Source organism: Solanum dulcamara, chromosome 4 (genome assembly GCF_947179165.1).
Source record: "Solanum dulcamara chromosome 4, daSolDulc1.2, whole genome shotgun sequence".
Lineage (NCBI taxonomy): Eukaryota > Viridiplantae > Streptophyta > Magnoliopsida > Solanales > Solanaceae > Solanum > Solanum dulcamara.
In genome coordinates, this window is record NC_077240.1 from 82099880 (window position 1) to 82244058 (window position 144179).

At 35.2% G+C, this 144179-nt stretch overlaps 10 protein-coding genes and 1 pseudogene across 18 annotated transcripts; 5 read left to right on the forward strand and 6 right to left on the reverse strand.

Annotated features, from left to right (window-relative positions):
- Positions 1-12545: 12545 nt before the first annotated feature.
- LOC129885229 (uncharacterized) lies at positions 12546-16048 on the forward strand (annotated as a pseudogene).
- A 12205-nt stretch (positions 16049-28253) lies between these two features.
- On the reverse strand, positions 28254-34890 carry LOC129887969 (nuclear transcription factor Y subunit A-1-like). The gene is made up of 6 exons (XM_055963229.1): positions 34802-34890; positions 32865-33155; positions 31085-31206; positions 30909-30977; positions 29898-30062; positions 28254-29007 (listed from the first exon to the last, which is right to left on the reverse strand). Exons 2-6 carry the CDS (start codon positions 33112-33114, stop codon positions 28708-28710), a joined length of 906 nt encoding a protein of 301 aa, XP_055819204.1. The 5' UTR covers positions 33115-33155; positions 34802-34890; the 3' UTR covers positions 28254-28707.
- Positions 34891-36742: 1852 nt separating this feature from the next.
- Positions 36743-54311, reverse strand: LOC129887971 (homeobox-leucine zipper protein ANTHOCYANINLESS 2-like). The gene is made up of 4 exons (XM_055963234.1): positions 54219-54311; positions 37552-37767; positions 37348-37465; positions 36743-37251 (listed from the first exon to the last, which is right to left on the reverse strand). The coding sequence occupies exons 2-4, from the start codon at positions 37755-37757 to the stop codon at positions 36994-36996; spliced, it is 582 nt and encodes a 193-aa protein (XP_055819209.1). The 5' UTR covers positions 37758-37767; positions 54219-54311; the 3' UTR covers positions 36743-36993.
- LOC129884434 (uncharacterized) lies at positions 43804-44313 on the forward strand. The gene is made up of 2 exons (XM_055958731.1): positions 43804-43836; positions 43957-44313. The coding sequence occupies exons 1-2, from the start codon at positions 43804-43806 to the stop codon at positions 44311-44313; spliced, it is 390 nt and encodes a 129-aa protein (XP_055814706.1).
- Positions 44319-45122, forward strand: LOC129884435 (uncharacterized). Its single transcript, XM_055958732.1, has 2 exons — positions 44319-44537; positions 44691-45122. Exons 1-2 carry the CDS (start codon positions 44319-44321, stop codon positions 45120-45122), a joined length of 651 nt encoding a protein of 216 aa, XP_055814707.1.
- LOC129887970 (pentatricopeptide repeat-containing protein At2g01390) lies at positions 48451-61934 on the reverse strand. 4 transcript variants are annotated; one of them, XM_055963231.1, is made up of 6 exons: positions 60940-61934; positions 57796-59159; positions 56463-56524; positions 56279-56386; positions 54318-54419; positions 48451-48513 (listed from the first exon to the last, which is right to left on the reverse strand). In XM_055963231.1, exons 1-2 carry the CDS (start codon positions 61724-61726, stop codon positions 58156-58158), a joined length of 1791 nt encoding a protein of 596 aa, XP_055819206.1. In that variant the 5' UTR covers positions 61727-61934; the 3' UTR covers positions 48451-48513; positions 54318-54419; positions 56279-56386; positions 56463-56524; positions 57796-58155. The 4 variants fall into 4 exon arrangements, with proteins under 4 accessions (XP_055819206.1, XP_055819208.1, XP_055819207.1 ...); XM_055963233.1 differs by lacking the exon at positions 48451-48513 and adding an exon at positions 53717-53902 and having other exon boundaries at positions 58142-59159; XM_055963232.1 differs by lacking the exon at positions 48451-48513 and adding an exon at positions 53717-53902 and having other exon boundaries at positions 57936-59159.
- A 2039-nt stretch (positions 61935-63973) lies between these two features.
- Positions 63974-69211, reverse strand: LOC129887972 (uncharacterized). Its single transcript, XM_055963235.1, has 5 exons — positions 69039-69211; positions 66804-67115; positions 65645-65846; positions 64710-64938; positions 63974-64379 (listed from the first exon to the last, which is right to left on the reverse strand). The coding sequence occupies exons 1-5, from the start codon at positions 69123-69125 to the stop codon at positions 64130-64132; spliced, it is 1080 nt and encodes a 359-aa protein (XP_055819210.1). The 5' UTR covers positions 69126-69211; the 3' UTR covers positions 63974-64129.
- A 1284-nt stretch (positions 69212-70495) lies between these two features.
- LOC129887973 (adrenodoxin-like protein 1, mitochondrial) lies at positions 70496-75830 on the forward strand. 4 transcript variants are annotated; one of them, XM_055963236.1, is made up of 8 exons: positions 70496-70663; positions 70777-70852; positions 72940-73004; positions 73217-73263; positions 74228-74334; positions 75058-75107; positions 75249-75331; positions 75414-75830. In XM_055963236.1, the coding sequence occupies exons 1-8, from the start codon at positions 70589-70591 to the stop codon at positions 75526-75528; spliced, it is 618 nt and encodes a 205-aa protein (XP_055819211.1). In that variant the 5' UTR covers positions 70496-70588; the 3' UTR covers positions 75529-75830. The 4 variants fall into 4 exon arrangements, with proteins under 4 accessions (XP_055819211.1, XP_055819212.1, XP_055819214.1 ...); XM_055963237.1 differs by having other exon boundaries at positions 72940-72998; XM_055963239.1 differs by lacking the exon at positions 72940-73004 and having other exon boundaries at positions 73245-73263.
- A 25024-nt stretch (positions 75831-100854) lies between these two features.
- Positions 100855-107282, reverse strand: LOC129887974 (calcium-dependent protein kinase 8-like). Its single transcript, XM_055963240.1, has 9 exons — positions 107051-107282; positions 105945-106469; positions 103941-104064; positions 103714-103857; positions 103227-103379; positions 103005-103120; positions 102578-102745; positions 101588-101818; positions 100855-101294 (listed from the first exon to the last, which is right to left on the reverse strand). Exons 2-9 carry the CDS (start codon positions 106446-106448, stop codon positions 101142-101144), a joined length of 1593 nt encoding a protein of 530 aa, XP_055819215.1. The 5' UTR covers positions 106449-106469; positions 107051-107282; the 3' UTR covers positions 100855-101141.
- A 12048-nt stretch (positions 107283-119330) lies between these two features.
- LOC129885230 (uncharacterized) lies at positions 119331-123041 on the forward strand. Its single transcript, XM_055959430.1, has 10 exons — positions 119331-119409; positions 120050-120146; positions 120321-120466; positions 120799-120961; positions 121120-121310; positions 121403-121568; positions 121658-121836; positions 122036-122150; positions 122401-122564; positions 122735-123041. The coding sequence occupies exons 1-10, from the start codon at positions 119386-119388 to the stop codon at positions 122909-122911; spliced, it is 1422 nt and encodes a 473-aa protein (XP_055815405.1). The 5' UTR covers positions 119331-119385; the 3' UTR covers positions 122912-123041.
- A 906-nt stretch (positions 123042-123947) lies between these two features.
- On the reverse strand, positions 123948-130743 carry LOC129887975 (protein DETOXIFICATION 42-like). 3 transcript variants are annotated; one of them, XM_055963242.1, is made up of 13 exons: positions 130534-130743; positions 129815-129936; positions 129021-129260; positions 128634-128824; positions 128057-128192; positions 127698-127794; positions 127482-127582; positions 126494-126657; positions 125409-125480; positions 125198-125314; positions 125006-125101; positions 124601-124722; positions 123948-124282 (listed from the first exon to the last, which is right to left on the reverse strand). In XM_055963242.1, exons 1-13 carry the CDS (start codon positions 130602-130604, stop codon positions 124240-124242), a joined length of 1572 nt encoding a protein of 523 aa, XP_055819217.1. In that variant the 5' UTR covers positions 130605-130743; the 3' UTR covers positions 123948-124239. The 3 variants fall into 3 exon arrangements, with proteins under 3 accessions (XP_055819217.1, XP_055819216.1, XP_055819218.1); XM_055963241.1 differs by having other exon boundaries at positions 124601-124702; positions 130534-130741; XM_055963243.1 differs by lacking the exons at positions 127482-127582; positions 127698-127794 and having other exon boundaries at positions 124601-124702; positions 130534-130737.
- Positions 130744-144179: the final 13436 nt, after the last annotated feature.

A 144179-nucleotide genomic window follows, 5' to 3' on the forward strand; every position in this document is an offset into this window, starting at 1 on the left:
CGTCACCTCTAAAATGCTCCTAAATACCGTAGAAGCCCCAGGCTGGTAGAGTCATTTCTCAAGTCGTTATGGACGCAAAAAGAAGAATCCTAGAAAATTTGACCTGGAACTCTGGCACCAAAAAATCCATGGGCTAACACACATGAAAAACTAGCAAAATTGCCTCATTTCTGTTGTGTCGCCTCTAAAATGCTTATAAACATTATAGAAGTCCCGTCGGGACTACTAAAGTTGTTCCATAGGTCCTTATGGATGCTACTAAAGGAGAATCCAATAAAATTCGACCCAAAACCCCGGCACCTAAAAGATATATGGGATAACACACCCAAAAAATTAGAAAAATTGCCTAATTACTGTTGCGTCGCCCCTAAAATGCTCGTAAGTGCCGTAGAAGCCCCGCCGAGGCTGCTAGAGTCATTATCCAAGTTGTTACAAATGCTAATAAAGAAGAATCTAAGAAAATTCGACCCAGACCCCAACACCTAAAAAATTTTTGGGCTAACACACACGAAAGACTAGCAAAATCGTCTAATTCTTGTTGCGTCCCCCCTAAAATTTTCCTAAATGCCGTAGAAGCCCTGTCGGGGCTACTGGTGTCATTCCCTAGGTCGTTATAGATGATACTAAAGAATAATTCAAGAAAATTCGTTCTGGACCCCCGGCACCTAAAAACTCTATGGGCGTTTTACATGAAACATTGGCAAAATCACCTAATTACTATTGCATCGCCTTTAAAATGCTCCTAAACATCTTAAAAGCCGCGCTGGGGCTGGTGGAGTAGTTTTCTACATCGTTATATATACTACTAAAGAAGAGTCCAAGAAAATTCAACACGGACCCCTGACACCTAAAAAATTCATAGGCTAACACACACGAAAAACTAGCAATATCGCCTAATTCGTGGTGCGTCGCCCCTAAAATTCTCCTAAACACCATAGAAGCCTCGTCGGGTCTACTAGAGTTGTTCCCTAGGTCTTTACGGATGCTACTAAGGAAGAATCTAAAAAACTTCAATCCGGCCCCCTGACACCAAAAAAAATGTGGGGTAACACACCAAAAACTAGCAAAATCGCCTAATTTCCGTTGCGTCTCTCTTAAAATGCTCCTAAATACCATAGAAGCCCTTCCGGGGCTACTTGAATCATTGAAAAAGTTGTTACAGACGCTACAAAAGAAGATTCCAAGAAAATTCTATCCGAATCTCCAGCACCAAAAAAATCTGTGGGCTAACACATACGAAAAATTGGTAAAATTGACTAATTCCCATTGCGTCTCCTCTACAATGCTCTTAAACACCATAAAAGTCACACTGGGGTTACTGGAGTCAGTTTCCATGTCATTACGGACGCTACTAAATAAGAATTCAAGAAAATTTGACCCAGACCCCTGACACCTAAAAACGTTATGAGCTAACACACACGAAAAACTAGTAAATCACTTAATTTCTATTGTGTCGCCTTTGAAATGATCCTAAACAACGTAGAATCCCCGTGGGTAATGGAGGCGCTTACCAAATCATTACAGATGTTACTAAAGAAGAATTCAAGAAAATTCAACCCAAACCCCTGACACCTAAAAAATTCGCAGGCTAATACGTAAAACTGGCAGAATCGCCTAATTCTTATTGTGTCGCCCCTAAAATGCTCCTAAACACCGTAGAAGTGTCGTCGAGGCTACTGGAGTCGTTGCGGACTCTATTAAAGAAGAATCCAAGAAAATTCGATCCGAACCTTGGGCACCTAAAAAATCTGTGGGCTAATATAGACGAAGAATTGGTAAAATCGCCTAATTCTTATTGCTCTCTTCTAAAATACTTCTAAATGCCTTAAAAGCTCCACTGTAGCTACTTGAATAGCTCTCAGGTCGTTACAGGAGTTACTAAAGAAGAATGCAAAAAAATTTGACCTAGACACGATACCTAAAAAGTTCATAGGATAACACACACGAAAATTGATAAAATCGCAAAATTTCTGTTGCGTCGCTTCTAAAATGCTTGTAAACACCGTAGAAGTCCCGCCAGGGCTATTGGAGTCATTCTCTAGGTCATTAATGATTCTAATAAAGAGGAATGCCAGAAAATTCAATTGGACCCCAGCCCTAAAAAGTCCGAGGGTTAACATACACAAAAAACTGGCAAAATCGCCTAATGTTTGTTGCGTCCCCCCTAAAATACTCCTACATGCCAGAGAAGCCCCGTCGGGACTACTGGTGTCATTAAAAAGGGTTTTACGGATGCTGGTAAAGATGATTTCGAGAAAATTTGACCCGGACCCCTGGCATATAGAAAATTTGTGGGCTAACACACAAGAAAAACTGGTAAAATCACCTAATTTCTGTTGCGTTGCCCCTAAAATACTCCTAAATTCCTAGTAGCATCGTCGGGGCTACTGGAATCGTTTCCCAGTAAATATTCGATGGGCTAACATACAAAAAAAATTGGTAAAATTGCCTAATTCTTGTTACTCGCCCCTAAAATGCTCCTAAACGCCATAGAGGACATGTCGGGGTTACTAGAGTCATTCCGCAGATAGTTACGGATGCTACTAAAGAAGAATCCAAGAAAATTGAACTCGGTCTCTCAACACCTAAAAAATATATGGGCTAACGCACATGAAAACTAGAAAAATCGCCTAATTCCATTTGTGTCACTCGTAAAATGCTCCTAAATAGCTTTTCGAGGCTACTGGAGTCATTTTTCAAGTCTTTACGGACACTATTAAAGAAGAATTAAAAAAAATTCAACCTAGACCTCCGGTATCTAAAAATTTGAGGGCTAACATAAATTGCTAAAATTGCCTAATTCTTATTGCATCGCCCCTAAAATGCTTCGAAACACCCTAGAATTACCGCAGGGGCTACATGAATGGTTATCTAGGTCGTTACGGATGCTACTAAAGAAAAATGCAAGAAAATTCTACCCAGACACTTGGCACGTAAAAAATCAGTGGCTAACACACACGAAAAGCTGACAAAATTACCTAATTCCAATTGCGTTGTCTCTTAAATGCTCCAAAACACTGTAGAAACCCTGCCCGGGCTACTGAGGACATTTTCTAGGTTGTTGCGAATGCTACTGAAGAATAATTTAATAAAATTCGATCCGGACCCCCTACACCTAAAAAATCTGTGAGCTAACACACACAAAAAACTAATAAAATTGCCTAATTCATGTTGTGTTGCCCCAAAAATGCATCTAAACATTATAGAAGCCCCTCTAGAGATACTGAGTCATTTCCAGGTCGTTAAGGATGCTATTAAAAAAGAATCTACGAAAATTTGATCCAGACTCCTAGCACCTAAAAAAATTATGGGTTAACACATACGAAAAACTGGTAAAATCGCCTAATTTTTATTGAATCGCCTCTAAATGCTTCTAAACACTGTAGAATCTCTGCTGGGGCTACTAGATTTGCTCCCTGGATCATTACGGATGCTACTAAAAAAGAATCGAAAAACATTCAACCCCAACCCCTGGCACCTAAACTATTCGTGAGCTAACACACATGAAAAATTGATAAAATCACCTAATGCCTTATGCGTCGCTCCTAAAATGATCCTAATGCCGTCAAAGCCCCGCAGGGCTACTGGAGTCGTTCCCTAGGTCATTACAGATGCTTATATAGAAGAATCAAAGAAAATCTGACCCGATAGAAGCTCATAAACACCGTAAAAGCTTCTCTGGGGTTACTAGACTCATTCCCTGGTCGCTAATGACGATAATAAAGAAGAATCTAGGTAAATTCGACCAGTTCCCAGCACCTAAAAATTCTATTGGCTAACACACATGGAAAACTGAAAAAATCGCCTAATTGCTGTTGTGTCGCCCCTAAAATGCTCCTAAATATCATAGAATCCCTGCCAGGGCTACTAAAGTCATACCCAAGGTCGTTACGAATGTTACTGAAGAAAAATCCAAGAAAATTAGACCCAGACTCGCGATACCTAAAAAATTTGTGGGCTCACACACGAAAAACTAGTAAAATTACCTAATTCCTGTTGCGTTGCCCCTAAAATGCTTCTAAATGTCGTACAAGACCCACCGGGACTACATGAGTGGCTCCCACGGTCGTTACGAATGCTACTAAAGAAGAATACAAGAGAATTCGACCCAGACCTAAGCCACCTAAAAGATTAATGAGCTAACATACATGAAAAATTGGTAAAATCGTCTAATTCATGTTGCGTCGCCACTAAAATATTTCTAAACACCTAGAAGCTCCATTGGGCTATTGGAGTCGCTCCCAAGGTCGTTACGGACGCTACTAAATAAGGATCCAAAAAATTTGATCCGAAACTCTGACACCTAAAAAATCTCTTGGCTAACATACACAAAAAGCTAGCAAAATCGCTTTATTTTTATTGCATTGCCCTAAAATATTCCTAAACGTCGTAGAAGTCCCATCGAGGCAACTGGAGTTGTTCCCCAGGTCATTACAGATGCTACTAAAGGAGAATTCAAGAAAATTCAACTCGAGATCCCGGCACCAAAAACAATCTGTGGACTATCACACACGAAAAACTGCCAAAATCGCCTAAATCATATTACGTCTCCCCTAAATTCTCCTAAATGCAATAGAAGCCTTGCCGGGGCTACTAGAGTCACTCCTTAGGTTGTTACAAACGTTACTAAAGAAAAATCCAAAAAAATTCGACCTGAACCACGGCACCTAAAAAATTAATGGGCTAACACACATGAAAAACTGACAAAATCACCTAATTCCTGTTGCGTTGCCCCTAAAATGCTCCTAAATGCCGTAGAATCCCCACCGGAGCTACTGTAGTCGTTTTTCAGGTCGTTACGGATGCTACTAAAGAAGAATTTAACAAAATTCAACACGGACCCCCAACACCTAAAAAATTCGTTGGCTAACATACAAAAAACTGGAAAAATTGACCAATTCTTGTTGCGCCATCCTAAAATGCTCCTAAATGCCGTAGAATATTCAATCCATACCTAAGGCACCTAAAACATATGTGAGCTAACACACAAAAAACTGGAAAAATTACCTAATTACAGTTGCGTCGCCACTAAAATGCTCCTAAACCCGTAGAAGCCATACTGGGGCTATAGGAGTCGTTCCAAGATCCTTACAGATGCTATTAAAGAAGAAATCATGAAAATTCAACCCGCACCCTCGGCACCTAAAAATTTGTGGGCTTAACGCACGAAAAACTGGCAAAATAGTCTAATTCCTGTTGCGTCGGTCTTAAGTTGCTCCTAAACGAAGTAAAGCCGCACCGATATACTTGAGACTTTTCGCGGGTCATTACATGCTCAAAAAGAAGAATACAAGGAAATTCTATCTGAATCCATGACACCTAAAAAATTTGTGTGCTAACACACATGAAAAACTAGATAAATCGCCTAAATCTTATTAAGTTGACCCGAAAAAGCTCTTAAACGCCGGATAAGCACAACCAAGACTACTGGAGTTAATCCCCAAGTCGTTACAGACGCTACTAAAGAAAAATCCAAGAAAATTCGATCCGAATCCCCGACACCTAAAAAGTTTATGGGCTAACACACACGAAAAAGTGGAACAATCACCGAATTCTTGTTGCGTCGCCTCTAAAATGCTCCTAAACTCCATAGAAGCCTTCCAGGGTTATTGAATTCTCTCCCCATGTCATTATAGACATTTATAAAAAGAATTCAAGAAAATTTGACCCGAACCCCCATCACCTAAAAAATCTGTGGGCAATCACACACGAAAACTGAAAAAATTATCTAATTTTTGTTGCGTAGACTTTACAATTCTCCTAAACACCATAGAACCCCCCCAAGTCGTTACGAACGTTCCTAAAGAAGAATCCAAGAAAATTCAATTCAAACCCCCCGGCACCTAAAAATTTCGTAGGCTAATACATGAAAAACTAGCAAAATTACCTAATTTCTGTTACGTCGCCTCTCAAATGCTCTTAAAAGCCGTCAAAGCCCCGCTGAGCCTATATGTGTCTTTTCCAGATCGTTACGGATGATAATATAGAAGAATCCAAATAAATTCGATCCGAACCGCCAACACCTAAAATATCTGTAGGCTAAACACACACTAAAAATTGGCAAAATAGCTTAATTCTTATTGTTCGCCTCTAAAATGTTGCTAAACGCAATAGAAGCTCTGTCGGAGCTACTGGAGTCATTCCCCAGGCCATTACGGAAGATACTAAAGAATAATCCAAGAAAATTCAATTCGGACCCCCGCACCTAAAAAGTCTATGGGATAACACACATGAAAAACTGACAAAATCGCCTAATTCATGTTGTGTCGCCCATAAAATGCTCCTAAATGTCGTAGAAGCTCCACCGGGGCTAATGTAATCGTTCTCCAGGTCGTTACGGATGCTATTAAAGAAGAATCCAAAAAAAATTCGACCCATACCTAAGGTACCTAAAAATTTGTGGGCTAACACGTATGAAAAACTGGCAAAATAAACTAAATCTTGTTGCGTCGCCCTTAAAATGCTTCTAAATACCGTAGAAGCCATACCGGGAGTATTGAAGTCATTTCCAAGATTGTTGCGTATACTACTAAGGAAAAATCTAAGAAAATTTGAGCCAGACCCAAAAGACCTAAAAAATTCATGGACAAACACACACAAAAAATTGGCAAAATCGCTGAATTTCTATTGCGTCGCCCTAAAATGCTTCTAAACTTCGAAGAAGCCCCACCAAAGCTACTGGAGTCGCTCCCCAGGTCGTTACGGACGCTACTAAATTAAAGTCTCAGAAAATTCGATGCTACTAAAGAAGAGTCCCAAAAAATTTGACCCGAACGAAGGAACCTAAAAAATTAATGGGTTAACACATATGAAAAATTGTCAAAATTTGTCTAATTTCTATTGCGTCTCCCTTAAAATGCTCCTAAACGACGTAGAATCCCCACTGGGGCTACTGGAGTCTCTCCTCAGGTCGTTATGGATGATACTAAAATATAATCCAAGAAAATTCGACCCAGACCCATGAAACCTAAAATATCAATGGGCTAACACACATGAAAAACTAGCAATATCGTCTAATTCTTGTTGCATCGCCCCTAAAATGCACCTAAACACCATAGAAGCCCCACCGGGGCTAATGTCGTTCCTTAGGTCGTCACAAACCTAATAAAGAAAAGTCCAAGAAAATTTGACTCGGATCTCCGGCATCTAAAAAATTTGTGGGCTAATACACACGAAAAACTGGCAAAATAGCCTAATTGTTGTTGCGTCCCCCCTAAAATGCTCCTAAACGCTGTAGAAGACCAGCCGGGGCTACTGGAGTCGTTATCCAAGTCGTTACGGATGCTACTAAAGAAGAATCTAAAAAAATTTGATCCGCACCCCCGACACCTAAAATATCCGTAGGCTTTCATACACTAAAATAGTCTAATTCCTGTTGGGTTGATACTAAAATACTCCTAAACGTCGTAGAAGTGCCGCCAGAGCTACCAAAGTCATTCCCTAGGTCGTTACGACTCTACTAAAGAAGAAACCAAGAAAATTCGACCCATACCCTCGGCATCCAATAATTCATGGGCTAACACACGCAAAAAACTAACAAAATTGCCTAATTCCTATTGCGTCGCCCCTAAAACGCTCCTAAACTCCGTAAAAGCCCCGTGGTGCTATTGGAGTCGTTACCCAGGTCGTTACCTACTCTACTAAAGAATAATCCAATAAAATTCAACTCGGACCCCCGACAGCTAGAGAATCTGTGGGCTAACACACACGAAAAACTAGCAAAATCGTCTAATATCTGTTTTGTCGCACATAAAATGCTCCTAAAATCCGTAGAAGGCCCGCCAGGGCTTCTGGAGTCATTTTCTGGTTGTTACCGACTCTACTAAAGAAGTATGCTAGAAAATTTGATCCAGAACCCTAGCACCTAAAAAAATTCTTAGGCTAACACACACAAAAAACTGACAAAATTATTTAATTCTTATTTCGTCACCCTTAAAATGCTCCTAAACACCATAGAAGCCCCGGGGGGCTAATGGAGTTGTTCTCCTTTTCGTTACAGATGCTACTAGAGAATAATCCAATAAAATTCTACCCGAATCCCCGACAACTAAAAAAATCTGTGGGTTAACACACACGAAAAACTGGCAAAATCGCCTAATTCCTGTTGCTTCGCTCCTAAAATGATCCTAAATGTTGTAGAAGCCCCACAGGGGCTACTAGAGTCATTCCCTTGGTTGTTACGGATGCTATTAAAGAAGAATCCAAGGCAATTTGACCCGGATCCTCGACACCTAAAAAATCTGTGGGCTAACATGCACTAAAAACTGACAAAATTGCCTAATTCTTGTTGCGTCGCCCATTAAATACTCTTAAACACTGTAGAAGCCACGTCGGGGCTATTGGAGTCATTCCTCCGGTCATTACGGACGCTATTAAAGAAGAATCCAAGAAAATTTGACCTGCACATCCAACACCTAAAAAATCTGTGGGTTAACACACATATGAAAATTGACAAAATCACCTAATTCTTGTTGCGTCGCCCCTAAAATGCTCTTAAACGTCATAGAAGCCCTGCCGGGGCTATTGGAGTCATTTTGCCAGGTTGTTACAGATGCTACTAAATAAGAATCCATAAAAATTCAACCCGAATCCCTGTCACCTAAAAGAACTATGGGCTAACACACACGAAAACTGACGAAATCGCTTAATTCCTATTGCGTCACCTTTAAAACACTCTTGAATGTTGTAGAAACCCCACGGGGGATACTAGATTCATTTTACAGGTTGTTACAGATGCTACTAAAGAAGAATTCAAGAAAATTTGACCCAGACCCCCAGCTCCTACAAAAATCCGCGGGTTAACACATACGAAAAATTGGGAAAATCATCGAATTCCTCTTGCATCACCTCTAAAATGCTCCTAAACACCTAAAAGCCCTGCCGGAGCTAGTGAAGTCATTTCACAGGTCATTACGAACACTACTATAATGCATGTATTCAATGGCGGATTTAAAAGTTTTAACAAGGTGATTTGGAAAACAAAAATATAGTTCACGGAATTTGAATTTGAAATCTTAAGGTGAATTTTGAAATCCTAAACCACTAAGTCAGACTTTAGTCTTGTGTTTAAGTGATTCAAAATTCATATATATACATAAAAATAAAATATTACCTTATATATACTGTATAATTATTTATTGAGGGGGTTCGGGTGAACACTTTGAGACCCCTCTAGATCCCATCCTGCATTTATTAGTAGAGGCGAATTCAGAATTTTGAATTTTTAGGTGTCATTCTGCTTTGAACTGTAATTTATGGAAAAAAACTTTAGCATAGAGCAAGATAATACTTAATATTTATTAGCAAAATTGCATACAAATTTTAGACTTGTTCTGTTAGTTTACTTAATACTTTACTTACAAGAGGTCTAGAGTTCGAATCTATTTATTCACAATTCTTTTTAAAATAAATTTTCTATCGAGAGCATGATAAAAAAAAGTTTTAAGAAAATACATCCCACAACAAGGCTCAAACATGCATCCCTCCGGTAGTAATACTTGAGCTTTAACTACTGACACTACAAGGCTCATTATTTCTAAAGGTGCACGTTTAATATTTATACTTTTCTTATAAATATATATATAAATATATATGTCTCTACAGATTTTTAATCGAGATCACGGGGTGGCGTGTCACCCCCTCCGATCAACATAGATCTGCCCCTGTATATTAACTTTGTGTATTACTAGTATTTTGTTTTGTACACTTTTTCAATTTATGTATAACTAATGTTTTCACTAGTTATACACTCTATTTGGTATTAAGAGATGTATAACTGATACGTGAGAATTCATGATATTAATAATGCAAAGGGTTTTAATGCATGCATTAGCATGGTTAAAGATGAAGGCGAGCCTTGGAGTAACTGATAAAGTTATTGCCATGTGACCAGGAGGTCACGGGTTCAAACCTTCGAAACAGCTTTTGGCAGAAATGCAAGGTAAGACTGCGTACAATAGACCTTTGTGGTCGGGTCCTTCCCTAAATTCTGCGCATAGTGGGAGCTTTAGTGCACCGGACTGCCTCTTTTTTAGCATGGTTAAAGATACAATTGCCCCTCAAAACATTTTTCATGTCCTTTTCATTGTATTTATGGACGGTAGTTTTGTAAACAAATAATTTGTTTTAGAAATTATGTAATGTGTATTACCTTTAATACATCAGACCAAACATTGCATAAGAAATAGAAAAACTTATAGAAATTCCATTAGTTAATACTATAAATAATCAAGAGTGGCCAGGGATTTTTTTCCGACACTAAATCAATCAAATCAAACTACTGGTCAGTTTTCTTCTTCAGTTTGACTTAGTTCTCGGTTTAATTTAACTTGACCGTTTGACCCGTATACCGCTAGATGACATATTACAATTAATTAGTTACTTTTCGTATAATCTATTTATACTTTCTAGATTATAATTTCGGGCTTTACATTTACTGTTTTTCTCTTTTTATCCTTTTGTTTTCATACACAATACACATACATTCACCTATATATATACGTATACCTCAAGAGAAACTTATTCATTATAAACATTTTCATTTGTGCGTTTTGAGATTGGAGTTTCAATTTTTAAGGTATGATGTCTATCTTTTTATTGTTCATTTCATATGTGCTTGTTATCATTTTTAAAAGTAAATTCTATATATGTGTACACACATTAAGAGAAATTAATTCATTGTAAAACACTTTGATTTGGGCGTTTTGAGATTAGAATTTCAATTTTTAAGGTGTGATGTCTATGTTTTTGCTTTTCATTCCATATGTGCTCTTTATCTCTATTTTAAATAAAATTCTATCAATAAAACTTCGTTAATTCATATGCATGTTCTCTCATTATTAAATTTGTTTCTTTGGCTAGTGGACAACTCTAATCACATACAAGACTATTAAGAATGTGTCATTTGTTATTAAATAGGCGTTTGATTATGAAAATATTTTTTTTTCATTTTATTTGGATTTTTCAAAGTTGAAGTTGAAGTTGAAAATATACTAGACCATACTTTTTGCAGTAAATGTTTAGAATGTGAATGTATTTAAAAAATATAAATATTATTTAAATGGGTCTATTTTATAAAAATAAAAAATTTTATGGTAAATTTTTAAAAATAATTAAAAAATAAAAGTGAAAACATGATTTTGAGTATTTTTCAAATTTCAAAACAACTTGAAATTATATTTAAATTTTTTATGGCCAAACACTAATTATCAAATATAGTAAAAAAAAAAATTCCCTCGATAAAAGCAAAAACTTCTTGTGACCAAATGGATCCTAAGTAACCTTATGCCGTATTTAATTTATTTTACCAAACACACCCAAAACTTTTTTCTCGTAATGAATTTTTTAATGTGTACATTAACTTCTTTTTAAATGGAAAAATATAAGTTTTTTTTTTTTTGGGGGGGGGGGGGGGCTACTGCATTATTGCCCCAAATTTATTAATAGTAACAAAAATGTACAAGTAAAATTATGAAAACACATCGTAGCAAACATACAATTATGAAAAAATGGAGCTGAACGAGAAAGAGCAAAATTCTCTGCTGTGATTTTTTTTTTTTAGTCTGAAATTAAATTTATTACTGAAAAATTGTGTGATGTGTAGGACCCGTTCAAATATTTTTCATTGTTGGTGTGCCGCAAATGGCCACTCACTCTCCAAGGCAAAAGGGACGACAACCCCACAAGGTGAACCTTAACTTCTTGTTAGTAAGTTTTTACTGTGTGTGCCACAGTTAGAATCTTAATAATTTATTTTTTAAAGTTTTTTTAATTTAATTTTGACATGAAAATTTATGTTTTTAAAAATAAAATTTACATATTTGAAATTATGTAAAAAATATTACTTGTGTAAGTCATAATATATTATAATTCAAAATATATAAAAGACATTAAAAATGTTACAAAGGAATATTTGAATTCAAAATTTAAAAGGTACCATATAAATTCGGATGAAAGAGTATATATATTTTTCTTTAGTATTTACTCCAATTTTCATTAGTCGTTTGTCTAATTTTGACATATTACAGAAAGTCTAACAAAGTAAAAACAAAAATGACAATAATGGTAAAACTATCAAAAAAACTCATTGAAATTAAAGAGTTGTAAAAATAAATAAATAAATCAAAATGGAGAAAGTATTTGTTTTACCCATAGCGATTGTTCATGTGATCAAAGGTTTATGCTCTATAACAGGCTGTCTTTGATGTTCTGAAAAATCTCCTTTCCAATCCAAAAAAAAGATGAAGGGGGAGGATGTTAATAACAGCGTAGATTGTGTCTAATGGTATAAGATTAAAAAACGAAACAACAAATTTAAATGAAAGAAGTATACAAATGAACCGTCTTCTGATTAACCAAAAGAGAAGCAAATCGAATTGCTTGTCATTTATTTACAATGACAGAAAGAAAACTGATATTCTAGGTAAATAATTTGTTTGGATAATAATTGGAATCCACTGGTGAATATGCTTCTACTGTATAAGGGGGATTTGTTATGAAAGATAAGCATGATAGCTAAAAGAAGACGAGAACTTGATTGAGCTGATCATGATTTAGCTTTGTGTATCTGATGATATTTTGTCCCCTCATTCTGTTCAAGAGTCTGTCAGCTTCTGAATTTCTTTTGTTTTCTATATGAACTTGCAGAAAAAGATTTGTGAAGTTTGCGGTGATATAGGTTTCCAAAAAGAAATTATTACCTGTCATCGTTGTAAAGATGTTGACGTGCACCGGTGAGTTCTCTTTCTCTCTCTCTGTCTTTTTTAGCATGAAAGGGTGGACAGTCAGTCTGGCGAGCTAAAAGCCATGACTCTGTAATCCATACTTGCTTCATCACCTAGTGCCATATCTATATATTTTTTGTAAACCTCAAAAATAGTATTTGTATTTTTTATGCACATGTAGTCCTCTTCATATTTTCAAAAATTTGCCTTCTCTCTTCTTTTAGGTATTGTGTGCTGGGCTATTTTGTAGCTGCACCAGTGAATTGGTGTTGTGAAGTATGCGATACTGGAAAGAGGTTTATTTCTTCCTCACATGGACTAGAAAATGAGTACTCTGAGGGATCCAAGTTGCATGCCTCTGCAATAATTTGTCAGGGTACTCTGCCACCACCACTAAAGAATCGTACAAAATTTCTTGGTGGGCATGATATTAACTGGAAAAAGAAGGCCAAGACAGGAAAAACGAAATATTTACCAGTTGAAGAAGCACTCAGTCTATCATTAGGCGTCAAGAAATTTGGATGTCCACCAAAGAAAACAGTCTCTTCAAGAGTTGTGTTAACCAAACCCATGGCGATTGAAACTCAAGGGAATTTAGGCAAACCTAGAACTCAAATTTTCAATTCTATTCCTGAGAAAAGAACAATGCAACATTCTTTAGGATCAACAGGATATAAGAAACCTCGCAATTTTCCAAAGTTCAGAACAACTGGACCGAGCAAAACAAGTACAATCATCTAAAGGTTAAGTGTTCTCCAAAATCTCTTGTATTTATTACTTGTTCAAATTTATCCTCTTCTTATTTCTTTATTCATCAGAAATTTCATTTTTTGTCATATACCCTTATTAATTTTTTAAAAAATAATGCCATTGATATATCTACAGTTGATATTATCTTTCAAAATAATGATCTCCCTTACACCATCAATATTTGCAAATCTTTCGTAGCAAAAAATATTTATTTTTGTACTTCCATCCAATTGATGTAGCCTGTTTGTTAGGTCCTGGTGGTTCTACCATTCTGGAGCTTAGGAGTCCTAATGCTGTGAAAGCGAGTGGAATGACGAATCCACTTATGACACACTCTTATGATCCTGCTCTAGTTCATTCTTGGAAGTAAGTACCCTTCATCATGTACATTTATTACTAATTCCAATTCAGCTCATCTCTGTTTTTGGATGACCCATCTTTTCTAGTAGTTTAGCTGACTGATCAACCTCTTCTTTGTAATTTTCCTATTGATAACTACGGAAACATATATAATACTTTTTAGTTAACAACATAATGTTAGTTTCCGAGGAGATGGCCTAGCGGTTAAGGTATAGGAGTAACAATTTGGAGATTCCAAGTTTAGATCTTAGCTACACACCTGGTGCGCCCATCTAGTTTAGCCTTGGTGGGCAACATGACCTTGTCAATATGTGCTTATGAAATGAACAAGTTGCCTAGTAAATTAGTTGGGGTACATGCAAGCTGGTAGGGACACCATTAATATCGCTAAAATAATGAGTAGGGCAATGAAGAATATGTGACATAATGATCTGAATGTATACTACTTAGTTAGATGGTAGTAAAATTGATTTCCGTTATGGAGAAATTTCTTGAAAAGTTGAAGTTATTGCCACTCTATGTTGTTGTATTATGGTCCATCTTATGTTTCCAGGTATGGAAAAAAACAAATTGTAGGTAAGTAGTTTGTATGAGAGCCATAGATTGTTTATTTTCTTATTTTTATCAGTTTTGCGACTTAATGAGATATACAATGCAAAATAATTTTAGCTGTATGTGAAACATTCTCTTTATGTTTTTATTGTCTGTGAAATTGCTTCATGAATTTTTTTCCTCCCTTGAAACTCAAATATGCCTTCCGTTATGCATCAAAAGGCAGAAAAGTTTCCTTTGATTATTCTGCAAACTACATATATATTAAAGATCCTTTTTTTACTTAAAGAGTTTGCACTATTCAACAGAAATACAAGTTCTCTTCCCTATAATTTATTAGTCTCTCTTCCTCTTTGCATTTCAGGGGAAGTTTTCAAATCTTAGGTGCTCCGAAATTTGTGCCTAGGATGCTCGATAATTGTATCCAGGCTCATCCTCCTTCCAGAGTTAGACGCAAGGTGTATGAGTTCTCATGTCTTTTGCCTGATACTCTTAAACTTGAACTAGTTCCCCGTGAGAATATCTGAGAAAGTCGATTCAACAATCATATTCCGGGTAAAGAAGATATAGGATTGTATTTCTTTACAAGTGAGAAAGAAAGGTCAGCTTCTTTCTTATATATCTATTTGTAAAGGGGTAAGGGTTGCAAAGTAGAAGTGCCCCCTTGCTCATGAATGTTTTTACTAGAAATTGATTTTCATTTCCCATTATATGTAGGTCTAAGAGATATATTGCTCTAGTGGAGCTCATGCGTAGCAAAAATTTGGTGATGAGAACGCTTATAAATGATGTCGAGCTGCTTATACTTGCATCTACAACCCTGCGCAGTGATGCTCAAAGTACGTCTATAATCGCTATATTAGGACTATACACAACAGAATGTAACTTCTGATTTTCCTTGATGCATAATTTATCTGATTACTGTAGAGCTGTCTTTCACCTTTACAGAATGGAACGGCGAGCGCTTCCTGTGGGGATTATTTTTACCGCAAGGGACGAGACACAGATGGATGTGCTGAGGAGGCAGAAACAAAGTGATTGATATGGAGATAGACATGCTAGCTGGAGAAAATGTAGGAACGCTGGAAATTGTTGTCTCGACAACTACTTTCCGTAGTTGATGTTACTAGCTATGTTACTCGGACTCTTCAAAAATATCAATGGATGCGTGTCGGATTCTCCAAAAGTAGTGTATTTTTGGATAATTCGGCATGGGTGCGGCATCAAATTGAAGAAAAACTTTAACCTCACATCAGTGCCTAGGGCCTACTGAAGCGCTGCAGATCCTAGCAGAGTATCATGAATGAAGGCCTAAGTGATGCTCATCAGTGTCGGGACAGCGCCAAAAAAGGAATAGATAGGTGGTTCGGTATAGTTTTAAGTAAAAAAAAAAAGAGTTTGTTAATTATATACCATATTTTGATGGTTGAGTGACGAAGGAGAAGAGAGATAGCATCTCGACTGGCTAGCGATGAGGAGAAAAGAATCCCAATGTATGGTCCTAATTTAAACACGCCACCTACACGACTCACTACATAGGTTTAAGGAATGCAGGATAATATGGTTCCTCATCCCTCGATATAAAGAAGTTTAGAAGGCAAGAATGATAAGCATTCGGGCCTCTAAAGCAAGATTAAAGTGTCCTCTTGGATAAGAAGACCTAAAACACCTTGGAATAGTCGAGTGCCATCACAGTTGAAAAACTGAGTCATGACAATCACATACATTAATTTCCATGTTTACACTATAGATATTACGTACTTCTTATTTTAGTAAATATGAAGTTAACTTTTGCTTTTTGTTCATTGATCAGTTTTGCTTTTCTAGAGAAGATGAGAGGCTAAAAATGAATTAGCCCTGTCTCTTGTTTTTCTTTCATTTCCGACACCAAGCCAAGTCCACGTTCTTTTTTAGTAGTCTTTGAACGAACTCTGAATCCGGCACCCCCCAGCTGTTGTAAAATTGATATGTTAATATCATACTTGGTACTTACTTTCATACAGGTGCTGCATGGTTGTCATCAGCTCGTGCCCCCGGATATTTAGGGCATTACTTGACTCTAATTATTACTAGCGTTGGTTGTGTTGTTTGGTATAAATGTGTTTGTGGTGGAAAAAAGTCAACAATAAAGAAAAAAAGAAATAATCTATCTTGATGGGATTTTTCTAGTAGGTAGCGAGAAGACTAAGGTAAACCAATGTGATCATGGCATTGTAGGTGTTTGCGCCCTCATTTTGTCATCCCTGCAGCTTTCCAGATTTTGTATTGAACGCCCCTCGCCTTTGAGTACGGCAGCAGCCCAGACATAGACCGAATTAGGGGACTAAACTCTTGAGTAGATTGCCCATGGAAAGGAGCAAAATGGATCTATGATTTCAAGTCCATTCATTGATTTTGAGAAAATCGAATCAATTGGCTTTTTTTCCAGCGATGCCTCCAACTCGAGCGGGATGGCAAGAATTGATCAAGCGAAGAATCACAGTTCTCAACTATCACATTCAGAAAGGCCGATCTTTATAACTCAAAATGGTCATTATATATGGTCATTAGAGCACCTAAGATGTCAAAACTTCCCCTAAAATGAAAAGAAGAAGAGAAAGACTAATAATTATAGAGAAGAAGATTTGTATTCTTGTTGAATGGTGCAAATTCTTCAAATAAAAAAAAGATATATGTAGTCTGTAGAATAATCAAAGGGAAACTTCTACTTTTTGATGCATAACGAAAGGCATATTCGAGTTTCAAAGACACAAAAAAGATCCATGAAGCAATTTCTCAAAAAGAAAACATGAAGAGAAAGTTCCACATGGAGCTAAAAATTATTTGTTTTGCACTCTACATCTCATGAAGTCACAAAACTGAATTTTTTTAGAAAAAAAATGCATGGCTCCCATATAACCTACTTAGTACGTACAATTTCTTGTTTCCCAAACATGAAAACATAAGATGGTCCATAATATAATGACATAGAGTGGCAGTAACTTCAAGTCCTCAAGGAATTTATCCATAATGGGGATCAAGTTTACAACCATCTCACTAAGCAGTATCTATTCAGATTATCAATATGTCACAACTCACAACTATGTATGAGCAGAAGTCTATCCCATAGTTGGGCATATATTCTACAGTGCCCTGTGTATTCATTTTTTTAGTGATACTAACGGTGTCCCTAGAGCTTGCATGCACCCTAACTAATTAACTAGGCAACCTATCCATCCCACGGGGGGATTTATTAAACTCATATGCAAAAGTCTAACTTGCTGGTATCAAATCAGTCACTAGGTAACCACAGAGAAATATTCAACACCATGCTACAAGGGTGGTTCTTGTAGACTTCATGGAGCTATTGAGTTGGGAAATGAAGTAGCTGAACTATTGCTCAAGTCTCAACCGAATCATTCTGGGCATTATGTGCAACTCTCAATCATTTATGCTGGTGCAGAGAGGTGGATCATGCTGCTGCCTCGAGAAAAAAATGTTAGATGCTGGAATACATAAGGTTTCGACCCACAGTTTTATTTAGTAAGCTGCTAACTGCAGCTGTGATGGAATCTCTATTCATCAAAATCAGCTAAAAGGATCCTACATATGGATTTTGCACAGAGATTGAAGCATTGCTTAAAGAAAGCTGTAGTCATAGCTTGACTGATCGAGGAGGGCACATTTTTGTGAAAATGCACAGCAAACCTAGTTCCAAAGTCTATTTGTCAAGGTATTTCTTTTAGTTTTCTACTTTTCTTTTTCTGAATCTTTTTCTGTGTCACGAAACTTTAAAATCATGGAGCGGCTTGCTAATTAATTAATCTGAACAATAGTTGATTTGGTATCTTACCAGTGAAATTCACACCACTGAGATATAACTCCATGAGTGATGCACTGCTATTCCATTTGGTCGTGGAAAATCTAACTGTGAGTTGGGGATTGTCTGTTAAATCAAGAGATTCTAAGTTGGAAAGGTGGAAAACTCTTTCTGGCAATATCCCAAGTAACTGTGTATAGGGAAGCCATAGAGTTGTTAAATAAGAAGAGAAATTTAGAGGAATGGTGGAAGAAATGTTCACATAGTTAAGGTCGAGCTCTCTTAATTGGGTCGAGTTCTTAAGGAACAATTCAAAATTGTTAGGACCGAATCTAATCCCATAATCACTCCGCATAATTTAGAAAGGTGAGAGATTTCTGCTGGGATTAGACCTGTAAAACTAGTAAGAAACAAATCAAGATGTGTCAAACTAGAAAACACACCAAATTTAGGTGAAATGAGCGACCCGGAAAAATCATTATAAGACAAATCCAACTTTTTGAGATTGGAGAGTTGAAAGAGACTACTATTGGAATGAAACTTGCCTTGAAGTTTGCTGCAAGTGTGGTTAAGCTCAATCACTTGTCCCGTCATCTCGTCACAATGAACTCCATCCCATGAGCAACAATCTGTGCTCTTGTTCCATGAAAGAGTTTTTGGATATGTAAAAACTATTTATAGTCAAATCACATAAAAGATTCAAATAAAAGTCCCAACACTTGTAATAACACATGCATTTTGTCTGTTAATTACTTTTCCAGGGAACCTGTTCAATGTTTGTTAATTACTTTTCCAGATTCATATTTCCACAATTTTGGAACTGGAGGAAGTGATGAAGCAGAGTGTTGTTTTGGAGATAAATCTGCAGGTATGAGCTGCTTATGATAACCGTGACGGAATACCTCGATGTTATGTTGGTTGTGTGTATAAAGTCTCACATTAGAAGTTGATAACAAAAAGGAAGATATGTATAAAGCAAAGTAATACTCTTAATGATGTGAGATATTTAGGACGAAACTGTGCATGTTTTGTCAAAAGCCAACGATCTTTTGATGAAAGACCATCATGAGTCTGTATAAAAGTATTTTCGAACTGCAGTTTTTTTTTTTTCTGAGCTTAAAGTCAGCTGTTCTATGTTTGTGTTATGCTGTCATGGGAAAGAGTTGAGTGAAATACAATGTTTTTAGAGATGGCACATATCGTCCAATTGAATGATCTAAAGGTTCAGGATTGTGTCTGATTTCTGCTTGTAAAAGACGAGATATGGAGAATACCTTGTTATATTATTCCAAGAGGTAAGCAATATAAATATAAGTACATAAGGTTCTAGCTAAGGAAAGAAATAAAAGATATAAAAGAGATTTTTATAAATTTGCTATTTCTATATATATGTGGTATGTACAATCCTAAGAAATGATCTAGATTCATTCTGAAACACTTCCCTCAAGCTGGAGCATATATATTGATCATGTCCTCGGTAAGTATTCGCGGAATAAGTACGTGCAGCCTCGACATGATCCACGGCGCATTCATAACATTTAGGGCCGCTCAAGTGGAATTAAACAATTTTCTCATTTTTCATGTGTAACCATGAATATTTTGGTGAACTGGTCAAAAACATTATGGGACCTTCCGTAAATTCTCGGGGATCAGTAAGTGTAGCCTCGACACGATCCACTACACATTTATAACATTTATAGACCACGCATGCATAATTAGGCGATTTTCTCATTTTTCGTGTGTATTAGCATGTGAGTATTTTTGTGAACTAGATTCAAGTTAACTTTTTTCCTAAACCATTATGGGACCCTTGGTAAGTACCTAGGGGATCAATACGTGTAGCCTCGATACGATCCACGGTGTATTCATAGAATTTAGGGCCGCACAAGTGGAATGAAGCAATTTTTTCTTATTTTTCGTGTATGTTAACCAATGAATATTTTGGTGAACCGAATTCCAATCAATTTTTTTCCGAAACCATTATGTGACTTTCCATAAGAACCCGAGGGATCAGTATGTATAGCATCCACAAAATTCATGGCGCATTCATAGCATTTAGGGGCCGCCCTAGTGGAATTAGGTGATTTTCTTATTTTTCGTGTGTGTTAGCCTATAAATTTTTTGGTGAACTGGCTTTTCGTCAAAAAAATAATGAAACTATTATGAGATCCTCCGTAAGTATCCGGGTAGCCTTGTCACGATTTACGAAACATTCATAGCATTTTGGGGCCGCACAAGCGGAATTAGATGATTTTCTCATTTTTCGTGTGTGTTAGCCCATTAATATTTTGGTGAACTGACTTTTGGTCAATTTTTTTCCAAAGCCTTTATGGGACCCTCCGTAAGTACTCAAGGGATCAGCACAAGTAGCCTTGGAACGATCTACAACACATTCATTGCATTTAGGAGCCGCACATGCGGAATTGGATAATTTTCTCATTTTTCGTGTGTTACAACCCATGAATATTTTGGATCAAGAAAACATACAAATTTGTACTTACATTAATCTTGATAAATAAAATTATTTTTTAAAATTTATTTTGTGATTACCGGATATTTTTCATAATTGAAAAATTTGTTGCAAACAACCACACACACCAAAAAAGTGGATAACTCTTGCTAGTTAATCATAGTCATAAAATTCAAATTCCATCTATTAATTGCCACTTTCATGAAACCTCCAAAATTCAGCAATAAATTCAAGACCAAATAATGAAAAGAGAAGTAGTACAACCATAATAAGTAAATATGAAGTTTGTAATAAGTATGCCCTATACATAAAGAACAAGAACAACAAATATAAATATCTTCAACAGGTACCAAATTAAAGCCTGTTGAAGATTATCACAACATTACATTATGTACCAAATTATGTAAACTAAAGACAAAACAAAGTAACATATAAAAGTTTGGTTTAATTAAATGACGTACGTAACTAGTTGGAATATTACTATAAATTAAATTTTAATGATATAATGATACGTCCATTATCCATGACCATGAGTTCCTATCACACTAATAAAAATAGTTTTTAACGATAATAAATATACACATTAATAAAAAGTGTTAAGACCTTTACCGACATTAATTAATTGTCATTGAATTCATTATACGCTTTAGGAACATTTACAAAGAGTGTTAATGCCGCTAAAATAAATATTTAGTGGCATCTAAGCTATTGCAGTTAATCAATTGCCACTAAAGATCATTTTTGATATAGTGCCTTGTCTTTCAAACGGTAAAAAGAAATTGAAATTAACTATGAACTTGGTCAGTAATTTATTGGTAAATTAATTTGCTTGGACTGGAATGCGGGTGTTCGATATGAGTGTGAATTTATATGTCAAATTCTCCATGATCTAAATTTTAAATTTTAGGATACCAATAGGATGTAGAGATTCAACTAAAATAATTTAAATATCTGAAAATAGAGCTATATGTCCAAAATACGAGATATTATGTGAAAAACTTACATGATATTTTGAGAAGAAAATATTAATCAAGAGGAGAATTCCAAAAGGAGATTAAAAAAAAAAAGGAAATGACTGATATGAAAACTTCTATATACAAGCTATTCCATTTTCTTTGATTTCACCTCAACTTTTGTTTTAACTACAAAAATCATTGTATATGTCTTGAGTTTCTCCTTCGATTTTGATCAATGTACCCAAAATCAATTGATCACAGTTTAATATAGATCCCACGCTCCACCCACATCGTGTAGAGACGGGCTCGACACCGAAAGTGAAAAATCTGAAGAACTTAATCGGTAGATTACTCGTAGCTAACATAATTTTGTGATAATCCATCACTAGTCCATCATTAAATAAAATTAGTGACGAATTTTATTGTTTAGCTATAAAATTCCTCAGTCACTAATTCTATTTTTTTTTAAGTAGACATTTCTTCCTCATTGGAAACTGTGGCAAGACCCATGAAAGAAAAAAAAGAAATAGAAGAAAGTCACCATAGAAACCAACAAGAACAAGAAGTACATATATATTTTCTCAATGAGCAAAGTTGAAAAAGAGCTCTAAATCTAGTTGAGTTGTAGTGAAGAAAGAAAGAGGACTTCTTTTCAATGTATTATTATTATTATTACTACAAGTTGATGATGATAGTACTATTCTTCTCTTCTTCTTTGGTGCTGGTGGACAATTCTTGATTTTTGGAATTTGAAATCTCTTAGCTTTTGGAGTTGAACAATAATATTCATGACTACTACTAATAGTATCATCATTATTCTTCAATGAAGTAGTCTTACATGGAGAAACATCTAATGATGATACCTCTTCATTATTTCTTGAACTTCTTGTTCTTCTTCTACTAGGAGAAAAAGATGGACCCATTGTGTGATATTTGTAGATTTCACTTAAACTATCAGTATATATAACTTAAATAATATTGAAATTCAAAATTATAGAAAATAGACTTTTGACTATATATAGACTTTGGACAAAGAAAAGCACTAAGCTAGAGGGGAGAAAATGAGAATGGAAATGTTGGAGTAGGTTTATATTTATAGTAGGATAAATTGAGGCTGCCCAAAGAAATGGTTGTAGTTAAGAATCTTAAATTCAATAAAGTTCAAATGAGCCAAAACTAAATGCTACTCTCTCCCTCCGTCTATTTTTATTTGTACAGTATTGACTTGGTTATCAATTTATAGTAATAACAAAAATAATTAGGAATTAAGTAATGAATTATTTTTTAATTTTTTAAATCAAAAAAGTAAAAGTAAACATTTATTTTTAATACAGTGGACAATAAAAATAAGCTAAATCGAGGAAGTAATATTTTAATTATTTTGGCTCATTTTAACGTGTTAAATTAAGAAATGTTAAACTATTTAAGAAAGAATATATCTGTTCAATTTCGCATACTTTAAGAACGTAATTGGTCTTCTTTCACTTATTTATATGCTAATTAGGGCAACTGAAGTTTCAGTTAAACTTAGAACATATTTGAATCAATTATTGCAATAAAGCATATATTATATGAGCTAAATGAATGAAAACTATGTTGTTTCCGGTATAGTACATGATTTCTTTAATAAATTCTTCATTCTATCTATTTTTGATTCTTTCTGGATTTGTAGAACTTTCCTTGTTTACAAGTTATGTTAGCGAGGTGTGATTTTAATACAATCTTCATTCTAATTATTTTTCAATTATTCATACATCGATTTATTTGTGTTGTTCAATTATTACAATTCTTTTCAAACTAAAGAAATTTAATTAATACTATCTTTGTTCTACTCATCTTAGCACGTTAAATTGCTCAAAATTATTATCAAATTGACTAGATTTGCATTTGTATCCAATTATTCACTAGAAAATTTTTGCACTATCTAATATCTTCATTCTACCTATTTTGTTCAACTATTCACCAAGCTTGTCAAATTGAAAAAAAAAATTATCTTTATTATTTGCCAATTTAAAAAATCTCCCCATACAAGTAGGCCCATTTTTTCAACAGTGTTTTAAAAACAAAAAATAAAAAATAAAAAAGGACCAAAATATGAAGCCAAATGAAATAAATAAACAAATTAAAGGAGCATCGAAATTGTAAAAGGGACAGTAACTGTTTTGAAGAACATTTTTATAATATATTCTATAAATAAATTAATTAAAATTCATTTAGTCAGCCATTATAAAATTAATCTATTTTTTTATTTGTCTATTAGAAGGACACATTGAGCTTAGGATACCCCATAGTTTATGGCCAATCTTAATTAGCAGTCGCTAATAGATTTTTTATTAGCTACGAACAATTTAGCAATAAAATAGAGATGAAATTCACAAATAATTTCGACTTCTTTCTTACAGTGACACTTTAGTTACTGTTCTTTGAAAAATCTTCTTCTTTGTGATCAAGTACAAATACCCCTTATGCTACGGCCAAAATACATAGGGCTAACAAAATCAGGAGTTAACAACGATAAATTCTGTAGCTAAATAACAAATTTTTGTCTTGACTATTTTCATATAATTAGTGTCAAATCTATCTTGGTTAGGATGACCTCACTATAAGCAGTTAATCTTGGAGAGTAGGTTTATATAAGCATAGGTATATATAAGCCTTTTCTAATTTGGGATACCATTAAGAATAATAACTGTATGCTTTAATGTAATTGTGAGATGCTAAATGGACTATTTTACTAATCAACAAGTTCATTAAAGAAAAAACAAGTTTACTACATTAATTCAAAGTATGATGTTTTGTTTGCATTATTTGTTAGAGATAAAGTTAGAAAGAGTTTGTAACTAAAATACATTGTTTAGGAGAATGTGCAAAGGAACAATTTATATTTCTTATACCTTTCTATTATTTGGAGTTTCGGTACTCGTATCGGGTTTGACTAAATTTAAATTCGCGCATTACAAAATCCAATTCTGAAGGCGGTGCTCCTAATAGGTAAAATCATATATTACCCCATATTTTTTAGGTAACTATTCCATAACCTTTTAGAATGTCTTGCCTGACCTTGATTTTTACAAGTTCAAATTTGAAATCTATAATTAAGGTCGAAAAAATTCTGAGTCATCCCACCGTAATGAACGTTGATTTACTTTGCTATGTTGACGAGGATCAAAATCTAGATACCTTAAGGTGCCTGATTTATTATTTCTAGATTCGAATGCGATCTAAAATATAAAAAATTGTTAGTACAAAAAAAGAAAAAAAATTTCAACCTAAATATATTACATAATTTTATTAATTAGTTAACCAGATATCATGTGGTCATTCATTTGTTTACTAATATATTTTTTAAGAGAACGTGGTTTGAGCTTTGGATACCATTCATTTCATTAATAAGAGAGTAAAAAGGCAAAAGAAAATTAATTTTCATTAATTACATAAAAGAGTTCTTTTTAGTACTTGAATTGGATATTGATATTTGCAAGTAGGGTGGGTTAAACACATTAGTAGCATAAAAACAAAACCAAAAGAGGTTCTTAAGTTTTTAAGAAAAATGAATATATTTTTGTGTCTAATTTCTTGAGACGAAAAGTTGTTCATCATTTTTTTTATAATGGATTTCTTCTAATAATATTTTTTCGATGGATAATATAATCAATCCATTTATTTAATCTTTCCTTAGACGAGAAGTTTGTCAAGTTCAAGCATTTTTTTTTTTTATTTAGAAACCAACGTCTTGGGGCTAACATGAGATTCGCTCAAGGACCTAGACATAGTAATCCAAATATATCAAACTTCTTCTAATAATTCTTTTTTTATATATAAAATATTTACTTTTTTTCCGAATGACACACAATTTTTTTTTCTTTAAAAACCCTATGATCTATTATTACTAAGAAAAAAAGTCCCTCAAATTTGGAGGCGTAAGACATTTGCAGTGCCAACCGTATCTACAAGTAAATCGATTAAAGTATGAAGTATACAAAAAATATTTCCTCCGTTTCAAATTAATTGTCATGTTTTCATTTTTTAAAATCAATCTAACTCACAATTTGAACTAAATTGAATTAAATCAACTCAATAAAACCAAGTAATAATGTCTTACAATAAATAATCAAATTATGCTTTCGAAAAAACAACTTGGGATCCCTCAATCTAAGAAAATTATTGAACTAAATATCATATTAGGTTAAGTGGTCCATTTCCTCAATTTTGGAAAAAACTAAAGTCAACCATCTAAAGTCAACCTGTTCAACCATGTCAAATTCCAAAATAGATTACATGAATGGATTACCTATAACGTGTGAATTCAATTTTATGATCAAGTTTTGATTTGACTTAATTAGGTAGGTCAAAACACAAATTTCCTAATTGAAACTAGGGGGGGAAATCCTAGTTAAAAGTCTCTTTTATAGTAATATTTTTTTACAAAAGATTTGAAAATTTATTCATTTTATTAGTGGCTGAAAGAATTTAATTCCTAAAAAACATAACTAGTGCAACTAATAAAAAAAAGTATGGAAATAGAGAACTTTTAATGAAATATAATGGCTTGTGACTTATTTAAAATGAAATTCCATTCACTCCCCTATCTCCTCTTGTCATTTCCAATTAAATGGACTTATTAAGACGAACGGATCTAGAAGGGGGTGCGGGGTGTTCACTCAATCTCCATCGATAAAAATTATAATGTATATATAAGATTTTTAAAAGAAATAATCAGTCTATGTATATAAATTTTGAATCAACTAAATATAAAATTAAAAATTGAATCAATGATTCAGGGGTTCAAAATTCACCTTGAGGTTCTATATTTAAATTTTAGGTACTATATTATTTTGAACATTTTCAAATCTCCTTACACTTTGTTTGGATGGTTGTTATGTATTGTTTCATAATGTATCGTATTGTATTGTATTATTTTAATGAATACAATATTTGAATAGATTGTATTATTCTCTGTCATTATATAATGTCACATATCCATAATTTGAACGATAAATCTGCAAGAAATTTGTAGGGTACAAGGTAGAGTTACTATGAAAATGTAGAGTAAATGATAAAATAGAATTATTTAAATAATAAATAAAGACAAAATGAGAAGAAAATGTTAAGGTAACGATGCAATCATACTAAATTGGTCATTATGGGTCTTTTTATCATTATCTAACAATGAATTTAAATAATAAGGTACAATAAAATTTAAATAAGAATTAAAGCAAATATTACATTCAGACTAACAATATGATACAATAGAATAGAATAGAATGAGTAACAACCATCCAAACAAGGTGTTTTGGTGAAAATATTGCTATCTTTTTTTTATGTCATTAAAACTTTAACAACCCACAATTTCTTCAATTTATTATACGTGACATTCTGAGTATAAATCTGACAAATGGTTTTAAGTCATTATACCTTTTGACGGCACAAATAAATATTGTAGTATGTAATGGTTGTTGCCATTACTATTTTTGGTCATTATGTAAGAAAATTATGATAGATTGGTTCAAGTCATTATACTTTGTAACCACAAAAATAAATCCTTTAATAACTTCTTTCTCCATTTTTATTTGTTTAGTAATTTTAATTTGAAAATAAGTTTTAAAAAATAAAATAAAAATTGAAATCTTATGTTTTTAAACTAAAGATATGTAGAATGTATCGAAATATTATTTAATCTTATAATCTTAAATAAATTATGTGAAAAGTTGAAATTAAAGAGTTGTCAAAAACGAAAAGAGGTATTTAATTTTTTTTTTAAACGAACTAAAAAGGAAAGTAAGATGAATAAATTGAAACGAATTGAATACATGTTAAAAATAGATGTTACATTTACTTGTCTAATTTAAAAAGTCAAGAAATAATTTATTATGTTATACATATTTTACCCTTATTATCAAGTACTAATAATTATTGTCAATTCATTTCTCAGCGAGCGAAATAACTTATAATATAGTAAAATTATCATTTTTCGTAAAAAATATATCAAGTCAAATATAAACAAATAAACGTGCAACCGTTATTAGTGTAAGTGCTGATTTTGAGATTGTAAGCTTATTAATAGTAAATGATCAAAGTATCGTATTCATAGAGATCAAACATGTATTTAATTATATGTATTTCGAAATTGTAAAGAAAAACAAGTAGGTAATTAAGCTTTAGGTTGTAATCATTTTTTTAAGCACGCGCCTATTTGAGGTAAAAATCACACAAATTGCCAAGTCAGTAAAAAAATATTAAAATTATTTTTTTAGGTTCTTCACACGCTTACTTGAGCTGTATAAGTGAAAAGTCATGTCATCTCGAGGAGCTTATATCTCAAGTTTGGGACAATTTAGTTAGGTTTCGGACAAAATTTCATATTGAACTTTGAGATTGAAAAAGAAGTCTCATGTATATCGCTTGTATATCATAAACACAGCTCTGAAAATTTAACACAAAGTTGGGATATTCAAATTTACAAAGAACAAAATATGGACTACTTGCAGATGGTACCATTTCAGCAGACTATATGAACTTCAACATCACTAACAATTTGAACACAAACTTGATAGTTAACGGTGATGTTCAGAACAACTTGCACGAACTTCGTTCCAATGTGTTGTACTTGGAACAATCTCCAGATTCTAAGGTTATCACATTCATAGCCCAGAAAGACACTACCACTGTCATCGAATTAAACAACAAATTCGTAGTTCCACAAAATCAAGATCCTAAAATACAGCAGCACAAAGGAAATGTTGACAAGTATACAACCTACCTACAAACTTTTCATCTCCCTAAGAGGAAATGGGACAAGTCTACAGCATACCTATAACTTTACAGTTTACACCCCTCTAAATTACACTAACAAGCTAGCCATATGCTTACTGAATTCTTCCGTTTCAACTCTAGTCCTAGTCCATTTTTTCTGTACAGAAAGGAAGAACCGAATCTACTAGGCGCATGGCCCCTCTTTTCCATAACATTGAAATAAAAAGCCAAGGATGAATTGCCACCAGGCTTGGACCAGCCAAGAGTGAAACATATAACTGCTGATATGGTCAGAGGTACTAAAGCTTCACTAAACAGCGAAAACCTTGTTAAGATGTGATGTTTCTACCATCGCTGGCCGGAAGAACCTCCTTCCCCTACCTGGGCAGACTGGGCCTGATATTTCGATTCCTGAAAGCTGCTTTGTTTTCCATAACCTTTACCATTCGAATAAGAATGCTGACGCCACTCTGGAACATCAACAGCGTTGGACAGCAAAGGTTCAGAACCTGATGAATGCACAGACACAGCAGAACCAGATCCGTCTTCCTTAGAAGTACCAGCATCTGACTTTTTAGCAAAACGCCCTCCAGAAGCTCTTGCCCTTTTCAAGGCATGCTGATGTCTCGACTCGTGAAGATACGGCTGTATAATGAGGAAGACAGAAAGTATCAGCTATTGAGAATGAGTAAACAGAATAAACCGAGCATATTCGCATATCACCAGCACACAAACAACAACAACCCAGTGAAATCCCACATCGTGGGGTCTGGGGAGGGTAGAGTGTACGCAGACCTGACTCCTACCAATGTAGGACGGCTGTTTCCGAAAGACCCTCGGCTCAATAAAAGCATAGAAAAAGGTCAGACCATATCACCAGCACACAATATGTGCAAAACCATTTCAGCCAATCATGTGACTTCACAATAAAAATATAGCAATGGAGAAACTGATATTGGTATTAATTGCCAAAACATTGGCATAAGCAACTCCTTTCACCAAATTCTATTCATTGTGTTTATTTTTTTTGACTGAACAGTCTAAAAAAGTAAAGTGGGAAACAGCATTCTACACAGATAAAAGCAAATTAATAACAGATTGTCATACTCTCTTATGGGGGTGGCACCCAGGGAAGGAGGATTGGGTTGAAACAAACTATCAAATCCTGTTTACTTTATGCTACAGAAATATTATGATCAGTTACCTTTCAATTCCTCTTACTTAAGTGACATAAAATTCTTAAAACTGCAATTTCATGCACAATGCTCAGACAACCTGTTAAACAGTTGAATTTCTTTTCTTTTTTTTAAAGAAAAGTGAGCTCAGCCAAAGAGTGGGTACATCTCTGTTCCATAACAAGGAAATAGGTACAACCAATTCTAACTAAGAGAAGATCATCCCGAGTAACATATCTCCAGAACACCCAGGCACATATAACAAAAAATACGCTGCTAAAACGGCGCATCATGCATTCTTTAGATAACAGGAGAAAAGAACACCCACCAAGCAACCCAGTGGATGAGGCATATACTAACCTTTCTCACTTTTATAAGCTTCTTTTCAAGTTCTGCTTTCGCACGTGACTCTCTTCGTCGCAGAATACCATGATACTGCTTGGCATTGACATAAACAGGCTCTTGAGCCATTTCATGGGGCAAAGGCATCCTCGGATGATGCATATCAAGTACATGAGGAGGGACCTGTATAGCACCACCTTCAGTTAAGATCTTAAAAAATCTTGTGCTCAGTCATCAACCAGCCCCAGGCACAACTATGTTATAATGAATTATTTTTTTTGTATCTTTTTTTTTAATGATGGATGTTTCTTCAAGGTGGTTTCCTACTCCTATACATATCAAGCAGAGAGCTAAATGATATGGGAATCAGCCAGTACGACCTGGCTGATCTACCTTTTAAGAATATTAAAGTTAGAGATCTTTCTGGAACTCGTTGTCTGTTTTTGTTAGTCGAAGTAGAAAAAAAAAGGGAAAAGTTCCTTAAAAGAAAAATAAAAGAAGTTGCATCCGGAATACCCTTTATACTAGCTGTCCTACGAAATCCATTCAATGATTTAAAGGAAAGGGACGTGCGCACTGGGTGCCACTGATTCTAGTTCAATTGAAAGAAGAAATAACTCATCCCATATTGACCAATAATGTTGTAAGATGTATGATTGCAAGAAGGATATTAAGCAAGTCTCCTGGGAGCTGGTAATATGGAGAAAAGGAGTGTTAATAAAAACAAAGCTAACTACAAGAAGATATCATGGTTAGAACAACACATATAAAGACTATGTTTCAGCATCTGCCAGAAGACACATCGAACAACCACACAGAAGCAGCTTTTATGTTTAGACATCCCTAAGGACATAATACACTGAGCAGGCCCATAGGTATCTCATAGTTTAAATTGGCAGAAAAGTAAAATTTTCCTCTTAACATATCAGGTCTAAAGTAAAATTGTCCTCTTAACATATCAGATCCAAAACAAAGTAATGGGGAAAAAACTGGAAACATGAAAGTTATGAATTCAAATCACATGCATACCATAGGCTGACCAAAAGGTGCCAGTATTCCCCCATAGTATGGGTCAACATACAGATTTGGAGCACACACCTGCATGTCAATTACAGAATAACATCAAAATCAGAAAGGGGAAAAAAACAAGATAACCTAACAAGCAAATCAAACTTCTCAAACTCCATAGAGTCAAACATACTTACCATGGAGTGCGCAACAAGTTTAAGCTGTGGGGGTTGTGTTAGGCTCCCATCACCCTTTGGAGGTATGGTTGATGCCATTGGCTGTAAATTCTGATCTACTTGTGCATAACTCCCATCTAATTCTGATGCCAAGAATGCATAGGCATTACTTAAAGTAATTTATAGCCATTAACATCATGAAAGCTATATTTTTTTCCTATCTCTACCACAACACTTCCCTCGTCAACAAACATGTCACCTTCTTTCCTCTCTATGGCAAAAGATTTAAAAGAAGAAAGTAACTAGGCAAATGAAGAATCATAACAGACTTCCAATCCTTAACAACAACTATGCCTCAATCTCAAGCAAATTAGGATTAGCTCTATGAATCCGTACCGACCATATCGCTCCTTTTAGACCAATATTATTCCCAGAAAAAAAAACCATAAAGTTCTCTATATGTTCAACTAATATAAAAATCACTGTCGTGACTAAAAGATTCCTAGAAAACATAGGATCTAAAGTTGAGTACTAACAGAACTAAATTATATTTTTAACTAAATGGTATCTCCTATATATATCCCTTTTACATTGTGCTCTATTTTTCGCTGAATTGCAAGAGATTGTAGGTCTTCCAAGACAAATTCCTTCTATCTGATTTTAGATCTACCTCGTTCCCTTTCAACACTTTCACTTCCCATGGTTTAGCACCTACTGATAGGTGCATCTGCAGGTCAAGGCAAGACATGAACAAACCATTTCAAGTAACAGGATCTCATTTTATCCTCAATGTGCTACAAAACAAAGATGATTGACAGACGACACATGACCAATGTTGCATACCTCCAAAATATGGAAAAAAAACAGAGATAATCCATAAAGTACTGGTGCTATTAACTGATTCCACTAACCTGAAGTAAAGAGAAAAGACTTTGATAACATGCTTTTATCAGATGCAAGTACAAACAATAAAAGTATTTCCAATAGCAGGAGCTGTATCAACATATTTTTAACTTGTATGCTAATTTGACTCTTTCTGAAAAGGCATAATGAATAAACAAACACTCAAATTTGGCTTCAGCTGTTAAATAAGCAATCCAACATTGAGAGTGCACATCTAGAGACCTCAACATGGTCTCAACTGTCAACTAAACACTCCAACTCGTCCCCATGGACACTCGATGCTAATGTGAGACATAATTTTAGAGGTGTCTAAATAATCATTTTGTAAGTTGGAGTGTTCAACTGAGATGAGTTGAGGGTGTCTAGATGTGCCTACTCAAAGTTGGAGCGCTTACTTATCAGCTGAGGCCAAGTTTGAGTGTTGTTTATGTATTACATCTTTTGAAAAATCAGTACAAGTGACAGAACTTCAACCTTACAGTAAAAAATATTCAACTATTATTAGTTGCAAAAAGTCGTAGATTACTTGTAAGAAAGAGACAGATGAAGAAAAACAGCCAATACTCTGTCAATGACCACAGTGGTTTATCTTTAGCACCTCTTTAGTCTTTAGAATGATGAGAGGAATGCAAGGTGTTTTGGTGGAAAGAGTAACTTAATTCAGACCACCCACAAATACAGGTGTTTAGGCCTACTGGCAGCTTCATGTAATTTACAAGATACATATGATGAAATAGGCGTGACTGACTTTATAGCTCACTACAGGAGTAACTTTGTATAGGGAGCCTATCCTTATTGTTATTGTACAGGAGGGCCTCACTTTAGCTTAGTGCTTGACTATCTTTTGCTATCAATAAAATTTATTTACTGATAAAAAATATCAAGATTGAAGAGATACCTGAATGCTTAGGTATGGTACTTTGTGATTTTTCAGGAGCATCGTCATCTTCCTCGTTGGATCCACCATCAGATTGTGATCGGCCATCCACAGCTTGTTCGGGTGATGGTGAATCTGATGCACTTCCCCGCATCAATCCAAGAGAAACAGGATTATTGCCAGCAGTATTCCACCAAGGTTCTACAGTGGAATTTGGAACATTATAAGTTCTGGCTTCCCCACAATTTGCACTTTTGGAATTTGATTGCATGCTTCTCTAGTTCTAGTAAGTTTAGTTCTTCTTACAATGTCCTGGCAGATAGATAGAAAGCAAAGCAACTCAGTCAATCAACTTTAGGGGGGATCTATAATTATTCCTGAAGCGCATTGCTATAAGTTCCATGTCCTACCAAAAGGATCTTAAACAGAAATGAAGGATATTTAAAAATCACATTTATTTCAACTTGAACAACATGTTGTAGCTTTTTTTAATTCCTTTTTCCAAAGGCAATTGCCCTGAACCTTTCATTTCTACTCGTGAAGAACAAGAAAACCAGAAATCAACCATCTATGAATATAGTACAATAAAAAATAAGTTGCAATTAAAATAACTAATTTCAGCAGCCAAGAAACATAATGCCTATATAAAACACACATAATGCCTATAATAAAACTAACTTCTCAAAGTTGAGATTTTCTCGTTGTTATCACTTTGTGCACCGCTTTTTGAAGCGCAAACTTCTCTAAACTACATTGCTTCACCTATGAAGTGATAACTAATCATTACATCGCTTAGCTTTAAGGGACGAAGTAATGGCTTTTAATAACATTATAACACTACATAGATATGCCATTACACTGGAGTTTTCTTACTCCATAAACAAGTTAAAGTACATGCAAGAAGCAATTTTTACTTTTTAACCAGATTTACACCAACAATAAACTATATATAAAAAAAGAAACAGAGCGAGGAAGGATAGACTCGAAGTATAAAATCATTTAATCCCCATTTTCCATGATTTCTTTGCGACTGTTCTCCTCATATCTTGTGCCTCAAGACCTAAAAAAACGGAGCTAGAAGGATAGACTCGAAGTATAAAATCAGTTTTTCCCATTTTCTATGATTTCTTTGTGACTGTTTTCCTCATATTTTGTGCCACTAGACCTAAAAAACGGAGCTAGGAAGGATAAACTCGAAGTATAAAATCATTTTTTCCCCATTTTCAATGATTTCTTTGCGACTGTTTACCTCATATCTTGTGTCTCAGGACCTAAAAGCCATAGAAACTTAACTGCATACCCACCTCATCCACCCCACCATCACCACCCAGTGGCAGAACCGGGATTGTCACTAAGTGAATTCAAAATATAAAGAAGCAAACATACGAAGAAGCAAAAAGTTTCAACATCTCCTAATATAGTATAATTTTTCGACCATTGTGATACCCTAGCTTTGCCCCTGCCACCACCACCGCCGCCACCACACATAAAAAGGGAAATTTAAAGGTATACTCCACAGTAATTAATCAAATGTCCCTATTACTAATATTAGGGAAAAACTTATCAGAATTCATAGTAATTTCAATAAAAGAAACGCCTCAACCCCACCACACCGCTCAAAAATGAAACGTCTTTACTCATAGAATAAACCCACCAAATAATTAACAAAAAAAATAAAACGAATCTCATTCTAAAGAATTGACATAAACATTACAATTCATAGCAACTTTAGAAATCAAAATTAAAGCAAATCAATCAAAAAAATTATTTTTTTCAATGACGGTGGTGTGTTCAGCATCCCAAACAGAACAAATTGGATCCCCAGATTATTACTTCCATAAAACAATCAAGAATTCGATTAAAACCCAGAATTGGTCCCCCCAAAACAAACTGAAAAACACAGATAATTTTACTTGAAGAAGCTGAATATTGAGAATTGAAAGAGGGAAAAAACTTACCAGTTAGAAGGGAAGAGGCAGAAGAGAGAGTAGAGTGAACAGCGATTAGTGATTGGTGAAGAAAGAAAGAAAAAAAAAAGGGAAAAGAGAATTAATTTGTTTTGTAAGCAATTTATTTATGGAATAAAAATGAAGTAAGCTTGGAGCGGGATTTTTGGAGCAATGGTAAAATTATTTTTATGTGATTTGTATATTACGAGCTTGAGTTATTGAAATAGTTATTAATGTTTGTATTAGAACATGTTTTTTTATGTCACACCGTGTTTCTCTGAATCATGTTAACACGTGATGTTTTGTGTATCTAACCGTCTTTTTTCTACTTTGTTCGTATCAAATTATCTATGGTTAGTTTTAAAAATAATTATCTCAAATTATTTATAAATTTTGAGTTAAAATTAAGTATTATTTTTGGCTTAGTAATAATCTTGAAGGCTATAAACATATGTAAGCAAAGACAGATTCATGATTTTGAATCTCTGGGTGTCACGTTGCTTAGAATAGTAACTAATGCCAAAAACTCTAGCATAAAACAAGATAATACTTAATATTTATTAGTAAATTTGCATACAAAATTTAGACTTCTTCCGTTGATTTAATTAAGATTTTAAACTTAAGTTACAAAACACAAATAATAATGTACTTTAGAAATGTTTATATTGACACGTCTCCAAATTCATTGTAGTTTCACAGAGAGAAAAAATAATTTCTAAATTTGATTTGACATGAAATTCCAAAAGTTATTTTTGCAAAACTCAAATAAAACATGATCCTTCAATTATTATTAATTTTTATTTTTGATCATTGTGATATTTTACTAAACACTCATATCTTTCAATTAATTGAAAAATACTTTTGATCTCTTTTCTTGTAAATAAGTATTATATTTTTTAATAGAATTTTAAATCTTAAATTATTTAATTATTTATGTGTTAAAATTTTGTTTCTGATATCAGTCAATTTTATTTTTATTTTTTTAATAAAAGAACACCCACAAAAATGTCTACTCAGAGGTGTCAGCTTCCGTTTCAAGTCTTGAGGGTGTTCCTACCACTCCTTACCAAGAATATTCCATCGATTCCAAAATACTTCGTTACTTTTTGTGTTTTTGAGAATCAAACTATATAACTTTTAGTTCGGATCAACTGTCTGGATGGGTCAACATTTCGGAACCCTTAATTAAAATCCACACCAAATCGGTTGTTGATTCATGAGTCAAATTGGGCGGATCAATCGGATGAAAAAAAATTAAGAAAAAACTATCTAATTAGATATACATTCATATCATATCTACTAATTCAATATATATTTTTAAATATTTAATTTTTTTCGACTATTTATTAATTATATATCAAATTTGAAATCAAATACATTGAGATATATTGTTCCTTAAAAATAGCCTAAAATAATCCTACCCACTTAATTATCTACTTAATTTACTCCTTCACTCCAAATCAATTCACACTCTCTCTTACAACGGCAGCAGCCAAGGGCAGTAAAATAGCCCAAGCAACAAGGTTCACCAAAGTTTCAGTCTCTCGTTGGTTTGATGGAGTGAAGTTTCAGTTCGTCAATGTCATGGTCGACAGAATGCTCCTTGTTGGTTTGGTGGTGGTGGAGATAGTTTGTAGAGCGTGGTGGTGATGGTAATTGTTGTTGTTAGTAGATAGTAATGCTGGTGGTGATAATTGTGACGGTGGAGGTGGTTGATGTTAGAAGTTGGCAGCAATGCTAGTTATGATAATGGAGGTGATTAGTATTAGAAATTGATCACAGTTGTGATAGTGTTTGATAGTAGTATTGGAGGAGTTGGCGGCTGTATTAGTTGTGATGGTGAAGTTTGTTGATAGTAGAAATTGACTATAATGGTTGAATGAGGGATATACTCGAACAATCTAGGTAATCGCATGTAGGGAGGGGGTGTTCACGAAAAAATTGAGAAAATAGAACACAACAGAAAAACTGATTTAATTGGTTTTAATTTGATTCTTCTATTTGAAAGACCGACTTAATAATGGGTTTAGTTATCTTTCCGATAGAAATCGACTCAAAACGTACAAACATTATCACTATCTAACAAAAGTTGATCAACCATATTGCATGTCAACTAGAGTTCTGAAATTAAGCCCCATTGGAGATGCAGAGTCTACAACATTCACAGCCCCAATGCATTTCTTCCGGCAACAAATCCCAAATCAGAGTTTGCCACCATACAAGTCCTGGGTCCCTGTAACTTCTTTTTCCAGGGCATTCATCCTCTTCATTGCATCTTGCAGCTGGATATTTTCACTCCTTGTTCGATACTCATCAATATCTATGGCAGGAACAACAGCCTGACAACCACATCGATCGCAAATTGGATTTGCCATAGCTTCCTTCAGTGCAGTATGCTCTAGGCGAAGCTTAGCATTTTCTTCTTTCAAGGTTCCATTTTCTTCGTGTTCTGATTTCAACTGATTAAACAACATAATACACTTTAATAAATAACCACAAAAAATTCATACAAAGGAAAAAATGAATCAAGGAAAGGGAAGCATGTGATGCATTACCTTCACTTGGTTTCTTCTATTCTGGAACCAAATCTTCACTTGATTGCAATCCATGGACAGTTTGTTTGCAAGTTCTATACTTGCTTTTTGATCAGGATGGGGATTTTCTCTGAAGAAACTGCAACCAAAGAGACAAACAAACCAAAAATTGGAATCAAAATTAGCAAATTAAGAAGTACAAAAGAGATTGGAAATGATACTCACGCTTGCAGCTCTTGAAGTTGGTTGGGATTACGCCTACTGTATTTCCTCTTTAATGATCCACCACGCAGAGAATCCAGTTCATCAGATGCAACACCATCTATGTTGTCACTAATAGGTCTGCTCTTGTTTTGATCCTCTCCAGGTCCCTCTATTACAACATTCTTCAAACCTTCTCCTCTCTCAACCATATCATTGTGGCCTTCCATCTTTTGATTTCTGCACCAATTCAAGATGAATCAATTCAACTGAATATTACACTTAAACTTAAAAACACCAAGACTCAAAAGCATTTTTATTATAACAGTTAAGCATATGGAAAGAAATTGCATATGGTGTGTTATTTCTCCTAAGATTTTAACCTTGATTTTAGATAACTTCCACCAACTTCATTGACCGCTAAATTACACCTAACTAGACACTACTAAAAAAGGTCAAAATTAACCTCCAAACCAACTTCAAAGTGGAGGTCGATATTGTACTGATTGGTTTTAAAGCAATTTCTTTTAGAAAATACCGACCTTGGGAGGTCAATAGCTTAAATTACACAATTATAAAATGCACCATCCGAATCTAACCCTCATCTTTACCATGATAGGATACAGTCTTACCACTAGACCATTGGTGCTTATTGATTTAAGCCTTTGAGTATTTTTTATTTATACTCTTGAAAATATTAGTATTATTTTTTTGAGAAACAGTTAAGACATACTTTGGGCCATAGATGGAGTGACCAGTTGTAGCTGAGAAGTGGTAATAGTTATCATTTTGGTGTACGGACTACAAGTCAGTAATCTTGAATCTACAGAACCACTTCATTTCTACTACTATTACTACCATAAAGCCTACAAAAATCATCAATATAGAAACCAGAGTAGTCCTCTTGTCACAATTAAGAAAGGACAAACTCAATTCACCATTAACCCGTGTGAAAACACAACTATTTTATATTTTCTCATTGATTCAATCAAAATATGTATAAGAATAGCTACTAAACATTTTTCAGTGAGAAATTTCAATGGGAAAATAGTGATTTTTTAGTAGTGAATTGATCTAAGATGAGTTTAAACGAAAAAAGTAATAAAAATTCTTCTAGTGAATTTATAATTTAATATGGAGTTCGAGTAATTATCATTGTTGGTGGTGTCACAAGACGTAAATTTAGTTGAGGTGGGGAGACAAGGGAAGAAAAGGGAAGATTTTGCAAAGATTTAAGTGGTGACTAGTTTTTCACTGCCACCTTAGTGTATCTCATTCAGTCAGTGTGGATTATTAATAGCCAAAAAGGTGAAAAAACACTGAACACAAGGACTTTGTTTCTGATATTTCAAGTCGTTGCAGCATACATTGTTTTGAGAAAGCCAAGCCCTAGAAAGAAAAAGGCTCCCAGGCACAGTTCCCAATACCCTTTCTCTCTCCTACTTTCTACGAGAGAGAAGCCCACCACTCCCACTGGAATCAACCTTTTCTTTCATGAGATAGGCGAGATCTGTGGAGGTTGGGTGGCTATGGAGGAGGAAACAGAGTTGAAAAATCATATGAAATGGGCGAGGATCCTGGTTGCAAACAATGGTAGCAAAATTCCAAAAGAGGTGGCTGTGTCACGGAACGGCATAAAATTCTACTTCCAAATCTGGCCGGAATGCTCGACAAGATTTGAAATTGTGCCAGAAAACGATAAGGGGAAAGAAGACGCATTTTACCCACTCCAGCGGTTTAACCAAAGGATATTAGGGGAGAGGATATGTGATGATGATAGCGAATCTGTTATACCCGCACTTTTGTACATTGGAACATGTTTTTTTTCTAAAAGATTGTCATCTGATCCATGTTATCTATGAAGTTCTATGTGAGTAGCGATGGTTGGAAATAGGTTTAGAGGGATTTGGAAGGAGTTGGAGGCCAAATAATGAGTCGTGTTAATCGACCTACTTGCGTAAGCTACCGACTTGGATGTCTTACATAATTAAGCTACTTGAGTATACGTCGAGCTTAAGTAGCAAGGATTACATAGGTTCTTAAAGTGAGACGAGATTACAAACCCACGAAAGAGGAAAAAGGAGGTGATGCACCTACTTGGACCAAGTAGGTGACGCACCTACTTGGGTGGACCCCACCCCACCACATGGCAGCCATGGGATGGATGCATGGATGAGGTGGCCAAATAAGCGTTGGACACGTGTCACTCTCTAAGGAAGGGTATATATACATATATGGATGACTAAGCTTTCATTTCATCTTCTACACTTAGCCAAATTTAGAGAAAATCCTTGAGAGAAAGAGAAGAGAGCTACGGCTAGGGTTCTAACAAGGTAAGCCCTCCAATTTTGCTCCGTAAATTAATTATCTAAGGTATTCTTCGATCACGTGAAGGTGTTTAACAACGTAAATTACTTGTTGGGGCAGCAAGAAGGTCCAACGAAAAGTCCATCAACTTTCAGCCACATTGAGGAGCTCTCGAGGTCGATTTTCAACAAGGTAGGGTTCTTCCTTTCAAATTGAAGTTGATGATGTTGTAACGGAGTAGTCCACTTTGTATTAAGTGGGGTCGGAGGTAAGAAAATCACGTGGGTATTGTTGACGTGATAAACGAGCAGAATTGGAGGCGTTATAGTTCGATTAAAGTTTGGTTGTTGTTGTCGTTATTATAGTATTGTATTTGAAGGTACTCGTGTATGTTGAGGGGTTGAAAACATGGCTATGGATGAGTACACGTGCTGCTGGTTGCAGCCACGTTATATTCCTTTCCATGTGATTGCGATTTTACGAAATAAAGATTGAAAAACCGTATTTTAATGCCGTAGTTTTGAGTGGGCTGTTTGGAACGTGTATTGAGTATTATTGAAGTAGTGTTATTGTATATGGATGCTGTTGTTGTTGTGGTTGTTGCGGCTGTACTATTCAGAGGTTAATTGGAAGTTCGGATAGAGCAAGTTATAGGGGAGGTGCTGCCCGATTTCCGTTAACTTCTTAACTAATCGACATACTAGTCGAGAAGTATGAACAAGTCGAAGTCTATTCATAATAGTGTTACCTTTGTATTAAATAGGTTAAAGGAGTAACGAAGCAGGCTTGGATACGGTTAATCTGTAGCAAGTATGTAAAGCTATCCCTCTTTTCTTTTGGCATGTCTTAGATCTAAGTGATATATGATATGAGTTTGGAGGTAATTCCATTCATAAGCTTCGAGTATGATTCATGACTCTTATTCACTTCTGAATGTTAAGACTCTTAAAGTAGTTAAGCTGCTACCCTTGAGCCTTCTATATGTTAAATAGGAATTGGATGTATAAGCTCCTATTCCTAAGGACTCTAAGATAACAAATGTCTCTGATTCCATAAGTTGTTTAGCGTTATCTTGATACATGTCTATAGTTCCTAAGGCTCTATTTGATATGACCCCTAATGACATTTAGAGGGTACTTGAGACGATTACTACCCTAATCTTCAAATGATGGTTCACTTGACTATTTTATTGAGTCTTAGATGATGATTTAATTTGCATATAATTACTCACTACTCTGCTCGTGCATACTGTTAATACATCGTTCACCGAGTCCCATAATGGGCCGGCTATATTATCGTGCACAGCTTCACTACCTCTTCACCGAGTCCCGAGCCGGGTATGATATATGTATACGATGATATGATATGATGACATGATGATGTGATGATGGCACCGAGTCCCATAATGGGCCGGGTACGGTATAAATATACACTACTCTCTTCACCAAGTCCCTCACTAAAGGGTCGGGTACGGTATGTATATATATATGCATATGATGACATAATGATATATTTGTAACACCGAGTCCCGCAACGGGCCGGGTATGGTATGTGATGATGATACACATGACTCCATTTTATAAGATGTAAGTACAGTGATTTATTAATTGTTATACTTGTCCTCTGCATCCCTATGTCAGCTGTAATCTCCTTATGATGTTTTATGCTTTACATACTCAGTACATATATCGTACTGACCCCCCTCTTTTCGGGGGGCTGCGTTTCATGCCCGCAGGTATAGACACGCGTGTTGGGGATCCGCCAGCTTAGGATTTCCATTCAGCAATTCGAAAAGTGCTTGGTTGTACCGGAGCCTGGCTTGTTGGTATTGATCTTTTGGATGTATACATTTATTCATTCAGGGGTACGACGAGGGCCCTATCTCATCATCTGTTACTATTGCTATTCCTAGAGGTATGTAGACATGTGTGTGGGTTGTGTATAGATGTGGCCCAGTTGTGCTAGTACGACTTATGTTTCGGGGCGTTCCCACTCACAATGGCAGCCTTGTCGGCTTGCGTATATGTATATGTTATATGGCGGAACGTTCCTACAGGTAACGACAGCCTTGTTGGCCTACATACTATGTTATCTTTGATGTTGTAACTCCTCAGGAGACAGGTGTGTTAATATCTAAATATGGGACATTTTCGAGATAACATTCTATTTCCTTAAGTCCCGTATCATGTTATGTTATGAAATGAGAATAGATAACCAAGGTGTATACAAGTGTCCAGTTCGGCACTAGTCATGGCCCACGGGGTTGGGTCGTGACAGAATCCCGCCAACTAAGGGATTATCCAATCTTTCAGCACGTTGCCCTAGCAAATAAAGTCACACATTCAGCTCGTGAGGGGCACGTGTGTCACTTAAAGGAAATCTCAAAGGAGGGCTATACGTCTGAGCTAAAAATTCACAGGTTTGGTGCATAGCCCCAGATGTGGCGGCCCAAGTTATTACTAATAATTTTCAAGGGGAAATAGGAGGTATGTTGGCAGCCTAGGCTCTTCTGATTGTGCCGAGGAAATAACAGTGCAAATAGTCATACAGGGCGACTCACAAGTCACTGAGAACAATTCAATGTTCGTGAGGATGGTGAGAAAAATTCAAGAGTGGGGGGTGTAGAGATAAGGGGGAGGAACATCCTGACCATTACATGATGCAATTCTAACTAGTATCATGGAATGTAAGGGGTTTAAATAGCAGGGATAAAAGGAGGGTAGTCAAGAACATTATGGGGGGATTGGAAAGCTGATATTATTTGTCTACAAGAAACTAAATTAGAGGGGGATATCACAAGATTGATAATGCAACTATTGGGGTTGTGGGGTGTGGGGGGGGGGGGGTTGAGATGGATTAAAATGGCAAGTTTGGAGGCAAGTGAAACTAGAGGAGTGACAATGATGCTATGGGATAGTAGAATTTGGAAGGGGAAATACTAGAGATAGGTGCATACACTCTTACTTGTAAATTTGAAGCACAATTGCAGGATTTCACCTGCAATATAACAGGGGTGTATGCTCCTAACTGCTATGTGGAAAGAAGATTAGTGTGGGAGGAGATTGGCTCTATCAAAAGATTAATAGAAGGTTTCTGGGAGGTTTGTGGAGACTTTAATGTGTCCACATATGTCTCGGAGAAAAGGAGCTGTGTTAGTAGAACAAAGGGCATGAGGGAGTTCTCTGATCTGATTGAAGATATGAATTTAATTGACCTCCATCTTGAAAATGCTAATTTCACCTAGTTCAAAGGGGATAATGGGGAGATAGCCTCAAGAATTGACAGGATATTGGTGTCTCAAGAATGGGATGACTCTTTCAGCAATCAGAAACAAATTGCTCTCCAAAGAATAATGTCAGACCATTCTCAAATTGCAATTCAAGGAGCTTCCTGGAAGAAGAACAAGAGTTATTTCAAGTTTGAGAATTAGTAGCTTGGCACTGAAGGTTTCATTGATAGAGTGAAGGTATGGTGGAGTTCGATTACAAGGGGAAACCTGGTTATGTCCTAGCTTCCAAATTAAAAGCCTTGAAACATAAACTGAAAGAATGGAGTAGAAGTGAGCATGGAAACCTAGATCAACAAAGGAAGAATCTGCTAGAGAAGTTGGCTACTCTGGACAACATTGCTATAGCCAGAGGCTTAACAGAAGAAGAATCAATGGAGAAGGCATCCTGAATCATGAACTTTGAGCAGCTAATCAAGAATGAAGAGCTCTCATGGAGACAAAGATCTAGATCCCTGTGGTTGAAAGAAGAGGATAAGAATACCAAATTCTTCCACAAGATGGCTAATGCACACAAGAGATATAACAACATTGACCAACTTCTTGTTCAAGGGAACCTAATCAGAGATCAAGAAAGGATATAAGGGAAAATAGTGGAATTTTACCAAAACTTGTACTCAGAGAATGTTCGATAGACACCTGCCAGCAACTTCACAAATTGCCCAAGTCTGAAAGTGGAGAAAATGGAAGATTTAGAAAGGGAATTTGAAGAGGAGGTACTGAAATGTCTAAAGCAGTGTGCAATTGATAAAGCACCTGGTCCAGATGGGTTTACAATGGGGTTCTAAATCGAATGTTGGGAAGTGGTAAAAAATGATATCATGAAAACCTTCCAGAATTTCTATGAGGAAGGAAGGTTTGAAAGAAGTTTCAATGCTACCATCATAGCTCTTATTCCAAAGAAGAAAGGTGCTAGAGAATTAAGGGACTTCAGAATTACCTTCAGCCTGATAGGTAGTATCTACAAGCTATTCTCCAAAGTGCTTACCGAAAGACTGAAAAGAGTGATGGCTAAGCTTGTGGACTCACAACAACTGGCATTCATCAAAGGAAGGCAAATTATGGATGCTGCCCTCATAGCAAATGAAGTCATAGACTCCAGGCTGAACTTGAAGAAACCAGTAATCCTATGCAAATTAGACATTGAGAAAGCATATGATCATGTCAATTGGGGCTTTCTATGGATCTGCTAGAGAAGATGGGATTTGGTCACAAATGGAATCAGTGGATTAAATTTTGCATTTCAACAGTGAACTTCTCTATACTTATTAATGGTTCACCAACAGGTTACTTTAATTCACAGAGGGGCCAAAGACAAGGTGATCCTCTATCACTCTTTTTGTTCCTCTTAGTCATGGAGGGACTGAACAACATGATTAAGACAGCAAACAGGGAAGGCTTGTTAAGAGGATTTAAGGTTGCTAGCGCTGGAAGGGATAGCTTGAACATAACTCACCTTTAATATGCAGATGACACACTTATACTCTGTGATGCTGAAGAAGAGCATCTCAAAATACTGAGACTGATCTTGGTAATATTTGAAGGAATGTCAAGTTTACATGTTAAATAGGGGAAAAGCTTCCTATACCCAGTTAATGAAGTGCCAAACATGGAAATCTTAAAGACAATCTTAGGGTGTGAAGTGGGTGCTCTACCAACTATCTACCTTAGATTGCCTTTGGGGGCCAAGTCTAAGTCTATGGAAATCTGGAATGGGGTGATTGCAAAATGTGAGAAGATGTTAGCAAGGTGGAAGTCCCAATATCTCTCATTGGGTGGAAGATTGACTTTGATGAACTCTCTGCTTGATGCACTTCCAACATATATGATGTCATTATTTCCTATCCCACCAGGAATCATCAATAGGTTGGATAGCATCACGAGGAAATTTCTATGGCAAGGGAACAAAGACAGGAAAGGTTACAACCTAATCAAATGGAAGGCAGTGATCAATGAGGAGATTTGGGGGATTGGGGATCGAGAATCTGAAGAATCAGAGTAAAGCTTTAAGAATGAAATGGCTATGGAAATATTCAAATGAAAATCAGAGTCTACGGGGAAGAGTCATCAAAGCTAAATATGAGGAGAATGATAACTGGAAGACAAAGGAGGTCACTACTCCTTATGGTGTTAGCTTATGGAAATCTATCAAAATTTTGTGGAATGAATTTAAAGTTAACACCATAATAAAAGTGGCAGATGGAGTTAAAACTGTCTTCTGGAAAATGATTGGCATGAAGCAGGCAACATGGAGACACTATTCCCAGATATTTATAACTTAGTTCTACATCAACAGAGCACAATAGCAGAATTGTGGACACCTCAAGGGTGGAATTTTGTGTTCAGGACACACCTCAATGATTGGGAAACACCAAGAGTAACAGAATTCTTCAGCACCATCGACCAATTCTGTGGTTTGAACGCTGGACAAGACATCCTCCAGTGGCAGCGAAATAGTAACGGGACTTTTAAAGTAAATGCAGCCTATAGGAAGATGAACCAACCAAACCAGCAGATACTCTAATGGCCTTGGAAATACATATGGAAAGCCAAAATCCCACATAAAGTAGCTTGCTTTGTTTGGTTATTGGCTAAGGAAGTTGTGCTGACACAAGATAACTTGATGAAGAGGGGGATCCCCTTATGTTCCAGATGTTTTTTCTGTGGGGAAACTGCAGAAACAGTGGTCCATCTATTTATACATTGCAAGGTCACAAGTCAACTGAGGAGATTATTCCTAAGTCTCAAAAACATATCTTGGTCCATGCCAGGGAAAATCACAGAAGCATTACATAGTTGGGAAGAAGCAGGAGTACATGCTAAGACGGGAACAGCTGGAGAATTGTACCTGCAGCTATATGGTGGACAATATGGAAGGAGAGGAACCTTTAGAGTTTTTGAGAATATGGAGAATACTATACAGCAAGTCAAAATGAATTGTATTTTGACTTTATGTTTTTGGTGTTACCAGATATACACTCTAATGCTGTCTCTATCATTGATGTCTTAGACTCATTATAGGGATAGGGCAGTAGCTTTTTGAGATCTTTTGTAAATATGGTTTCAGTACAACCCATGTACTGTGTTACAAAAATAGAAACAGTTACCTATGTCAAAAAAGGGGAGACAGATAATGGTGGATGCTGTAGTGATAGCAAATGAGCTAGTGGACTCAAGAGTGAAATGCAAACAGCTAGGAATACTATGTAAACTGGACATTCAGAAAGCATACAATCATCTGAATTGGAATTATCTAGTGTTCATGTTACAGAAGATGGGCTTTGGATCTAAATGGACTAGGTGGATCAAACTATGCATAAGTACAGCCAGATTTTCAGTCCTGATTAATATAAGTCCAACTGGTTTTTTCCCTTCTCAAGGGGGACTGAGGCAGGGGGGTCCACTTTCACCTTTCTTGTTCATCCTAGCAATGGAGGGGATGAGTAATTTATTCAACACAGCAAAGGTTAAGAATTGGATCAGAGGTTTTCAAGTGCAGAAGGCAGACATGAACTTAGAAATCACTCATCTCCAGTATGCAGATGACACCTTAGTTTTTTGTGAAGCAGTGAAGGAACAATTTCTGATTCTAAGGGCCATCTTCATAATTTTTGAAGTTGTTTAAGGACTGCCCATCAACTGGGGGAAAAGCTACCTACATCTACCCTATTAATGAAGTGGAACAAATTGAAGAATTGGCTCTCACATTGGGGGGGACAAGTAGGGGAGCTACCCACAATTTATTTGGGTATGCCTCTAGGTGCTAAAAGTAAATCAAAGAGCATTTGGAGTGGTGTGATAGAGAAGTGTGACAGAAAATATAGCTAATTGGTAGAGCCCATACTTATCCAGGGGAGTGGGGGGAGGGGGGGAGGGGGAGTAAAACTTTGATCAACAGTGCGATGCCCTACGAACATATATGATGTCTGTTTCTGTTTTTCCAATACCAGCCAGTGTGTGATCAAAAGAATTGAGGTTATACAAAGAGCTTTCTTTTGAGCTAAGAGGAAGTATCATCTTGTCAAATGGGAAGAAATGTTCATAAGCAAGAAGATGGGGGTGGGTATCAAAAACCTGAAGTGTCAGAACCAAAGCCTAATGATGAGTTTGCATCTGCTGAGAACTTGCTGTGGAAAGAGGTCATTGCTGCAAAATATGGAATGGGGGATAAGTGGATGACACCAGAAGTGTCATCCCCATATGGGTCTAGTGTATGGAGATCCATCAGGGACTTCGGGATTTGGTGCTAGAATGATCATGCTGCAGCGTGGGAAATGGTAGAAAGGTGACTTTCTGGAAGGACAGATGGTGTGGCCAGTTTTCACTGAGCCAAAGATTTCCTGACCTCTACAACCTCTGTCAAATGCAACAAGCAACTGTAGCAGAACTATGGGCTGGACAGGGTTGGAACTTACATTTCAGGAGAAACTTGAATTATTGGGAGATGTGTAGAATAGCAGAGTTCAATGTTACCTTTGATCAATTCAATGATCTATATGGGGAAGAAGACTCACTGGTATGGGGAGTGGAGAGCAAGGGGTGCTTCACAGTTAATCCAGCTTACAGTAACCTCAATACAGCCGGCATTGAGGAAGTAGAATGGCCTTGGAAGATGATTTGGAAAACCAAGATATGCTATAAAGTAAACTGCTTTACATGGATGATGGCTAAAGAGGCAATTTTGACACATGAGAACCTGAACAAAAGAGGTTTTCACTTGTGTTCCAGGTATTTTTTGTGTGAAGAACAAGAAGAGACAGTCAAACCATCTCTTTTTACACTGCAAGTGGACAGACCAGCTGTGGCAGATGTTCACCATCATGAGAAAGATCATCTGGGTGAAACCAGGGAGGATCAAAGAGGTTTTGAAGTGCTGCAAATGCAGGAAGAAAGGAGGAGAGATGGAAGATTGTCCCATCTTGTATATGGTGGACGGTTTGGCTAAAGAAGAATCAGAGATGTTTTGTAGGAAAACAGAGCAGCATTCAGAGATTTAAGTTTAATTGTTTAGCTCTGTACTATTTTTAGTGTAAACATGTAGTCTTAGATATCTCACAATCAATTGGTACTAGTATAGATTGGCTGTAAGTTAATAGAATCAGGAGACAATCTAATTAGAACACTTTTTGGCGGGGAACTACACTTTTGTGGCAGTATACCTATGGATATGTAGAGCAGTGTTTTGGACGGTGAAAGTCGACAACGGTCTGCCTCGCCTCGCGGCGAGACGCTCGCTTTTTGTATTGAGGCGCCAATAAATACCAAAAACTTAAAATATTTAATTGCATATATAAATATCCAAAATTTCGATAGAAGAAGAAGAAACGTACCTGCTGAGCAGCTGATGTCTCGAAGACTCGAACTAAAAAAGAAAGAAGAACTGAAGAAGAGTTCTGCAAAGGAGAGAAGAGAGACACCAAATAAACCCTAATATTGCCTTTTAATTATTAAATCAGTTCTTTTTTATAAAATAAAAAAAGGCGTGCCTTTGTCGCCTCGCCGCGTCACCACTCACATTTTTGATCTCGCCTCGCCTCGCAGGGAATAGGCGACAAGGCCTCACCTCTCTCCAAAGGCGATATGGTGCTCTCCTTTCAAAACACTGATATAGAGTAATTGTTACCTTTTTCAAAAAAAAAATAATCGAACATCGAATAAGTTTATGAAGAGATACAACACTTCTTTATCGAAACATTCTATATTCTCAAGTCTTAAAAATCACTATTTATTGTTATATTGGATGTTCCCCGAAGTGACCTCATATCAATAATTAAATATTTAACAAAATTCAACGATCTAACAATAGCTACATTGATAACTTCATGAGATCTATAATATCAGCAAAATGTCACAAACCAAGCAAAAACTAGAGGAAACAACCCTTTTAACCAATCTTTTCTCTTTTTTCCCCTGCTATATTGAGATGGTGACTCAAAAATTATGTAGACATGGAAAAAATCATCATTTTCACTTGATAATACTCATTTCCTAGATTTAAAAAGGGGCTTTAATATTTGAAGATGAATAAAAAAAAGCCTCAGACTTTTTGGACCTTCCAAATCTAGACATACATACCCCACTCCCACCCCCTACACCCCAACCAAATGCTAATGTTTGGGATCCATAAAAAAGTACACAGAGTAATTAATTTAATGAGTTCATAAATACCATGCAAAATAGGAATAAAGAAAAAAGAAACGGGAATCACGATACGACATTTCGTTGAGTAGTTGGAGAAATTGAAAAACAGACTCAAAACTATAGCGAATAGGTTAAATCAGTGAAGAAACTTTTGATAGGTAGTAAAAAAATGTGATGGGTGATAGCTATATATATAGTGTGGTTGCCTACTTGGTTACCAAAAAAGGTGTTCGAGATGTCAGGACGAAATGTGATTTTTTGAAGTCAAATATATTTGAGTGAAACAATTTATTGTTTTAGATGCCTAAACAAACAAGTGTTTTATTTTTAGATAATAATTATACCTAGGGCAAAGGCCAGTAATGGGACTGGAAATGTAAAGCTTACATTCTCAATTGTTTATAATTCATATTTTATTTCTCTTATTTACAAAACAACAACATACAGTGGAATCCCACAGGTGGGGTAAATAGATTCCCCACAAGGATTTGAACCCACAACAATAATTATTTGGAAGTGAAAAATAATTATTTTTATTGTTGTATATGTCCATTTGGAATTGAAAATGTAAATTTGATATCTTCTTCCCTTATTATTATTATTTAAAAATCAAACACTTGTTTGTTTGGCCGTCTAAAACATAAAATTGTTTTCACTCAAATATATTTGACTTCAAATAATCACATGTCATCCTGACATCTCGAACATCTTTTTTGTAAGCAACCACTCTATATCTATATTTACCACCCATCACATTTTTTTACTACCATTCTAAAGTTTCTTCACTGATTTAACCTATTCGTTGTAGTCTTCAGTCTGTTTTTCAATTTCTCCAACTACTCAATGAAACATGGTATTGTATCATTGTAAGTAAACTATTAATCTGCTAATTAATTCCTTTTTCTTTTTTCATTATTCCTATTTTGCACGGTATTTATGAACTCATTAAATTAATTACTTTATGTGTACTTTTTTTACTAATCCCAAACATTAGCATTTGGTTGGGGATGGGGTATGTATGTCTAGATTTTGCAGGTCCAAAAAGTCTGAGGCTTTTTTATTCATCTTCAAATATTAAAGCCCCTTTTTAAATCTAGGGAATGAGTATTATCAAATGAAAAGGATGATTTTTTTCCATGTCTACATAATTTTTGAGTCACGATCTCAATATAACAAGGGAAAAAAGAGAAGATTGATTAAAAGGGTTGTTTCCTCTATTTTTTAGTTGGTTTGTGACATTTTACTGATATAATAGATCTCATGAAGTTATCAATGTAGCTTTTGTTATGAGGTCACTTCGGGGAACATCCAATAAAACAATAAATAGTGATTTCTAAGACTTGAGAATATGGAATGTTTCAATAAAAAGTGTTGTATCTCTTCATAAACTTATTCGATGTTTGAATTTATTTATTTTTTGAAAAAGTTAACAATTACTCTATATCAGTGTTTTGAAAGGCGAGCACCATATCGCCTTTGGCGAGAGGCGAGGCCTTGTCGCCTATTCCTTGCGAGGCAAAGCGAGATCAAAAAGGCGACAAAAATGCGAGTGGCGACGCGGCGAGGCGACAAAAGCATGCCTTTTTTTTTATAAAAAAGAACTAATTTAATAATTAAAAGGCAATATTAAGGTTTATTTGGTGTCTCTCTTCTCTCCTTCGTGACAAGCAGACGACTCTCTTCTCTCCTTCGCGGAACTCTTTTTCAGTTCTTCTTTCTTTCTTAGTTCGAGTCTTCGAGACATCAGCTGCTCAGCAGGTACGTTTCTTCTTCTTCTTCTTCTTTTTCTATCGAGATTTTTGGATATTTATATATGCAATTAAATATTTTAAGTTTTTGATATTTATTAGCGCCTCAATCCAAAAAGGCGAGCACCTCGCCGCGAGGCTAGGCAGACCCTTGTCGACTTTCACCGTCCAAAACACTGCTCTATATATCCATAGGTATACTGCCACAAAAGTGTAGTTCCCCACCAAAATAGATTGCCCCCTGATTCTATTAACTTACAGCCAATCTATACTAGTACCAATAGACTCTGAGCTATCTAAGACTACATGTTTACACCAAAAATAGTACAGAGCTAAACAATTAAACTTAAATCTCTGAATGCTGCTCTTTTTTACTACAAAACATCTTTGATTCTTCTTTAGCCAAACCGTCCACCATATACAAGATGGGACAATCTTCCATCTCTCCTCCTTTCTTCCTACATTTCCAGCACTTCAAAACCTCTTGATCCTCCCTGGTTTCACCCAGATGATCTTTCTTATGATGGTGAACATCTACCACAGCTGGTCTGTCCGCTTACAGTGTAAGAAGAGATGGTTTGACTGTCTCTTCTTGTTCTTCACACAAAAAACACCTAGAACACAAGTGAAAACCTCTTTTGTTCAGGTTCTCATGTGTCAAAATTGTCTCTTTAGCCAGCAGCCATGTAAAGAAATTTACTTTATAGCATATCTTGGTTGGGGTGTAGGGAGTGGGGGTGGGGTATGTATGTCTAGATTTTGTAGGTCCAAAAAGTCTGAGGCTTTTTTATTCATTTTCAAATGTTAAGCCCCCTTTTTAAATCTAGGGAATGGGTATTATCAAATGAAAAGGGTGATTTTTTTCCATGTCTACATAATTTTTGGGACAGAATCTCAGTATAGCAGGGGAAAAAAGAGAAAAGATTGGTTAAAAGGGTTGTTTCCTCTAGTTTTTGGTTGGATTGTGACGTTTTGCTGGAATTATAGATCTCACGAAGTTATCAATGTAGCTTTTGTTAGATCGTTAAATTTTGTTAAATATTTAATTAGAGATATATAAGGTTACTTCAGGGAACATCCAATAAAACAATAAATAATGATTTTTACGACTTGAGAATATGGAATGTTTCGATAAAGAAGTGTTGTATCTCTTCACAAAACTTATTCGATGTTCGAAATTATTTTTTTTAGAAAGTTAACAATTACTCTATATATCCACATGTATACTACCACAAGTGTAGTTCCCCACCAAAAAGTGTTGTAATCACATTGTCCCTTGATTCTATTAACTTACAACCTATCTATACTAGCACCAATTGATTCTAAGCTATCTAAGATAATAATGGAACTAGCTAACCTATCCATTTAGCATGCTATCGTTAAAACATTATTGGTCAAAGCTTAACGAAAAATCAAAATTGTCCATTTTAAATTTCAGGTGTCATATAATTTATTATTTTACATAAATACATAATATTTATCTGTCTAGAAAATGCATATGAATGTTCTTGTTAAATGTGAAATAGCTTCAACTAAAATTGTTTCAACTTTTTGAAGACATGAAATAAATCAATCTTTTGATTTTACCCTGAAAAGTGAGAATTAACTATTGTGAGAAATGATAAGTTGATAATAAATTAACGAACTAAGTAGATTATCCTTGTGGCTTTTGAACATTTGATACTATTCTCTTTTTTAAAAAAATAAATATAATACTACCAAATCCTGAAAAAACCCTAGAAGTTGTAGTATAAGAGCCACTAAGATTATTAAAGTCTGAATCTACTATACACTGTTCGAAACAAAAGACATAAAGTAAACATAAAAATAAAAAGAGTTGTGTTGCGGATCAGCTTGGAAGCTCACCACAATATCTCCTCAAGCTAGAAACAAACTCAGACAACACCTGCTTAATATGTTGACTCGGAAATCCGGTCTTATGATGTTGATTTCCTCCTTATCCTTTGATTATTTATTTTTACAGTTGAAGCTATTATCCATTTAGTATGGAAGTAAGTGTTTTCAGGCAGCAATCAAACCTCGCCACTACTTCAAGGTGAGTCGGCCTATGATACTTACCGGGTAAGTGTTGTTTATGTACTCATACTACACTTGTTATTAGTTCCCTTTTTGGGTGCAGGTTCAGATCCGAGCATGACCCTAGTTCACTTCCCTCAAAGGTCACCTATTTCGATAGGTTTAATCAAGATTGAGTCTGACAACTCTCTCTATGTCCAACACGGTCTTGGTGACACCATGTTTCTTTTAGACTATGTCGATGAGCACATCGTCACTGGCAACAACCTTGTTAGTGTGAATCGGGGTTATAAACTCTGCCCTAGCCACTTATTTTTCGAGGGGCCTCATTCTTTTTAGCAATAATAGATTATAGGTGTTTAAATAAAAAAATTGAGTAGTATTTGTAGAAAAAGTAAACTTTTCATATGAAAGAAATTTTTTTTTAGAAGTTTGACATATATGGAGAATTATGTCTCAACAAAGATAAAATGGATCGGTCATATTATCAATTGAAAAAGAATTATTAGAAGAAATCGATTATAAAAAAAAATTATTAACAACTTTGCATCTCAAGAAACTAGAAAAACAGACATTATAAAAAAAAAATATACTACTATTTTTTCTTAAAAGTTTAAAGCCTCCATTCGATTTTGGCTTTAGGCCACTAATGTGCTAGAGCTGCCCCTACCTCTGAGTATATATTGTACCTTGGCCAAAACCCCATTAGTTGGTCCTCAAGGAAACATAAGAGTGTAAATCCCTCTTTCATAGAGGCTAGGCATAGAGTTATGGCTAATGCTCTTGATGGGTTTCTCTGGGTGCACAATCTACTGAGTGAGTTGCATCTTCCACCAAGGGTGGTCCTGACAATTTACTGTGACAACATTAATTAGTGTCACCTTCTAAAGAAAGAATCCTATCTTTCAAGGTCTCATGAAACATGTTAAGGTGGACTTCCGCTTTGTGTGCAAGCATGGAGAACAGAACAATGTTCATGGTGCTGATCAACTAGTTGATACTCTCACCAAAGCATTAGCTAAGTTGATGTTTGACTTCGCTAATGAAAGCTCAAATAAACAACATCTAGCTTCATAGGGACTTGGTTTCATGAAAGCTCTACAGATTGGTTTTTGTTATATTTCTTCAAGTGAATCCCCAGGCTTAATAGATTAAAGTGTATGCAAGCAAACCTGGCTCCTGCAGCTTCAACAGGAGCATGATGCCTCAGGAGCAAAATAACCACAGTACGATTGCATAGAAAAGGCTTGCAGTCCACTTAGGTTGCTCACCTTCATCTTTCCGAGGGTAAAACTGGAACAAATCTTGCATTGTTTCTTCCTCAGCAAGAATGTTGGGGAAAACCCGAACAGCACCAAAGATCAAAGCTCTTACTGCAAGCAAAAAATTATTCTTTGTAAATCTGATTTGCTCCTAATAGCAGACTCAAAAATACACATGACAAGCTTGATGAGCATGATTTGAACACCCCGACTCAGGACCACCCCGACCCCGTCTTGACTTAGGTACGAAACCTTGACTCACGATCAAACCGCAACTGGGGTCTCTAACCTCAACACAAGATCTGAACATCAGCTCGACCCCAATTCGGGACTTGAATTCCGATACAGACCCCGGCCTAACCTGGACTCGAATATCAACTCAGACCCCAACCCCAGCCTAACTTGAGACTCGAGACCCGATTCTTGACACCAACTCAGGGTTCGACCTAACCTCATCTCGAAAGCCGACCCTCAGCCTTGCCCCGACTCGAGATCTGATCCCAACTCAAAACTCACTCAGGAGACGAATTGAGACCCAACAGCCAACTTTGAGTAGGGGCCCAACCCCAATAAGGACTCGGGACCTTACCCTGGCCTCGATCCGGGACTCAACCTATTTTTTCTTTTTCTTAAATTTCGTTTGTTGCTAAATATGTTATATTTAATTAATTAAAATTAGCATCTTAAAAATTTGTGGTCGTAGAAGTAGATAAATTTATAAAATATTATAATATGTACTCTCTTTGTACCAATTTATATAACATACTTTTCTTTATAGTCAGTCCCGAAAAGAATGACGCATTTTTATATTTAGTGACAATTTAACTTTAAAATGCTCATTTTAACCTTAACAAGATTATTTATAGCCATACATTTATTTGTGACTTATTTTAGACCACAAGTTTTAAGTCTTTTTTTCTCTTCAAAACTCAATGCCTAGTCAAACTACATTACGTAAATTGAAACAGAGGGGATGATATTTAATTATTTATGAAGATTTGTTTGTGGATATTTGGGTATGAATATTTATTGATATATCTAAAAGGAAACAATAAAAGTTGAGTCAAATTGGATGGGTTGGGTTATGACCATCATTCAGACCATCTTGACCCAGCCTATCTTAGCCCAAATAAGCTTTGGGCAAGGTTGGGCATTTACCCATCTATTGGTTTAGACCGTCTTAACCCGCCCAACTTCAGTCCAAACCACCCATTTGCCACCCCTAAGTATGGGGTGGTTCCCAATGCTTGTGGTGGCTGGAATGGGAGCAGGATCATGTCTCAGAAGTTGATGATAGTGATTATGTGATAATAATGGATAGAGTAATGATGAAAAGTCTATATATAAGTGAGCAATGATTTGATGATTTTAATTCCGTACAACATTTAAATAATTCATACCTATTAAGAACAAACTAGGGATTATATCAAAGGAAAAAAAAACATTTAATAAATTTAATGTAAGTGATACAGATTCAGACTTTCCTCAATTAGAAATAAACAGGATCTTAATCAAAGATTCTTTAGTCTTTACATTCTGAGTTAGGTTGCCTTCTAACCAGATAAAAGATTGACAGGTTGAAAAACACAATACTTTATGCACTATGGATTAAGGGTTTCACTTTACAAGTAGTAAAAGGCCTTAATTCTTCTCTATATGCTCTATTTGATCTTCAAGCATTGTTGGGAGCTTTCAGAAGCAAATTTTATAGGCAAAGCACTTCAAGGTTACAATTCATATGCACTAATACTAGAAAAATATGTAGAAATTGCAACTCTGAGATGATGCCAAAAGTTCAAGACAGTTTTCTCACTCAAAACAAACTTTGGCGATTTCAATTTTCCCTATCCCGCTACTTTGTCAATCGATTTGATGTAATAAAGATCAGGGTTGCCTAGCATAAAATACACATGTAAAAATAAAAACTCAAGATTTAACATACACAAATCAGATGCATATCAGAACATTACCTTTAGCCATTCGAATGTATATGAAGATTGGTAATCATTTCTCACATGGCTTTCTTCCTAGAACTGTATCTCTAATCCTTTCTTCCACGGTCGGTGATATTGCACAAGCTTCAATCACCATGTTGATCTCAGGTTAAACTTTCTTGCCAAATATTATTAATGGTGACTGAAGGTCAATGATTACCTCTTTAATAACTTGCAGTTATAATCCACGAGAGCATATGCTTCTGATGCCACTTCAAATACCTATATGCCATTCATTCTCCATCAGAACTAATACACGACTTCCACTCCGATATATATAGTTTTCGTCATGAAACCAAGGATCATTATTAGTATAGCTTATAGGCAATCTTAAATGAATTTGACATATGTGAATTCTCATTGCAAAACAATTCAAGATAAGCTTAAAACTAAGGTGTGATACAAGGAGAATTCCGAGGAGAGGTAATACAACCATCTCCTTAGAGTAGGAATCACTTAACCATTGTCAGTTCAAACTGATGGTGAAGCATTCTAAAGTACTCTTTCTGTTCCTTTTTAGTCGTCATGTATACTAAAAATACTTGTTCCAAAATAGTTGTCAATTTAAAAAATCACGAGATAATTGATTAATTTTTCCAACTTTGCCCTTAGTATTAACTATTCTAGAATTAAGAGGCACATAAATAGATAAAGATTAAAGAATTAATAAGGGATATATTAGTCAAACTACACTCCTAATTAATTCTTTCTTAAGGATTGTGCAAAACCTTATCATGACAACTAAAAAGGAACGGAGGGAGTACTTGCTACACACCAGTCTTCCATCAACAGATAATGAAACGCAAGTGGCCTTCAAATCTGTAATTTTAAATAAAGCATCACTTTCACTAAAAGAACTATAAGTTGGAATAGGCTCAACTCAGGTTTGATACCAACCAAGTTGTCAATCAGTGTGGAGTACAATGGCCACAAAGGACATATTCATTTGCATTTGGGTGTAAAAGCAGGTGAATGGAGAAGGGATCTCAGATAAAGAAAGGGAATAAATAAAAGGAAAAAAGAGACCCTCTCAGATGAAGAAAAGGGGAAAAGATTGGAAAGTGAAGAGGAATTAATCATGTGAAGAAATGGGATCGAGGTTACCCCAGATGACTCTTTGAAGAAATCATGTAATAGTTCTACTTGCTCCAAAGAACCAATGCTTTGAAGAAATCAGACCCATGGCAGAAGCATAGGTTTAAGAAGAGCTTAGAATGTCATACCAGCAGATTAGTCTAGTCTGCATTACAAATGACCAGAAGTCTTTCCCTTTAGTTAGGCACATAGCTTGGGCAATATAAGAAGGTCCGAACTCCAAAATATGGTTTTCTAAATGAAAGGGAAGAAACTGTTTTCCCTGTATATGGTTTTCAAGATGAACAATGAAGAGAAAGTTTAGTGATCAATGTCCAGCTGTTCACATTTATTTCCATCATATTTCTAAATGTGGAACTTTATAGGCATCATTCAAGAAGTAGACTTAGGAAATAAACCTCTTTAAGCCATAATGTTGCAGGAAAATAATCAAGCTGTCAAGGCCCATTTGACCAATCATTCCAGCTGCTACAGCTTCTAAAGATAAGCTAAACTTGTGAAAGAGAGAACATTTTAATATGATCCAGTACGAGATTACCCATCCCCCACTTTGTTTCAGTATGTGGGATTCCATAAGCTATATGTCTTCTGCATGCTTTCTTGAGCATACCCGATTTCTGTAAATTCGAACACATGATACACAGCACAAGCTACTTCTGTAAATCTAGTACAAATTCAAGCAACATACAAACAGCTAATTTGTACTACAAATACTCCAATCAATCATGAAAAGTGTCCAGATACCCATATCTAGCATCTCAACTGTCAAAATTTCCAGCAAAAAGAAGATCACACACTGTTTCCTCCATTGACATTTCCCTACAGCAGCTTTCAGATTCAAATCTCTTCTTTTCTTTCCTATAAGATTGTAATTTATCAAATACGCCATTTCTTTCAAGACCATTCAATAGGACACAATAAGTACTTAATGCCATATTTATCCCTTGCTTTCTCATGGTTTCGAATATTTCAAGCCCTTTATCGGCATTCCCATAGGTGAAGTGGGTGTTTATTAAAGCAGTATATACAGCAATACTCTTCTGCTGATCAGGTAAGATGCTAAATAACTTTTCAGCAGCAGCAGGCTCTCGAGCGGAGCCAAGCCGATGTATCAGAAGAGCAGTTAGTTCTGACCCTAATGACAGGCCTGCCCCAACCATTGCTTCAACAATATCTACAACCCTTGAAAATGAATTTGTTCTAATAAGTTCGCCCACCATGGTGAGATACGTAATTCTTTCAATGGTTATGCCCAATTTCACACTGACTTCAAAGGCAAAAAAAGCACCATTTACTCTACCGCAGTTACAGTTTACCTCCACTACAGTTGAGACTATTCCAGGATCCAATTTGAGACGTTTATTCATCAAGCTATCTAGTAGGTAATCAACAGCAAGAAGACTTTTTTTTTTCAACAAGTACAAAATCATCCTATCATCCAAAGTAAAGCAACTACTTTCAGCAATTCCATCTGATTCATCAATCTGATCTTGGTTGAATTTTTGTAAGGACAGATGACGGTTAACATCCCTAAGTAGCCGATCACTCATCCCGGCCATCTTCAATGTGTGGACAGCCTCTTGATAGACAGAATAACGCAGAACAAGAAAATTCTCCTTCATGTAGTGAAGAATTTTCATCATTGCTAGTGTTTCCCCAGCTTTGCAGCATTTTTCCACTAAAATATTGCATGTCGCTTTATCTGGTTGGACCCCTGCATCTTGCATTTTACTGAAAATCTCGAGAACTCCATCAAATTTTCCTGAAAACCAATTATGGTCATAAACAGATGAGACTCTTAATAGCTAAGGAATCATAATATAGTTGTCAAGAATTCAAAGTGACAATGGTCTAACAATTCAAGATCATAATCTCTTAATTTTATAGATAGCAAAGAGAACTTAGACTGTCAAATTATTACCTTTTTGTTATTCAATTTTTGGCAAAGTTTTCTATAAGTCAAAAATGTTGAAGCTTCCTTTTCAAGTATTGACATTATATGGTCTTTAAAATTGCATTCAAGCATAGTATAATACAAGGCTATGGTTTTCCAGACAATTTATACAAATAGAATGGTGTTATATGAAGGAAGCATTATCTATAGACAATTTAATGTTAGGAAGTGAAAAAGATACATAAACCACATCAAGGAAGAGTTTTCTTTTCATTTTTTTCTGGGTTGGAATTGTAATCAGCTTCCTTTAGACAAAAGTAAAAGTAAAAAACAAACAGGAAAGAAAGTTGTCACCATCAGTTGAAATCATCAAACACTTTGATTAGAAAAATGGGTTGACCAACATCCCCATCAAACAATGTCAATATGTTATATCCGACTAGTTTGAAGTGACAACTCTTTTACCAAGGAAGAACTAGGTGTTTGTGTTAATTCCTAGGCACAGATAAAGGTCTTTTATAAGATACAGCATATTTTAGAAAGTCAAAAATGCCTGACAAGAAAATCTTAGCACTCCTTCATATGAAAAAACAGTCTGCAGAGGGCCCACTTACTTTCACATTTGAACAATAAAAAAAAAAGCAAAATCAGATGTCTGCAAACATATTTTGTTGGATTGGTTTGACTTTCTCAACTGATGGTGCTTTGGATGATGTAATTAGCTTCTTGTCCATTATAAGACAGTCCTGAACTAATTTCTACATATACTTTCGAGTGTAGAAATGTTCCTTAGATTTTATCTTATCTCCAAGTCTACAACGTAGTGACAAGGCTCTTAGCCTCTTCAGCAGCAACTAATACTACATGGAAAACACTCATTCTGATACCAGTGTCTCTCTTTGTTGTCTGTCACTCTTAAACAAGGATAACCTAAGCACCACTCTCCTAACAGCAGCACGCATCCCACGACCAAGAAGTAGTAAAGATAATACAAGAAATACACAGACCAATTAAATTCTTCCTAGAGAAACTCACAAAAGAAAGCTATATCACTGATTGCATATCACCGCTACTAAGCAGCACGCATCCTCCAACCAAGAAGTGGTAAAGATAATACAAGAAATACACATACCAATAAAATTCCTTCCTAGAGAAACTCACAAAAGAAAGCTATGTCACTGATTGCATATCGTCAATACTCAAGTTGCAGATGTCTTGCAAAACACTACCTAACGTCTCTGTTCACAACACAGGTCCAAACTGGGATCAGTTCCCCACTCCCTCTAGTTCAAGGAGGATATTAGAATAGCTTTAGAATATATTAGATGGATCCTTCATGAGTTCATATACCTCTGATGTACCCATAGACAAGTCCATGTACTTAGGCTTTACAGAATTTAGAACATAGAAAACCAACTATTCACAACTAATGGAAATGTTGGATAAGCTTAATTATGCACAAGTTTGATGAACACTTTTTTTAAAGATGTCGTCTTCCCAAGAAGCGATCAACACAACTTTATTAACTACCATAAGCATTCTGGACGTAAGAAGGAAAAATTTTGAGCTAGTTCCTCCTAAAGTACACTACTTGAGCCAGTTAAAAGTTCCCAACTATAATAAAAAGGAACAAGCAAATCACTCTCACCAGAACTAGCAAGATGCTCCATAAGGACAGTGTATGTGTGGCAGTTGGGAGAACAACCAGATTGAAGCATCTCCTTGTATATCTTGGCTCCTTCCTTAACTCGATTATGATCAAACAAACCTTTCATGTATGCGGTGTAGCAAACAACATTAGGAACACATCCTTTATCTTTCATATCTTGCCACAATTTAATCGACTCATTAATGTCCCCATGGTGGGAAAGCCAGTGAAGAAGGGATGTATAGGTCACTGCATCTATCTTGATTCCTTTGTCTTGCATCTGCTGAAAGATATAGTTCATGGATGAAATCCTCCCAGCTTCCCCAAATATATCCAACATAGTGGTGTAGGTAAATTGGTCATGCTTAAAGCCTTTCAGTTTAGAGGCCCAACTGAAAAACAACCAGGCTTTCTCCATAGGAGGATGGGTCTTGAGAAGTTGATTGACTGTGTAAGAATCCCATTTTATGTGAAGTTTCATCAACTGGTCCTGAGCGGAATCCCAAGTTGAAACTCTCAGTATATGTGATACTCTTGTAATTGTATCCCTCATAAAAACTTTAGGGAGATCGATGTCTTTCTTCGGAACAGACTTGGTCGGGAGTCGATTAACTTGTCGACCAGGTCTCCTCTGTTTGGATTGCGTAAAGGAATGTACATGGTTAATTATACTTGTTCTAAACCAACAACAGCTCTTGAGAGGAAAACCTGGAAAAGGCTGAAGCTTTTTGGAGAATCGATGGGAAAACATAGCTCTGGAATACCCATAACAACAGGAAAGGAACATAGCTCCTTAATTATTCACAGAGTAGCAAACCAGTTGTTGTTGTATAGAGAAAGTAAAGAAAACCCATAACAACAAAATGCCCAATTGGTGGGATTTGGGTAAGATGGTGTCTGCGTAGCTGTATCCCTATTTGTTTCCGATAGACCCATATCTAATGATTTGATTCCCCATTCAAAATTATATAAGTTTCTTATCCTTAGAATTGACACTTTACCTCTTCGGAGAGAGCTAAAAAGGACGGTAGATCTACAGTTGAAACGACCAGAAACATATAGGCCGGAACTCTTTGATTTTGCTTTGTTTTCCGTGAAGATTTAACAAAATATGTTTTTTAATTCTTAGTTTTTAACCAAATGAGATTAAATTAAACTAGTCTAGATTAGAGTAATTAAAAAATTTAGGAATATATTAATATTTGGAAAAATCTTTACTCTCTTTTGAAATTTTCCTCCTCATTATATTTTTAATCTTTCTTCTTTCTCTACTTTCTCTTTAGATTTCTCTCTCCATCGTCATTTTTTTCTTCTCTTTCTCTCTTCTTCTATTTTCTTCTTCCTCTTTTTTATGGTCTTTGTTGCCGTCGTTATTATCGTCGACGTTCATCAATTTTCATTGCACTTTTTGTTTTCTTTTTGATTCTTATTTTTACAACATGTACTTTGCAACATGTTAACAATATGTTGCAACAAATTGTATTTTGCAATAGATGTCTCATCTGTTACAATATATATCTATGTATTGCAACAAATAGGACACCCGTTAATATATGACTTAGATGTTGCAATAACTTTAGCAATTGTGATATGAAGAAGGATAGTTATGGCGGCAAAAAAAATGTGAATATTGGTGGTAACAGTAAAGGTGGAGGTGGTGGTTGTTGTGATGGCGACAGTGGATGAGAAGGAAATGGGTATGGTGGTGGTGGTGAAAGATGAGGAGGTGGTGGTGATGGGGGAAGAATTGGTGGTGGTGGAGGTGGTGACGACGACGAAGATGGAGGTGGTAGTTATTGTGGCGGCGACGATGGATAAGAAGGAGGTGACAATGATGGTGGTGGAGGAGAAAATGGTGGTGGTGGAAGAAGAGAAGGTGGTGGTGGTGGAAGACGAGAATGTGGTGGTGATGGAGGAAAAAGGGGAAGAATTGATGGTGGTGGAGGTGGTGATGACGGCAGAAGGGGAGGGAATGGGCGCAGCAGAAGGATAGGGTGGGAAGGGGGAGGGGGGAGGGGTGGATGGGAAAGATAGAGCTTTTGTGTAAATAATAAAAGTTAAGAGTTTTAAAATTAGTGTCATTAGAACTAATCTTAAAATTATCACATTTACTCAATAATTAAGACTTGAATCACTTTTTCTTAATTTTGAAACTCTTTTGTCACTCTTAATTAAAATTCCCTTGTTTTCCTTTAGCTACAGCTGATAAAAGGGCCCATCGGCCAAACGAATTCTCCCATCAGCCAAAAGTTTTTTGTTTTTTTTGTTATGGGGTGTGGATGCTTGGTACTTACTATTGGAATCTATTTAAATTCGAATTTATGTCAGAAAGTCGTACATAAAGGTAAAGACTTCCTAACAAAAGCAATTTCATATTCATACAAATTGAAGCCCGAAATTTTTTATTAAAGAGGTTAAAATTAATTAACAAAAGAAAATGTAGTTTTTGCTCATACTGAGCATATTTTAAGATGGTCTAAATTTTTTCTCTCAATTTCATGATATTTAATTTTTATCTCTAATACTCATTTATTCGTAGGTTAAATTAAAATATATCCTTAATTATGATTTACTGCCTAAAAAATTGTGTTGTCTTTTTAGCTGAAAAGTGAACCAAATAATTAATTTGCAGTGGAATTCAACTGAATAAAATATGCAATATGCCCAAAGTGACTTTAATAATACCATCACACGTAAAAGTTTGAAATTTCGATGCATTATGCTAGAGTTTTTCATACACCATTTTTTGTTAAAAAAAAATCAGCATGATGTATATATCAGATCAAATTTTATTTTCACATTAAAAAGCAATTAAATATCAATAGTTTTGAGATAATGACTCATTATTTTTGACATAAATTGCTCGAATTCTTATAATATACTTCCTTTGTTCATTTTTACTTGTCCACTTTGAACTTTGTTGGATTTTTTTTTTTTAACTTCGACATAAACTGTGAATTTCTCTCTTATCAATTGTAGATTTGAAGTCTTGAAACCAAGCTTCAAACTATTAAATAGGGAACTCAAACCTTGGTTCTCTAATTCTGCAATTGCAGTTAAGTTGCCCCAAAATAGAGTTCTGCAATATACTTTACCACAAAAGAGAATAAACACAAAAAGGGTAAAAGAAAAGGTTGATACAAAAGAAAAAAATAAAATCTTGAAGCATATGTTTCAACATTTATATAAATTACAAGTCACGTTGCTTATGATCACTATCTTCTAAGTTTCCAGTAACATCCTCACTCTCTTCTTTGGGAACGGTTTCTTCGTCTAAGTCATCTGTGAAAGCAACTTTTTCACTGCCAGCTTTGCTATCAGCAGTTGCATTATCATTTGAGTCGGTTACATTGACCACAGTTTCCATCATCCCTGACAGAGCCTGTCTAGGAGACCACTCGAGCACATCATCGATAATGTTGGAAACTCGCTTCTGATACCTGCAACAGTGGATGATAAAGGAATTCATTTTCAGTGCGATGCATGTAATAGATATATGCTCTTTCACAAGAAATGTCTGAGATAGAAAGTGAGAATTCTTTTCGCAGAATGAAAGAACATATCCACATCAGAAGATACTACCACGCCACCATTGCTGGCTTTTGTTATTTTACGTTGATTCTCAAAATATGACACAAAATTTAAGATTATTTGCTACTGAAGTTCGTCTCTATAAAGATGCAACATCTAGCTTCATAGGGATTTGGTTTTTGTTATACTTCTTCAAGTGAACTCTCAGGCTTAAGAGATTAAAGTGCAAGCAAGCAAACCTGGCTCTTGCAGCCTCATCAGGAGCATGATGCCTCAGGAGCAAAATAACAACCACAGCTACTATTGCGTAGAAAAGCCTTGCTGTCCACTTAGGTCGCTCGCCTTCATCCTTCTGAGGCCAAACCTGGAACAAATCTTGCAGTGTCGCTTCCTCGGCAAGAATGTTGGGGAAAAACCACACACGCTTCCCAAAAGTTACCCAAATAGCACCAAAGATCAAAGCTCTTACTGCAAGCACAGAATTGTTCTTTGTAATGGTGATTTGCTCCTAACAGCAGACTCAAAAATACACATGACAAGCTTGACAAGAATGATCTGAACAGCCCAAATTCACCATTTTACAACAGACAAATTTTGCATAAATAAAGGAAACATTTTAGACACCACTTAAAGCAGAAATGCTTTAATAAAAATTCTTAATGAGTGCCAATTAGGGATTGGATGATTCAAGTGAAGGATAACAGAATATGATTAGCACTTTCCACCCAGAGCTGTCATAGACACAAAGCGAAAAGAAGCTATCGTAGAGTTCCAATGATAGTAAACAGTATACTGAATTAACAAAAAAGTGTGCAGGTGTTCAAAAATCCTAGTTTTCCAAATTACAAACATGTGGGGAATAATAACTTGCAGTTTCCGTCCTTCACTTCCTATATATATAGTCAACTGTGATATATAAAATTAGCTAATATATGTTCAAAATTGTGATGCTGTCATGATAAGTGTGCGAAGCCAACATCGTACTTGATGATTGAAGAAACCTATCAACTTGCTAAATCATAAGATGAGTCCCCCATATGTCATTTTAGCCATGAGCTGTAATGCTTTCAAGTTTAGAGTAGCCATATCACAGTGCATCATACAACTCAATACAAAAAAGGTAAATTGAATAACAAGTGTGAGAAAAAAAGGGTAACAAGCAACAAATACTTACTAAATAGCAGACAAAGTATGAGAAGGAGGAGACCGGCACATGTGTATAGTATAAGCAATTTGGCCCAATGGGGATAAACAGGAAACAAGCAAATCGCTAGTGTTAACACTGGCCAGAAAAATGAGAGAAGTGTTTGCCATAGGGGTCTTCTTTTCACAAATGCCCATGCAAAAAAGGCATCATTTTCAGAAAATACTTGATCCTGCAGATATCAATTGAAGAAACTTAAAATCAAAAGTTGTAAGCAAACTATGGAAAGAGAGTAATTTCAGGTCCCCCCCCCCCAAAAAAAAAAACTAAAATCCAGTCAAAACGTGGAAATTTGTTGTAGATGTCAAAAAACACTAATAGATTCAGCCTACGTTTGGTGGACAATTTGGAGTGGAAGGAACTCCAAATGTTTTGAAGATTCAGCGAATTCTGAACAGAAGATTAAACTGAATTTTACATTTTTATTCACTGTTGGTGTACGAAGCATTAGTACAAGATGTGAAGTCCTTAGTTGATCTCATTGGATCCCTGTAACTGACACAAGACTCTGTTTTGTTTTGTTTTATTCGTTGGGAAGTCTTGTGACTATGGTTTGTTTCTCTTAGCACTATCTTTGTGCTAAGAACTTCTCTTTTATATTAATCATATTTGTTACCATCACAGGAAGTGTACCAGTTGGACCAGCCAATCACATCGAAATTTAGCTTCCATGGATAGGGATCCAAACAGAGGCTGTTACAGAAATGCATATAAATATATCAAAACCAGACAATTCATCCATATCTTTTTGTGATTCTTATAGCAGACTAGCACAAGAGTTAGCTCAGTAACCCTAACATTAACCCATTCCTCTAAGTCCATATGCTAAGTTCAAGTTAGGATCAAAGCATAATAAATCCATGGAAAGACCAAACTATGTAATAAGGTCTCAGGTGGTGTAAATAACAGATACACTCACCCACATGGCATGTACAGTTTTTCGGAAGTTTTCACTGTATTTTGAAATGTATACAGCATCCACATTTAGGTCATACTCACTGATCATGGATACGACAGGACCACAAATACATTCGTGAGCAGAATCACAGACTAGTAAAGATAACATTAACATTAAGTCAGGAACTTTTTAACATCCCTAATAGTTGACTGAATCAAGAAAGATACTCACATGGTATATCTCTAAATGTGCTGGCCAAGAAGATAGTTTTTTCTTCCCAGGTCGCACAGTTTTCACCACACGATCACAGCGGACTAAAAGATTCTTTTTAAGCAGCGTGTTGGCAATATCTTCAGGCTCCAAACTTTTATCTGACTCTAATATGTCTTTATGTTCTGAATGATTTCTCACGAAAGCGACAAAATCTTTTCCCCTGAAATACTCTACCCGTGTTTCCTGCAGGACAGCCCAACGTGACACTAAGCCTTTATGATCTCTTACTTTCTCAGCAAACAGCTGGAAGACGTCCTTCGCACCTTCTTTCTGAAAATAAAAGTAAACAAAACATGGATAAAATCATTTACAAAAGACATCGCCACCAAAATTTAACAAAAAACCACACAATCACAAACTGGAAGAAGGCTCGCGGGGCGGGCTAGCCCTTCATTTTGTCTAATTTTTTATAATAAAAAAAGATTCCAATCTAAATTCAAACGTGTAAATATGTCAATTTGTTAACATTTTTAACATATGATTATATAGAAGTACATAATTCTACGACAACTTATAGCATATTTAACACCAAACATCAGGAAGCGCATCTGTTTGTGATGAGTTGTCTTAATTAATATCTTTATCTTCATCTACATTATATGCAATTTTAATTAGTTAAACATCATCGAATAACTTCATTTCAAAAATTAATACTTAAATTCACTTTAAATAAATTACCCCTTTCAATTTGGGAATAGCCGTGCAATCAATGTTGAGTAGCAACAAGTGTTCGAATATTTTTATACTGGATGCAACTTTTATACTTGGTGATTACTAATTTTAATATGAGGGATTTAACACTAAATGAGTAAACTATTGTGTAAGATACTAAGATTTATTCAGTAATCACTATTCCTAGTTTTTACTTCCTTTTTCACAATTTTTAATTTAAATTAAATAGCCTTTTCGCCCATGGGCCGGCTGATTGGGGCTGGGCTTATAACCCCCACTTTTAAATGTGCTTAATAAATCTTAATCCAACCTGACCAGAATAGTGGGATGGGTTGGGTTGGCCTCAAGGGCCAAGCCCATTTTGACGACTCTACCTTTCACACTCTCTCCAAAGAAAATCCTAAAATACAAAAATATAGAGGAGCAAATATTTAAGGGCAAACAGGAAAAATTACTAGCTCCATTGAGAGAAAAATCATTATTAGGAATCAAATTCAGACAAAATCATTTAATAATGTAGAACCTTACATTTCCTTAATTCAATTTTTGGTGATTAATGGATGAGAATCTGGCGTCAAGTTATCTAGTAATGACTGGTTGATTTCCACCTTTTTTTTTATTCTGTGTCTTTCAATGTACATCTGTGAGAACCCATCTGTTCCAGTCTAGTGGACAGATTTTGTCAAATGTGCTAGTGCGCTGTAGCGCCTGCCCAAGGTTTCATTAGGTGAGCACAAACTGCACTGGACAGTACCGTCTTAAAAAAGAAACACGTTTGCACGTGAGCAGAGTTGTCGTGTAATAGGAAGAACCCCTAGGGCCTAGGTGAATATTTAAGCAAAATGAAAAACCTGAACCACTCAAGACCAAAAAAGTAAGTAAGTAAGAAGAAGAACAACAAGAAGAATAAGGTAAAATACAGTTCTTGCCTTATTTACTTCATTTCAAGAATTGTTACTTCATATCAAGGATTAATTTACATTACCAAATAGATAAACAACACAACAACAACAACCCATTTTAGTCCTACAAGTGGGGTATGGGGTAGTGTGTACGTTGACCTAAGTAGAGAGGTCCCTCTCTCAGAATCACCAAATAGATTTCCTCATAAAACTAGTATTACCTAAAACTGGAGTCTTTTTTCATCCTATAGCACAAATTCAGCAAATTCAGAAACTATCATTAAATAGTTAGCACAATTTAGCAATATATGATTTACAAATCGCCTATATATCTGAAGAAAAAATTCAATCACATACCAACAACAACAAAAACATTAGCATATTTATCAAATATCCCCTTACATTTCTATAAACCACAACCTTCTAATCAAAATAGGGCACAAGATTTCACTTAACAAAAAAAAACTGAATCTCAACAATGAAAAATCAATACATACAAAAACACACACAGATCCTTTCAGAAAACACAAGAAATTCCGAATTGAATAAACTGAATGAAAATCAGAAGAAATTGAACACAATTTTTCATGAATGTATGATGTTTTGCTTCGGAATTTACCGTAGGAGAAGTACTATTCGAACCGTTCGATGCGACACCGGGAGATCGTCTCACTTTCTTCTTCTCTGCTCCGCCGGGTTTCTTCATCTCCGTATTTTCTCTCTCACACAGACACACAGTAGATTTATATAAAAAGGTGATACCGACAACGAAGCTGGTTTGTTGCTATTGGGCCTAAATTTTGTTATACCGGAAAACTTTTGGGGTAAAATTTACAAATACTCACTTCTCACCGTTATTTTTCATTATCGCTTTGAATTTCTTAACCTTATTTGAGTTTTTTATGCTTCTATTGAGCTGAGTATCTCTCGAAAACAGCCGTCCTACCTTAATAGGAGTAAGGTCTACGTACACTTTACCCTCTTCAGATCCCACGTTGTGGAATTTCACTGGGTTATTGTAGATATTATCAAAGTTTTTTTTATTATTATTACTATTATTTTTTATACATGTCATGTCTGGACAAACTTTCGCGCACCACAACTAATTTTATGAGATGACATTCACCTCCCACCGACAACTGATATCAGGTAACGCCAAACTTTCGCGCACCACAACTAATTCTCCGTTGTATTTTGAATCTGAGACCTCAAGATTTTCAACACTCATTGATCAGTGAGCCACACCGTTAAATGCTCAAAGAATTTTAAATCGGTGCAAGTGAATTTTTAGGATATGGAATCATATACAATTAAAAGAAGGAGGGGGGTGGGGGTGAGCATTGAATAAATGTTGTCCCAATTAACTCTATAATATCTTTATTTGGTTAATCTCGTGAAAGGATTAGGTAATTTGACCTAGTTAGTATCGACTTCTACAATAAATAAATATCTCTTTCTAAAATTCAATCACATATTTTCAGTGATCTGTCTAATATTATTTTTATTTTTTTCTGACACGTTGAAATGAAAAAATTATTAAATTTAAAGTAATACAACTATTTATTTATCTTGTTAGATTTAATGAAATCTAAATTCTATGAAACTTTGTTTTCTTTAATTTTAATTTTTCCACTCCTTAAAATCGATCTCCTCTTTGAAGCTTGTTCAATATGATTCATACATTTATAAATTGTAGCACAAGATAACTACCAATTAATAAATATTAGTTATAACGGTGATCCATTTTAGAGGAGCTAACATTCTAACGACAATTGAATCAACAGTAGCCCCAATTCAAATTATTCTCCTTATGTGTATCTTTTTTCTTTTATATAATTTTAATTTCTTAAATAAAGAATCTATTAAGTTTTTCAAAGTGCCATTACCCTGTGTTTTAGTTCAGGGATCAAAGTTGCACAAACTATTTAATTATAAATTAGATGTATTTAGTTGAATTATAAAGGATTAAAAATGAAATAAGACAATAATTCAAGGATCAAAATTGTTATTTCCTCTTTAATAAAAAAAACCTTAAATATATCCTTAAATTATATGAAATTGAATAAAAATATTTTCCATTAATAATAGGCAAAGGGGTTTTAGGTGGGTTTTTGTGGGAAGTATAGTACTAAACTCATCGCGCCTTTCGTATATCTCCAGCGACCCCAAATGGTGGGCTTCCACAACCTCCGACATGCCCACCGGCTCACCCGCTGCTCTCTTCTTGCTCATAGTTCAGCTTCTGTGAGTTGTTCTGCGACAGTATTTTGAATTAATTAAGATTTATGTTTAAGGTATTTTTATACGCAACAAAATTTAATTACTTTAGTTCTGAAGAATTTCGGTTGCAATTACAGATATTGCTGAAAGTGGGTCGGAGGAGTTATTGCACTGCGACAGTCAGGAGTTTGTTACCTTTGAATTCTATCAGTGGTACGTTTTATTAGCTTTAATTGTATTTGCATTAATTTCAGTAAATTTGTGTTTTTTTTTTTGAGTTTGGTCGTATTCCTATGAAGTTTATGAATGAACGATAAAAGGATAGGAGGGAATGGATCAGATCTCTCTTTTAATCAAATATAGGGCTTCCAAATACTCTTCAATCTATTTGATTCTTGCAAAACAAAGCCTAAATTATTAGATTTAAGTGATAGAAAGGAGTTTATGCTACAAAGTTGGTTTGGTTAAAAACAGAGAGTGTTAGGGGGTTATGCTATTGGGAGTTTCAATGAAGAAAAGAAGGCGAAAAAAGGTAAATTGGGAGGTAAGCTGGGAGAAAATGGTGTCCTAAGCATTAAAGGCTGGAAATTGGGGTGTTACAGTTCAATGCAATTTGCATTCTTGTTAGGATCAAGCGCTTACCATCATACAACAAACAACAACAACAACAACCCAGTGAAATCCCACAACATGGGGTCTGGGGAGGTTAGAATGTACGCAGACCTTACTCCTACCAAGGTAGGACGGCTGTTTCCTGGAGACCCTCGGCTCAGTAAAAGCATAAATGCATAAAAAATGTTAGATAAGAATAGAAAATTAAAAGCTTTATGAGAAAAACAACAAACAAATAACGAATAGATAACAAATAAATACAAATAAATAAAGACTAATAACAAATAACGATTAAATAAATAATGAAAGCGTCACAGGTAATAGTAAACGCACAACTTTATTCTTAACTAAATTCACCAAACAAGCGCCATGTTCGATCATGTCTCTGACCCACCCTAGCCCCCTCGTGGGCCTTGCAGGATGTTGGGTTACCCAACAATCCCCCTCCTAACACCTGCTTTATGCAACATGTTGCTCCTGGGAATTGAACCCATGACCTTGGCTCTTATACCACTTGTTAGGATCAAGTGTTGACCATTATGCCAAAAGTTATAGCTAATAATAAAGGCACAACTTTATTTCTTAACTAAGTTCACCAAGCAAGCATCATGTTTGATCATGACTCTAACCTGGGCCACCCCATCCCCCTCGTGGGCCTTGCCATAGGTAGGATGTTGGCGCTACCCAACAATCCTAATATTCCTGAAGAATCTAATGAACTTTGTAATCAATAGGCAAGGATTATCGAGATTTCTTCTCTATTAGTACAAGAGTTTTGAAATAACACAAAGATTTGGATTTCGAGTGCAAAATTTATCCATGTTTTCACTAGCTGTTTTACATATTTAAATGCTTATTATGAAGCATATGACAGTGTATGGAAACTGAGGTGTTACAGCTCTCCTCTTTAAAGAAGTTTTATCCCTAACATTTTTGTCTGATACTATTCATGGAACAAGTTGGGGTAGGTTCTTGTCAGGTTGCCATCATTCATCTCCGAAATGCATATGACAATAAAAGTTTGATTTAATTACATATGGATCTAGAAATTGGTCTCTTCACTATTGAAAACATTATTAACCTCAATAATGGAGAATTACAACGATAATTTGACAAATCGACGAGCTTGGGACATTGCCCAATCACTCATGTGCCAGTGGAAGAAAACAATAGGAGAGTGTTTGAGGGTAATATAAACTGATCATGTACTTTTGAGGTATGACCTCTCTTTTCTAGTTTCTCTTTTGTGCCCCAATGAGTTTCTAGTGTATCGAAGATTGGACATTTTCGTGGAGAATCATATCATGTTGTTAATTCTCTACTTTTTGCTATACTTCTTGTATATAGAGGATTTTTTCCTCATTAATGAAATTATTTACCTTACCAAAAGAAAGATAAAAAACCTGGAGAACTACACCAGTCTTCCTCATTAGGATCGTATGGGTTAAAAGAAAGAGGACAGTATTCCAAAACAGTGAGAATGATGCAAAGAACATAAAAAGGTTTTATTTATTTATTCTTTTGATGCACAGAAAGACTCTTTTGAACAGGCAATTGTGTAACCTGATAGATGGTTCTGGTTCACCCAAATATCCAATTTCTACTCTCTTTTTTTTTGAGATTCAGTTTCTACATAGTTTTCACTCTGTAATGTTCTCAATTGCTTTTTCTTTATTAATGAATTGCAGCCCCGTTAGCTTGTTTCCCCAGGACATCAACACACTTGTTGCAATATCCTTTTACACAGGTCCTGGTCAGTAGCTTTGCTAGATGAATGTAATAGTTACTACTGTTGTAGGAATCGTTTATTAGTTACTTCATGTTCTATGACTCTCATTAGCACCCCACTTTGTTGGTTTGTATTTCTTTCTCTGTTTTTTTTTTCACAGTGTGAGGAAATGGTTTTGCTTTGTAACATCATTTTATCACCTTTTTTGATGCACTGAACTTTGCTTTGTGCTTCAGAGGCATGAACAATTTTGTACTACTGCAGGAAATGAGGAAAAACAAAAGTAAGTTTCTGCATGAATTGCATGAATTATTTATGCCGTTCTCTTTTCTTTTCTCCTCTTCAATGAGGGTACTTGTGGTTTCTGTAGGCGGGATATGAGATTATGTTGCTGGTTACAATTGTCCTTTACAAAAAAGACGAATTAAATTGGTGATTGATTCACTTGTTAAAGGGGAAGTCTTGAATGGAATTTAGGATTCAAAGGTTTTTAGGTTCTTTTTGGAAAATTTCTATTTTAGAGTAGATTAGACTAGCTTTGATCTCTTCAACTACTTTTCTTTTTTCTCCTGAATTGATCCAGATCTTATTAGAGTACACTCGATATGATACCATTTTTTACACAATTTCTGTTGAAAGTAACACCATATAAATTTGCCAAACTAGCAGTAACTGGTGCCATGAACATATACATGGACAGGAAGAAGAGTTTTTAGATTATGTATAAAGTAGGGCCTTTTCTAAATCAACTTATCTAGATTGAGATGCTCTAGGTATGTGTTCGGTAATTTTTTTTTTGTTTTAACTGGATCAGAGCTGATCCTCATAAAATTGGATTTGTTCTTTTCCACTCTAGAATCATGAAACAAATTCACTCACTCCTACTAGTCTAGATCTATGATTTCCCAAAAACTACCTAAAATTTTGGACAAATATCTCATTTTCTTTTGTGCGCCCAATGCATGATGTCACTAGGAGAAGTTTTTATTACAGTCAAGCATTTCGTCCTCAAACTTATGTTTTCTGACATCTAATACACTAATATAGATTTTGTATCAGAGATTTAATAGCCTTCTCTATATGATGGTAATTATTGAACTTGCATGCTATCTCCTTGATTGCATACATCGTCATCTTGTTTTGGTTAACCTATACAATTTAGCATGGATGGAATGACATGAGATTATGCCACACTAATTTAGTTACGACAAATTTAATTTTCCACGGTCTCTTTCTGTGATTGGCAGAATATCTGTAACTTTTGTTGACAAGGATGGAGAAGAGAACCATATCAAGGTCCCTGTTGGAATGTCTATGTTAGAAGCTGCACATGAAAATGACATTGAACTTGAAGGTCAGCTTTGTTGAGGCATCTTGGTTCATATATCTTGAAAGTATCTTCTCATCCTTAACTACTTAGTTTGCTGATAATTAAAAAATGATAAGGTGACTTAGTGAACCTTGGTATTAGTTTCAGTCAGTTGGGAGGCATTTACTGGACGTGTTAGAATTGTCATCAAACGTCATCACTTGCAATCCTGCAAAAGTTTTGAAAAAAGATGGAGAAGAAGAGTAGTATTTGTTTACAGATTTGAGCATAACGTGTTGGAATTCCCAAAATTGTTTCAAAGTTAGTGGGATGACTTTGCTCAAAGAGTTCCAGAAGGAGCACCAGGAGCATTGTGAGCTCATTGTCTTCATACTAGAGATACTACTGAAGCGGTGACGGTGATTGTAAGAAGGGAAGTTTGTAATGCATCTATAAGGAGAGACGGTGGTTGAATTTATGCACAAGGGATGATTTTATTAAGACTCTTAAATAACAGTTTTTATGTTCTCAATACTCCTTCCAGTTTCCACTTCAGCATTAGATATTCCATGAGCCACAAATGCATATTTCTAGGCAAATTACATGATTGACTCATGCACAAACTTATTCTGGTTTTAGGACAGTCAGATAAATAAAAACATTGCTAATAAGAACACTTTTAGATATTTTTGTGGTATTAACATTTCTAAGCATGGCAACAGATTCTTTGTGGTTAGCTTAACTAAAATAGTAGGGCCTTTGATGCAGGAGCATGTGAAGCTTCACTTGCCTGTTCTACATGTCATGTGATTGTTATGGTAAGTAATTGTGATCGGGATAATGTCATTGGTTTCTTCTTTCTGCCTGGCTGGGAGCTACCGAGCTACTCAATACCATCTTGGTTGTTCTGATCAGATAAATATGCTGTATTTCTTATCTATATTTTTGACGTTTGACAGGATGTGGAGTACTACAACAAGCTAGAGGATCCAACAGATGATGAAAATGATATGTTGGATCTTGCTTTTGGTCTCACAGACACGTATGTCTCTTTGCTTTGTGTACTATTTAGCAGTTTCCATGATCTTATAGCTTCTCATTTCTTTTACATTCATCGTCTTCAGGTCACGTCTAGGTTGTCAGGTAATTGCAAAACCTGAACTTGATGGAATTCGGTTAGCTCTCCCTGTTGCCACAAGAAACTTCGCTGTTGATGGCTATAAACCGAAACCACATTAGAATTTTTTTCTACCATAGATGAAGGATTTTATGGTTCATGTCTAACAAACACGAGTAAACAAAATTTGTGGGATGATAATACTTATAGGGGCCATTTTGATTACTTATTTACTTGTATCACTGGAAATATTCCAGGCGATATACGAGATTCGTCGTGGTGTCTGCTTGTCCATCCTCCCAATAATACCCACACTAATTCTGCAGAAATCTCTGTATTCTTTTATAGCAAATTCAACGTAAAATTATTATACTAGTATGAGCACTCATAAATGGCACAAATGCAGTTAACCATATTTGATGGACGACTACTTATGTCAATTTCTCCTCTTAATCAATCAAATCTATGTCCAAATGCCTACTTACCACCTATACTTTTTCTGAACATTCTAATACAACCCTTTTTTTTTTTTTTACATAAACTAAACTAACTGATGACAATCATACATGTCATTGACTTTGATAACACATCCTCAACTTCTCCTCTCGAACCCCTGTTGGTCTTTTCAATGAAATCTTCAATTCTTTTCCTCAATTCATCTTCTTTCTCATCACTTCTCTCAAAATTGTTGAAACATCCTTTCTTTTTCATTTTTGCCAAATGCATTGTTCTGTCAATTGAGACATTTCTATCAATTATCATACCATAAGCACTCGCTTCTTCTACATTTTCATACTTGAAACTTGTGTCTTGATGATGAGATTGTTTAAAATTCGCAGACCCAAGTAGAAAAACAATACTCAATACACAGATGAGCTTAAATTGTCTACCTTTTGAAAATTAGTTATGAGTTATCATAATTATCTTTAACGCTTGAGGTTGATGTGTTATAATTATGCTCCACCTTTGTTGTCTTGATTGACATCCTGAAGTACTTCTATGGTTGTTGTGTCCATCAATATTGAAAACATTTGCATTTCTTGTGATTAGGGGTGTTCATGGTTCGGTTTGAGTCGGTTATTGATTAAAACCATAACCAAACCAATTTAATCGGTTATTAAATGTCTAAAACCATAACCAAACCAAGTAAAATAATAACCACGGGTTTGGTTATTGTCGGTTTGGTTCGGTTTGGTTCGATTATTCGGTTTATGACTAGCCGAGACAATTCAAATATTCTCTCTCTACATTCTTCAAATTCTTACGAAGCTCTTTTTTCCTCACGGCCCACAGAGGTTCGAAACAGAAAAGAAAACAACTTAAACATTCGAAACAAAAAAGAAAACAACTTAAAATCAATTTAAAATTTGAAAAACTTCTTATAAACCTTCTCAAAATTTGACAATCTTGTACTTGGGGTTGAGGAGTTGAGGTTGCTTTTGAGCCTTCACTGTTAGTCATACTTCACTGTTAGTCTATGACTGTGAGTCTGTGACTTTGTGAGAAACCAATGTGAGAGGAACAGAAATGTAAAAGAAAAATAGATACTAGGGTTTTAAAGTTTTAACTTTTACCTCATGTTGTTGCCTGCTGCTTAAGTGCTTAGTGCTTATTAGGAATTTAGGATTTAGAATTGAGGATTTACAATTGGGCTTGAGAGTTGGGCTAATGGGCTTGGATTGTTGGACTTGGACTGCTGTTTAGTGTTTATTAGAATTTATAATTGGGCTTGAGAGTTGGGCTTGGATTGTTGGGCCTTAAAAATAAGTGGATTAATATTAAATTAATAATTAAAAAGTATAAAATATCTTTAATTATTTATGAAAAACTAATATTATACATATAAATAATTATAAATTTTATGTATATAATTATCGATTTGGTTCGGTTATTTATTCGGTTATTTTTTTCTATAACCATAACTAAACCAAATATTATCAGTTATTCAAATTTAAAACCAAACCAAACCAAATGTCGGTTTTTTATTCGGTTTGATTAAATTTTTGGTTTGGTTTTGGTTTTAACCAAAACTGTGAACAACCCTACTTGTGATGTGACACATGTCTATTTCTCTAACTTCATAATCAAGATGTTTTGGTTTTGAAGTGCCTAGTGATTCTCTTTTCTTGGACATTTGAGAATTCAATATTCATACTATTGTTGGTCTCTTTTGAAATTGTTTTGGAACTTCCAAGTAGGAAAATGGCTATGATCAAATTGCAAAAACAAAAGAGTATGTGAGAATTGGAGAAAGCTATAAGGATAAACTCAAATGTGGAACGCAACATGATTTCACTACTTAAAAAAACTTAGATTTAGCGACGGACAAACGAATAATCCGTTGCTAAAACAATTTTACAAGGACTAGAGACAAAGTTCCTATCTAATTTACTTTGCAAGATTTACCAATGTTGAGAATTGGGATGAAGTAAGGCTAATTAAAGGTTTGTTTGTTTTTTTTATATAAAAAAAAATGTGCCCAAGAAGTGAGGTGCGGAGGGAAAGCTAAAAATGGGTTGACTTGATAGTTGAGTATTGGTCAAAGTGAACACGTGAAACTTCCTTAGAAATAGTAAAGTGCAGGACTTCCGATTTATATTTTGAAAAAGTTTTTTTAATGTGTATTCATTACCTAGATAAATTAATCACATAAAATATGTCTTTTTTTTAATTATACAAATTAATATGCATGAGATTTTCTTATTGATAATACAGATAATTAAAAGAATGTGACAATTTTAAATGATTAACTTAATCTCTATTAAGAAAACAAAATTTAAATAAACGCGTCGGAATAATTATATTATAATGTAAACACACATTAATAATTTAAAGAAGTCCCACATGTCCACTTTTTTTTTAATTGGGGATGGAGGGGTAATGTAGAGTGTAGAAACACATAAATTATTCAAAAAATTGTCCCACATTTTGATAGTACTTCCTAGGGAAGCTTCTAAAAAATAACAGAGTAAATATCATATGTACATTAATGGTCTAAAAGCTTCTTTGGCACAATTTAAGAATCAAAACAAACCTTTAAATAGCCTCACTTCATCACATTCTACTTAAGTTGAATACCTAAATATCTTCTCAATTTTATCATTATCTTCTTTCAAACTAGTTTGTTTTTGAAGTTTATCTGGTATTCGAGATTCACTAGACTGACTGATCAATTGTCGAAAAGTTATTTATTCTCAAGGCTCGAACCAAAATATCTTTTTCCAAAATTTTCAAATATGTTGAGTTCCACATTTGAGATGATCTTTATGGCTTCTGCCAATTCTCACATTATATTTTGTTTCTGCAATTTTATCATAGCCATTCTCCTATTTAGTGGCTTTCAATCTAGTTCACAAGATAACACCACCAATATTCTTGATCATGACATGTCAAAGAGAAAAGAAGCACAAGGAAATTCCAAGGCAAAACAATTTCACAATGGTTTGAATGATCTTGATTATCAAGTTAGAAAAATGGACACATGTGTCACGTCACAAGAAATGCAAATATTTTCGATATCGAGTGACGCATCAACCATTGAGGTACTCAAGGATATAAACCAAGACAACAAAAGTGAAGTATTCAACAATACTGCTTGTGTTCAATATCACGAATCTGCTTATTTTAAACAACCTCATCATCAAGACACGAGTTTCAAGTTTGAAAATGTAGAAGAGGTGGGAGCTAATGATATAGTTGATAGAAAAATGTACACACATATCACATCAAAAAAAATACATACATATTTGGTATCGAGTGACATATCGACTATAAAAGTGGTAAACCAAGACAACAGAAGTGAAGCATACGATGATGCTGCTCGTTTCAAGTCTGCTAATTGTAAACAATTTTGTCATCAAGACACTAGTTTCAAGTGTGAGAATGTAAAAGGGGTGAGTGCTAATGTTACAATTGACACAAAAATGTATTTAGCAAAAACAAGAAAGGAAACAGATGACAACAATTTTGAGAAAAGTGATGAGAAAGAAGAGGATGAATTGAGGAAAAGGATTGAAGATTTTATTGAGAAGATGAATAGGAGTTGGAAGGCAGAAAAATTGGGAATATGTTATCAGAGTCAATTAGTCTATGTATGATTCAGTAAGTTGTATAAGAATTTACAAGGAGAAAAAATAAAGTAGTTGTTATATAATTGTGAAAATTTCAACTCTTCATTAGATTTTTTTGTTCCAATTTACGTAGCATCATTTGAATTTCGATTTTTATTATTGAACAAGTGTGGGTATAATTGAGCAACTTATCATTAAAGGGTTGATCTTTTGTGGAAGGTACAACTCTTACCTAACTTAATTATGAATTTTTAGAACATACCACACAAAGTGAATTCATCTCAATGCTCATTTTAAATTGTTTTCATTATTGAATAAGTAAGGTAATTAAGATTAAGCCAATCGTGTGACGCGGCTGACAACGGTGACTGATAGGAACAGATCAAGTAGGACTGACAGATATTTAGGCTAATAAATTTTTGAAGATGGGTGCACACAATATCTTAAATAAATTTCACATTGGAATATGAATAAAAAGTGAAAAATTTGATAAAGTGTAACTCAAATTCACATAATATGCACGTTTTTAAGCTTAATATGATGTAGTCAAAACGACACAAGTCTTATAGGCGTGGATCGCGACAAATTACATGTTCCCTAGCTTAAAATCATAAATTCACTTTTTTACGTTACTAAAAAACGCCTTTATGATGTCAATAATGATGAAAGATTAACAACTTATAATCAATAATATAATTGTATTCTTACCAAACAACAATAAATATATAAATAAATGCACTTATTTTTTTAAAAAATATTTCGCTTCCTACCAAACACACCCTAATGTCCCACATGGACAATCTCCTGTTTGTGCTCCTCTTTATTTACTTTGGGATGTATGTTAAATTGTAGACACACATAAATTATTAAAAAATGTTCCACATTTTGCAACTTCCTAGAGAAGCTTTTCATAAATAACACTAAAATATCATTAGCTTTCCTTCTAAAAAATTGTATTTGGAAAGAAAAAAGAGGAAGAAAAACGCTCTCTCCAAAAAAGCCCTAAACCCATGCCCCTTCTCTGAAACCTAGACCATGGCCGCCTTGGCCGCCGGCCAACCAACACCGGCGGCTACTCCGCCGATTCAGAACCTTCTACACTTCCCTCTCCTCACTCAAACACCCCACAATACTCAACCAGCTCTTTCATCCACTGACTCTTCCCCAAACTATGCTCAGACACTTACGCATGGAACCTCTCCTAAAGCCAAAAGTCATCCCATACCAAGGAAGGAGGTATCGTACCTTGAGGGTACTCCGGTGGTGCGCTGGACAACTTCAGAAGTATCAAGAATGGAGCAGATGGAAAATCTACAAAATGCTATAGTGGGTAAGTTTTCTTATGGATGGCCGGAGTTGCAAGAGTTGAGAACAATCATCCCTCAACAGTGTGGAGTGAAGGGAAAGTGTGATATCGGCCTATTGAGAGATAGACACTTACTGATAAGATTTTCTCTAATGGAGGATTTCATCAATATGTCCTCGAAGGGTGCCTACTGGTTGAAATCTAAGAATGGTGCTACATATCAAATGAGGCCATTAATTTATACTTCTACCTTTAAGGTTGAGGAAGAAACATCAGTAGCCATGGCCTGGATCTCTTTTCCGAATCTACTCCCCACATTTTTTGTAAAAGAATCATTATTTACTTTGGCATCTGCAGTTGGGAAACCTCTCTGTTTGGATATGGCTACCATAAATAAAACTAGACCTAACTGCGCAAGGGTAAAGGTTCAAGTTGATTTGCTATCAGATCTACCGAAGAGTGTGCTAATGGAAATTGAAGATGAGAAGACAAAGCAGATCAGAGTAGAAAAGGTGAGAATACAATATGATCACTTGCCAAAATATTGCACTCAATGCATGTTACAAGGACATACAATTGATGACTGTCGAGTATTGCATCCTGACCTGGTGGCAAACATAAATGAAGATGCAAAGAAGGAGGTGAAGGAGCATGAAAAGGGATATGTATCAAAAAACAGAAGACACCAGGGAAGGACATATCCCTGCCAAATATATGTTCCTAAAGTTCTATCAAGTGGGAAGGTTGTTACTTATCCTGAAAAAAATGAAAAAGGAAAAACCAACAATAAGAGACCTGGTGAGATTGAGATTGAGGTTTCAATCCTTAATAATTTTGATGAGTTAGGAAAAATCTTGGAAGAAGAAACTGATAACAATGTAGAAGTCAAGGGAGCAAATGACAAGGCCAAAGAGGAAACAATGCAGATACAAGTGAATGAAAGTGAGAGTGAGGTGACTTATGAAGACACAAGTGCAACTTTACAACAAGTAAATGAAGAGAGTGTCAGCACTACTCAGGAGGACATACCATTATCATTTTCCATATGCATACCATATGAGCAGATGGAAGATGATAATTCATATGAGCAGATGGAAAATGATAATGGTATGCAGGGTACAGAATCAAGTGGGTATGAAATGTAGATTGAAGCTGACATGTTGACAAAGGAGTTGGAGGTCGATCACATAGACCAGACTTCAAATCTTGCACCTGTGGATCACATCCAGGAATGCTATCCTAATGATACATTGAAGGAGGGAGAATTGAACATTTCAATTAATGACAGTGGGATAGGTTCTTTTCCTCCTCAAAGGGAAGAGATTATAGAGTTAGCAGTGGCACAAGTGGTAATGGACAACTCTCAGTCAGCAATCCATCAAAGAAAACAATCTCCTTTGAAGGAACTTCATGATGTAATATCTCATAACATCCCTGTGAGAACTGAGGTACAAATTGTAGAGGGCAAGAACAAATTCTCTAAAAGTGAAGAAGAGGCTTCTGTGGAGCAGGTTTTAAGCAATGTGGTCAAAGAAGCTGATCTTTCACCAAGATCCAAGCAACAAAGCTGTAAGAAAGGAAAGAAACAAGTAAACACAGAAACTATTCCTATAAGAGTGGTACCAAGGAGGGGTTGTAAGCCTATTTTTAAATGATGATGAAGACACTTTTTTGGAATATCAGATCAGTGAATACACAAAAAGCTTTTCACAGAGTTCAAATGTTACACAAACATCACAAATTTGCCATTATAGCTTTGATGGAGCCTTTCCAACATTATAGGCATATTCAAGCATTCAGGAGAAGATTAGGCATGACATATGCCCACTACAACAACAATGGTAAAATATGGTTTTTTGTAAGTGAAAATATAAATGTGGAGATACTACAGGATCATGAACAACAGCTTACTATAAAGCTATTTTTCCAACAAATGGATAAATCACTAATGGTAACCATGGTCTATGCAAAGTGTGATCACCTTGATAGAATCAGTTTATGGGACAGTCTGTACAGATTGGCTGATCACATGGAACTACCTTGGTTGGTAGGTGGAGATTTTAATGTCATTATGAATGAAGATGAGAAGATTGGTGGATTGCCTGTTTTCCCAAATGAATATGAGGATTTTGCATTTTGTATCAATTCATGTGAGCTACTTGAGATAAATTATAAGGGAAGCTTGTTTACTTGGTGGAATGGGAGGACAGGTAGTGATTGTATCTTCAAAAGGCTGGATAGGATGATTGCAAACCAAAAATTACAAGATTGGTTTGCACATATGGAGGTGGAACATTTATCCAGAACTGGCTCAGACCATGCTCCTTTAATACTTACTTGTGGTGAACTTTCACAACATATAAGGAAGCCTTTCAGATTTCTAAAATTCTGGACAGAACATGACACCTTTTTGGATGCAGTTAAACAAGCATGGATCACAGATTTTGAAGGAAATGATTTTATCAGTTTCAAGCTGAAATTGAAAAATGTGAAATCTGCTTTAACTATTTGGAGTAGGGCCACTTTTGGTGATATCTTTAAATAGATAACAGTAAGAGAAGAGGTGGTTAGAATTAAGGAGCAATGCTTTGAAGAGGATCCTACCCCTGAGAATAGGATGGTACTGCAACAAGCACAAGCAGCATTAAAAAAATACCTTCATTATGAGGAAGAATTCTGGAGGCAAAAGTCACACATGACTAGTTTTGCAGAGGGTGACAAAAACATAAGATATTTTCATAGTATTGTGAATGGTAGGAGGAAAAGATTGCAGATCAGAAGAATTCAAAATCAACAAGGAGATTGGGTAGAAGGGGAGCCACTGTTAGCAGAAGAAGCTTGCATATTTTATCAACAACAATTTTCACAAGAGGCTACCACTTTTGATTCTCATTTGCTACAACATGTGCCTAGTATGGTGGATCAGGATACTAATGAACAACTGGTGAGCACACCAACTTTAGAGGAGGTGAAGAGGGCTGTGTTTGCATTATCTGCAGATAGTACTGCTGGTCCAGATGGGATGAGTGGTACCTTTTATCAGGTATGTTGGGACATTGTTGGTATTGATGTACACAAAATGGTGAAAGCCTTTTTTGTTGGCCAAACTCTGCCTAAATCAATCACACATACCAATCTTGTACTGATACCAAAGAAGAACAACATTGAAACTTTTGCTGATATGAGACCAATCAGTCTCAGCAATTTCATCAACAAGGTCATTTCTAGAGTGGTTCAGGATAAGCTGGAATACATTCTACCTTCTATAATATCTCCTAACCAGTCTGGATTTGTTAACGGCAGAAGTATTATTGAAAATGTCCTCCTAACTCAAGAAGTAGTGGCTGACATTAGGCTAAGAGGAAAACCAGCAAATGTGATACTCAAGCTTGACATGGCCAAAGCATATGACAGAGTGTCATGGAGTTATTTAATCAGAGTCTTAAGGAAGATGGGATTTGCAGAAATATTCATAGACATGATTTGGAGATTGATAGCAAATAACTGGTACTCAGTACTCCTTAATGGTCAAGCACATGGTTTCTTCCATTCAACCAGGGGGGTGAAACAGGGAGACCCTCTCTCTCCTGCTTTATTCATCTTATCTAATGAACTTCTTTCTAGATTATTAAACTCTTTATTTGAGAATAATGAATTTAGAAGTTATGGAATGCCCAAATGGAGGGAAAATCTGAATCATCTGGCATATGCAGATGACACAATAATTTTTTCTGCTGCTAATGATACCTCTTTAAAATTAATTATGCAGGTGCTACAAAAATATGAGCAATTTTCAGGCCAACTTATAAATAAAGGCAAGAGCTCCTTCTATGTATACAGTAATGTGCCTAATGGACTGATACAACAGGTGGAGAATATTACTGGCTTCAAAAGAGGTACTTTTCCTTTCAAATACTTGGGATGCCCTATCACACATTCAAGAAAAAGGAAAGCTGACTACAATGATCTGATCAAGAAAATCAAGAATAGGCTGCAGAATTGGAAAGGAAGATTATTATCATTTGGAGGAAAGGTTATCCTGGTCAATAATGTATTAATGAGTATACCAATACATCTACTATGAGCCATCAAACCTCCAAAATGTGTAATCACTGATATGCACAAAATCTTTGCAAGATTCTTCTAGAATAATAGTGAGGAAGGCAAAAGAAGGCACTGGTCATCCTGGATGAATCTGTGTAAGCCAAAAGAAGGAGGAATAGGATTTAGATCTTTGTTTGATGTCTCTAAAGCACTATGTGCAAAATTGTGGTGGAAATTCAGGACAACAAATACACTATGGGCAAATTACTTGTGGATCAAATATTGCAAAAGACACAACCCTCAAACTGTGCAGTGGAAGGGGGGCTCTCAAGTATGGAAGGCTATGATAGAGGCTAGAGATAACATAGAGCATGAAATATGGTGGGAACCAAGGAGTGGAAGTGCAAATATATGGTTTGACAACTGGACAAAATTGGGGGCTCTATACTATATCATCCCAGAAGACTTTGTAATAGATGAGGGTATTCAAGATGTAAAAGAAATAATGTTGCAGGGTGGTTGGAATATGGAAAAATTGCATCAATTATTTCCTGTTGATATTGTGGATCATATACTAGAAGACTTGCACTTTCAGGAACCAAATGAGGAGTGGGATAAGCCAAGATGGATGATGACAGCATCAGGTAAATTCAGTTTAGGTACTGCTTGGGAGTTATTGAGGAACAAAGCAACCAAATCAGATAACTATAAAAATATATGGATACCAGGAGTACCATTTAAGATCTCTTTCTTTGTATGGAGGTTGTGGAAATACAAAATACCAGTTGGAGAGGTTGTAAGAAGGATGGGGATCACTACAGAGGCAACATGTTATTGCTGTGATAACAAACAATATGAAACTGTGGACCACCTTTTTGTTACAGGAAGTTTTGCAACAAAAGTTTGGAAATATGTTAAAAATGCTGCAGGGATCACAACACATTTTCAACAACTGAAGCAAGTACTTCAAATCTGGTGGAACACAGAGCATCTCTCAAAGTTCAGCACCATTTTTAAAGCTATTCCAGTGGTTACCATGTGGCAGATATGGAAGTGGAGGAATACAATTCTACATGGAGGGAAGATGTCCATCAACAAGGTGATATATGAGATAAACATGATCATATATCATATGACCAGAATGAGGTTCCCATGGCAGCAAAACTTACCAAGATGCCTACCTCAAATTCTTCAAACATTTGAAGCATACAGGCCCAGAATTGTAAGAAAGATAGTGAAATGGGACTTTCCTAAACAAGGATGGTATAAATGTAACACTGATGGAGCTTCAAAGGGAAATCCTGGACCAAGTTCTCTGGCATTTTGTATTAGGAATGCAGCAGGTGATCTCCAGTATGTAGCAACAAGAAGGATACCAGATGGTTCGAGCTTGATAGCAGAAGCAAGGGCAATACATGAAGGTCTGCTATACTGTGTTACACACACAATGCTGCCAGTGGTGTTGGAAACAGATTCATTGACTATGAAAATGATTTTAACTGGGCAGTGGGAGGCTCCATGGAGTATATCAATGATCATAAATGACATCTCAAGGCATATGAGGGATAAGGAAGTGAGGGTGGAGCATGTTTTGAGAGAAGGAAATGGACTGGCTGATTTTTTAACTAACTATGCCTTTGATTTTGCAGGTGATCATCAATTTGAAAACTTTACTTCACTTCCTATAAAAGCAAAGAAAATTCTAAATACGGAAAAATTACACATACCATACATGAGGATTAGACCAGCAAAAGACCATCACATACCTGGTGATTAGCAACAAGTCGAAGAACAACAACAGCAGCCAAGCTCTGGCTAGTAGATATATCTGTAAGCTGAGACAATGACAATATTCAAGGCAATAAGTTTGCAGTTACATCTCAACGAATACGGAGGATTTCTACTCCATCCTGGAAGCCTGAATAAATATTCTTTTGACTTTGAACCATAGCACCTGGTGAGAGATTGTAGGTGTCTGAAATGGCAAAAAGCCAAGGCCAGAGGATCCGCAGCAGAGTACGCTCCATTCAACATTAGATGTAATTCAACAACTTGGTTAAATTTCAATTTAGGATAGTTGTACTTGCCTTTCCTTTCTTTTAACTTATGTACTTTTATTTTATATTACAATTTTAATATACTACCAAAAAATTCTTTGGTAGTTAAAAAAAAAAAAAAAGCTTTCCTTCTAAAAGAAGGTCCAAAAGCTTCTTTGGCACAGTTTGAGAATCAAAAGAAACCTTTAAATAGCCTCATGTCATCACATTCTACTTAAAATGAACACCTAAATTTCACTTCTTTTTTTGGGTTTAATATTCTAGTATTCGAGATTCACTAGACTGACTTATCTAAATTTGTGTCGAGGTTGTCCACCGAAGGGCCAAAAAATTATCTATTCTCGAAGGTTCGAACACGAGACATCATTTTCAACTATGTTGAGTTCCACATTTGAGTTGATCTTTGTTGCTTCTTCTAATTCTCACATTATATTTTGTATCTGCAATATTATCATAGCCATTCTCCTACTTAGTGGCTTTCAATCTAGTTCACAAGATAACACCACCAATATACTTGATCATGACATTTCCAAGAGAAAAGAAGCATAAGGCAGTCCCAAGGCTAAACAATTTCACAAAGGTATGACACTTGACTACCAAGTTAGAAAAATGGACACATTTTCAATATGGAGGGATACATCGATCATAGAAGTACTCCGAGATATAAACCAAGATAATAAAAGTGGAGCGTACTACCTTGCTGCTCGTTCTCAATTTTATGAGTCTGTTAATTTTAAACAGTCTTATCATCGAGAGACGAGTTTCAAAGTTAGAAATGTAGAAGGGGTGAGTGCTAATGCTACAATTGATAGAATAATGGACACACATGTCATGTTAGAAGAAATGCATACAGTTTCAGTATAAAGGGACATATCGATCAGAAAAGTACTTCAGGACGTAAATAAAAGCAACAAAAGTAAAGCATACGATGTTGTTACTTGTTTTCAATATCACGAGTTTGCTAATTTTAAACAATCTCATCATCAAAACACGAGTCTCAAGCGTGAAAATTTAGAAGGAGCAGATACTAATGGTACAAATGACACAAAAATGTATTTATCAAAAACAAGAAAGGAAAATTTTGAAAAAAATAATAAGAAAGAGGAGGATGATTTGAGAAGGATTGGAGATTTCATTGAGAAGATCAATAGGGATTGGAGGGCAGAAAATTTGGGAATATGTTATCAAAGTCAATGAATTGTACATGGTTGTTGAGTTGTTGACCTTAACTATTATATGAAACAAGAAACTTTGTACTAGAGTTTAGAAGAAAAAAAATAGTTGTTATATATAATTGTGATTGATAATTTTGTAAGGAATTCTTCATTATTCTCCCATTTCAATTTTTGTTGCACCATTCGATTTCAAGAATCAAACGAATTTTTTTTTGACTGTCAATTTTCATATGCCTTATAAATATTTTTGAATGTCAATTATAGTGACTTCTTATTTCCGTAGTTTTCAAATATATAAATTTATTTTGAAAAACTTAAAATTTCATGTACGAATTCAAAATCAAGATTAAAAAGTTTCCTTCTTGAATCTGTCACATAATTTGAGGTGGTGAGTTCTTCTTTCCTTTGTTGTTTCTTTTTGAATTTTAAGTCCTAAATTGTAGTTGTGGGCATTATGATGGAAAAACCCAGAAGTTGATAAATAAAAAACAAAAGAAGCAATAATTGTTAGAGAATTCAAGAAATAATTTAAAGGAAATAGCAATATGGGTATAATTAATTATCAATTTATCATTATAGAATTGAACTCTAACTAACATTAATCATGATATACGAACACAACGTGAATACATCTCAATGCTCATTTTAAATTGTTTTCTTTATTTTTTTTTTTTTGTTATGGGAACAGACCCTACACGAGGCTCCCACCTCTCGTGCACAGTCAGGGGTTGAGCAGCACCCCCAAGCCTTAACATAAATAATCAAAATAAAATACAAGGAGGGGGACATAAACCTTACCTCCGATCCTATGGTGGTTCATAAGTCGGCTAACCTATTAAGGTCGGCTAACTCATCCCCGATACAAAAAGAGACTAACTATAACTAGAAAGCATTAAACCTGTGAGAGGACTCCTATCGGTACAAATCAACTAAGAAAGCATAAATGAGGGAGACTCTCCCCTTCCATGAGAATACAAGAAAGTAGCCTACACTAGTCCTATTCAAGAACAAGTATACGAACCTTCTATCTCGCATGGGTTGGGGAAATTCTTTTCATCTTTGCTCTTTTTAGACATGTCGTACCAAGTAGGTCCAAGGAAAGTTGCAGCAACACCAATCGTAGCCAAGTTGGGAAAATTAGAGATAAACATGTTCAAGAAGGTTGTTTTATCCTTTTTAATCTTCTTCTCCTGAAGCTTGCCATTCCTATCTTGTCTAGCTTTATGTAGCCCTTGGTTTCTTGTGGAAGTTGTTGAAGGTTGTAGAAGTGTTGTGTATTATCAAGTGTATGGCTGTACTTAGATAATGTATCAGCTGGAAAATTTGCTTCCCGAAAAACATGTTTGCATTGGAAGTATTCTAGCAGTTGGACCAGTTGTTGGAGTTCATTAACGTAGTTTTGAATGTTCCAGGGTGGTTTGATGTCCAGATTCAGCCACTTGATCACAAGTTCCGAATCTACTTCCAATATTACTCTATTATAACCATGTTGAATGCACCAATTAATGCCAACACTGGTTGCCTGCACTTCCGCTTGATTATTTGTTCCAACTCCCAAAGGAGAGGCAAAAGCATATATCAAATTACCCTTATGATCCCTTACTATGCCTCCTGCTCCTATCTTTCCTGGGTTGCCTATGGCACTCCCATCAGTGTTAAGTTTAACTATGTTAGGGGGGGGTTTGAGCCATTTAACCTGGGTTACTTTTATGTCATGCTTACAGTTTTCTATCCAAATAATTAGATCTTTCCAAGCTGGTGGCCATTGGATATATGGAAAAACTGTGGTAATAAGCATGTATATTTCTTTGATTATATTGAACTTCACCCTAGTAGTACTAGATTTCTTTCCTCCATATTTACTTGCACACCTGTTCTTCCAGACATTCCAGCAAATAAATATAGGGAGGGCTTGCAACATGAGTTTATGTACAGCATTGTTTGGTTTGTAGGTCCACCATCTCATCAAGATGTCTCTAATGGAGTTGTGGTCCTGCCTGATTCCCCCCCAGTTAGAGAAATATGTCCAGATGTGTTTAGCAAAGCTTCCAGAGACAAATATGTGATCTATGTTGTCCAAACCAGGCCTGTAGCAGCATGAGCACTCTACAGTTTCTCTCCCAAAAGAAATCAGTTTATCATTGGTTGGCAGTTTGTGTCTCAATGCTCTCCAAAGCAAGAATGAAGCCTTGAAAGGGATGTTAGTATGCCATGTCATCCTATCTATCAATGTCTTGTTTTTTTTCTTTCTCACATTTTCCCAAGCTGATTTACAAGTGAAATTTCCATGTGATTGCAGCTTCCATTGAGCTTGATCTAATGTGTTTTGTTGGTACATGATTTTAGTATTGAGAATTGTGTGTATCATGTGTTGAGGGGCCTGTTGCCTGATTTTCTCTTCATTCCATTTTCCATTTGTCAAGAACATGGAGACAGTGGAGTTGTTGAATCTTGGAATATATTCATAGTGATTGGCTAGAGGGCCAATACCCAGCCAATCATCCCACCAGAAACTGCAGTTCCCTGAACATAAGGTCCACTTAATGTGAGGTTCTATGTCACCTTTGTTCTTCATCACGTTCTTCCACATGAGAGATTGACCTGTGTGCCACTTTTTTGTGACAGGGTGAGCTCTTTTGCAGTATTTAGCTCTCAGGAAATCCCCCCATAAAGATCTCTTAGTTCTGAACAACCACCAATGTTTGTATTGCATTGCCAGACATATATCTTCCAAGTTTTTTACACCAATACCTCCCTCCTCATATGGTAAGCTAAGGGTTTCCCAAGAGGCCCAATGGTACTTCCTTTTCTCCTTATCCCAACCCCAGAAGAAGTCAGCAATAAGGCATTTTATTTGTTTCAAAGTGGTTCTGGTAGGGGTTATGGCAGTAACAGATGTATAGGAAGTGATTGAAGCACTGATTTGATCAAAGTGGCTCTCCCCCCATAGCTTAGCATCTTTGTCTGCCACCCTTGAATTTTAGCAATCACTTTTGAAACTATACCAGTGAAATGTATGACCCTTTGTCTTCCTATATACAATGGACATCCCAAGTATGTCATAGGCCCATGAGTGCATTTATAACCAGTGATGGTCACTACTCTATCCATTATATCATCAGGGGTATTGGTAGGGATTAAGATTTGGCTTTTGTCCTTATTAATAAGCTGCCCAGAAATGCCTTCATACATCTGAAGAGTCTTCATGATGAGTTGAAGGGAATACTTGGAAGTTGAGGTGAAAATAATAATGTCATCTGCAAAACTCAAGTGGTTAATTTGAGGACCCCTTTTCTCCATTTGAAAACCAGTGTATAGATAGTGCTGATGAAGGTTGTTTAACATTCTGGTCAGTACTTCTGCACCAAGAACAAAGAGAGCAGGAGAGAGTGGGTCTCCCTGTTTGAGACCTCTTGTTGAGTGGAAAAAACCATGCCTGCTGCCATTTATGATGACAGAGTACCAATTGTTAGACATTATTCTCCATACCATGTCTATGAAGGTTTCCCCAAATCCCATCTTTCTCATGACAAGACAGATAAAGGACCATGAGACTCTATCATAAGCCTTGGCCATGTCAAGTTTAATAACCACATTATCTCCAATTTTGGGTTTGTTTATGTTATGCATAATTTCTTGAGCCAGCATAATGTTCTCAGATATGCTCCTTCCTTGGACAAATCCAGACTGATTATCAGAAATAAGATGTGGAAGGATGGGAGCCAGTCTGCTACTAAGGAGTTTGGAGATTATTTTGCTACTAAAATTGCTGAGAGATATAGGTCTGAATTCAGATAGTCTATTAGGATGTTCAACTTTTGGGAGTAGAACCAGACATGCATGAGAGACGTATTTTGGGATGTCATGGCCATTAAAGAAAAACAGAATCAGCTCCAAAAGGTCCTCACTGATAATGTCCCAGCATACCTGGAAAAACTTGCCACTCATCCCATCAGGACCTGCAGCAGAAGTACCATTCATAGAGAAAATCACTTTCTGTACCTCCTCTTTAGTAGGTACCCTTTGCAACATGTGGTTTTGATTGTCACTGACCTTTCTAGGTATGTACTTAAGGAAATCTTCATTGATTTTCTTGTTGTCTGTAGTAAATATCTTTTCAAAGTAATGACATGCAGCCTTGGCAATTTCCTCATTTCCCTGAATACTATTACCCTGATCATCCTCAATTTTGTGAATATACAGTCTTCTCCTTCTCCCTCTAATGATAGCATGGAAGTAATTGGAGTTGGCATCCCCTTCCTTAAACCATTGGAGTTGAGTTTTTTGTTTGAGGATGGATTGCTCTATCTTTAGATACCTGATGTATTTGGCATTGATCAAGTTCAACTTGGTTCTATTATCTTCGGAGTTATCACTGATTATTGCATCCTCAGCCTCTATAACTTTTGTCTCAAAATCAGTGATGGAAGAGAAAATATCACCATATTCTTGTCTTGACCACTTACTCAGAGTGCTTCGCACTCTTTTCATTTTGTCCTGAAATCTTCTCATAGGATTTCCTGCGGCAGGTTTTCCCCAGCACGTTTTCACTACATCAAGGAAGCTATCATTATCAACCCAGCAGTGTAGAAACTTAAAATACTTAGGGGCATTGTTCTGTCTCTCTGCACACTCCATGAATAAAGGGCAATGGTCTGATCCAGTGGAAGCTAAATGAGTAATAGTAGTCATGGGCATCATGTCTAACCACTTATCATTTACCATAGCTCTATCTAGTCTCTTCCAAATCCTGGCATCATTATCTCTGTTGTTACACCATGTATACTTTGCACCATGAAAACCCAAGTCTATGAGTCCACAAGTTTCAATAGTACTTATGAATTCAAAACTTTTGTTCATGTTGTAGGGTATGCCCCCCAGCTTCTCTTCAATGCCAGTGATTACATTAAAATCCCCTATTGTACACCATGGTTTGCCTACACTGGAATATAGCAGTAGTTTATCCCAAAGATCTCTTCTCAAATGATCTTTACATTTAGCATAAACAAAGGTTGTGAGATAGGTAATATGCCATGTAACATGTTTGATCTCACAGGTAATCTGCTGCTCATCCTGATCTATAATGGAGCATGCTACATCTTTATTCCAGAAGAGCCAAATTTTGTTGTTGGAATTATGAATAGCACTGTCCATATTAAGCTGAATTTTATGTGAATTGAGGTGTGATTGGTTTGAGAATGGTTCAAGAATTGCCATCATAGAGATTTTGTGATAGTCTTTGAGTTTTTGAAGTCTATCTAGTGAACCCTGAGTATCGATACTCCTTGCATTCCAACATAGGGTATTAATCATTGAGACTTATTTGATTTGGACCTTGTTTTGATGCCACTTTTGCAAATAGCATTATCAGAACTTGTTGTGTTATCTTGTTGCTTCTTTTTCCTATTTTCTTGCTGACCCCTGGTAGAAAGAGCCCTCCTTTCCTCCTCTTCTTTTTGAACCTCATCATATTGGTCAGGATCTTCCTCATCCTCAGAATGTGTGACTCTGTATTCATCTGTTAGTTCTTGTGGAGTAATTTCCTTGTTAAGGGCACATTTTCCAGTATTCGGTTTCTGAATTTGCAAAGCTGTCACATGGATGCCTGCATGTTCCACCACCAATACATCATGTAAGCTCTGTTGTCCTGATTGCATTTCTTTAATAATTTTCTTCTTCAACGCATCCCTTTTCTTCTTACTAAGTGCTAATGTAGACTTGTTGTTAAACGCCTGAGGACTCTCATTTTGCCTTTTCGGATCCGGAGGTTCCTTATCCATTGTGTAGCAGTCCTCTTCTTGTTGTGAGTATTCATTGTACCTCTCCTTTCTGGTTACAGTTGTAGTAGTTACCTCTGTGGTAGCAGGAGCTCTAATGTCTTTCCTATGGTCAACCAAAGTACTTTCCCTCCCTCTGGTAACCCCTTCCTGCAAGTTAGTGGGTTCCTCCTGTATTTCCTCATCCTCACCTCCATAAACTACAACAGCTACATCATTCACAACAATAAAATTATTGGGGGAGCCATGAGGCTGTGGGAGAGATAAGTCAATACCTGGCTCCTTCATTTTTGTAATATTGCAGTCGTCCTCAAGTGTATCATTTGTGTCTGCATTTAAACCAATAATCGGGACTTGGGGGTGTGGGAGAGATAAGTCAATACCTGAATCCTTCCTTTTTGTCGTATTGCAGTCATCATCCAGTGTGTCATTTGTGTTAGCATCTAAATCATTAATGGGGACTTGGGGGTGTGGGAGAGATAAGTCAATACCTGAATCCTTCCTTTTTTTTGTTGCAGTCGTCATCCATTGTGTCATTTGCATCAGCATCTAAGCCATTAATGGGGACTTGGGGGGATGGGAGAGATAAGTCAATACCTGTTTGCTTTGCTAGATTCTGCTTTGATTGAACATTCTTTTGTTGTTCCTTCTGTCTTGGTTTTTTCTGAATTTGCCATTCTTGTTGTTCCTCCTTGTTTTTGTTCCTATTTTGGTGTTGTCTCTGTCTCCAAGCTTGATTTTCTTTTGTACCTGCATTAGTTAAAGATATATTATTCTCAGGCATTTGTACAGTGGTTAAGGGACATACCTGGTTGTCATCTTCTTTCCTGGTTTTATTATTCCTTGCTTCTTCAGCTTCTTTCCTTTCTTCATCTCTCTTCTTGACATTACATCTTGTCATAGTATGTCCTTGATGCTTACAGTAAGAACAGTATTCAGGTAAACCTTCATATTGTATAGCTTGCCATCTGCCTTTATTGTGATCCTCTTCATCAATTCCTAACCATACATGTTGAGGCCTTTCCTTGGTGATATCCATTTGTATCCTTACTTTTGCAACACTGCCTCTAGTTTTTTTAAGAGATGTTGCATCCAGGTACAGGGTTTTACCAATCGGGTCTAAAAGGGTGGTTATAAACTCTTTATTGTAACAATGCCACGGTAGTTCTGGTAGTATGACCCAAACTGGTACGATAGGAGTTTCCTCCTCTGGCCTGAAGGTTGGAGTCCACAATTGTAGTCGCATAAGTTGCCCATCAATATACATTTTCTGTTTATTCCAGACTGAAATATGATCTTCCTCATTATCAAGATCAATGTAAATGTGTCTTGCATTGAAATGAGCAATTTTGACACCTCCTGTGAGTTGAGTCTGCTGAATAAAGCTTCTTCTGATAAGCTCTATCTTGGGCATTGTATTGGTGAATTTTCCTATTAAAGTATACTTACATCTAGACGCAAGTTTCACAAAAAAGTCTTCCTTTTTATAGATTATAGCTGGTAGGCCCTGTCTTGTGGTGTAGACAGGAGGTGAAATATTAATAGGCGCTTCAGTTCTATTTTGGTTAACTCTTAGTCTAGTCGCATAAGTTTGTATAACTGTAAATGGACTTGGTTCTGGGACAGAATCTATTTTGGAGCTCTGCAACTGAGGTAGCTGTTTTGGTTTTGTGGGAGGTTTGTCATTTGAATTCTGGATATTTGGTTTATACTGAGGGTTGTGTTTAACAAAGTTGGATGTTAGCTTGGTAAGATCATGAGGGAGTTGAGTCTTGTTAGATGCTGAATTGTTATGATTAATCTTGGTACTGTTATTACATGCATCATTTTTTCCTATGTTGTCCTGAGTATCAGTTTCTATAGCGATAGGATTCAACTCATTTTCACCCTTATTTTCCTTATTTACCTCTTTCGACTTATGTTCAATCGGAATAGATACACTCTTACCTGGATTGATTTGGATATTGCTCCTTGTCGTTTCTTCACTCTCGATATTCGACTGTTTCGAGATCCTTTCCTGTGAGGCATTTCCAGCACCAGTTGATACGCTCGCCGAGTCCTCCACATTTTGTGTACCTGTGTCGAATCTCTTCAAATTCAAGAAGTTCTCATCTGAGTTAGAGAACTCTTTATCAGAGGAACCACTCTCAGTATCCGAGTCACCTTGGGTATCCCCAGATTTTCCGATTGGGAGTGTGAAATCGTTTGAGATTTGTTGTGAATCAGACTTCGCGTCTTTACCCTGAGTTTCACCATTGCTTCTATTTTGTGACCAGGAGATGATTTTTTGTGCCCAAGCTAGCTGTTCCTTCGAAATCTCTACAGGGGTCGCAGTGTTGTAGTCGATATACGAAGAGCTACGAATGGAATTAGGTGTTGATTCCAGTTGGGTCTTGTTCCTGGGTGAGAGACGCTCCTCTTGGACTAAGTCCGGTGGTCTGCGGAGTGCCACCGGCGGCGTTAGGGCCATTCCGGCAGCTCTGTATACTGTCGCCGTTTGAGTATTGTAGAGAGAAGGGAGAGTATTGTAGAGAGAGAGAGATTTAGGGCATACTAAAATTCAATGAATTGTTTTCTTTATTGAATAAGTTAAGTGAGCCAATCAATGTGACGCCCCTGACAGAATGCGAGCTGTACATTTTGGCGTAGCTCAAAAAATAGATTTGTATGGGTCTAAGCTCAAAATGGATAATATGTATCATGGATTTGATCTTTTAAATTTGCCTTCACCAAATATTTACTGAACTTTATTTGTTAGATTTGACAAAGATTATGAAAAATAAGATTTAGTCATAAACACCAACAAAATCCAATCAATTCTAAAATCTACAATACAAAAAATAACACTAGACACTAAAAAATATATTAACAATAGCAAAAATGACACCTCAAAAATGCATACCATTCTAAAAATAAAAAAAATAGTAGAAATTACAAATATTGTATCTCTAGATGTGAATTTTCGCTATTTTTTTCTTTTCTTTCATAGTTTCCGTATGTAGTGGCAGACTGAGATTCAACTTGGAACCTTAAGGTTGATCTTGGACTCCCGAAATCACTAAGCCAACTTCTAGTTTTGTGTACAAGGAATTCAATCTCTCTCTCTCTCTCTCTCTCTCTTTATATATATACATAAAAAGATAAAAAATAAAAATCATTTATACACATTATAATTTTTTGTCGAGAAGATTCAGGTGAACCCTCGACATCCCCTAGATCCGTCCATGTTTGTAAAGTCTCACAAACAGAATTTGGTAATATTTGACAAAAATAATAATATATTAACTTTTGACATTATTAAAGAACCAAAATTATTCAATATATATTTAAGGGACTATTTTAGACCCACGATAAAAAATAATAAATCATTTTTACCATTTCCTCATGTACATGACTTAACAACTCCAGGCATAAATTGCCCCCTAAAGTTGTACCGAAAAGTCAATTACACACTTAAATTATCATGACGATCTATTACACACCTAAACTACCTAAAATTGAAACTATTACCCCCATACAACTAACATGGCAAAAAACAAAAAGTAGCGCGTCAGATTTTGTAAAGTAAAAAAGATTAAAAACCCAAAATCACCTCACCCCACATCCTTTCTTCTTCACACCCACCTCCATTTACTCCCATTTTGAATCTTGATTTTTTTCTTTCAAAACCCATTAAAGTAAAATAATTAAAAGAACAAAATCACCCCATCCCCACGTCCTTTCTTCTTCACACCCACCCACCCTCTTCTTCTTTACACCACCTCTATTTACTCCCCATTTTGAATTTTGATTTTTTTTTCTTTCAAAACCCATTAAGAAGAAGAAGAATTCTTCTCCCCATTTTGGTGGAGAAGACGATTGGGGTTTGGGAGGGGGGGGAGGGGTCGGAGGGGTGGTTAATAATTAATTAGAAGTTAGTTTGTATAAAATATAGTTAATAAAATAAAATTTAATTAATAAAGAAAAGAAAAGAATATAAAAAATTGAATGGGTAGTTAATAATTAATTAGGATTTAATTAATATAAAATATAGTTAATACAAGAAAAGTTAATTAATAAAGAAAAGAAAAGAAAAGAAATATAAAAAAAATTGGATGGGTGGTTAATAATTGATGGGTAGTTAATAATTAATTAGGATTTAATTAGTATAAAATATAGTTAATAAAAGAAAAGTTAATTAATAAAGAAAAGAAAAGAAAAGAAATATAAAAAATCGGATGAGTGGTTAATAATTAATTAGGAGTTAATTAGTATAAAATATGGTTAATAAAAAAAAAGTTAATTAATAAAAAAAAGAAAAGAAAAAAATATAAAAAATCGGATGGATAGTTAATAATTAATTAGGAGTTAATTAGTATAAAATATAGTTAATAAAAGAAAAATTAATTAATAAAGAAAAGAAAAGAAACAAAAATATAAAAATTTATAATTTCTGACGTGACGATGACGTGGCGCCACGTGGCAGCGAGTGTAATACACCACATACTATGAGAATGATGTTATGCGTTCAGATGTGTAATAGTTCACTTTTAGGTAGTTTAGATATATAATAAATCGCTATAATAATTTAAGTGTGTAACTGATTTTTCGATACAAATTAAGGGGGAATTTATGCCTTTTCGATTAAAAAAAAGTCATAAACTTAGCTTTCACACCACACCACACCGCACCTCACCATCAAAATCTTCAAAATGTGCTCAAAAAGCTTAGTTGGCATATGACTTTTTAAAAGTCATAGAAATGCCTTTAAAAAGGGGACTAATATGATTTATGAGTTATCCTATTTTTGTGTTTCTACAACCATGTTGAGTTCGACATTTGAGTTGTTCAATCAAGCAAATTCCATTAATTCTTTTGTTGCTTTCATTTTTTGCAATTTGATCATTGTCATCATACTAGTTAATAATAGTAGCTCAAACAACAAAATTGTTCCACTTTCCAAGACTTTCTGTAAAAATAATTGTTCTGTTTTGGACAAGACCAATGGTTTAACACATACAATTGCAACAACCACTAGTATAAAATTGGCTGCAAGGGACAATGACAACCACGACGACGATGACGACCAGAGGAGTGATGATGAGAAAGAAGAAGAAGAAGATGATGAGCTAACAAGAAAAGTTGAAGAATTTATTCAGAAGGTAAATAGATGTTGGAAAGCAGAGAAATTGAGTGCATAGTTTTGTAAGTTTTTTGTTTTTGGAGGTTTTCGAATTATTTTATCAGATGCTACTCAATTAATAATAGTTATTATCTCAGAAAGTTATTTTCTTCGTTAAAATCATTGACGACTTTCTGAGAGACGACATAAGAAATCAACCCCAGGATTTTCCCATTCATTTTCTTTTTACTGTGGATATATGTAATATATCGATATTATAAAATTTTCATGATGAAAGAATGTCCAAATTCTTTTGTTTCCTATCCTAACCAAAAAAAGAAAGAATGTAAAGCTATTTTATGTCATTTTCTTCTCATGTTTTTCTTTTCTAGCTCTAAGAGTTTTGAAGTATTGATTACATTATCAGTGTTGTTCAAATTTTTTAAAAATATCGATGGTGTGTATCGAATTATGCAAAAATAGTGTATTTTCAAAGGATCCAACATATATACAATAACATTTTTAAAGAATTCGAACAACATAGATTATTATAGCCAAAGTATAATATACATATAAGAGCAAAACATCTCTATCTATAAATTTTCTGTTCCTGTTAATCAATTTAATTTCAACCACAAGAATAGGGACCGATAATAAAAAGAACTCATATTCTCGTCCTGACAATATTGCACAGTACTTGTAAAGGTAGGTGCAACACATTCAATTGCTAGATGTTGTACAAACATTATCGGTTTATCTTTACTTGTTATATTGAGGTAACATATACTCCGTATTATTTTTTAATATAACTAATCTTACTCTTATGGATAATTATCTGCATTAATCTACTAATATTATCTGACAATGTGAAAATTCTTTTATAATGTCAATGTATATAAATTAAACTCAACAAGATATTGCCACAATTTAAGCCCTATTAACACATGTTGTCCGCTTTGGTCGAATAGACTTCACGTATTCATCCCTAAAACTTCATCGTCATCAAATCCAAAAACATGCATATCATATGAACTTACTCAATATTAGATAAACACTTCACATTTCTCTTCTTTCCGATATGAGATATTTACTTAAAGTGTAATAACTCATATGTACCTCTTCTTTAGAAGTTTGTCAATTTAAAAGTCCGTAAGTCTTTTTTAAACTCGCCCTCCGCCGTGGACGTCACATACATGATGCTCTTTCTGTAATTTAACGTTTAGGAGAGCCAATAATAGGGAAACAAACAAGTATATTTGAGTTGGAAGGAAACAACTCTTTCCATCTGTCAATCAAGTTGGTGGAGTTGGTAGTTTCCAATAAAAACAAATAAATGACTTAAGAATTCAGAAAATCATTTATAGATATGTAGCTCAATAATGAAATATAGAAGTAGAATCAATGAGAAGTTGACTTATTCATCTTTCCCACCTTTTAAAGATGACATTATTAAAGCTACCAAATAATCAAATTCCTCTGTCATTAATTAAAGATTTTGAATTTGAGCAACATCTTTTTCTTTAACGGCCTTACGCAATATGAATCCAAATTGAAAAAAAATACATCTTTTTGCCCTTAGCAATCAAGTTTATTGTCTAGTGAGACACAAATTCTTTAAGTGAACAGGACATAACTTATGAAATATTATAATACAAAAATAAAGACTGACACCTCACAGAAAAGTTGCTTGCCTTGAGGAATAAAAATTAAAAATCAACACAAAATAGGAGCAAAAGTGTCAATGACCCATCCAGATTAGTCGCAAGACCAACAGGAATACCGAACACCGGATAGGAAATAAATAACAGCTGCAGTACATTATAAAAACACTTAAACTTGTTCTCCATGGTCAGTTGAATGCTCTAACCTATCAACTAATCATCTAGACACTACAACTAGCATCTCGTAAACTAGGTCCTTAATTCAATAATGAATGTCTAAGAGAAAAATGTTTAACTTTTTTTATGATCTCTGATTCCATATATTTACAAGTAAAATAAACCTAGTTTTCCAGATTCCACATACATTCCATGATATTGTCTATGACGGAGTTTAAAGGGCAGAGGGGTAAAACGGAAAGAGAGGAAACAAGACTTTCATGCTCAATGATAAAATGAAAAAAGGGATATATATACACACGTATATTAAAGAAAGAAAAATATATTTTTTCCTCTTTTAACATTTCTTTCTTCTGGATTTGATGGTCTAGACGTTGTTTTCAACTTGTAATGAGCCACCCCTCATCAATTTTAAGCTGAGACTGTTAAAACGTTCACGAGAATATTGTCTCGATGCTTTTCTCCAATCCGTACCAGCCTTCATCATCGCAGCAAATTCCTCATAACTAATCCGACCATCCTGCAGGTTTGACAAAACGAGATGAGGCTGAGCTCCCAAACTCCGGGAAAGAAGTTAATCCAAATGAGTAGGATATATGACCATATACGTGTAGGCATCAAGGTATACGTGTATATAATATGAAGGACTTTAGAGATAATATGGCACAACTAGGTGCAGTATTTGAGCTCTAAACTCAAACGAGAGTTCAGAAGGAAACTTCAACATTAGCACCAATGCATAATATTTGCACTGTTAACAAAACAACGAAAAATTACTAAACGGTGTACATGTACAAAAATGGACATACTGACCTTGTCTGTATCAACATCATGCATAATGGCATTGGTGACTTCCTCACTATTGCTGTCATCCTCATCACTCAAGGCATTACGCAGCTCTTCAATCTCTATGTAACCACTCTGGTTTTTGTCAAAAAATGAAAATGCTTTGTGCAGGTGTTCATCATTGGCCATCTTTCTAAGATGAATAGATACAGCAACAAACTCTGCATAATTTAAACTTCCATCTCCATCAACGTCGGCCTGTAAAACCGATACAGAAAAATAAAATCATAATAAAACAAAAGTTAAGAAAATAAAACAATAAGCACCAAAGACCCAAAAGGATCAGAGAAATGTTTTTTTACTGGAAAATAATAAGCACCAAAGTAGGGATGCCCATTCAAGCTCATTTAGCTACAGATATTTCTACACTGAAATGGTACAATGTTACAACTTATCTTGACAAAGTATATTTCGTAATCAATCAATTTCCTGATAGTAGGTGAAAGACAAAAGTCTAATGCTAACTTCTTATCAACAACAACAACGATTTGATCCCAAACTAGTTGGGCTTGGCTCTAAGCTATACAAGTATTATAGATCTATTCATCTCCGTGGATTTCTTAAAGTTCATGCTTATCCCTGCGACACAGCATCAACATACAAATCTCTAACCAAACTGAAAAGACTCTTAGCAAACACTGGGACATCAATGTAAGTGTACCATTAACAATCTAGCCTTATCCAACTACTTGGTATCCTTTACTTCCTTCCATTGAATATTTTCTTTACTAAGTTCACATGGATTCTGAGAGGTTTTCGGACTTTTTAAAATAATGTCCATCGATGTAACTTAGAGTTCTATGTAAGACATGGCCATATAATCTCAGGCACCTGCCTTCTCTTCGAGGCAGAAAAGTTCTGGTAATATTAGCAGCTAACTTTCAAATATTATGTTTACCCCCGGTAGAGCTATAAGAAAGAAAATCAAGCCAAGAAGCAGGGTATGAGAATGCTTACTGCTTCCATGAGAATCTGAAGATCAACATCCGGGATCTGATGCCCAACCTTCTGCAGGCCATTTTTAAGTTCTTCAAGGTTTATCTTGCCCTTCTTTCTAGTATCCATCATTTCAAATGCTTCCTTCATTCCAGCGACTTCCTCCGCAGACAAAAACTCAGCTATAACCTGTACTTGGAATACAAGAAAGTACATGTATCAAGAAGCTAAAAAAAACGAAACTTGGTCAAAATCTGAGAAACATCTCTCATTTTTTATGATGAGAATTAAGTCTTTATTAAAGAGCACAAGGCAGTGCAGTAAATAGTTAGAGACAATCTTCTCTCCTTCATTTCGGGCTTTGAGGAAAAGTATATGAATTCATCTTTATTGGACATTGAAGAATCCTGAGTTTACAAATATGATTGCAGACTAAGTGTGTGCTTACCGTCAGAGCTTTTTTCTTGAGCTTGTTCATCACTGAAAACTGCTTGAGTCTTGCTTTTACAGTCTCACCCAATGAGACGTTTGGTGCTTTCTTTATATTTTGTAACCAGGGATGCTCTGCACCACAAGAGTTAAAGCCCCCGAAAAGACACTTATCAGAGAGAGAGAGAGAGAGAGAGAGAGTGTAAGACCACGAAGAATCTCAATATTCCACAAACATTACCAAGAACTTGATGAGCTGTGAGACGTCGACATGGATCTGGATCAAGCATTTTCTTTACAAGATCCTTTGCATTATCAGAAACTTTAGGCCATGGATCCCTCCTGAAATCAATCACAGAACGAATAATCGCTTGGGCTACTCCTTGTTCAGTCTCTGCAAATATTAAAAGGATCTTAAGGGAAGTAGCAAGAATACGTTAACATATTTATGCAAGTTATTTTAGAAACAGTCCAACCGATAAGAACCATTAAGAGAAGCCAAAATAATTGAACAAGAAGGCAAACAACTTTGATCCACATTGGTAAAAGCAGAGCAATGTTGCACCTCACTCGCCCAGTCATCTAATATTTCAACGACATATTCCGACATGAATCAAGTTCTACTTCATATTTTGCAACCTTATCAAGTTCTAAAAATTGGACATGAAAATCTCTGCATCGAGGTTTGTTCAATGGTTATAAAAAATGAAGCAAGAAAATAAGCAGACCTGCCCAGAAAGGTGGAACACCACAAAGAAGAATGTAAAGTATTACTCCAGCACTCCAGACATCGACCTCTGGTCCATAATTGCGCTTTAGGACCTCAGGAGCCATGTAATAAGGACTTCCCACTATCTCATTAAAGCGTTCCCCTGTTAAAGAAGTTAAAATGTGAAATCCTTTTTTAAGCATGATAAAAGGCTTAAACTCACTGTTTCATTTCAAATTCCATTACCAGGTTTAAAGAATACAGACAATCCAAAGTCAATAGCCTTCAGCGGAGCTGTTTCTTTCTTGTTACCAAAAAGAAAGTTCTCAGGTTTGAGATCACGATGCATTACCCCATGCCTGTGACACATCTGCAATAGCATTGGATATTTATAAACTGACTGTTGACATAATAAAACCAGAGAGTGAAACATGACCATAAATGTATGGGCCTCTACACACTTAAATATGTATTAAGTTATCTGCTTATCCAATAGCTTTACCATGCCTTTCAGATAACAGTTTAACACAAACCAAATGAAGAAAAGTTCAACACCACATAAATACAATAATCTCTCTTTGATTGATCAATTGTGACACATTCATGATTTACATATGAAACAAGATTCCTACCAACTCACAAGTATTTCATAATGTCATGCAGGCCAATCTAACTATAAAAAGAATCCAACTTAATCACCTTTACAATGAAACGATCAGCAACAACTTCAGTAGACAGCTTAAATTTAACGTCGGTTCTCATCTCTCTAAGTTGTAGTTAATTAGCTGTTGTTGGTGACTAATCCACTCAAATTAACAACAAATTACTATTCCACCTAAAAGAGTTTGGACATCCATGATTAGAAATGAGGATAAAGATACATTAAGTACGTGCAGTAGATACATAGTGTCTAGTGGCTGCTGTCATTTTTTATGTATATGGGTACAACTATCTACGCTCGGAGAACAATGTCGGGGACAGGATGAGAGCCTTCCGTTGGTTACTATTGGTCCAGGTCATTTCGGGGCAAGCGGAAAATTCATAATTAAATTGAATAGATGTATCTAGGGAGGGGCGAGCCCGGCAACCCCATGCCGAAGAATAACATTTGAAGTAGAAAGCACTTGCTTTTTGGGAGAGTCGACCACATTTACTTCAGTACACAAATTAAATTCAAATTCCATTATCATTTCCCTAAACTGTAGAGCTTTATTAAACTTTGCGTGCATCAATCAAATTCTGTGGTAGGCCGCTATAGCTAATACTCCACAGAAACAACTGACTCTTCCACTCAAAAGTATTAGTTTGAAAACTACTGGTTAATAGTAAAGATAAAGACCAATATTTCAAGTGGATAACTATTTTGACTGATCTACTTTCCCAAGTATTTGTTACTGCTCTAACTCGCTACGCCCAAGACTACGATGAATTGAAGGATTGTTAGTCTTTTGAGCGGGATATCCTCTATCGCCAATTAGCTTCATTTATATCACTAGGATGATTAAGACTACACCATGAAACTTTCAGAAGTTTTCCTTTTCTGGGTATTTGAGTGAGATGATACAGAACAATGCTACAGTCCACAAGAGACAGCGAAGTGAAATGAGTAAAGAAATAGAACTAGCAAAGAATGAACCTCTTCTCATACTTCATATAATTATCAAGAAAAAAGAAAAGATAACATCTCATTATAATTTGGCGGTAAGGGAAATTCCATGAGGATATCAAGGTAAATGCTACAGCATGAATGTACACACTAGAATAACGCCATTGATTGGCATCTACTCATCAAATAGGTCTCTCTTATTAGAATATGATTTTCTTTCTAATTTGAAATTGCCAGACGTCTTTAACAAAAACCCGAAACAAAAAGACAGGATACCTCCATCATGATATAAGACCCATACAAAAGCTTTGAAGAACTCAGTGAAAGAAGCACCACAAGTTACTACATAAAAACCAAATGGCATCAACTGTGAACTACAACAACAACATACTAAGTGTAGTCCCACAAGAGGGGTCTTGGGAGGTACTGTGTATGTAGCCCTACCCCTACCTCGTGAAGGTAAAGAGGTTGTTTCCGGTGGATCCTCGGCCTAAGTAACGCATATATAAAAACAATATGAAAAGGAAATACAGTAATGAAGAAGCTAAGCTATGCTGAAAATAATGGATAAAATAAGATAACCTAAGCAAAAGGTAATAAAAACAGCAGGTAATTGTGAAGTAAGAAGCTGATAAAAACTATACCTGAACGATTTCCACAACAGTCTTCAAAATCCCAGCAGCTGCCCTCTCCGTATAGTGGCCTCTAGCAACGATTCGATCAAACAACTCCCCACCCTCACACAATTCCATCACAATGTGCACTGCATTATCATCCTCATATGTATCCTTCAAGGTAACAATATTGGGATGCATAGGCAAATGTTTCATGATCTCAACCTCTCTCCTAACATCATCAATATCCACTGCAGTCCTAAGCTTCTTTTTGGATATCGATTTGCAGGCGTATTTCTCGCCTGCTTCCAAGTCAGTACATAGATAAGTAACCCCGAATTCTCCTCTTCCGAGCTCACGGCCCAAATCATACTTGTCATGTATATTTGTTCCTGTTGGATCTTTTAATACAACAAGCTTGTTTCCACTCCCACAGGCATGTTTAGTCCCCCCATAATCAATTGAAAAAGGGTTGGGTTTGTTATTCTTCTTTTTTTCACCAGATTTACCCGGTTTCACACAGCAATTACCCATGATACTTTATAAGATCAACTCCTGAAAAATATCAATCAAAGTTCAAAAGTAAATTGATTCTTTAAATAACTAACGACCTTTTTTTAATAAACAATGCTTACAATGACTAAAAACAGCAAAATAACAACAAAATCCCAACTGTTAAATAAAGATTTCAAGAATAGGAGATCTCCAAGAATCCTGGAAATTATTCAGATTCTGTGAAAATCTATTACTTTTTCATTCCAGAAAAAGATTAATTTTTTTTAAAAGGGGTGATAAATTAAGGAAATCCAGCAGCAATGAAAGCTTAAAGAACAATGAAATGCAGCAGAAAAACCAAAATCCACCTGAAAAATGTTGTTTTTTCCTCTATAATCCTGAAAAATCAGATAAAAACCAACAAAGACTGAATCTTGAAATAAATAACAATCAAATTATTCAATGATTTCAAGAAAATTATAAGCACAGATTCAGACAAAAGATCTCCAACAATTTTGGAAAATTAAAAAATAGACAAAAATTAAAGGGTAAGTATAAAGGAACCCCACAAAATTACAAAGCTCAAATAACAATAAAATGCAGCAGAAAGTAAAGAAGGAAGGGAAAAAAAGAAACCCCACCTGAAAATTGTTGATTTTTTCCTTAAAATTATAAGCCAAAAAAGAGAGGAAAAAAGAAGAAGAAAAGGAAGAGACTAAAATGTAGAGAAGAAGAAAAAAAGGGAAAATGATAGGAAGGTTTTATGAAGATGTGAAACAAAATCCGCCATTGACAGGAGAGAGTTAAAGCTCTTTTTTTGCAGAGAGAGAGAGAGAGAGAGGCTTTTCTCTCCTGCAATTCCCCTTTCTTGTCTTGTTTCTTTCTATAGCTTTTTCTAATTCCTATCTCTAATTTTGAAAAAAAATAAAACTTTCTTTTACATAAAAATAAAAATAAAAATTAATGTCTCAATTTATTTTTTTACAACTTCTAGAAATGAATTTGTCCTTTTTTTTTAAACTGGTGTTCGAATAAGCTTGCGTTTGTCTCATATATTTATTATCAATCATTGGTTGAACTAGTCTAGTGTACATTTTTACTTTCCTTTTGCAAAATTTTGAAAAAAAAGGCTCAAAAAATTATCCTATTAATTTGAGAAATGAATTTTAATAACGACGGCAATATCATATCTAGTGTAATCTCATAAAGTAAATCAGTGGCGAAATCATTTTGTGGCTAAGGGTTCATCCAAACCTCCTTCGACAGAAAATTATATCATTTATACATGATTAAAATATTTTTTTATGTATATAAAGTAGATATTGAATCCCTTTCGACTACTTCGTGTATCTACTTATTTAAATTTTGAACCCCATTATTCAAAATTTTGATTTTACCACTGATTTACATTGGATAAAATATACGCAAATTTTATAGTAAGAAAAACTGTTTTCGACAGAGATTCTCATCACAAGGAAAAAAACAATTCAAAATAGTATAGAGAAAGAAATAACGAAAATATAAAAAATTATGAAAAAATACTATAGAAAACATGACAAATCATCCTAAATAATAGTTATAAAAAATAAAATAATAATGAAAATGTAAAAAAAAAAAAAAAAAAACTATAGTACAAATAACAATCAAACTCAAAGTACATGTTAGATTCTCATCCCCTATTAAATACTATGTCATAAGAAAAAATAACATTTGTCAAAAACTCTTTACCTAAACATGTCCCACAAGTTTTTAAAGCATATATGACATTTTTGTATACACACATGGCACAACTAAATTTGACAAAGATGGATATCTGATGTATAGTTGAGACAAGAAATGATTAAAAAAGTTTTAAAATAATATAAAATAAAAAACTATTTAAAATATTCACGTGGCACTAGTTTGAACAAAATGCTGCTTTTTATCTTTATTGAAATTTAAATATGAGACTTTATGATTCTCAATTTATATGACTTTTATTTTGCTTTGCCTAATAGCTTACTGAGTTTGATTAATTCATATTTCAATTATGAAACGACAACGTTTAATTTTTGAAAAATTTAAATGAGACAGGGCAGATGATGTGTCAGTATCACAGTTCATTTTTAGTTATTTTCATTAATGTATATTACTAGTTAGTAGAATAGTAGTTTATCGATCTCCAATATAGAGTAAACTTCTATCAACTTATTGTTTTTTTCCTACATTATAAGCACTAATATTACATTTGTATTTACTAAGATGTGTGCCCCTCTCTTGCTTAAAACCTAATCCATTCTAATTTTAACTTGTCATTATTGTTCTTCATAAATTAATAGGCATGTTGTGATTATGAAGTTGTTGTATTGTAAATTGTCCACATTTCCTAAATAAAAAGTCGAAATTGCATAAACAAAATATTCAAACATGTCTCAAAAAAACGTCTAGGCTGCCAAGTGGTGGCCCTAGTCTATTAGTACTACTTCAGATATAACCATAACCTAGAAAAAACGATGATAAAAAGGAAATCGATAGATGACATATTTGTTTATTCTTGATTAGGGGTGCTCACGGTTCGGTTTGGATCGGTTTTTATTTAAAAAATAACCAAACCAATTGAGTCGGTTTTTCAAATTGTCAAACCAAATCAAACCAAACGATATCGGTTTTTACTATTCGGTTTTTGTCGGTTTTTATCGGTTTTTTCGGTTTTTGTCGGTTTTTAAAATACCTTGTAGACACTATTTGAATAAACAGAAAATAAATTTCAAAAGTATTTTCTTATTATAAATTTCATTGTAGCCAGTAGCTACTAGCCAAGATTGACGCATACATGTTTAATAATAGAGAATGACTCACCTAAAGTTTTACTATTTGTAATTGTGAGTAGTTTTTCTGTGTATGAAGTCTATATTTTATTTGTTTTTACTTTATTTAGTATAATTCAAAAGAATGGCCCAAGATCAAAAATATAAAAAATCAATATAAATTGTATTTTTTTCATAAAAAAATTAAAATACACACATATATATACAAATTTAATTTTTAAAATATGTATATATAAAGTCGGTTTGGTTCGGTTTTTTCGATTTTTTTAGACTTGAAACCAAAACCAAACCAAATATAGTCGGTTTTTAAATTTAAAAACCAAACCAAATTAAACCAAATAAATGTCGGGTTTTTTTCCGGTTTGGTTTGGTTATCGGTTTGGTTCGGTTTTTTGATTTTTCGTGTTCAGTCCTATTCTTGATCATACATAATTAATCAAACGCTAAATAAGTGATTTCGGAGAAATCAAATTTTCTGTATAAACGACACCGTCTTGATAAATATCAATTTGAGGTCGTAATCCAAATGATTCTTTGGATGTCCTAAATACAGAACAACCATCCAATTTGAAGCAGAGTACTAATTCACCATCGGCAAAACTATATTTTAATACGATTGAACGAATATCCTGTCCTAGGGCAAATTCTAGTTGGATAGTTACGAATTTTTCTCAGGAACCACTTTTTAGAACGAGAATTTCATATAATGAATTACCTGAATAAATTCTGGATGGGGAAGTAGTGTCGATTCTCTCGTGAAAGGGTTCCATAGCAAAAGTTGTTTATCATATCGAGTAAAAATGCCAACAAGAACCATAAATGTTGCAATAGTAGGTGATCTGGTATACAGTTTTTAGGGCAATCATAGTTTTGTACATCCTCAACAAGTTGAATGTACAGTCGAAGAAGAAGAAGAAAAGAAGGTAATTGTATCTACCGCAAAAAATAAAAGTTTTTGGGAATTTCATTCAAGTGATGTCTTTGATGCTTCATGTTAAAGTAAGAATCAGAGATTAATGTCTTCCAAAATTTTGAAACACATTTAAATCGTAGAAGAGGCAACATGGGTAACCTGTTGAGGATATGCATCAATTCCCATGGCCTAAAAAGGACAAAACAAGTGTTTTAGACCTCGTGAAAATGAGAGTTTGTTTTCAAAAGACCCTCGATTCTCAAGTTATAATTACTAATGCCTTGGAAAATGGTATAAAACATATCATTTTTCTTATCTGAACACCTGTTAGTTCACTCGCAAAAACGTGTTTGTATGAACCTTATATTATTTCTTTTATTTTAGATCAACCAATTAACTATATATGTTTCCAAGTAATTAGACGTATAAAAAAATATGTCACCATTACTTAACAAAATGACAATAGGTTACAGATTTGAACCTCTAACCTTAAGCAATTTGTTAACCCTCTTTGCCATTGCGCGCACTAGGGGGATTCGACAAGTTATATATTCTAAACTATATTAGTATAGGTGTAAATGATACTAAAAGATGGTGTTTTATTTAATGATACCATATTAAAGACTAAAAGCCCGTTTGGATGGGCTTAAAAAAAGTAACTTTTATGTATAAAGTGCTTTTAGAACTTTGAAGTGCTGAAAATTATTTTTATAAATAACCAGTTGAGTCTTTGGATAAAAGTGCTTAAATGAGGAAAATGATGTGAATTTTAGGGTTAAAAGAATAAAAAGGGTAGTTTGGAAATTTAGTTAAAATATAAGGGATATAAAAATAATTTCTATGGTCAAAGAAAATGACTTTAAGCACTTAGAAAAAAAAAGTTAGGAATCCTAACTTTTCATTTTTGACTGACTTTAAGAACTTTATGGCTTAAAGTTAGCATTAGGCAAATATGTCCAAAAACTAAAAAGGGGTTTTAAGTTGGTTTATCGATTTTCGATTTTAAAATATGCTAAACCAATAAGATCTTTTTTTAATTGATTTTTGGTTTATTGGTTTTGGTCCTTAACAGTTTGATTTTCAGTATAATCAGTAAGAAAAAGCTCATAAAATAATTATATGACTTCTCCAACAATTTGACGCGACAAGATAATAATATAACTTTATGGAATACTCATAAAATAGAAACAATAGTGACTAACATGAAAAGAACTTTACAAATGCAACACAAATAAAAAAATTAGTACAATAATATGAATTGAAGGCTAAATGGCAAAGGTAGTAACCAATAATGTATTTATATTAATATTTAATATTTATTTAGGGGTAAAGTAGTAAATTACTATTGTCTTAATGAGTTATCGATTTACTCAATAACCTTTAAAAACTAATATCGAACCAATGACCCGATTTTTTTTATAAAACCATTAAAAACTCATTAACCTAATAACCCAATAACATTTTTACGGTTCGATTTATTGGTCGATTCGGTTCTTGCACACCCCTAAATACAACAAAACCTTCCCCAAAATCTGGTGTTGTCACGATCCGACCTAGGGCCTAGTCGTAACACGGCGATCGAAACCCCGAAGGGACTTCAACCAAGCCTCTTGTACATATCATAAGCATACATAAGGTAAAGTAAAAACGAAAACATTATAAGATAGTCTAAACCATGAATAGTAAGTGAAGAAATGTCACATGAAAATATAGACTCGAAATATTTGTCCAACTAGATGCCTCTATTCAAAAGCATGGGCGAGAGTTAAAACATGTCTCTAGCTCACCCTCAATATGAAACATAACAAAAGTCTTTGAAAACAATAACCAACTCGATGACTAGTCCCCGATAAATGAGGACTCACCACAAACACTGCCGGATAGGAAAGCTTAACTAGCCACGTGGATGAATATGATCTTCAATCTCAACCCCTACATTATGAGATAATGTAGGTAAATAATATGCATTAGTACGTTGGAATGTACTAAGTATGAGGGCATGACATGCAACATAAATCATGGGATGCAATGATCAAGTGAAACACATGATAAGATGAGATAAGTAAAGTCATGAGAAAATCATAATGACCAAAGCATTTAAAAAGCACAATTTAAATCATGACATACATAAGAGATCATACATAAGTAGGATAGGAACCATAACCGATAATAAGACCATGCGAGCTATAACATGGAATTCCGTTGTCTCCCCATACAATGAAGAAAAATGGAAATCTACTTGCCAAGGTAGACTCTACCCTGCTAGGCGGGTCATACATACATTATTTGTGGATCCAATAGCTAGGCCATTAAGACAACCTACGGTGGCACGTAGTTTACGAGACATGAGGTTGCTACTAGGGCTTTTGGTAGGGCCCCCACCTCAAGTTCACTCGGTACTAAATCAAATCCCACGAAATACATACATAGCATAGAAATCATAATTATATAAATCATAGTCATGATCATAGGTTTGAAATCATAGAGTAGATCATTTTCATAACATACTTGTAATGTGAGAATTGTCCTTTCATCATTATAATCATATTTGCATAATTCATATAGTTAGGTCTTAGGTCACCACATAGGGACCTAACTCACCTTACTTCATAACTTGCATGAAATTCATAGGTTGAATTTAGAGTAAAACTCAATTGCATAATCAATTGACTTGAAAATGATGAAATTTACTTGGAAACATGCATGATCATATACTTTCTATCATCCCATACATAATTCATAAAGATGATATCATTAGAAAGTATAATTGAAAATACCTATAATTTACATCATGAACCCTAGAGATCAATATAGGAGAATTCATGGAAGAACTCTTCAATTCAATGCAATAACCATCAATTTATATCAAAATAGACCCATAATCATAATTTGAATTATAATTCATGCAATTGAACTAGAGATCATAATACCCATAAAACACCATACTTTAATTTGATAAAAAACTTGAGAAATTGATTGGGCTTCATGGATGAAAGAATCAATGAATCAATACCACATACCTTAAGTGACAAAACCAAATAATTTAGAAGAACTTGAGAGTTTTGAGTGAATTTACTTGAAGTCTTCAATGGAGCCCTTGAGAGTCTTTTGTAGAGAGAGAAATATTTGAGTAAGTGAATTGTAGAAGAATGAATAGAATTGGAGGTTTAGTTTAATTTATAGAACTGAATTAGGTCCTAAAAACATCTAGGTTCATTAACTAACAATTAGGGAAAAGTCTAAAGTGTCGTTACTTAAAAACTCAATTCGGACAAAACCATCGCCTAGGTCCGCGATACGGAGGAGTTCCTTGATAGACAAATTTTGAGCGAATGAGATTTTGGTCAAATCTTGACTCGAGAAAAATTGTATTGAATGGGACCAAGTCCGCGATGCGGACTTGCCACACACTTTATTGTTTTGCGCAGTTTCTTTAAAAAATCTATCTTTTGATATACGGGTCCTAAAAATTCACCGAGACTATTTTCTCGTAGGTTTTGACCTCTTGATCGATATTCTGGACTTGAATTTGTCAAAAAAATTAAGGTAAATGCATTACATGAGCAGCCTATTCCTAAGACATTTTTAAGGCACTTGTGAGCATTTTGAGGAATGTTATAAGTGTTACGTGTTCAAGCCACTAATTAATAAAACCAACTCAAAGAAAAATACAAGTCTAAATATCTACACTACTGCAATTGTAAAAAGACATAATCAAGAGTATGTGACGTCTACCATAATAACAAACAACTACCTCACAACACTTCAATAAAGGCCTTGGACGAAGATGCAGGTGGAATGATCAAGACGATATGGGCTCGTGACCTACACAAGTATAGAAAAAAATGGGAGTGAGTACCAAAATAACAACGAGTACTCAGCAAGCATCCCTAGCTGAACCTAAATAAAGTAGTGACGAACACCCTAAACCCTGACACACCAACCAAATCTCCAAATACTACAACCTATACGAGAATCAAAACCAACACATCCTAACAGTTTCACAGTATAACAAGAGCAACACAATACAAGTGATACACCATAATTCACATAATCAGAGTCTCTATAACATTATTACTACGTTCCATAATCAATAACCACGGTATAATAACAATCACTCATAAGGTCGAGCAATAACAATGAATTGTAATACAATGTGAAGCAAATCTCATATAGAGTAATGCATGTCTATCCTATTGATACACACCTACTGTCTAGAAATACGGGACCCATGGGAAATATATCACGTCGTGTGGCACGTCTCTAGATATAGTATCTACCACGACGTATGGCATGTTCCTCAATATGATACATAGTATCTAGCATGGTGTGTGGCCCGTCTCTCGATATCTTCTTTGTCTTTCTTTTTCATCTTGTCGGAATCATTTTCCTTCGGGATAACACTCACCAGAACCATTTTCCTTCAGCTTAACACTCACTGGAATCATTTTCCTTCGCCATAATCAGGATACGGATCTTGTCACATAGTTTCAATACATAATAAGTACACAAGATCAAATGCACAATGAGAGGATGACAATTTCCATTTAATGAATCAACTGTGCCACTCATGAGCATAACACCAACCAGTAAATCATAATAGTCATCCAAACTACACATAGCATCATATACAATAGTGATTCAATACGTACAATTTAACCCAATATGCTTGACTCTGGTGTACGGGTGGATACTCGTCATTTTACCACCAGACACATACCCTCATTATTCCTCATTACTTCCAATATCACAAAGAATCAAGATATAAAGTCTAAGCACTTTGTAAAGGAATAAAAGAGGTTCACTTACCTTAAAGTGAAAAAATTAACTCAAAACTTGAGCCTTTCCCTTATGCGGAGCCTTCGATTCCACAAAATCTAATCAAATATAGAATTCCCATAAGAAAACATGAACAATAATACCCATTTTATTATTTTTGAAAAATGGTCAAAATTGACCAACAAAGTCAAACTGGAGGGCCAATGGCAAATCTGAAAAAATTCTTTGAAAACATGTTACCTAAGGATTTAGGAACTCACACACGAAATCGCATAAAAAATTGAGTTGAAACCAATCTTAAAACTCAATTTTTCTCAAAACTCAAGTTCATGAAAACCCCCTCAATTTTTGAAATTGAATCACTAATTTTGATGTTAAAATCATAAAATAATAAATAGGTAGTGAAGGATTGGGGTCAAAATCACTTACCCAAATATTCTATCTTGATAAACCTCATTGAAACCACCTCCCAAGAGTTCTCAAAATCCAAAAATTGTGAAATGGAGAAGAAACCTCAATTTTTGTAATTCATTATATTGCCAGGTGACTTACCCTTCGCCAATGCGGCCCCCTTTTTGAAATTGTGGAGACCAAACTGCCTGATTGTTCAAGAACGCGGCAAGCCCCCTGCGAACACGAAGGTAAAACAACTCAACCTTCTACGAATGTGGCCAGGGTCAAGCAAATGCGAGGACTAGACCACCCTACCCTTCGCGAATGCGGACAAGGCTCTGCGAACGCGAAGGAGGAAGCCAACTGACAACATCATAACAACACAAAGATTTATTCCAAATTTTGTGCACATAAATCATATATGTAACTCCACTAAGTTCAACGTTCTGCACTCTTAGAACCATCGAAACACGGATCTGATGTCTCCTCAACCCAGCATCCGTTATAGCCACTACTAACCAATTTTTCACCAAAAAGACCAAAATGCCATCGAAACCTCCGAAAAAATAAAGTGAAGCTTTACCTAAGCCTAAAATCACCTGCTGAATCCAACAAAATTGATGAAATTTCAATTCGAGCATCTAACTTTCGATTGTTGACCAAAGTCAAACTTTGGCCTTAACTTTCACTAAAATAACAACTCAAGGGTCCAAAACACCGTAAAAATCTTGGAAATGAAAACGAAACTCTCCTAGATCAAATTATGTATTTCAAAGCTAATGAAATTAACAAAATTTCATTCCGAGATTGGTAGCTCCGAATGACGATAAAAGTCACTTTTAACCACTTAAAACTTTCAAAACTCTAAAACTTTCAAAAAACTTTCAACTTTTCTATCCGATTTCAAAACTAATCGCATAAACTGGTCAAATATGATTCAGAAAAATTATCGAAAGGAATAAAATGGTAATTTTTCAAGAATTTCTAAAAATAATCTTCACGTTCACTATAAATAGATATCGTAAATATTAATAGAGGATGTGTGTGATTTAATCAAATCCTATTAATTGCCAAACCTTTTGATTTTCTTCAGTTTTCAATTAATATTAATTTATATTAAATTCTTATTGAATTAAACATCAAGAATATGCCTAATCCTCACCGTTCATTGGATGATATAATAGAGGATAGCTACATTAGATATGTATAGGGGCGGGCTTGATATGGTATATACCGAATTATCATATTATTTTAAAATTTTTGATACCGTGGTTTTGATATTATGGTATTTTGTATGGTATATGATATATATTTTAAATATTTTTGGTATTCAGTACGATATTTGGTATTTAGAAATAACATATTGAATACCGAATACCATACCGAAGTATATAGTTACATAAATAACATATATATATATATATATATTATTGAAATACTAACAAATATGCAACTAGTATTAGTATAAACTAAATACTCTATTTTGATTGAATGTATTCTAAATGTAATTGATTGACAAAATAAGTTGTTTGTACTTTCTTTTGAATATATATTTCTACATGTGTAATGTGTTAGTATGATACAATTGAGGACTTTTTTTTTGAATTGTCGAAGTCATAATACTCTATTATACGAGTATATATTAGTCAAAGTTGAACAAACTATGGTTACTGATTTACCATACCGTAAAATATCGAGACCGAACTTTAAAATACCGAATTAAATTTATATGATAATGGTATAATAATTTTAAAAACTGAATACCAAAATTACCGTATCGAAATTTCAAATATCATACCGTACCATACCATACCATGTCCACCCCTAGATATGTAGAGATTTCCTTCTGCATTCAAATCAGAGCCATTTAATCATTTTTGTACATACTAATATATCACATGTTTGGACCTATTAACATAAAAATGTAACTCATTATTTTAATTACCAAAACCATATTTTGTTGTCCAAAATTTGTAGGTTCATCGAATGTCTAATCATTTGGCATACAATAAACAAGTTGTTTGAATAGATTGATTGTTCATCTATTTCAAATTATATTTTTTCGTGAATAGTCTGTGATAATCATTACAATGTGATTTTAATATAATTCATACGGTATATAATGTTTTAGGGGACTCGCGTGCGAAGTACGTGTCTAGAATGGTATTATAATAATTGGGTTTATAGTCAATTATTTATAAATATTAAATAAAATTTTAATGAAATTATAAAATATAAAAAAAAATATTGAGTTTCTGTGAATCCGAAGTTGGCTCCTCCTTTGATTGTAACAGTACATTATGTAATACTCCTGCATTATCACCTTGCAACTTTAATTTTTTTTTTTGTCTTTGGTGTCAGTTAATCATTTTTGTACATACTAATATATCACATCTTTGGACCTAATAACATAAAAATGTAACTCATTATTTTATTTGCCAACACCATGTTTTGTTGTCCAAGTTTTGTAGTTTCATCGAATGTCTAATCATTTGACATACAATAAACAACTTATTTGAATAGGTTGATTGTTCATCTATTTCAAATTATATTTTTTGTCATTACAATGTGATTTTGATATAACTCATACCATATATAATATTTCAGGAGATTCACGTGCGAAGCACGTGTCTAGAATTAGTATCATAATAACTGAGTTTATAATCAATTATTTATAAATATTAAATGAAATTTTAATAAAATTATAGAATTTGAGGAAAAATTATTGAATTTCTGTGAATCCGAAGCTGGATCCTCCCTTGATTGTAACATTGCATTATGTAATACTCGTGCATTATCACTGTGTAGCTTTAATTTTTTTTTTGTCTTTTATATCAGTTAATCTTTGAACACGCTTTTTGTCATATATAATCAGACAGTCTTAATTTATGTGAAGATGTTGATTGGTCACAGAGTTTAAAAGAAAAAAGAAAGACTGTTGAAACTTTTGATCTAAAATAAGTTAATGAAATTTTTGTGGCGATAAATCATCTCATTAAACGTCTCACTATGAATTCATATCCCATCAATAAAGGTAAAATTAAAAGTTTAATGTTATATTTACTATTAAATAGATAAAAATATTATTTTTTGGAGACTGACTCAACAGTAAAAAATATTGCACAAATTGTGACAAAGAAAATACTCGATTCTTCTATTTTTTGAATCCCCATGTAGAATATCTAACTCGATTGTTCAAAGGGAATAACTCAATGGTTATAAATAAATATATAAACATGAAATAATGAATCTTTTTTCTATGTAAGAAAATTAATAAATACAACCTCTATCTCAATTTAATGGTCAACTTAAATTTAATATTGAATATTGAATTTGATTAATTTTGTGAAAACTATTTAAATTTATTTAGTCAAAGTTTAAGAATTAATGTAGATATATACTTATTAAATTAAGTAGTCCTGAATTTAATTATTTTTATTAACTTTTTGAGAACTGTTTGAAAAGAGTATTATCTACTAGTGTGAATGTGAAGTGTAGATAATATCAAGTAAAATTAAAATCAATCATCTTGAAAAGATCATAAAAAATAATTATGGTGTATCTATGCTCACATGAAACATCATTAAAATAATAAATTCAAAAGATATTTTTGTCCAAAGTGAAAATAAATAAATGACAAATTTAGAATAACTTTCTCAATTGTTGTTAATTATCACTATTACCACGACGCATAAAAATATATTCATGGAAATAATTGATTTAAAACTCTCGAGTGTCCCTATTGTTGCACTTTAAAAGCTCTTCTTATATTTATTGGATAAACAATAATTGAATTTCCCAAATTAAACAACACAGTTTTCGAGGGACAACTGAACATCCAAGAGAATATATATAAAACACAAGATACTCCCTTTCACTTCTTCGTTTTCAGGCAAATATATTAGCAGCTAAGAGGAGGCATCTTGAATCAGTAGGGCCAATACTACTTCGTTTCTTCGTTCAATTCAAGTATTAAGGGAACAACTTAAGTCTCAATGGTCAAGAAGAGACATATATATATATATATATATATAAACACGACATAGAGGAAACCGGTTCATTACTGCTCATCAATTCTCTTACTATGAAGGATTCAAATTTTGTGAGGGTGAGCTTGATTCTATCTAAACCTTATTTTGTCATTTAATTCTTTTTTTTTCTTTCTTTTCCGCCTCTTATGTTCATCTATATATTTACAATTCAATCTAGTAAGTATCGACCGTTTATGGTGAGATGCCGACTAAGATCTGCATTCTTTTTTATTTCTTTTTGCTTTTTCTTCTGGTTCTTTTCCTCAGTTTTGTTTCACTTTTTCCCCATGTTGTTTTAGCAATGTTTGTCTCCACTTTTTTTCTTTCCTTGAATTTGTGGGGAAAATGTTTGTTCCTATGTTCACTCCTAGATTTTGATTGTTTTGCGTCTTGTGGAGTTGTTTGTTTTACAATTTTATATGAATATATTCTCAATCCAATTAAGTTTGATTTAAGCAAGTATAACGATGATTGAAAAAAAGAACCCCCCTTCCTTTTGTTTCATAATTATTATCGTGTTTTAATTTTATTAAAAGAAAAAAAAACAAGTCGAAGTGTATTTTTTGTTTTTTATAATTTATGGATTTGGTCAAAAATAATTTCATTTATTTTTCAACTTTGAAATCATTAGAATGGAGGAAAGATTTAACTTTGTGAGAGCATGGATTTATTAATTTAATTAATTCATTGATAAATCTTTCCTTTTGTATTTGACAGTATACTTTCGAATTACAAAAAAAAGAGAAAGAGAATGCCAATAAAAACCAAATATCTGAAGAATATAATGGATGCGAATTTAAAAAGGACCAAGACGGTATGTAATTAATTATGCATCTTAATTGTCATATATTGATATATTTTTTATTTTACTCTTATATTAAGTAATTAATTTTACATTAATTGGAGTATTAGTGGTCGAATTTCAACTTTTAGAGTATCATTAATAATAATAATTTGGTAAAACAAATAATTAATGAATATTTTTAAGGGGAGTACAAAATGCAAACTGGACAAATAAAGAAGAATGAAGGGAGTACTTCAAAACGTCCGATCAAAGAGGGGAAAGATGCATATTATCATGTGCAACAAGGAATACGAGTGGATAGTTCAAATACCATTGACCTCACCATTACGGTATTTTTCATATCTTTTGTTTATCTAATTATTATTTTTCTTTACTTTCTTTTCAATTTATGGACCACCTCTAATTAATTTTGGAAGATTATAATTAATAAGGTTAATGGAAGCTTGTTTATTTTTTCCACCATAGCTTCGAAGCCATTTTCCTTTTCCTTCTTTTTTTCTCTCCTGTCAAATATAACATATTTTGATTTTACTTTGTTATTTTCAACTATGAACCTTTTAATATTTAGGTAAGATTTTACATTTTGTTGACATAAATTATTGAATTTATTTGATTTATTAAGCATGGTCTTTTTATTACACAATAAATTTTCTATTTTCAGTCACTCGACAAAAGTAAAGAGAAAAGTTATAAGAAGGTGATACAAAATGAGAGATCTAAAGAATATAATGAAAGCAAAAAAATAAAAGAGCGAGTGGTCTCTTTCGAGGAGGAACGATTTGAAAAACAACAACAACAACAACAACAACAAGAGGACATCAACGGTATTCAAGAAATTTTACATTTCACAATTGACTTATATATTAATTCTTTTGAATTCTTTTGATTTGGAGATAGAGAAGAATTCTAAAATTTTAAATCAAAGTATTAATTATTGTCTATGTGTGCCATTTCCTCTCAATTGATTTTGCATGATTTTCAGATGAGTTCGAGCTAAACATTCTGACAAGTAGTGATAGTCTCCCGGATAATACTAATCATATTTTGAAGGACAACAACATCGATAGTGACTCGAAACTTCCCATAAATGATGAAACAGATCAAAACTACTATCGCTTGAAGCAAGGGGTACCAAGGAGCACAAAATTTCACTCCATTATTGATATATACAAGGTATTTCAAACTAAATTGAAAAATGATTTCAGTACATTGATCTTGTATATACTTATTTTAGTTAGCTCATCAAATTTCTTATTATTTTATAGCATACAAAGAGACTCTCATCATCTGAACAAGAATATAATTGGAGTTGTCTAAGTACTTTAGAGAAACAGAAATCTGAAGTACACAATGAAGGTAAAATGGGAAAGGATCAAGTTAACACTATCAAGGAGATACTACCCAACAAACAAAAACAAAAAATTATTCATGGTACGTAATTAATTAATTTAAACATCTTACAATTGATGGCTTATACTATTAATTATTCTATTTTTTAATTGGTTATGCATTAATTTCAGGTGACTTTGAGAGCCTTGGTGAACATAGACAGGAGGATAATTCTAATCATATCTTAATGGAGGATAACATTGATAATAGATCAAATCTTTCAATGAAAGAGAAAAAAGATGAAGACGACCATTTGAATAAGGGACTATCAGAGAGTACGTTGTTTAAATCCCTTTTTGATTTAGGCGAGGTAATTAATTAATCTTGACTTATGTCTATTTACTTAATTTAGGGAATATTTGGATTTTCTTTTCTACTATGAAATAATAATTTTGAGGGAAAGATTTTACTTTCTGACAACATGAATTTTCTGTTGAGCTTGCTCATTGAATTCCACAAAAAATGTTTCTTCTCCAAATCATTTATAAGAAAACAAAGTGAATTTTTAGGTGATAATACAATATGAGACATCTCGATCTGAAGTACCCGACGGAAGTATAACAAGAAAGGATCATGAGGACTCTATCGAAGAGGAACAACAACAACAACCAAACAATATCATTGGTACGCACAGAATTTTACATCTCACAATTTTTAATCAGTGGGTACATAGTATTCCCCTTCTCACTATCCCATCTGATCCATTGAAAAAGAACGAGATTTCTTTTAGAATAGGAACTCCGCACCTAAATGGCATACTTCAGAGTTGTAGCCTAATTAAGGTGCATAAATGAATTAGATTCCAACTCGAATCTAATTTTTCTTCTTCTTTGTGTATCATAGCTCTCTCATTTGGTTATGCATGTTTTTTCAGGTGAAGATAGTCTTCCGAAGATTAATCCTGATTGTGTTTTAAACGGCAATGATGCCAATTGTGGCTCAAAACTTTTGACAAGAGATGAAAATGGTGGGAACTATCGTATCACACAAGGACTACCGAGAAGTATAAAATTTCGTTCCATTAGCAATCTCTATGAGGTAATTCATATATACCTTGTGTCTATTATATTTTCTTCCATTAACATTAAATATTATTGAACAACAGTTTGCTCCTTCTATAGTTTTGATCCTTAGATATTTGACAAAACAAAATAAATTGCTTAACTTATTTTGATTATATCTCATAAAATTTCCTTGCATTTCCACAGTGTACTACCAGGCTTTCACCTGTTGAAGATGAATATAATTGGAATCTTCGGAGGGGAGAAGATTCAATTATGAATCACTTGAAAAAAGAAGACTCAAGTGGCAAAAAGAATTTCGGTTGTAAGAGAAAATGTAGAGAAAACCAAAAAGGCAAGGGAATAAAGGATGCTACAACTTAATTCGTTCACCTCCAATGTTGTATTTCAATCATTTCTTTGAATGTTGAATTGTGTCAATTCATTTACAAATTTAAGTTTAAGTCACCTTATAAACTTTGTCAATTGCTTCTTCAGTTGTACTTTCTTCATTAATTACCCTTTACAAAGGTTCAATTTCAAAATTCTTTAGCAAAGACAGTGTGATCTCTCTCGGAGATTTCTTTACATGCATGCTCGATGTTAATACCAAATTAATAAATATGCGTTCTCTCGAGATTCGTGGGAATTAAGGCCCCAAACATAATAATATGTCTGATTAAATTACAACCTTGTACCTCCATGGAACAATAACCATGATATTAGTGATTAATCAATTAGTTAAATAAATAGAAATATCTGAATTTATCTATAACTTCTGCAATTTACTTTATATGTCCTTTAATATTCATCTCACCGGTTGAAGATGAATATAATTGGAGTCTCCCAGATGAAAAAGATCTCAATATGAACATCTCAACAAAAGAAGATTCAAGCATCAAAACCAACAATAAGAACGAAAAAATGTAAGAGTATATATATGGTATGTGATGTAAAATGTTTTTTTGTGAAATATATTTTCATATAATTTTTTTTCTTTTTTTCATTGCAATGGAGAAAAGACTATATATTAAAATATTTTACAATATTGAAAAAACTATTTTAGTTGCTTTGTGGTGTGTAGAAATGAATCCACTCGATCGTCCCTCGATAAGTAAAGTAGTTGAAATGCTTCTTTGCACATTGCTGAAATTTCACCTCTACCATCAATAGGTTTAGCCAGGGCCTTCCATCCTAATTTATATGAAAGTATTGTTTGGCTATGGAGTTTTTTAAAAAAAGATTGTTGAAACTTATGGATAAAATAACTCAATGATATTTGAGATCGACTGAAATCATTTCAATAAAGTAAAACTAAAAATAAAAAAATTGAAGTTAGATTACTACTTGACATAGAAAGATATCATTCTTTTTAAATCGATTGAAAATGAAGTATCAAATAAATCGAGACAGATAAAAATACAATATAATAAGGATGTTTACATTGACTAAGTGTTGATTGAATTAAATGAAATGGTGCTACTTTATAATACAGCATAGAACAAAATTCCCTTATAAGGTCCCTCCTAAGCTTTCTTTGGTCCTTATAAGGAATTTAAGGTTAATATACAAATTTACTGTATCCCCACAAAAGTAGGGTAACATCTGCTTATATACTACCCTGCTCCGACTCCACGTGTGAAATTACACAGTTGTTTTCGTGCGAATTTTCTCTATGAAATTAATACTTATATATTGTTTAACAGAGACTTTCAGCTCCGGAGGAACTTCCAGGGGCCTGTCCTGGTGCCTATCCTGCAAACGGTGAAGCAAAAAATAAACAGGATTATGCTTTTGCATTTCCATGACCGCCTAAATTTTAGCCCGTTTGGCCTAGGTTTTGGAAAACTGAAGTGCTGATTTTCTTTTAAAAGAACACTGATTTCATAGAGTTGACGTGTTTGACAAGCTTTTAGAAAAAAATTAGGTGTTTTTGAGTAGTAGCAGAAACTGTTTTTCAAAAGCTGAAAAAATAACTTTTTTCCAGGTAACACTTTTGGAACCTTGGTCAAGCACATATTTACTACTCTAATATTGGCAAAAGTATTAAGTCTTTGTTTTTCGGATGCCTACCTTCCGAAGCCAGCTAAAGCTCGCAGGCTCATATAGATGGTTAGAGCTACCCAAATTCCGATAAATCCATAACTTGATGAAAGAATGAGCAGGAACAAAATGCTGAAAAGAGCCACCGTAAGCTGAAGATTAAACATATTCTTGTTAATAAATGCAGTTGACATCTATATTGCTCGGACTTATCCAAAAATATTGCCGCACCTGCGATCCTAAAAAAATGCACTACTTATGGAGCATCTGACACATACCCGTCAACATTTTTGAAGAGTGCAAACAACATAGGTTGAGACTAATGTCATAACACTATAATCTTTTACAATGTAAAAAGAAAGTTTATACCTATTGTGAGCATAGTATGTTTATTATGTGTTGACAGCAAGAAACAAATATCTCACGTTAGCTTACCATCGAGTATGCAGAATATGCAAAGTCGGATGCGCCAAAGTTTACACCATCAAAGACAAAAGCCAGGCAATTGATTGGTTGAGTTGCTGCGACAAACTGAAATTGGAAGAAATGGTTATAAGTTCTGAACCAAGTCTTTTACTGTGAAAGATTTGTAAATGTATCAACGACGTGTCTATAAATGGTGTGTACCGGAATTCCAATGCCAATTAGGTGCAGGACATTGACATCTTTTGTAAATACTCGTGCTCCATAGTGTAAACCAATTCCAAGAACGAGTGCTAGTACCAGTCCTAGAACTACTCCCAACTGTACGTTTCAAGAACTAGATCGTTACTAGCTCTCATTCACTATTAAAAATATACTCGGACGTGAATACTCTGTTATTGAACAACTTTAGTACCTGTAACACCCTTGATGCTGTTGCAGTACATCTACTGAAGTCCTTTTGAGCAAATGCACTTGCTAGTATTGCCTGAAAGGGGAAAAGGAACGTTGAAGTTTTGAAGTTTGTTCACATAATATGATGACCGTTGATGCTTTCTCATGGTGGCGAATATGAAAGTACAAATGTGTTTCACTAAAGATATCTGAAATAATATACCGTCAAACTTCTCTATAACAACATCATTTGTGCCGATATTTTTTGGTAGCTATTGGGCATTGGCTATAGCGAAATGCTTTTATAGGGAATTATAATATAACATAACATGAAAGACTGGTTCCACATAAAACATGACTGTTGAAATGTTGTTCGAGCGGATGACTATTATAGAGAGGTCTGACTATTGTATAGAGATCCACAACTTTGAGTAGTGAACACATTGTTTCTACAGAAAGGAATCTTCCTAGTTACTAATTCACAGATTTAACCTTCAAAAAGTAAATTGTTTGGCGGGTTCTATTCTAAGTTACGCGGACTCTTTACTTTCGAGGCTGCACCTGCGTCATATTCTCCAAAAATACACTACTTTTGGTGAATCCAAGCAACGTAGGTTCTAATAACAATTTAGTTCCTAACTGTTAATCAAACTTTTTAAAAGTCACTGAAGGAGCCAGGCCTTGTGGATTTTCCTACCCCTATAACAATGAGTAGTTGAATACTGCTATACTAAGTTACTCAGACTTTCCAAAATTTTCAGCGGGTGCGTGCCAGATCATCCAAAGGTAGTGCATTTTTTGGAGGATCTGACTCACACCCGTCGGCATTTTTGAATAGTCTTGAGTAGCATAGAATAGAAGTATTCATTGATACCGTGGTAGGAAATACGACACCGGTGTGGGAACATTAATGGAGAGTCCGTATATGCCATTTTGGAGCAAATAATGGTTCCCTTTCTTCTTGAAATTATGATTTCCTGGAAATGATACATCGATCTGGTTAGAAGTTCTTACGTTTTATTAATTACCTGTCTTTCTCTTTTCCTCTTGTCTTTTTAGTTTATTTTAGACAGACGAAAAGTATTGACGGGGGAGATCATGTCTCACCTGCCCAGCAACAGCTAACCCGTCAGCTAGAAGAGATGTAGCTAGCCAAATCTGCAAGCAGACCTGAAATGCAGCCATTTGTGTTGGTCCTAATCTTGCAGCCAATGATGCAGCTAATGTTATGCAGAATGTTGCTGCTATGACCCTCACTAATAATAGGAACCCTGAAATTAGGAGGAAAAAGGAAGAAAAAATCAGTTAACTTCTTTACGAGTATGAATGGTATACATTTATAGTTGGCATTAAAGTTGAGATTCATTTATAGACGGAAACAAGAACGAAATCTGATAAACGGAGGTGGTTCAACATTTCAGAAAACAGATAGATGGCAAAAACTCAAAAAGTTTGATACATCAGATTAACGTAATATAGTCATCGGAGTACCACCTTACCGCCTTAAACACATACTCTGACCATAGTATCAATTGTAAGAAATTATGTTTCTTTGATGATTTTGTGTTGAACATGTAGTAGAAGAAATCTTTGGCATTTTCGTACGGAGATCTTCTGAGAACTAGCATCAGTAGGCCTTATGGAAATTCCAGTGTTTTGTCTTATGTTTTCAGGTATTTGGATTACTAAACAACAACATACGCAGTGTAATTCCACAAATTGGATCTGAAGAGGGTAGGATGCACACAGACTTTACCCCTACTTTGTGGGGTAGAGTGGTTATTTCCGATTGACCATCGGTTCGACAACTAGAAAAGAATTCAAAGCATGGTAGCAAGAAAATATGATTGTAAAATAGCAAGTGAAACAACAAATAGTAATGCACGTAGAAGAAAAAGAAACACTTTACTAAGACACCTGATGATGAGGATTCAGTGAACAATATATGTAGAAGGAAAGCAAACATGCTTATTTTGATACAATTAGAATGCGACTTAGGAAATTCAAGAGCCTCGTCCTAACAAAAATGGAGCTGGTTTTGTACTTAATTGAAACATATAAATTTAGTAGTTTACAGAAGAAAGAAAATCTTTACCATTTGTAAGAAATCGAGTGAATTGAAGATATTTGAGACTAAGAGGTACGATAGCAACCTTTTCCAATAGTCTCCAAAACAGTATAACTGAAATTAGGTACCTATAAATACCAATTAAAGTAAGAACATCTTTCCAACATTTTGCAAACTCTTTAATCAATGAAACTATTGCCTCACGATTTTATTTAACATGAGGAAAGACTAAAATCTACTCACTGAGAAATTACATGAGCAATTGCAGCACCTCTGACACCGAGATGAAAAACAAACATGAATATAACATCCAAAATTATATTTGCCAAATCGCCAGCCACTGTATGATATGTCAAAACACACACAGAAAAGGAGAACTGCTGAATATTAAAATTAAGACATCTGAATCTGAAAGCACATCTGAATATTAAGATTTAGTTGTTGAATCTGAATATCAAGATGTTGTATTAAGATTTAAATACTAAATAATTAAGACTGTTTGTTTTTTTCAGCATCTGAATGAACAGAACATATCCCTAAATGTATTTAACTGAAATTTGTTTATTGAAGCTTGACACTGTCATACATCTCTAATTACTTACCAGTTGCAAATAGTGGAGTTTTCGTGTCTTTAAATCCTCGAAATACCCCTTGCATAGCTAATGAGAGGAGAACTGCTGGTGCACCAAGTGACCTCAGTCTCAGGTAATCTTGTGCTGGTTTTGACATAGATGAGCCCTGTAAAATGATCAACATACAACCGGATATCGACACTATGAGAGCCTCTCAACACCCTTCACCTAACTCCGCCAAAAGGGGAAGAAAAAAGCAAAAGAAAATGGCACCAAGAGTTGGAAGAAGGATACAAGAATCTGAATTCCATTGGAAAAAGTACTCCTTCCGTCCCAACTTATACAATACTCTTTCATCTTTAGTCAGTCCAAATAAGAATGACACATTTCTATATTAAGTAACAATTTAACTTTGAATTTTCTATTTTACCCTTAATGAGATCATTTATAGATACAAAAATATCTATGACTTCATTTTAGACCACAAGTTTCAAAAGTCTTCATTTCATTCTTAAACTCCAAGCCCTGTCAAACACCTTCACATAAATTGAGACAGAGGGAGTAATAAATTTCTCTTCCCTCTCTGTTTTTGAAGAGATCAACTTACAGGTTTGACTCCCATGAATTTTAATAAAGGCTTTGCTCCAGCAATAAGAAATATTGCTTGGACAATGCCAAGGACAGCACCAATGATCAATGCAGATGACGCGGATGGAATGTGTCTCTTTTCGGGCTTAGATTTCATTATTTCAAAGCTCGTAACTAGCTTTTCGGACTTGCATACACTCCCTGCAGAATCTGAAGGTAAATGGAAACATAGCATCATTATCAAAAAGCAGAAGGGAACATGCACGCGAAATCATCTCGGGTGTGTAACAAGCTGCTTATTGACAGTTTTATCACTTCTATCCAAACATGTAACTGCTTTATTCATAAATTCAGCTCCAACACTTAAAATGTGCTTAAAAGCGTGGATTTTCACTTTCCAATATACCATTTTTAGGTATCAGGCATTTGCTTTCACTCTTTGACGGTGACTCGGTTTCCAATGCTTCAGCATCTCCTTCATTCTGCTCCGAACTTCTACCATCTTGCAGGTCTTGGTTTGCTTTCGTGATTTCATCTTCCTCCGCGACGAAAGAAGTTGTTACACTGACCAGGGGAAATATTGCAATCTTAGATGCTTGATTGAATACAGCAATAGAAACTCCTACAGCAGCCTGCTCAATCGCACCTGTGTCGAACAGAATTAGAGTTCTTTGCGATGGCAGATCAACAATACTACTTATGGGTTCGCGGCAGAACTTAGAAACTTTGGCTCACTCTATAATTGTTTTGAAGGGTCAAAACACCTAAAGGATCTTGATTTCTTGAGTTTCACACCTGAACTATTAGGCGTGCGAACTTTTTTATTAGAATTATCACCAAATGTTTATCAAAACACATGACCTCAACTATCAATTGTTCTCTTTTTTTGACTGAATGATGGTGATATTTCAGGTAGAAAAAGGAGAACAAGCGATAGTTAAGGTGTGTTTTGATAAATAGTTGATGATATTTCAGCTAAGGAAAAATGAACATCTTATATTTCAGATAGGAAACTTGCAAAAGCATAATACTTCATGTGTGTTTTTGATTATTAACTCTTTCATTTAATATGTAAAAATAATCTATTCAAAATCTAGTAAGCAAAACAAAATTGGGATCCAAAACACATATACTACAAGTCCTGGCTCCGCCTTTGCTCGCAAGATAATAGGAAAATATAAAATTTTGTGAAGTTGATACCTATATGGCCAATAAATGCTGTATCAACTAGAGATGCAATAGGATCTGCTGTTAAAGCTAGTGCAGCAGGTAGAGCTATCCTTCCTATTTCCTGGCCAAGTTCATCCAATTTAAAAATTGATCTGCTCAACGGAAAAAAGAGAGGAAAAGTTATACATTTGGCTGGCCGACTTGGAATAATTACATCTGCAAGTCAAATATACATCATTTTGTACAAAATATGTACAAATATACACTATATATACATTATTTTGTCTACAATATGTATATTATATTTTCTTAGGTGTTTGCCAACATTTTGATATTTTTCTTCATTTTCTTCACAGAATACTATCAAAATCAATATTCCATCCTTAACTCTATCAGATCTCCAGTAGCTAAATAGTAACAATAAAATTCATCGCTAATCCTATTTAGCAATATTTTAGCTGAAAATTCTCTTAGTTACAAAAAATTTATCGACAAATCACCAATTAAGTTCGTAGCTAAATTCAGTTTTTTCAGAATGTATGTCGGATACTTCAAAAAGTATATTTTAGATGATCCAGCACGAATGCGGCAACATTATAGGTATGGGGCAAGGATAAAAATGAGAGAGAGGCACATTAATTTTATCATTTCTCATAATTAAAGACTGTATAAACATTTTAAATTAAATGATAAATCTTGAACTTTTTGACCAAGAGGAGAAAAAGGAAATTAAAAGGCAAAAACTTTACCTTATATCTCTGAAAAATATTGAGAGTGGGCTTTTAACATCCTCACTACATGAAACTTCTTTCTCTTCCATACTTGTATACTGCAAATGCAATTTCCCAATGTAGAACTATATATATATAAAGATACCAACTGCAATAAACCTGGAACATTTTGTTTTATAAAATAATTTCGTTAAACTGTTTGTCTGGACATTGAATTTAAGAGAAAAATAAGCCATAAAAAGATTTGCGGCTATGAATGAGGGTGGGTGAACAGAAAAATTTAAAGTTAAATTGTTATTGAATATAGAAACATGTTATTTTTTTAGATCGACTAAAAAAGAAAGTATGTTAAGTAAATTAGGACAGATGGAATAATTTTTCTAGAGAGGTACTATCTGTTTTAATTTAAGATTATATTTTTTTCCCACAAAATTCTTAGAATATTGAAGTCATCAATTTGAAGTTAATATAAGTCCAGATTGTACTTCAAGAGGATACAGCCTGCCTTGGATGCCACTTTTCTTGGAATAGTTGACAACTGTTCTTATGTTTTTAAATTTCCAATCAATAGTTGACATGAGCCAACAAATTTCTTTTGAGATTTTTTTTTTTTGAAAAATATGATCTAAAATAAGTTATTGACTATAAATTATTTCATTAAGGTAAAATAGAAAGTTTAAAATTAAATTATTTACAAAACATGAAAGATATCATTTTTTCTGGATCAGTCGAGGCGTCTCTCTACCTTCTTAAAGATAAGGGTGCAATATGCATATATTTTATTCTTTTCAGACTCCACCTGTAAAATTACATTCATTTTTTTTATTGTTGTTATTGTCAATTTTTTCTTTTCAAAATTGACTAAAAAGAAAATGAATGTCACGTAAATAAGGACCATGTTGTTGAGATTTTTGTTGCATGAATATGTGAATTCAGATGGGATGCAATAAACTTTTGTTGTATAATTGCATTTCTAACTTCTGCAAAATAAACGTATCCAAAAATATATGCAAATTTCAATCTCAAGAAATTGACACTTAAAATGGAAAGAAAAAAAACGAGGGCATATTTTAACATTTTATGAGAGGAAAAAAATGAAGAAATGATTTTATTATTAACAATATACCTCTTTTATGGCAATAGTTCATTTTGGTTCTGTCGAACAAACTTCTCTTCTATTGTCTTCCAACATATGAACAAGTGAACGTAACTCAACCTATATAAATAAAAATTCAATAATGCTTAGTGTTTCTGACTTGCCTCTATCTCTAAACGGTCTTGCCAATTTGGAAGATTGTGGTAGCTGGGTCTTGCTCTTTTTTTTTTTTTTTTTTTAATTTATAATTCTACCTTTCTAAAGTTACCTTGAGAGAATTTGTTTGTTTGTTTGTTTGTTGTGTAATAATATGTTGTTTTTTACAACAAATCTCTAAACATTATTGTATCTTTGGGTAAACGTAAAATCTGGGAAAAGTGGTGTTTGGGAATGGTTGTAATTAACTGACTAGTTAAATACTGTTTTCACCTTGTTTAGAGGAAAGTGGCATAAAGTAGTAATGTAATAGAGAGTTTTAAGAAAAAACAAATTATGTATTTAAATAATAACATAAAGTTATACAAAAAGGAAATTATTATATTCCTTAAAGAAAAAGAAAGAATAGTAGAAATCTTTGCAGAGAGAAGAGATCCGAACCCGAGACCCGACTTAGGTCTCAACATTCAAACTGGGACCCAACCCCAACCCCAATATCCTAACCTAGACACAACCCCGACGACTGATTCGGGCTCCAACTCCGACACCTAACCTGGGACTCGACATTCGAACTAGACCTAACCTTGATCCGACATCGACATCTGACTCTGATGGTTGATTTGAGATCCGATCCAAACACCCGATCCATGACTTGACCTCAATCTGAGAACCATCATCCAAATCGGGATTCAATATTCAAATCAGGATCTAACTTTTGAACCAGGACCCGACTCCAACACTAGACACAGGATTCAACCCTGACACCTAATCTCGATTCCTGATCCTAGATCCAATTTTCAAATCAGGACCCAAATTCAACTCCCGATCATGACTCTCTCTTGAATCTTGACTTGACCCCGATATTCAACTCGAGACCTAATTTTTGAACTAAGATTTGATCCTAACACTCGACCCCGATGACCGATTTGGGACCTAAACCCGACGCTTGACCTAGAACTCGAACTCGACTCTCTACCCAAAACCTGACTCGGGACATGATCCCAACACTCAATCAGAAATCCGATCTCAAATCCTGACCTGTGACCCGACATTCAAACTGGGATCTGACCTCGACACGAGTTGGGACCCAGAGTTGGGTCTCAAATCAAGGTCAAAAGTTGAGTCCCGAATGAGAACAAGGAATCGAAACCGAATTAGTATCAGAAATCAGGACCCGAGAGTAGAAAAATCCATCGGACTGCCGGTTCACCGAAATATTAATGGGCTAACACATACGAAAAAATGACAAAATCGTCTAATTCTGTTTGTGCGGCCCCTAAATGGTATGAAAGCACTGTGGATCATGTTGAGGACGCACGCACAGATCTACAGGTTACCTACGGAGGGCTGCATAACAGTTTTCAAGAAAAATCCACCGGAGTGCTAGTTCACCAAAATATTCATGGGCTAACACACACGAAAAAATGGCAAAATCGCCTAATTCCTCTTGTGCTGCTCCTAAATGCAATGAACGAGCCATGGATCATACCGAAGACGCATGTATTGATCCCTCGGGTACCTACAGAGGGTTCCATAATGGTTTTTGAGAAAACTCTATCGAACGCCGATTCACCAAAATATTCATGGGCTAACACACATGAAATAAATGGTAAAATTACCTAATTCCACTTGTGCGATACCTAAATGCTATGAACGCGCCGTGGATTGTGCTGAGGATGCACGTACTGATCCCTCGGGTACCTACAGAGGGACACAAAATGATTTTCAAGAAAAATCCATCGAAAGCTAGTTCACCAAAATATTCATGGGATAAGTCACACGAAAAATGGCAAAATCGCCTAATTCCATTTGTGCGGACCCTAAATGGTATAAACACGCGGTGTATCATGTCAAGGCCGCACGTACTGATCCCATGAGTACCTACGGAGGGTCCCATAATGATTTTTGTGAAAAATCCACTAGATCGCTAGTTCATCAAAATATTCATGGGATAACATATATGAAAAAAATGATAAAATTGCCTAATTCCGCTTGTGCGGCCCCTAAGTGTTATGAATGAGCCGTGGATCGTATCGAGGTTGCACATACTGATCCTCTAGATATCTACGGAGGGTTTCATAATGGGTTTCAAGAAAAATCCATCAGAAGTGTGTTCACCAAAATATTCATGGGCTAACTAACACACACGAAAAAATGACAAAATCGCTTAATTTTCCTTGTAAGACCCCTAAATGCTATGAATGCACCGTGGATTGTGCCGAGGCCACACATGATGATCCACTGATACCTATAAAGGGTATCATATTAGTTTCCAAGAAAAATCCACCAAAAGCCAGTTCACCAAAATATTTAAATGATAACAAACACAAAAAATGGCAAATTAACCTAATTTCGCTTGTACAACCCCTAAATGATATGAACCTGACGTGGATAGTGCCGAGGCTACATATACTGATCCCTTGAGTAATTACGGAGGGTGCCATACCATTTTTAGAGAAAACTCCACTGTACCTCTAGTTCACTAAAATATTTACTGGCCAATACACAAGAAAAAATAGCAAAATTGCCTAATTCCGCTTGTACGACCCCTAAATGCTATGAACGCATCGTGGATCATGACGAGACTGCATGTACTAATCCAATAGATAGATATATAGGGTACCATAAGAGTTTCTAAGAAAAATCCATCGAAATCCAGTTCACCAAAATATTCGTGGGCTAACCACACACAAAAAAATTTTAAAATCGCCTAATTTCGCTTGTGCTGCCCCTAAATGCAATGAACACACCGTAGATTTTGCCGAGGAGCATGTAATGATCCCCCGATTACCTACATAGGGTCCTATAATAGTTTCTGAGAAACATTCATAGGAAGCCAGTCCACCAAAATATTAATGGGCTAATATACACAAAATAATTGGCAAAATCGCCTAATTCTGCTTGTGTGGCCCTATATGCTATGAATGCGCCATGCATCATGTCGAGTCCGTATGTACTAATCCATTGGTTACCTATGGAGAGTCCCACAATGGTTTCCAAAAAAATCAATCGGGCTCCTAGTTCACCAAAATATTCATGGGCTAACACACACGAAACAAATAGCAAAATTGCCTAATTTCGATTGTGCGGCCCCTAAACGCTATGAACGTGCCGTGAATCGTAATGAGGACGCATATACTGATCCCATGAGTAACTACGTAGGGTCTCATAATGGTTTCCGATAAAAATCTACCCGGCCGCTAGTTCACCAGAATATTAATATGGTAATACACATGAAAAAAGGCAAAATTGCCTAATTCTGCTTGTGTGGCCCCGAAATGCTATGAATGAGCCGTGGATCTTTTAGATGAAGCATGTACTGATATTGGGTACCTAAGGAGGATCCCATAACAATTTTCAAGAAAAATCAATCGGACTGCTATTAACACGAAATGGATCATGCCGAGGCCGCATGTACTAATCCCCCGGGTACCTACAAGGGTTTCTATAATTATTTTCGAGAAAAATTCATCGAAAGCGAGTTCATTAAAATATTCATGGCTAACACACATGAAACAAATGACAAAATTGCCTAATTCCACTTGTGCGTCCCTTAAATGCTATTATAAAGCCGTGGATCATGCCATGTCCGCACATATTAATCCTTCGAGTACTTACTGAGGGTCCTATTATACTTTTCAAGAAAAATCCATCGAAACACTAGTTCACCAAAATATTCATTGGCTAACACACATGAAAAAATGGCAAAATTGCCTAATTCCATTTGTGTGGCGCCTAAATGCTATAAGTGCACCGTGGATCGTGCCGAGGCTGAACATACTGATTCCTTGGGTACCTACGGATGGTCCCATAATGGTTTGTATAAAAATTTCACCAGAAGCCAATTAACCAAAATATTAATGGGCACACACAAAATAATGACAAAATCGCCTAATTTCACTTATGCGCCCCCTAAAGCTATGAACGCATCGTGGATCGTGCCAATACCACACGTACTGATACTTTGGGTACCTATAGAGGGTACGATATAGTTTTCGAGTAAAATTCAGTTCACCCAAAATATCCACGGGTTAACATACACGAAAAATAGTAAAATTGCCTAATTCCACTTGTGCGGCCCCTAAATGCTATGAACGCACCGTTAATCATGCCGAGGCCACACGTACTGATTTCTCTGGTAGCTACGAAGGGTATCATAATGATTTCTGAGAAATTTCACCAAAATCCAATTCATTAAAATATTTATGAGCTAATATACACACGAAAAATGGCAAAATCGCATAATTCCACTTGTGCGGCCCCTAAATACTATGAACGCACCGTGGATCATGCTAAAGCCTCACGTACTGATCCCTCAGGTACCTACGAGAGTACCATAACATTTTTTGAGAAAAATCCACTAGATGCCAGTTCACCAAATATATTCGTGTTTTAACACACGAAAAAAAAACCAAAAAATCGCCTTATTGCTTTTGTGCGACCCCTAAATGCTATGAACGCGTCGTTTATCATGTAAGACTGCACATAATGATCACTCGAGTACCTACGGAGGGTTCCATATGGTTTTCAAGAAAAATCCACCTAAATCCAGTTCATCAAAAATATCAATAGGCTAACACATACGAAAAAAATGGTGAAATCGCCTAATTTCACTTATGCGACCCCTAAATACTATGAATGTACTGCTGATTGTGCTGAGGCCATACGTACTAATCCATCGGGTACCTATAGACGGTTCCATAATAGGTTTAGAGAAAAATCTATCGATAGCCAGTTCACCAAAAATATCCAAGAGCTAATACACACGAAAAATAGAGAAATTATCTAATTCCTTTTGTGCGGCCCCTAAATGCTATGAACGCGCCATGGATCATGCTGATACAACACTTACTAATCCCCTGAATACCTATGGCAGGTTCCATAATGGTTTCCAAAAAATTCATTGGAAATCATTTCATCAAAAATATAACATACACGAATTCTTTTTTAAAAATGGCCTAATTCCACTTGTGTAGGCCCGAAATGCTATGAATGCTGGACCAAACCACCTTACGGCATTTTATAGAGTTACATCTCAAAAAAAAAATGACAATAAAAAAATATCGCATAAATCGGACATCTGAGGCCAAAGTTATGAACGTTTTAAGTTTCACCAATTTACAAATAGTTTTTTTTTAGTTCCACTTAATTTGGTTTGCCCTTTTATCTTATTCAATTTTTATTTATATAGAATAGTTACGTCAAGGCATCCATTATTAAGTTCATGCTTCATTATTTAAAAATAAATAAATCATTAATTCTTAATAATGAATTTAATATTTGGGTATATTTTTCTATTTACCCTTAGAATTCATTTGGAACCCCGTGCACACAATCTATATATGCGAGGCTTTTGACCCAAAATTCCAAACTCTATTGGAGCGTCGCTGGAGCTACTGGAGTCATTTCCAGGTCGTTACGGATGTTTTAAGGAAGAATCTAAGAAAAATCAGCTCAAACCCAGCCATTTAAAAAATCTATCGGCTAACAAATACGAAAAACTGAAAAAATTACCTAATTTCCTGCTGTGTCGCCAATATAATGTTCCTAAACATCGTAAAAGCATGACGGGGCTATTAGAGTCCTTCCTTAGGTCGTTACAGACACTACTAAGGAAGAATCAAATTAAATTTGACACGGACGTCCGGCACCTAAAAAATTTGTGGGCTAACACACATGAAAAACTTGCAAAATCGCCTAATTCCCATTGCGTCTCCAATAAAATGCTGCTAAACATCATAGAAGTGCCCCGAAATGCTATGAATGCTGGACTAAACCACATATGAAGAATCAAAGAAAATTCGACCTGAACTGTACCACTTAAAAAATCTGTGGGCTAACACACACGAAAAACTGGAAAAAGTGCCTAATTCATGTTGAGTCGCCAATAAAATGTTCTTAAACGACGTAGAAGCGCTGTCGGGGTTACTAGAGTTATTTCTCAGGTCTTTACGGAAGCTACTAAGGAAGAATCTAAGAAAATTCAAGTGGGACCTCCGGAATCTAAAATATCAATGGGTTAACACACACAAAAGCTGATAAAATCGCCTAATTCCAATTACGTCTCTAATAAAATGCTCCTAAATCGTGTAGAAGCGCCGCCGTGATTACTGTAGTCATTCCCAGGTCATTACAGACTCTAATAAGGAAGAATCTAAGAAAATTCGATCCGGACCCCTGGCACCTAAAAAACCGTGGGCTAACACACATGAAAAATTAGGAAAATCGCATAATTCCTGTTGCATCGCTAATAAGAAGCTTCTAAACACCATAGAAGTGACGCCGGGAAAGCTGGAATTATTCCCCAAATCATTACGGATGCTACTAAGGAAGGATCCTAGAAAATTCAATCCAAACCCCCGACATATAAAAAATCCATGGGCTAACACAAACGAAAAACTGGCAAAATTGCCTGATTTCTGTTACCCCCCCAATACGATGCTCCTAAATGTCTTAGAAGCGCCGTCAGAGTTACTGGAGTCGTTCTCCAAGTCGTTACGGATGATACTAACTAAGAATCGAAGAGAATTTGACCCGGACCCCTTGTACTTAAAAAGTCCATGGGATAACACACATGAAAAACTGGCAAAATCGCCTAATTCCTATTGTGTTGCCAATAAAATGCTCCTAAATGCCGTAGAAGTTCTACCGGGGCTACTAGAGTCGTTACCCAAGACGTTACAGATACTACAATGGAAGAATCAAATAGAATTCGATGGGGACCCCCAACACCTAAAACATATGTGGGAAAATACACACGAAAAACTGGCAAAGAGTATTAATTCTTATTGCATCGCCAGTAAAATTCTTCTAAACACCGTAGATGCGCCATCGGGGCTATTGGATTCGATCCTAAGGTCGTTACAGATTCTATTAGGGATGAATCGAATAAAATTTTACCCAGACCCTCGACACTTAAAAAATTTGTGTGCTAACACCAATGAAAAACTAGCAAAATCTCATAAATCCTGTTGTATCGCCAATAAAATATTCCTAAACATTGTAGAAGTGCTGCTGCTGCTAGTGGAATCATTACCCTGGTTGTTACGGACGCTACTAAAAAAGAATCTAAGTAAATTCGACCTAGACCCCCGACACCTAAAAAATTCGTGGGCTAACATAGATAAAAAACTGGCAAAATCGCATAATTCTTGTTGCGTCGCCAATAAAATGCTCGTAAACGCCGTAGAAGCGCCGTTGGGGATACTGTAGTCATTTCCCTGGTAGTTATGGATTCTACTTAGAAGAATTCAAAAAATTTTGACCCAGACCTCGATATTTAAAAAATTCGTGGCTAACACATTCAAAAAATTGGGATAATCGCCTAATCCTGTAGCGTCACCAATAAAATATTCCTAAATGCCATAGAAGCGCTGCCGCGACTATTGTAAACCTTTCCTAGGTCTTTACGAAACTGCTAAATAATAATCGAAGAAACTCGACCGGGACCCCCGATACCAAAAAAATCAGTGGGCTAACACACACGAAAACCCGGTAAAATCGCCTAATTTCTATTGCTTTGCCAATAAAATGCTCCTAAATACTATAAAAGTGACACCGAGGCTAATATAGTCGTTCTCCAACTCGTAATAGATGCTACTAAGGAAGAATCCAAGAATATTTGACCCAGACCTCCGGCACCTAAAAAGTCAATATAATAGCACTCACGAAAAACTGGCAAAATTGTCTAATTTCTATTCCTTCACCAATAAAATGCTCCTAAATACTGTAGAAGTGCAGCAGGGGCTACTAGATTCGTTATCCATCTCGTTAAAAATGCTACTAAGGAGAAATCCAAGAATATTGATCCGAACCTCTAATAGTTAAAAAATCTGTGGGCTTTTAACACACATAAAAAACTAGCAAAATTGCCTAATTTCTGTTGTGTAGCCAATGAAATGTTTCCAAATATCGCAGAAGCGCCACCATGGCTACTAGAGTTTTTTTCCACGTAGTTACAGATGCTAATAAGGAAAAATTAAAACAAATTGACCCGGACCTTCGGCACCTAAAAAATATGTTGGCTAACACACACGAAAAATTGGCAAAATCGCATAATTCCTCATTGTCGCCAATAAAATATTCCTAAACGCCGTAGAAGCGCCGCCACAGATATTGGAGTCTTTTCCCAGGTCGTTACGGATACTACTAAGGAAGAATCTAAGTAAATTTGACCTAGAACCCCAACATCTAAATACTCCGTGGGCTAACACACATAAATAACTGACAAAAACGCCTAATTCCTGTTACGACGCCAATAAAATGCTCCTAAACCCCTTTAAAGTATCGCCGGGGCTATTGGAGTCATTCCCTAGGTCATTACGAACAGTACTATTGAAGATTCAAAGAAAATTTGACCCGGACCCCAAACATCTAAAAAATTCGTGGGCTAACACATACGAAAAACTGGCAAAATTGCCTAATTCCTTCCGCGTTGCTAATAAAATGCTCCTCCTAAACCCCTCTAAAGCACTATCGGGGCTACTACAGTCTTTCCTTAGGTTGTTACAGATGCTACTATGGAAGAATACAAGAAAATTCAACCCGTACCCTCGGTACCTAAAAAACCTGTGGGCTAACACCCACGAAAACCTGGCAAAATTGCCTAATTCCTATTGTCTCGCTAATAATGTCACGACTTAACTCCGTAGGTCATGAGTGGTGCCCGATTTTGGCACCCATATGTACCCTTAGCCCCACTGAGTATGTTAGCAGAATAAACAAATGAGAAAATCAAAATAGATCGCTAGAGAGCGCACGAAAATAGATCTGGCACACGAAGGCCGTTAAGGTCGTCACTGAATACAAGCCCAAAACGCCTATACAAAACCCACAACACAAGTCTACATACCTCTACAGAATAATAGTATAATCATATGATGGGATAGGGCCCCATCGTACCCTTAACCAATACGTATAAATGTACAACAGAAAAGTTAGTACCAAAATAGGGCTCCGGACAAAGGAGCACTGCCAACCAACAGGGTGGATTTCCTAAGCGAGTGGATTAGCAAACCGCGCATCTATACTTGCAGGCATGTAATGCAGCCCCCCCAAAGAAAGGGGGGTCAGAACGGAAAATATACTGAATATGTAAAGCATGAACTGTAGTAAGTAAAGTCATTACCAGAATAGAATGTGCAAAAATGAGAAAAATATCCAAAATATCATAATGTTTATCATAAACACAGATAGTGCATGCAGAAAAACATATGCCATATCTGGCCCCATTATGGGACTCAGTGAAAAAAATGTGGTCTCCACCTCGTTATTGGCGCCATAGCACAACATACATCCAGAGTAGGGAATATCTCCATAACAAATCATATCATATCAGGTGTTCATATCATATCATATCATATCATATGTGTACATGGCACATCATAACTCCACAAATCTTATATACAGGTCGTACCTTCCCCCTCACGTTAGGGCATGAAGAACAATGCAGAGAGGTACGCATAATAACAAACCTGGCCCGGGCTCAGTGAAAGAAGCATTGAGGCATCTATGAGTGGAGTAGTGAGAACTATATGCAATTTAAATCATAATTGAGACTCGATGGAATAATCAAAATGAGCTATCATTCAAAATTAATACAAGAGTCATATCAAGTACCTTTTGAAAGTCTCTATGGATTATATCAAAATAGAACTTCTGGAATCATATACTCGTATCCAAGTGTAATAAAATATCTTTTGGAAATCAAGAAATTGGTCATCCTAGTGGCTCTAGGGATAGGAACTTCCTTGGAATCATATAAAAGTCATATATTTGTTTCATAAAGGCCATGCCAAAAGAAAGATTAGCTTTTCATACTTATGTCAAAACATGCCAAGAGAAGGAATAAGATTTACATACTTATGCCAAAAACATGCCAAAAGAAGGAAAAGTTAGGTTTACATACCTCTTACGGATTACTCTTAACACGTTCGCCTCGTCGTCTCTTGAACCTATTTAACATGAAAGTAATTATAAGTTTAGTGACCTTTGACTTTCCAGCTTGTAATTCTACCACTAATTACCCATAGGAACCAATTTCTTATTCACCTTTCTCGACTAGTCTCGACTAGTATATTAGTTAGTTAGTAGTTAACAGAATTCGGGAAGCATCTCCCCTATAACTTTCCCTATACATATTATAACCTTAGCATACATATTAACCACACTAACCAACATCCAATACACGACCATACCACTGCAACATTACCCAAAGCAAGTCCCAAACAGCCTACTCAAAACTACGATACCAAAAGAGGGTTTTTAATCTCTATTTCGTAAAACCTTTAACCATACATAAAGGGGGGTCGTGTGGCTGCAACCAGAAGCTCACACACCACTTTTTGAAAACTTTCCATCCCTTCAACACCCAATCAAACCACCTGCAAGCGCATCACAATAACCACAACACACTACTCGACTTCGATTTAACTATAACGACCTTAGTTTAGTTTGTTTCTAATGTCAAGCATACTTGTGAAATTTTTATACTTCCATCCACATATAAGACGTGTAATACACTCCATAACCACACCATAAACTCCAAATTTAAATAAAAGACCTTACCTTACCCTAAATTGGCCAAAACTTCCCAAAACCCGCCTCAGAAGTTCCTTTATTGCGGCTGAAACATTGTGGCTGTTTGCTATCCGTTTTGTGCTACTCCAAACCATAAATTTACATTATTAATACCTTCATATCATCATGGTATACCTATATAATTAATTCATGGAAAGAAATCTTGGCTTACCTTTTACTTTGGCCAAGTCGTCGCCCCTCTCTCTTAGCCTCCTAGGGTTTCCTTTTATTTTCCTTTAAGTTCAAGGTTGTTTTGTGAGAAATTCAGCCTTAAGACACATGTATATACATGTACTTAGGAGGTGACACATGGAATCCCCCTAGGGGTGACATGTGGCATACCCCTATGGTGCTACCTCATCCATGCATCCAATTCAAACCCGCCATGTGGCAGCGTGGGGCCTACCTCATGTAGGTGCATCACCTACTTGTTTCAAGTAGGTGATACATCTCCTTATTTCTCTTTTGTGTGTTCGTAATCTTGTCTCACTTTAAGAGCCTATGTATCCTTTTCTACTTAAGCTCGACATGCACTCAAGTAGCTTAGTTATGTAAGACGTCCAAGTTGGTGGAGTATGTGAGTAAGTCGAGTCCTACGACCCATTACTTGGCCTCCAACTCCTTCCGAATTTTTATAACCCTATTTTCAATCTTCCCTATTATTGGGGTATCTCATTCTCCAATCCTTATAGTTGTTTGATAGCGTTATAGATTGTCCGACTCATATGACGACTTCTAATAAACTTAAGAACCTCCCCAGAAACTTAAGAAGCTTAAGAAGCGTTCCAAGGTACCAAAGTACGGGGTGTAACAAATAAAAAGCTCCTAGACCTCTCTTAAGCACCGATGGGGATATTGAGGTCATTTTTAGGTCGTTACAGATTCTACTATGGAAGAATCTAAGAAAATTCGATCAGCACCTACGACACCTAAAAGTTTCATAGGCTAACACATACGAAAAACTAGCAAAATCACCGAATGCCTATTGCCTTGCTAATAAAATGCTCCTAAACCCCTCTTAAGAATGGATGGGGCTACTAGAGTCATTTCCCATGACGTTACGGATGCTACTATGGAAGAATTAAATAAAATTCAAAATCGGACACACGACACCTAAAAATTCTGTTGGCTGACACACATGAAAAACTGGCAACATCGCCTAATTCCTGTTGAGTCGCCAATAAAATGATCCTAAATCCCTCTAAAGCGTTGTCGGGGCTACTGGAGTCATTTCCTAGGTCATTACGAATGCTACTATGGAAGAATCCAAGAAAATTCGACCCGAATCCTTGGCACCTAAAAATCCTTGGGCTAACACACATGAAAAACTGGCAAAATTGCCTAATTTCTATTGCGTAACAAATAAAATGCTTTTAAACCCCTCTAAAGTGTCGCCGGGGCTATTAGAGTCGTTCCCCAGGACGTTACTAATGCTATTATGAAAAAATCCAAGAAAGTTTGACCTGGACCCCTAACACCTAAAAATTCGTGGGCTAACACACACGAAGAACTAGCAAAATTGCCTAATTCCTGTTGCATCGCTAATAAAATACTCCTAATCCCCTCTAAAGTATCGTCAAGGCTACTGGAGTCGTTCCCTAGGTCATTACGGACGCTTCTATGAAAGAATCTAAGAAAGTTTGACTCGGACCCCCTATACCTACAAATCCGTGTCTAACACACACAAAAAACTGGCAAAATCACCTAATTCTTGTCGCGTCACCAATAAAATGCTTCTAAACCCCTCTAAAGCACTGTCGGGGCTACTAGAGTCATTCCCGAGGATGTTACTGATGCTACTATGTGAGAATCTAAGAAAGTTCAACCTAGACCC

Bases quoted from the DNA above. Each gene is read 5' to 3' on its own strand.
- LOC129887969 (XM_055963229.1), bottom strand. From the start codon at position 33,114: ATGCAATCAAATTCCAAAAGTGCAAATTGTGGGGAAGCCAGAACTTAT. The intron at 30,978-31,084 runs GTAAGTATGTTT...ATTGACATGCAG, and splicing joins AACTTGTTGCGCACTCCATG to GTGTGTGCTCCAAATCTGTA. The intron at 29,008-29,897 runs GTTAGTATATGC...CTCATTATACAG, and splicing joins AGCTTATAAAAGTGAGAAAG to CCGTATCTTCACGAGTCGAG.
- LOC129887971 (XM_055963234.1), bottom strand. From the start codon at position 37,757: ATGGAAGGCCACAATGATATGGTTGAGAGAGGAGAAGGTTTGAAGAAT. The intron at 37,466-37,551 runs GTGAGTATCATT...CTTTGGTTGCAG, and splicing joins CAACTTCAAGAGCTGCAAGC to TTTCTTCAGAGAAAATCCCC. The intron at 37,252-37,347 runs GTAATGCATCAC...TTGTTTAATCAG, and splicing joins ATAGAAGAAACCAAGTGAAG to TTGAAATCAGAACACGAAGA.
- LOC129884434 (XM_055958731.1), top strand. From the start codon at position 43,804: ATGGAAGATTTAGAAAGGGAATTTGAAGAGGAG. The intron at 43,837-43,956 runs GTACTGAAATGT...AAAACCTTCCAG, and splicing joins AAAGGGAATTTGAAGAGGAG to AATTTCTATGAGGAAGGAAG.
- LOC129884435 (XM_055958732.1), top strand. From the start codon at position 44,319: ATGGGATTTGGTCACAAATGGAATCAGTGGATTAAATTTTGCATTTCA. The intron at 44,538-44,690 runs GTTGCTAGCGCT...CATGTTAAATAG, and splicing joins GCTTGTTAAGAGGATTTAAG to GGGAAAAGCTTCCTATACCC.
- LOC129887970 (XM_055963231.1), bottom strand. From the start codon at position 61,726: ATGTTCCTTTCCTGTTGTTATGGGTATTCCAGAGCTATGTTTTCCCAT. The intron at 59,160-60,939 runs GTGAGAGTGATT...ATTGGTTTTCAG, and splicing joins GGAGCATCTTGCTAGTTCTG to GAAAATTTGATGGAGTTCTC.
- LOC129887972 (XM_055963235.1), bottom strand. From the start codon at position 69,125: ATGAAGAAACCCGGCGGAGCAGAGAAGAAGAAAGTGAGACGATCTCCC. The intron at 67,116-69,038 runs GTAAATTCCGAA...TTTTATTTTCAG, and splicing joins CGAATAGTACTTCTCCTACG to AAAGAAGGTGCGAAGGACGT. The intron at 65,847-66,803 runs GTGAGTATCTTT...TGATATCTGCAG, and splicing joins CACATTTAGAGATATACCAT to GATCAAGTATTTTCTGAAAA.
- LOC129887973 (XM_055963236.1), top strand. From the start codon at position 70,589: ATGGTGGGCTTCCACAACCTCCGACATGCCCACCGGCTCACCCGCTGC. The intron at 73,005-73,216 runs GTCAGTAGCTTT...TTTGTGCTTCAG, and splicing joins ATCCTTTTACACAGGTCCTG to AGGCATGAACAATTTTGTAC. The intron at 73,264-74,227 runs GTAAGTTTCTGC...TGTGATTGGCAG, and splicing joins GGAAATGAGGAAAAACAAAA to AATATCTGTAACTTTTGTTG.
- LOC129887974 (XM_055963240.1), bottom strand. From the start codon at position 106,448: ATGGGTAATTGCTGTGTGAAACCGGGTAAATCTGGTGAAAAAAAGAAG. The intron at 104,065-105,944 runs GTATAGTTTTTA...ATGCTATTGCAG, and splicing joins CTGTTGTGGAAATCGTTCAG to ATGTGTCACAGGCATGGGGT. The intron at 102,746-103,004 runs GTAAGCACACAC...TTCCAAGTACAG, and splicing joins TCAAGAAAAAAGCTCTGACG to GTTATAGCTGAGTTTTTGTC.
- LOC129885230 (XM_055959430.1), top strand. From the start codon at position 119,386: ATGAAGGATTCAAATTTTGTGAGG. The intron at 121,569-121,657 runs GTACGTAATTAA...CATTAATTTCAG, and splicing joins AAAACAAAAAATTATTCATG to GTGACTTTGAGAGCCTTGGT. The intron at 121,837-122,035 runs GTAATTAATTAA...GTGAATTTTTAG, and splicing joins CCCTTTTTGATTTAGGCGAG to GTGATAATACAATATGAGAC.
- LOC129887975 (XM_055963241.1), bottom strand. From the start codon at position 130,604: ATGGAAGAGAAAGAAGTTTCATGTAGTGAGGATGTTAAAAGCCCACTC. The intron at 129,937-130,533 runs GTAAAGTTTTTG...TCCGTTGAGCAG, and splicing joins ATATTTTTCAGAGATATAAG to ATCAATTTTTAAATTGGATG. The intron at 125,315-125,408 runs GTACTAAAGTTG...TGAAACGTACAG, and splicing joins CAGCATCAAGGGTGTTACAG to TTGGGAGTAGTTCTAGGACT.